Source organism: Lithobates pipiens, unplaced genomic scaffold (genome assembly GCF_037356315.1).
Source record: "Lithobates pipiens isolate NorthernLeopardFrog02 unplaced genomic scaffold, aLitPip1_a1.2 Scaffold_23, whole genome shotgun sequence".
Taxonomy (NCBI): Eukaryota; Metazoa; Chordata; class Amphibia; order Anura; family Ranidae; genus Lithobates; species Lithobates pipiens.
The window spans coordinates 244,099,672-244,243,850 of record NW_027507785.1 but is presented as its reverse complement, the minus strand read 5'-3'; the positions used below and the strand labels follow the sequence as shown (position 1 = coordinate 244,243,850).

The following is a 144,179-nucleotide window of genomic DNA, read 5'->3' as shown; positions in this document are numbered from 1 at the left end:
GTGGAGTACATGGGGATACTGATGACAGGAGGCTGGGTGGTAGGCTGTCAGGGGTGGGGCATAGGATGATGATTACAGGAGGTTAGGTGGTCGGATGCTGGCAGATAGGCACAGGGGGGGGTGAAGATGATAGGGGTGGGGTGGTAGGTTACCAGGCACAGGAGGAGGATGATGAGAAGGGGTGGGGTACGGGGGGAGGATGATGACAGGGGGTGGGGTGGTAGGAAGCTGGCAGTGGAGTACCAGGAGGCATTAGGATGAGGATGGTGACAGGGGGTGGGATGGTAGGATGTAAGAGGTGGGTTAGGGATGGTGAAGATGACAGGAGGCAGGGTGGTAGGATGTCTGAGGTGGGATACGGGGTGATCATGATGACAAGAGGCAGGGTGGTAGGATGTCAGGGATGGGATACAGGAGGGACGATGATGACAGGAGGCAAGGTGGTAGGCAGCGGGCAGTGGGGTACAGCGTAACAGCAGAGATGATGGTAAAGTGGTGGAATGCCAAGAACACTGGAATTAGGATGAGGATGGAGATAATGACAGAAGGTTAGTAGGTGGCATATGCGGGATGGCATGTATATCATCACTCAGGGCTGCCTGTGAGGTCACGGGTGGAAGGCAGCAGTAATTCTCGAGGCACCCTCAGTCAGGAGGAGGTCACATCACGGGATGTGTCAGTGTCGGGCAGGACCGTACATGCTGTACCTTTGAGGCTGTTGCAGGCTGGCTCCTGGATGATTGCCAGGCTCCAGCTCTGGCAGGTCCTCCATTACAGATCGTGATTGTCCATCCTGCAGAGGCGATCAGGGAGCTGTTCAGCTGCTGCAAGCTCTGCACATGGCAAGAGATCCGGCAGGAGAGGAGGAGTCGGGGGAGAGTAGTACATACTGCCACTGTCAGAAAACATGAAATCCGACCGAGACAGAAGTACAGGTAAATCACACTTGTTTAATAATAACATTAAAAAGAACAAATGTAGTCAAAACATAGCCAGAGTTCAGGAACCGGAATGGATAGTCAGACAAGCCAAACGTCAGGGTGCTGGAGATGAGCGTAGTAAAACAGCCATCAGGATCAGGAGCCAGAAGGGATGTCAGTCAAGCAAGTCTTTTAACAGGATTGCAGGAGAGCGTCTCTGTGATTTTGACTAAGGTGAAGGCAGAGCTCCTCTGGACTGGACGGCTTAAGTAGGCAGGAATGATGAGCAGGATATCAGCAACAGCTGAGTAACTGTGGAGAGATAAGAGCTGGCAATTAGCCGACGGCTGAGTGGCCAGCTCAGAGAATGAAGGACTGAGCCCAGCCCTGACAGTACCCCCTGACCATGCGACCTTGGGCAGTGCTTAAGTGGTTAGTGACAGTCCGCCCCTGGGTGGGGAAAACTAGTTGCAGCCCCGAACGCAAAACATGGACACCAACCGGAGGACATTCCCTTCAACTCACCACACACGTTAGACAAATTAGATGGTTGTGAGGCCCATGGGAGTGCGAGGCCCTAGGCGACTGCTTAATTTGCCTAATCTGTGAATAGAGAGTTGCATTGATTTCTATTTTTTATATTTCCCAGGGCTGCCCCTTTATGTGAAAGGTCAACAACACAGTTGCTAAAGTCATTTATAAAGAAATTTTTTGACATCCTACATCCAAGGCAAAATTCAAGAGTAAATTTACTTTAACTCTAATTATTCCAGGAAGTTCACATTGCCTAATATGTCTGTTTCTTTCACGCATGGTTAGTGTTTGGCTGAGGCCATTTATTATCAACTGTGTGTACTCTTTTTAAATCATAATCACAACTGAAACTACCTAAATTACCCTGATCAAAAGTTTACATACCCTGGTGATTTTGGCCTGATAACACACACACACAAGTTGATACAAAGGGGTTTCAATGACCATTAAAGTGGTTGTAAACCCTTACAACACACTTTGACCTACAGGTAAGCCTAGATTAAGGCTTACCTGTAGGTCCAAGAAATATCTCCTAAACCTACACGGTTTAGGAGATATTTGCTGAAAGACAGGCACCGCTGTCTACGGCGCTTGCGCCGTAGACAGCGGCGCGCAGGCGCACTGAGCGCGCCGCGGTCAACGGCGATATGCTGCGAGTGGCAGCTCCCGTGTGCTTCGCCAAATGACAGCGGTGGAGCAGCGAGAACCACCGAGAAGATGGATGCACCGGACTACAGGGGGCAGCGGTGACTTCGCTGGCTCCTGTGTCAGGTAAGTGACACATAATGGACCACTATGTGATGCATAGTGGTCCATTATGCTTTACCTTTGCAGGGAATGAAAGAGGGTTTACTTCCTCTTTAAGGTAACCATCCTCACCTTGATATTTTTGCTTGTAATTAGTGTGTGTATAAAAGGTCAATGAGTTTCTGGACTCCTGATAGACTCTTGCATCTTTCATCCAGTGTTACACTGACATTTCTGGATTCTGAGTAATGGAGAAAGCAAAAGAATTCTCAAAGGATCTGTGGAAAAAGGTATTCAAACTGTATAAAACAGGAAAGGGATATAAAAAAATATCCAAGGAAGGTTCAGGAGTGTGATGCGACTACTAACTCACAGTAGAAATCAACAATATTGGGCAAGGAGCACGCTGTATTTCCTCCCTCCACCCCAGATGGGAAGTAAGGAGGGAGGAGGTGGTGCTTGGCCACTGCCGTATGTCCCATCATTACCGCAAATGCGCGATTAGTCGGCGCATGCGTGGTCATACATTCTGTTGTCTGGGCTTCTTGTAATGACACCGGACGGAGGGCGGTACCAAAGGAATCGCATTTTTGGCACAAGCTTTTAAGCGACCTATGTGGAGACAAACAGTGATTTAATTGTTCTGACTGGACATCATATGACATCCTTCAGAACAAGCCACTCGTGCGCACCCCCAGTGGAGCACATTGAGGTAAACGGTGGTACGGTATGATGCTATGAACATACCGTATCTCCAATCACGGTAAAGAGCCTATGACGTAGGCTCTTTACCATGTTTAATCACAGCCTGTCACATAGTAAATAGTAAGTGCCAGTTATCGGCATTCCTCTATTCACACTGACAGAGCGTGAGTAGAGGAGAGCCAATAAGGGGCTTTCCTGACAGAAGGGATCTGCACTGACAAGCATTGCACTGATTATCAGTGCAGCCCCACCAGTGATACCAATCAGCGCCCATCAGTGATGTCAATCAGTGCCCATCAGTGCTGCCTTTCAGTGCCCATCAGTGATGCCTGTCAGTGCCTCCTCATCAGTGCTACATATCAGTGCCGCTTATCAGTGCCCATTATTGCCACCTATCAGTGCCCATAAAGGCTGCCCATCAGTGCCACCTATCAGTGCCCCATAAGTGGTGCATATCAGTGCCCATCAGCAGAGCCGGCTCTCTAATTATGCAAATTAGGCAGTCGCCTAAGGCTTCGCACTCACAGGGGCCTCGTTTGCCTAATTAAATTTCTCTGCTGGCAGCCGGGATCCCCGCCATCAGCACAGTCCCGAGTCCGCTCACTGCTATTCAGAGAGACAGCGGGCTGCGAGTGGGACCAGTTTACTAGATGATTGGAGCTCACCGACCGCTCCGGATCACAGCCTGGCAGAGTCGCTCAGCAGAGCCAGTGACACTCCCCTCCCCCTGCTGCTCACACAGCCAGACAGGAGGGGAGAGAGGGCTGCTTCTAATCCTCCTCTTCCCATGCTCTCAGTGTTCTGCCTAAGAGAAGGGGATGTGTGGGCAGGATGTATGAAGCCAAGCCCTGCAGCCTGATCCATCCATCCATGCAGTCCCTCCTGCCTACCATGTGTACAGTGATGTAAGAGACATCCTTCCTTCCGCCCCCTCCTTCTGCCCCTGTACTGTGCCTACTTACCCTACCCCTGTTAGGTACTCTCCTGCCCCCTGTACTGTGGCCACTTAGCCTCTCCCTGTGCTGTGCCTTCTTGCCCCCTGTGTACTGTACCCCCCCTCTCCCTGTACTATGCCCACTTCCCCTTCCCCTTTGCTGTGCCCTCTTGCACCCCCTGTACTGTACCCTCCTGCTCCCTGTGCTGTGCCTTCCTGCTCCCCCTGTACTGTACCCTCCTGCCCCCTGTGCTGTAACCTCCTTATACAGTTAATTTTATTGCTTGAATTATTTTTCCCATTATGGGTGTAAGGCATCATGTACACTGCTGTTGGTAATTGGACATTTAGGAGCAGTTGGGCAATTATTTCAGCTGCCCCTGAACTCTCCTCATTGTTATCTTATCAGAACATGTACAACGTTTATAGTCGTTTCTAGGCAGTTTAGTTTAGAATAATTTTTTGGAAAGCAAAAAAATGTGTTCAGGATGGATGTTCAGAGGCATTTGATATGCCAAATGCCTCTAACAGCTTGTAAATGCGTGTAAACATGGTAACTTGTGTTTAGCCATGTTTTGTTTACAGGCGTTTTTAGTGAAGATTTCATTTTTGATTATTTGTAATGCAAAAAACGCTTCTTAACACAAACGCAGCTAAACGTGTCATGTAAAGGTGACACAATGAACTTTTTTAAACATCGGTTACTATCTGTCAAGTTAAATCGTTCAGGAGAGGTTTTGAAACATCCCGTGTTCATTAAGCCTGTTAAGCTTAAGCCTGCCTAAAGCCCCGTATACACGATTGGAAATTCCGCCAGCAAAATTTTGATGAGAGCTCTGGGTTGTAAATTCCAACCATCAGACTCAAAAGTCTTGATCGGAAATTCCGAGTGTCTGTAGCAATTCCGACATGCAAACTTCCTACGCATGCTCGGAAGCAATTTCGACCCATGCTCGGAAGCATTGAACTTCATTTTCTCGGCTCGTCGTAGTGTTGTAAGTCACCACATTCTTGACGGTCGAAAGTTCAGAGAAGTTTTGTGTGACCGTGTGTCTTCAAGCCAAGCTTGAGCGGAATTCCGTCGGAAAAACCATCCAAGATTTTTAGTGTTGTTTTAAACAGGACAAATTACAGAATAAAGTGCACTTTTTTATGTTCAGTAACACTATTTATGTTTAAACTAACACTGCTCAAAAAAAATGTTTTAGTTTTATTACGTTTGTCTAAGGATTGCGAAAAGAAGGGTTACAACCGCTTTAAGTCCTGTTGTAGGCTACGCAGATTGGCTTGGCACACAGAGACATTGTCCTGAGGCACTCCAAAGGACTGGGTACACAGTGATCACTGCAATTGGTCATCACAGCGATCACATGCTCTTGTTTACAGAGTTGATCCCTGCCCTTCCTCTTACAACAGAGGAAGGAGAGAGATTGAGCATTTGTCAATAGGAAAAGATGCCCCCCTCCTCTCTTATGCTGTGTACAAACGACCGGACTTTCCGGCAGACTAGGTTCGATGGAATCAGTCTGTCGGACAATCTGATCGTGTGTGGGCTAATCCGATTGGACCTAGAAATAGAACATGTTTCAAATCTGTCCGACAGACTCAATTCCTATTGGGAAAACCATTCGTCTGTATGCTGGTCCAATGGACCAAATACAACTCAAGGGAAGCTATTGGCTACTGGCTATTGAACTTTCTTTTTTACTCCCGTCTTACATCATGTTCAAAACTAACTGACTTTTGAACGGACTTAGTCTGTTCGTGTGTGGCCAAGCCCGTTTGTTTGGAAAGTCCATCAGAACTCCGCCCCGAAAGTCCGTCGGGAAGACCGTTGGACCTAGTCTGTCGGAAAGTCCGGTCGTGTGTACGTGGCATTGCACATACTATCTCCATGCTGTCTCGGATGCCCTGCGTATTAACCCTTCTCCTCTCCTATACTGCACATTTAAACAATGACCCCTTCACTTCCACCTTCCTCTGTATATTACACTTTCTTCCTTCCTCTGTATACGACCTTCACAGTTAATATATCTAGTGCAACATTCCTTGGTCTATTTTTCCCTTTTATAGTACACAAAAACAAAAAAAATCTAATGGTTAATAAATACCATTAAAAGAAAGCTCAGTTTGTCTCAAAGAACTGATGCAAAATTAATTTCAGTACAGGGTTGTATAAAGGAGTAATTGTCAAACTATCACAACATTGAAAACTGAAAAAAGGGCCTGGTAATGAAGAGGTATTGACGGGGGCTGTTACTCAAAGTGCATCCTTCAGAATAGGAAGGGGAATATTCAAGTACGTATGTACGTATGCATGTACGGAATCCACCACATGTGTGGTACCCACTGACTGGGCACAATACGCTCACTGCTGTCTGCTCTGTGTGGCTTAAGTGATCCTTAAATCAGGCTCACAATTTTCAAAGGAACCTCATTTTCAAATCTGTTACCTCTGTGTCTCTATAGACAGGGAGATTCAGTTTAGCTATCCATACACCAATGTGTTAGGCACAGATAACAACTCAGTAAGAGAATGTGCAAACAAGGCTTCAGATAGCCTTAACTAGCTACATCTTTACACATCATCTGGAGCTGGCTAGCTACTATACATATGTATGAAGTGGCCCTCTCCAGGTGTCCCACTGTTGACTGACACTGAGACAAGAGTTTCCTACAGTTAATAAAATTACAGAGTTTTTCTAGTCTATATCTGAGCTTCCCCCAGTTAGTCTTGTGAAAGTCTGAGACTATTCCCGTTGTAACCATATCATCTTGGCACCGCTGGGGCACCTCCGTTGTCTTGTGAGGTCACTCTTCTGGGATGATGATCATCATCACTTAAAATAATCCACTCTATAGCAGCATGCAAAAGAGAAGGGAGAATATGTGTTACTTTTTATACCAAAACTTGCCATTTAACTTTCAGCTATACATCTTAATTTTTAGCATGTGGCGTCTGTCAATGACTGATAACATTCACTGCTACTCTGCAAACAGATATACTGTACATCAGGGCTCAAAATTACAAGTCCTGAGCTACTAGCCAGGCCTCAAGGGGCACTCGCCACCAGCTGCCCCACCCAACCCTGCCCCACAACATGCCCCATCCTGCCCCTAAACACGCCCTCATAAATTATCTCATTAAATGACGCTTAAATGTTTTATTACGTTTAACGTAACGTTTTTATAACGTAATTAGCATTACGTTATAAAAATAAATATTAACAACAACTTTATCCATGCCCACCAATGCAAGCTGCCTGTGTCCACCAAAGCAGCCTGCCCATGCCCACCAATGCAGCCTGCCCCTGCCAACCAATGCAGCCTGTCTGTGCCCACCAATGCAGTCTGTGCCCACCATCCACCATGCAGTCTGTGTCCACCATCCACCATGCGGCCTGTGCCCACCATGCAGCCTGTACCCACCATGCAGCCTGTGCCCACTATGCAGCCTGTGACCACCATGTAGCCTGTGTCCACCATCCACCATGCAGCCTATGTCCACCATGCAGCCTGTGTCCACCATCAACCATGCATCCTGTGTCCACCATGCAGCCTGTGTCCACCATCCACCATGCAGCCTGTGTCTACCATGCAGCCTTTTTCCACTATGCACCATTGCATCCTGAAGGACTCCCTTTCCACCCAGGCTGCTGGCAATGCTCGTCACATCCCCACTCCAGGTAACTCTTCCTCGCCAGCCCTCAAAATGCACTCGCAAAATGCGAGCAGGTGAGTGCAGTTTTTGAGGACTGCTGTACAAGCATGAAAACTCAGCAGTATGTAAGTTGCACAAAAAGAGAAGGGATATACCATCCTACCATCCAGACACATCTCCCTCTCAGCCACAACCAGGAGGAGGTAGAAGCACCAGTGGAGCCAAAAACAACAGACCTAGTATTAGCATTCTGATGAAGTCTGTCAAGTCTATGCCCTACCACTCCTTCCTGGAGCCCCAGAAACTGTCAGGTTATCCTTGCATTTGTCCCCTTGTTCTGTCACAGACACTTTAGCGGAGCATGGTTTATAGATAAGCATAAATTTCCCTCCTAAGAGGTGATACCAGTGCAATTTTAATGACAATGTAGTGGCCAGATATTTCTATTCTACTATCATGTAGATTTTCTCTGCCACAGTTTCTTTTTAGAATTTCTTTATTTTTCTCTTTTTCTTTTAAACAAGGATGGAAACTTACATGAACAGTCTTTCCAATGCTTTACATTACATTTCTATATATGTACATAAAATAGATCAATACATTCTCTTCCCTTTGTCTCTGGCCTTCCTTATAAGTGTCGCAGGGTGACACTGCGAACACACCAATATAAATGTGCCAACATCCCGATATGGATTATTTGAGAAGAAAGACTAATATAAGGTGGACTTTATACAGCACATGAGTATTCAATCTAAAAGGTGTTAGAAATATTTTATTATTTAATTATCAAAATTTCATACACATAAAACAGTCACATAGGTACAACAGTTATTTAAACAAAACATAATATTGCTTGACCTTTTATAATTATATAAGTCTAAGCCCGGCCAAGACACAACTACCACCTTCTAGTTTTCCACCCACTTCCCTTAATTACAGTTAATTTCCTTTCCTTACTTTCCCCAAAATAAACAACTAGCAAACCAACCAAACCGAACAGCAAAAAAAAAAAAAAAGAATAACCAACAAAAAGGGAAACAAAAAGGTAAATGAGGGGGGAGAAAGGTTTTTAATTCTCCACCCTTATTTCCTCCTCTTCCTCCCCCTCCCCCAAGTTGTCATCCTTATCTCCTCCAACCCCCCCCCCCCCTCTCTAAATCGCATCGATTTGTTTTTTTCTTTCCTTTTCCTTCCTTTGAAGAAATGAAGCAATTCCATGGTGTCCAAATTTCTAAATAAAGTTTCCTTTTTTTTCCTGGCTGTCCAAAACTAGGTCTTCCATCCTGTTCACCTCCTCTACTTTCTTAAGTCACATGCTCACAGTAGGAGGTTGTGTCTGTTTCCACTTAAGTGTTATGCATGCCTTAGCTGCATTCACTAAGTGGCACAAGATAGAATTCCTGTAGGTTTTCCTCGGGATCCCTGACAGATGCAAAAGAAATAATGCTGGGTCCGCATGTATTTCTACCTCACTAAATTTTTGAATAATCTCTCGTACCTCCTTCCAGTATTTCTAAATTCTTGGGCATGACCAATATATATGTAAAAGGTTTCCCTGCTCCTTCTGACATCTTCAGCACTCACTTGGTGTATCCGGGAAATATTTTTGAAGTTTTTCTGGTGTTCTATACCATTGTGAAATAATTTTATAATTAGTTTCTTGTAATTTTGTGCATGTCGCTGTTTTAAATATAGCTTGTATCATATTCATTTTCTGTTTCTCCGAAAAAGTCCTACCCAAATCTGTTTCCCATTTTCGGAAGAAAAGTAACTGAAAATTCTCTGGTGGTTTGGTCAGTAACACATACATTTTAGAAATGATATGTGTGATTGGCTCCTTTTCCATACAAAGTTTCTCAAATGGCATATAACCATGGTCTAATAAACCTGGCACTGTCCCGGTGCTTAAAAAATGTCCTAATTGTGCCACCTGCCAGAAATCTAGTTGAAAGAGGCCTTTTCTATCCATCAGCTCCAGCAATGTTGGCCATTTGCCTGATATTATGAAATGTGATGCTTGGTATATTCCTTGTTTAACCACCTTCAGACCGGACCATTTTGCTGGTCAATGACCAGAGGTCTTTTTACAATTTGGCACTGCGCTGCTTTAACTGGTAATTGCGCGGTCATGCAATGTTGTACCCAAACAAAATTTGCGTCCTTTTCTTCCCACAAATAGAGCTTTCTTTTGATGGTATTTGATTGCCTCTGCGATTTTTATTTTTTGCGATATAAACGTAAAAAGACCGCAAATTTTGAAAAAAAATGATATTTTCTACTTTTTGTTATTAGAAAAATCCAATAAACTCAATTTTAGTCATACATTTAGGCCAAAATGTATTCAGCCACATGTCTTTGGTAAAAAAAAAGTCAATAATTGTATATTTATTGGTTTGCGCAAAAGTTGTCACATCTACAAACTAAGGTACGTTTTCTGGAATTTACGCAGCTTTTAGTTTACGACTGCCTATCTCATTTCTTGAGGTGCTAAAATGGCAGGGCAGTACAAAACCCCCCCCAAATGACCCCATTTTGGAAAGTAGACACCCTAAGGAAATTGATAAGTGGCATGTTGAGCCCATTGAATATTTTATTTTTTTGCCTCAAGCGATTGAATAATGACAAAAAATATTTTATTTTATTTTTTTTACACAAAGTTGTCACTAAATGATATATTGCTCACACATGCTATGGGCATATGTGAAATGACACCCCAAAATAAATTCTGCTGCTTCTCCTGAGTACGGGGATACCACATATGTGGGACTTTTTGGGAGCCTAGCCGCGTACGGGGCACCGAAAACCAAGCACCGCCTTCAGGCTTTCTAAGGGCGTAAATTTTTGATTTCACTTCTCACTACCTATTACAGTTTTGAAGGCCATAAAATGCCAAGATGGCACAAAACCCCCACAAATGACCCCATTTTAGAAAGTAGACGCCCCAAGCTATTTGCTGAGAGGCATTTTGAGTCCATTAAATATTTTATATTTTGCCACAAGTTGCGGGAAAATTACAAACTTTAATTTTTTTTTATTTTTTTTTCACAAAGTTGTCACTAAATGATATATTGCTCACACATGCTATGGGCATATGTGAAATGACACCCCAAAATAAATTCTGCTGCTTCTCCTGAGTACGGGGATACCACATATGTGGGACTTTTTGGGAGCCTAGCCACGTACGGGGCCCCGAAAACCAAGAACCGCCTTCAGGTTTTCTAAGGGCGTAAATATTTGACTTCACTCCTCACTACCTATTACAGTTTTGAAGGCCATAAAATGCCAAGATGGCACAAAACCCCCACAAATGACCCCATTTTAGAAAGTAGACACCCCAAGCTATTTGCTGAGAGGCATGTTGAGTCCATGGAATATTTTATATTTTGCCACAAGTTGCGGGAAAATTACAAACTTTTTTTTTTTTTTCACAAAGTTGTCACTAAATGATATATTGCTCAAGCATGCCATGGGCATATGTGAAATGACACCCCAAAATAAATTCTGCTGCTTCTCCTGAGTACGGGGATACCACATATGTGGGATTTTTTGGGAGCCTAGCCGCGTACGGGGCCCCGAAAACCAAGCACCGCCTTCAGGCTTTCTAAGGGCGTTACAGTTTTGAAGGCCATAAAATGCCAAGATGGCACAAACCCCCCCCAAATGACCCCATTTTGGAAAGTAGACACCCCTATGCGGTAGTATATGGGGGTCTCTGGCGCTATAAAAAGCTGCGGCGAACCTAAATACCTACCTGCCTAACTTGCGCCACCTGTGACACTAATACAGCGATCAGAAAAACTATCGCTTATTAGGCTGGGTTCACACTGGAGCGATGCGGGAACGCCATGAATCCGCTGCGGGTTCCCGCATCGCATGCCTCCCGGCGGCAGTTCACACTGCCCTATGCGAACTGCTGGGAGTGTCAGTGAAATGTTAATGACACCCCCAGATCAGTTCGCATATCGCAGTGCGATCTGCAAACTCGGATCGCATGGTGTGAACACCCATGCGATCCGATTCTGCTGCGGGCCAAAAAAAGGGTCCCGTGCGAATTTGCGGCGGGTGCGGCGGGTGCGGCGGGTGCGACACAAATTCAGCCATACTATCTGTATGGCTGAACTCGAATCGCACAGAGATCGGATGTGATTTGCACTGCAGTGCGGTGCGAATCACATTCGTTCTCATAAACCGCTGCAATGTGAACCCAGCCTTAGTGACACTGGCGACGGGGGGTGATCACGGGGTTAAACCTTTATTGGGGGGGTTAGGGGGGCACATTAGAACTAAAGGGGGCTAACCCTAACTGCCCTAACAGTTATTACAGTCACAAATGACACCAATGCAAAAAAAAAAAAAAAAAGCAATTGGTGTCACTGTGACTGGGGGGGCAGGGGTAATTGGGGGGTGATCGGGGGGTAAAGGGGGGGTGTGAGTGTGCCTGGCATGTTCTACTGTGTAGTGTAGTGCTTGTGCAACTCACCGATGCTCTCTCCTCGGTGCCGGAACGAAAAATACCGACACGGAGGAGAGAGTAGATCACTTCCTCTCCTGTGTTTACATTACAGGAGAGGAAGTGATGTCACGGGACATTTTCATTCGTCGGGAGCGATCGCGAGGGGGTGGCCATGAATGAATGGCCGTCCCCTCGTCCGGGATCGCTCCCGAACGAATACCGACCGCCGCAGGCACCGGGCGGGGGCCCGATCGGGCCCCCGACCGTCGGGCAGGCAAGGACGTACATGTAAGCCCTTATGCCTGCCCGTGCCATTCTGTCGACGTACATCGTCGTGCGGCGGTCGGCAAGTGGTTAATCAGTGCATTGAAAGGTCCTTTCTGTATGCCGGGTATAAATTGCGGGTTTCGTAATATGGGGACCAAGGGGGAGTTCTGTGTGGATATCTTATTCTTAACTAAAACATTGTAGCATATCTGTAGTGTAGGTCCTATTGTAGGATGAGACTTGGTATCAGATGTCAAGCTTCTATAGCACCAGGGTGCTCTATGTAGTAGCTCCCTACACTGTGCCTGCTCTAGATTAGGCCAGATTTTCGGGTCTCCATGTCGACACCAGTACAACAGTCGGCCCAGATTTACAGCCTGATAATACTTATACATATCCGGTGTTCCCAAACTCCCGTATTGTTTTGGTAGTGTCAATAATGTCCTCCTTATCCTTGGCTGTTTATCGGCCCATATGAATTTCATAAATAATGTTTGGATATTTCTGAAAAATGTCCTCTTCCAAACCAGGATTGTATTCCCTTATGCCATCTCTCCAGTAGTCCACGTACCATATTTAGTGCAGGCAAGAAATTTAATTCATATGTTTTATTGGGGTCTATTGCAATAAATGTTCCTAAATATTTCAGACATTGGTCTGCCCATTTAAATTTATAATTTGATTTTATTAACTTCATCATTTCCTTTGGGAATGCTACCATCAAGGCCTCTGACTTGGAACAGTTTATTTTAAAATAAGATAGTATACTGTATGACTCAATTTCTTTAAAAAGATTTGGGAGTGAGATTGCCAGATTAGTCACTGAAAAAAACATATCATCTCCATATGCTGCCATTTTATTATGGATTCCTCCTATGGTTATTCCTTGAATGTCCCTATTAAGCCGTATTCTGCATAACAATGGTCCGAGGGTCAAAGCGAATAACAAAGGGGACAATGGACATCCCTGTCTTGTCCAATTTGTTATCTCAAAGGGTGGAGAGACCGCTCCATTTACCTTTACTTGAGCTGTGGGTCCTTTATACATACTTGCTATCCAGCCAATCATTTTCCCATTAGTTTTATATGTCGGAGGACCGAAAAACATAAACCCCCATCCTACCGGGTCAAAATCCTTCTCTGCATCAGTTCCTAAGAATACGCAGGGGGTCTCAGTGGAATTGGCTATATGCATTAAGTTCAAGGCTTTGATAGTGTTATCTCTTGAGAAAAAGGAAGTGTCTAAGAGAAATAGTATGTGTCACAGGGTGACACTGCGAACACACCAATATTAATGTGCCAACATCCCGATATGGAATTCTTTTAGAAGAAAGACTAATATAAGGTGGACTTTATACGGGACATGAGTATTCAATCTAAAAGGTATTAGAAATATTTTATTTTTTAATTATCAAAATTTCATACACATAAAACAGTCACATAGGTACAACAGTTATTTAAATAAAACATAATATTGCTTGACCCATATTGCCTGACTACTGATATTCTCCAGTAAAGTATGTAATCCAAAAGTTAACAATACAAAGTCATTAATTTGGTCTCCAATAGTAGAAAGATATTCAGAGTCCCAGAGACTGGTGTCAGGTGAGTGGGTCCGTGTTTGTTTAATTAGCAAGATAGATTGACATGTTCAGCGATAATTTAGGACTTCTTCAGGAGCGAATCGCACTACAAAACATACATGTACAAATCAGCAAACAAATAACAACAATTGTTTTAATACATAAATAATCAATAAAAACAAGATAGAAAAACACCAGCTATGGTGTTTAAACACATATAACCCATGCTGATGCCTATGGAATGCCAAATCGTCCATATCTAGACGCGAAAGTGGATGAAGGGGCAAAGGGGTGTAACACAGATCCCAGGAAACCCCCGGGGACCCAGGAGCAAAGCAAGGAGATGGGAGTCTGTGGGCACATGAACATGCCTGTATGGTTCAACCAGCACCAAAAATAGCATAAGGCATGCATTGCCCATTAGGTCACCAAGCTGATACAAAACAGAGGGGGGAAAAAACAGATAATAGTTGGTACATCCATGCGGCCTATGATTAATATATAAGGCATGCATATGCTAATATACATCCATATCCCAATGAAAAAAAAAATTCAAAGAGAAGTTATGGCCACATAGGGAAAACAGTCCCCACGTATATTCTTTCAAACAGAAAGAGAAAAAAAGAAACCAAAAAAGCAGTAGAATCTTACCGTAGGATTTGAAAAGAGCTGAATATAAACATTTATCAGCTTGCTGGTAAGCAAGCAGCGGATGCTGTGGAAATGTTCAAGGCTGAGAGTAACTTTGCATAAACCATTCACAATTGAGCGCGTCTTTAACCAAGGATAAAGTACCAACACTATTGCTGGGTAATACAAAAGGTCGTATGTAATTGATACTTAGGTCTAGACCATAGTATCATCCGCTAAATAGCAATCTGAAAGAAGGAAAAAGAGAAAAGCAAAAATAATAGTCATCCAGGCAAGATTCAGACACCCCCAACGCTAAAGCAGTGTCAAAGTATTCTCAGCAGATCTAAAGAAAAGATAGTATTCAAAGTTCAGCCATAGTTACCTCCTGAAGGAGAATAAACACATCTGCCATAACTGATTCCTGCTGCATCAATCAAAGCTATACCTACGGTATGTGAATGCTACAGCCTGGCGCTTAAATAGCAAACTCCTGCCGTGGGCGTGCCTCTCTAAGAGGAGTCACATGACCACAGCTCGGCCGAAGGCTACTGTGCGTGCGCCGAGAGGCAGCGTCACATGACACTGTCCACAGGACGTCACGTGAGGAGCAGAGGCAGGGACCAACTCCGGGGCCAGAACGAGTGACCCCGGATCCCCCTCAATCGCCGCACGTCTGGTCAGAGGAAGGAACGGACGTGCGGCGCTGGGGAAGATGTGTCCCCCATAAGCCTCAGTCACCACATCCGCAAGGGGTCATATGAACAGCGGCAAACCATGGGCATGGGCAAAGAACATCAGAAAAATAAATAGAAATAAAAAATAAATGAATAAAAAACAAAAGAGAAGAAAAAAGGAAAAATTCTCTTTTGAATTATTTAATAAAAGAATTGCAAAAAAATTAAAAAGTTGGAACAAATCCCACTTGATCTTGGTGGATCAGGGAGGGCAAATGCTCCTCAAGGCTATTATGTTACTAAATACTTTCAAATCCGCATTCAGCAAAGATATTGGCCTATAACTTCTACATTGCTTTGGGTCTTTACCCTCTTTCTGTATTACCGTAATTGTAGCTTTGACTGTCTCTGAGTGTAAGATGGTTGTGTCTCCTATTTCATTGAACAGTTTAACTATATAAGGGCATAATTCCAGCATAAGTGACTTGTAATACTGTACTGAAAGTCCATCTGGACTAGGTGCCTTCCCACTTTTTGCTTGTTTTTTTTTTAGCATTTTGTACCTCAGCTAATGTGATTGGCGATTCCATCTCCTCCCGTACAGTACTTGTCAGACTCGGCATTCCACTTGAAATTAAATATTCCTCTATCTTTGCCAGATCTGGAACCCCCAAATTCAACTTGTAAAGTGAGGAGTAAAAATCGGCAAGCACATCCGCAATCTGTCCTGGTAGCTGCACTTGCTCTCCATCCCTTTTCCTAATTGTGGGTATATATGTCTTTTTATGTATTTCCCGTAGCGCTCTCACCAGTTGTTTTCCGCATTTGTTACCCGATTCATAACTACACTTACGTCCTATCTGTATTGCCATTTTGGCTTTATACTGTAATAAATCTGTCACTCGTCTGCGTGTGTTTAATAGTTCCTGTTCTACTTCTATAGTCTGGGCATGTTTATGTCGTGCTTCTAAATGTTATATTTTTGCTAAGAATTCTGTTAACTTGGTTTCCCTTTCCTTCTTGATCCTTGCTCCATGCTTGATCAATACTCCCCGTATTACTTCCTTGTGTGTTTCCCAAATTATTCCTGGGTGGCTTTCTGAGCCTTCATTCTCCTGAAAAAAACATTTTAACTCCTTTCGAACATCTTCCATCACTATAGGATCTCTGCCACAGTTTCAACTAAGAAAGACCAGGTGCTCCTCTCCGTGGACCTTTTGGCCTCTGAATTTTGACGCAACCAAGACAGACTTCTGACCCTTGATCATGTCGGTCAATGGCACCGCCAGAGTGACAATGTTGGGCAAAAAAACATTTGTAGTATGCCATTATGCACAGGAATGCATATACCTTCTTTTTGGTCAGGAGGCCATGACTTCATAGCCTTTACCTTCTTGACCTGGGGCTTCACTATCCATCTCCCCACTATGTTATTAAGGTACTTTGCTTCCTCTATGCCTAAAGTACTGTACATTTTTGGGGGGTTCACTGTAAATTTCCTCCTCCTCAGGGAGTATAAAACTGCCTGGACATTGGGTAAATGGAATTCCCAGTCCCTACTGAAAATGACAATGTCATCCACATATACTGAGGTGGGGCCATAATGTCTGGTCCATTACCTGTTGAAGCGTGGTCGGAGCAGCCTGAGGGTGAACATTTTTCTTTTGTTTTTTGTTCCCTCTAGGGTGGAGAAAGCCGTTTTTTCCCAGGCAGCCAATATTCCTTTGTAAGGTCCACAATGATGATATTTCAGACCTGGCCTAATCTTCCAGTGAGCTAATTCACTTGGGGAATGGAATAAGCATCACATTTTGACACTTCATTAGCTCTCTGGAAATCACCATAGAACCACAGTTTACTGATGGGCTTGGGGACAAACAAAATTTAGCTCAACCATTCACTATCATTCACTGTGATTTCTCGATTATTCCCAGCACCAAGCTCCTTTTCAACTCATCTGACTCTGAGAGAGCCTTTCTCTGAGCCTCTGAGATGTGGTAAAGCCTAACATAGACTTTGACATCAAGCTCAGTAATGATGGCTCAATAACAACAGTGAGTCATTGTAAATTGGAGAAACTCTTTTTTTCCTATGAAAAAATTATTTTGCTGTCACGTACCTTAAGGCAGAGCCTGGAATGCAGGGAGCGGCCTTTCGTAGACCTCTGACTCAGGAACACATGGTAGAGGGGACAGGGGGCTCGAGAGCACAAAGGTGCACAAGTGCCTGACTGGATGGCTGGTGTAGAGAGCAGGAAACCGTAGGTAGCAGGGAGGTATCCTGTAGTCCAGCAGCAGGATATGGATGGCAGGCAGGATACAGCAGGCAGCACTGGCCGGATACAACGGAAAGCAGGGAGGTGTCTTGTAGCCCAGTAGCAGAGTGCAGACAGCAGGTAGGATACCATGGGCCACAAGGAGGTGTCCTGTAGTCAAGCAGCGGAATGCAGGTATCTGGCAGGTTACAGAGTAGATAAGACAGTCCGGGTCAAACACAGGCAGGCAGATCAGGTATGTAATGGAAATTTGTAGGTTCTGTATATAATTGTATTCTATTTTATATGTATTGCACACTGCCCTCACTGTGCACACGGCACTAATAATGTTTTCAGTACATGTTTTGCATTCTTTCGAGTTCTGATTAGAATAAGCCTGCCTATGTAACGCCCCTTGTTACCATAAACGTACAATTGTAATATTAATGTGATACCTACGTAATCATGTGTATAAAAGCCTTCAAATGCGTCATAATAAAGGAGAACGGTTATTTGGAAAGATGCTGAGCGTATCTTTTGTGTCTGTTCCCTACTGCAGTAGTTATTAATTTGGAACCACTAATCAATATGAGGATAGGAGTTGCCTATCATCAAAATATCCATTTCAGGTGGCGAAGCCAGCCCAGCAGGGGTTATCAGGTGACCCTGAGTATCCGAAACGAGGAGCTTGAGACGATCCGGGAATTTCTGATAATCAGCCGGCTGAGGTAAGCCTTTTGCTTACATTTTGAGTTATCAGACTTCCTTGATCGGTAAGGCATTTTCGGGACAAAGGGTACCTATTTTACTCCCCTTAATCGAACTGTATTGATTAGTGGTTATATGTTATGTTGTCACTGTCTACTGTCCATCAGAGTGTTATAGAGAAAGAGAAGAATAGTGCTGTTCACAGAGTATAATGTAGTACATCTGCTACATAAAGTAGTTTAGAGGCAAGAGGGTATAGGCACATGTAGAGAAGACTGGCCAGTCATTATGGGCATTAAATTAAGTAAGGGAATGACGGGTAAGAGACCCTCAAAAATGCCCAGCGCAAGAGGAGCGCTATATATGAACCGAAGGTGCGGTTCCGCCTATACTGAGCCCCTAGATTAATGGTTAAAGTGGACAGGGATCCACAATGGGTAACTGGGTTACCACCAAAGTCCACAGGGACAAAGAATCATGCAGAGTATACAGCTAGAGAAACAGCTATTTATGTGAGCAGGATGGATCAAGAGTGACATTAACACTAGACAGAAAGGGACTTTTTGATGTTAAGTTGTGGGCTGAATTTGGGGTCAGGCACTACAAGTAGTAAAGTCAAGAAACAGTAATGAGAGTTAAAACAGAAAGCTTTATATGTTGTCAGAGAGGGAAGATGGGATGAGCACTATAGCTGCCCGTCTGATCATAGAAGTTACAGTATGTGAAGTATGGAATTACAATACATTGGATGCAAAGGATATCAGAACAAAATAAAGAAAGCAGAAATTTAAGCAAGGAAGTATTTAAAAAGCGTTAAAATAAAGAGAGAATGAAATGCATGTGTTGTGTACAAATGGGAATAATGTAAGCGATTTTAGAGCGATACTTGTGTATGTTTGTGAATGCTGGAACCTGTAGTTCTATCGCTTGTGTCATGTACGCAGATTTGACCCCCTCCTTTGTGCTCTCCTGAAAGAATGTGGCTGACATGAGAGATTGGTGTTAAGCTGCAAGTACACCATGCCAATTTCAGTTTTTTAGACAAAACATTTATAACAAAATGTGCCGAGTTAACGAATCTAATGATAAACAATGTGATCACAATTATTTTTGAATCTGTTTTCCAAACATGGTAAATTGAAGGTTACAAATTAACCATGTCTTACACTAATTGAATATCCTGTGATAGTGGAAACAGTGCATTAAAAAAAAAAAGAGAGAGAAATTGAGTAAAATTAAGTAATATGTCCCCCTTTAAGGACATTTATCTGTGCATATATATTAGTGTGTGATATTGAAATTATCATATGAGTATTAATTTCTAATATGAGTTTAACAATTTTATTAATAAATATAGATATATTGAAACTGGTTTAGACAACCTTTGGTTGGAAATGAAATCCAGGTTAATGGGGAAATTGGTAAAAATGGAATTAGTTTAGATTAAGATTAAGATTTTATATTTATTGAGTGGAAAGAGAAAAAATTAAGATGAGGTTGTTAATTTGAATACAGCTGCAATAATGTTTAACAAAGCCAAGATGGATGGGATACATAAGGAAGTTTTTCTACAGAAATTAAATCTTAAAGTCTGATAATAACTTAATGTGCGGTCCATGATGTGAGAGTAATAATAACATTTAAATATAACAGACCCATCACATCAAGTCCATACATCCTGTTAGGATAGATGCTGCCTGCAGCCAGTTGGTTTATAGTTTTTGATGGCCGAGTGCTTTCTGGTCCGTCATACATATGGTTGGTCCTTTTGTTTTTATGTATTTTTATTTTTGAAATCCAAAGCAGAATGTGTGGATTGTGAAATGATGTGCCCCTTTTCCTTGTAAGTGCAGTGGGTATAAGTAGAAGAATATTTTGGATTTATGGACATCTCTGCATGACTGCAGGGTATTCTTATCATTTATTATAATATTGCTAGGAAAAAGTTGTCTTTTTGAAACATGAAACAGGAGTTCTTACACAAGCAGCATGATAGAAAAAAAAGCCATTGTTATATTTATGCAAGCTGGACCCAGTAATGAAGGATTCACTCCGATATATCAGAGCTGTAACTTTATGGAAAGTTGCTATTAGACAAAGTTACAGATATTATTTTGGTTGAATATTTAATTTTTAATAGTCCGACATTCTGCACAGCAAATATATAGCTAAGTGTTTGTCAAATGAAAGGTTCAAAATATGAATTTGTTTTGTGTGTTTATGTACAAATCCAACAATGAAAAATGTGTACATTTGAATCCAGCCACCTTATTGCCTCTATTGGAGGAGGCTGGAGACAAAGAAAAAGGAAATGTGTTAAATTGATGACGTAGGAATCAGCTGCTGTGAGCCCAGTGCAGGACACACTCCCTGGAGACCCAAGTATTTACTTTTTTGTAGTGTTATTCCTGGTTTTATACCAAGGATGAAGTTTATCACCCAGAAGGATTCCCTGTATTCAGAGTCATTGGATCCTTTTTCCCCAGCTCAAGAAGCAGAGCTTCATGTTTTAGAAAAGCCTGTGAGCTATAAAAAGAGTATATATTTATATAAATAGTCAAGATAGAGAGCTTTTGGTTCCATTTGAAGGGCCAGAAGTTTGTTTTTACTTCAGCAGGTAAAGCAATCAAGCACGCTAAGTTAATTTGATCGGCTGTTTTCAGCCTTCCAGGTTCTTACTGAGGTAGCCATACTAACAGTAAAACTCACACATGGAAGCAGACCAGGCGACTCTAAGGATGCTGCATTTACAGCCCCGGACACTTGCTGGGTCTGTGCAACTCACAGATTCCACCCTAGTTCTGGCCCAGTATAGCTGGGATTAATAATTAAACTTTAAGGACCCCAGAACGAGAAGCACAAGTGGTCCACAGAGGGCAACTTCTTACGAAACAAGACTTTGGAAAAGGTGATCATTTATGTTTGCAGACACTCTTTTCCCTCCAGCTTGACACATGGACCGTGTCATCAGTCACAAGTAGTTATGGCTGCCTTAGTAAATGAGCGTGGGATAGAGCCAGGGTTCTCCACAGTTGTTTTTATAACATACCACTTCTTGTTTTACCTGTTACCAAAGGTGTTACCAAAAGCTGAACATCCCTTCCAGAGATAGCAAAAAGATATATCCAAATGCCCAAGTCAGGATCTTACGAGTATGTATTTTGTTTGTATGGACATGTTTTCTGGATGTCCAGTGGCAAATGCTACTGCAACGGCCACAGTAAAAAAGTGTTATCAGAAGTAGTTTTTAAGTACAGAGTGCAGAATCTACAGAGGGTAACAGAGGAAATCATTTTTATAGGAGAGTCCTTACTAGAAGTTTTGAGGTTTTATTTTTACACCCCCTACTGTCTACAATGTAGCGGACAAAGTAGAGTAAGACACTAGAAAACTTTTGCCTGAATGTTTTATTATATTTTATCAAGCCCGTATGGGGATGTTGGACTCTCTCCCTATGGGATTTGGTTGGGGAGTGTGTTACTCACTTGCTTATATTTTGTCTCAGCAGCTGAAGTCCTCCATTCGGATCTCACAGAGAATGTTGCTGATCTTTTAAGGTTTTTGACAAACTTATTTATGTGTTTTCTCCCCAATTCCAGATCCTAAAAGTTTGGAAGGATCTAAAACTAAAGCCAGTTGACTTGTGGATTGTTAAGAGACATTTATATATAAGGAAATGTTTGGAGACTCAATACAGCATCTATTTTATGTACAGTTTTGCAAAACTTTAAGGAAAAGTCACCCAAATCCACACCAGACACTGTAATATGACTAAATGAAAGAAATCTCTGTGTTTGATTTGTTTCCTTCTTGCGATCACAGTCTAGGGCAATTTTTGATTCAATTACTTTAATTGTAAGGGATACATATATTTGAAAAGTAGTTTAGCCATGTTGAAGTCATATTTGTCTTTTGTACCTCTTCCATTTTATGTAGAATTGTCTGTGTTTACATGTGCTGATAAGTCAGCATACCAGCAATTAAGCTAGAAGGCCATTCTGGCCACAGGAGTGTACAGCCAGTACTCTGTAAATATGTCTTATCAATCATTTGTTTTTCACAGTGAAAAGTCGTTTTGTAAGGAAAAAAGCTGCTCAGCTATTATTTTCTCCACAATGGAGTTTTTGCTTCTTTGGCCAGGACTACCTCCACCTAAGCGTGTGGAGGTTCCAGGTTAAAGGTGATAGCAGGTATGATTAGTGATCAAAATACTGATCAAAAGAGAGGAGACTGTAATGGAAATTTGTAGGTTCTGTATATAATTGTATTCTATTTTATATGTATTGCACACTGCCCTCACTGTGCACACGGCACTAATAATGTTTTCAGTACATGTTTTGCATTCTTTCGAGTTCTGATTAGAATAAGCCTGCCTATGTAACGCCCCTTGTTACCATAAACGTACAATTGTAATATTAATGTGATACCTACGTAATCATGTGTATAAAAGCCTTCAAATACGTCATAATAAAGGAGAACGGTTATTTGGAAAGATGCTGAGCGTATCTTTTGTGTCTGTTCCCTACTGCAGTAGTTATTAATTTGGAACCACTAATCAATATGAGGATAGGAGTTGCCTATCATCAAAATATCCATTTCAGGTACCAAAGCGAAATCCAAAGAATAGTCAGAGTCCAGAGCCGGGGTCGGGGCAGGCAGCAAGCAGAGGTGTCAGTAACAAGCCAAGTCAGATGCGGATCAGGTAATTCGGATAACAGGTAGCACAGGAAAAGCTGTTGATCGGGCATGGATCCCCTTTAAATAGCGCACCTTGGCGCCAAATGCTGTCATGACAGACACGCGTGCGTTCCTACACATGCCCGTGCACCTGCCGCTAATTGCGCTATTGCGCATGTGCGTGCGCAAAACGTCTTTCTTGTGCACAGGCATTCTTCTCACCCTCAGACTACTTTGACGTTTGCTGGAAAAGCTTTCCTGACACTGCCCCCCCCAATGGGCAGCCTCCGAATGTCCAACTGGGTCATCTTACTTGGGTGAGATCTTTTGAAGGCCAGAATCAGTCTCTTGGCATGGATATTAGTCTCTGGTTCCCAAGAGTTTTCTTCTGGGCCATACCCCTTCCATTTCACCAGATACTGGACTTGATTGCGTCTCCTCCTGCAGTCTAAGATCGATTAAACTTCAATTTCCTCCTGTGATGAGCACAGGTTCAGGGGGACCGGTATTCCGATTGGTGAAAGGTTCATGGACTGAGAGTTTCAGGAGAGCCACTGGGTGAATTCAAAACAATTCCGGTAGTTTCAATTCATAGGCCACGTTATTCATTTTCCCTGTTACTGGAAAGGGACCAACAAAATTTGGGCCCAATTTCTTGGATGGGCACGCCAGCTTCAGATTCAGGGTAGACAGCCCGATTAGGTCTCCGGGTGTCAAATGCCACCTTATTACGTTCCTGGGTCTTTGCCATTGTCTTTTGAAACAACTTGTTATTTCTGCTGAACAAATTCAAAGTTTCCTGGGCCACCGGCACTGTGCATTCTGGGATGTTGTTAGACAGGAACTGAGGATGAAAGCCATAGAGTCAGGTCACCTTGAGGCGAGGTGACAGATGCACACCGTAGGGATCAGGAGTGCACCGCAAGGTTGTGGACCCTAAGGCTGACTGCTGCGGACAGAGACAGATCCCACCGAGGTTAGAGCATAAGATTCCCTGGGGCACAGAGTCTAAGAGCCAGCAGGTGTTCACCAGAGCCTCTAGTGGTGAGGATGGACTTGGCTGCAACTGGCTCCAGGTCGCGACCCCCAGGGTCCCCCAGCTCGCACCCACAGTAGGCATCAGGAGGATAGGGATAGTGAGCGATAAAGCCAAGGTCGGGGCCACAAGCAGACAGGAATAGTCAGGGACACGCCAATAGGTCAGGATCACAGGCAAACAGGGATAGTCAAGGACACGCCAAAGTCGGTAAAGGAACAACAGAAGAGCACACGGCAGGTAACAGGAAGCTAAACACACAAAGGAATAGACAATGGTTGATCAGCAGGGTTGGCCTGCAGTGCACAGGTTAATATAGAGTTCTCTGATAGGAGCTAGGGTGGAGTCATGCCAGAGGATGGATTACAAAAGCAGTCAGGTGAGGGTTGGCTGGTCTCTAGAGATGAACACATGGAAACAGGTAAGCAGACAAACTCTATTGCATAACCATGATAGTACCCTCCCTCTTACGAGGCCTCCCCCTCCCTGCCTGGGTCCAGGCTTAAAGGGAAACTCCAGATGGAACCTCCTCAACAGACTAGGAGCAAAGACCTCAGATGCAGTGATCCAAGACCTCTCCTCAGGGCCAAACCCTTTCCAATGTACGAGGTACTGAAGAATGCCTTTACAGAGCCGGGAATCCAAAACTTGACTAACCTCGTATTTTAGATTTTCCTCAGAGACTGGAAATGAGGTTGGGGGGAGGACAAGAGGACTTGAGGACTAAAGGCTTTTTAGGAATGGGTAAGGGCATGAGAAGATCAGGAGCCTGAGCAGGGTCCCCCAGTCCCTTAAAGATGAGATGGGCATCTAGAACAGGACCACCAGACTGGGCAGAGGTCAGTGGATCCCTGAGGTCAGGTTGGTTAGAAGGTGACATGTCACAAGAGTCAAGCTGGATAGCTGAAAACACAAACAGAATGCAGAGAACGCTGAGAAAAAGGTTGAAAACCCCACCTGGCCGAATGAGGCAGTCTATCCAAAGGATGGATTGAGCCTCTTAAACGGGTATGAACGGACATAGTAGCAGTAGGGTGAGGCCGGGTCACCGAAGATCCTGAACAAGAAGCAGGAAGCTCAGTGGGCATGGGCTGGACTGGCATAACTGGTGCAGAGGCCGACTGAATAGTATTGTCAGGTGTAGCGACCATCTCAATCGCATCACAGGGCATAGCAACTGTGGAATTTGCAGACAAGTTAGCCTGGCTGTGCGTCCAAGGGAGATTAGGGACAGGCAAAGGTAAATGGTTATGCAAACTGGAGTGAATGATCGACTCAGGTTCATAGGTGGGCCCCTCATCCAGAGTACCACATGACCTAGAGACTGCATCAGTCCGACTATTGCAGGACGCATCCCAGAGATCGCTATATACAGCGGGAAGAGCAGAAGATACTGGGATGGTGGTAACAGGAAGTTTCTCTTTTGGGGTACCCTTGAGTAGGCAGGAAGAAGAACAGGAGGAACCCCAAGCCAGGATCTGTCCAGCAGACCAGTCAATCTGTGGAGAATGGAGCCGTAACCAAGGAAGACCTAATATGATAGGAGATGAAGCCTTAGGTAAGACAAGGAAGGATAGCCACTCCTGGTGGAGTGTCCCTACTGACATCTTAACAGGAAGAGTCTGGAAGCGGATAGGGCCCCCTGGGAGAACAGTGCCATCAATTGCCAAGACCACCAATGGCGTTGGTAAGGGGCAAAAGGGTAAGTCTCATGGAGGATGCAGTTTCCCAATCCATGAAATTGGCAGCGGCTCCGGAATCCAGATGTGCTGAGACCGAATGAGAGGAAGCACCGACATGAAGCAACACAGAAAGGAGAAGACAAGAAGGTGAAGGTGATATTTCAGGGTCTAATACTCCACCTTCCAGATGTATTAGCCCTGAGCGTTTTTCGGACGAAGAGAACAACTGTCACGCAAATGACCTTTGGCCCCACAATAGAGGCTTAGGCCCAGAGTTCTGCACCTAGCACCTTCTTCGGGAGATAACTTAGTCCAGCCCAACTGCATAGGTTCCTCAGTAGGCAGGGGGTGCTCCTTGGATCGAAGAGAAGGGACTGGGGGCTCAGGCTGCCTAAAGAACGGGAGTGCTGGTGTATTTTTTCCAGGGCCCTCTCCTGAAAGCGAATATCGATCTGGTTAAGCAAGGTGATGACACTGTCCAGATCATCAGGAAGGGATCTTCCTGCTAATTCATCCTTCACTCTATCAGAGAGGCCATGTAAAAAGGTTGCAACTAGGGCCTCATTATTCCAGCTCAATTCAGCTGTAAGGATACGGAACTGAAGAGCATACTGTCCCACAGAAGCGGACTCTTGATGGAGACGTAAAAGAGCGCTAGCCGCTGAGGAGACACTACCCAGTTCCTCGAAGATATTCCGAAAATTTTCAAGAAATCAGACAGGCTAGAAACCACTGGATCATTCAGTTCCTACAGAGGGGCAGCCAAAGCTAGCGCCTCACCGGACAGGAGGGATATAATATATGCTACTTTCACCCGATCGGACAGGAAGTTTTGGGGCTGAAGTTCAAAATGAATTGTGCACTGGCTAAGGAACCCCTTGCAAGCCTTGGAGTCCCCAGAGAAAGTTGTAGTTGTAATGAATGTGTGCCTGCGACTGATGTGATAGGTGCAACGGCAGATAACGGTTGAGGTTGTTGAACCGAGGGTCCTAATGAGGCCTGAACCTGTTCAACACGGGATGCCAAATCCTGAAGAAATCGCATCATCTGGGTCTGATGCGATTCTTGGGTCTCAAGTCTGCGAACTAAGCCCTGCAATGGGTCATCTGCGGATAGCGGCACATCAGCTGGGTCCATGGCTGATCAAACTGTCAGGTCACCTTGAGGCGAGGTGACAGATGCACACCGTAGCGATCAGGAGTGCACCACAAGGTTGTGGACCCTAAGGCTGACTGCTGTGGACGGAGACAGATCCCACCGAGGTTAGAGCATAAGATTCCCTGGGGCGCAGAGTCTAAGAGCCAGCAGGTGTTCACCAGAGCCTCTAGTGGTGAGGATGGACTTGGCTGCAACTGGCTCCAGGTCGCGACCCCCAGGGTCCCCCAGCTCGCACCCACAGTAGGCAACAGGAGGATAGGGATAGTGAGCGATAAAGCCAAGGTCGGGGCCACAAGCAGACAGGAATAGTCAGGGACACGCCAATAGGTCAGGATCACAGGCAAACAGGGATAGTCAAGGACACGCCAAAGTCGGTAACGGAACAACAGAAGAGCACACGGCAGGTAACAGGAAGCTAAACACACAAAGGAATAGACAATGGTTGATCATCAGGGTTGGCCTGCAGTGCCCAGGTTAATATAGAGTTCTCTGATAGGAGCTAGGGTGGAGTCATGCCAGAGGATGGATTACAAAAGCAGTCAGGTGAGGGTCGGCTGGTCTCTAGAGATGAACACATGGAAACAGGTAAGCAGACAAACTCTATTGCATAACCATGATGACCCGGTGAGAGGTAAAAGAGGTACCCAATAATCTGGAGAAAAACAAGAATAACATTGCAAATACTGCTCGAGGATCTGATTTGTTCGTTCGGTCTGGTCGTTAGTCTGCGGATGGTAAGCAGAGGAGAATGAAAGATCAATCTTCAGGGAATCACACAAAGCTCTCCAGAATCTGGATGTAAATTGCACCCCCCGATTGGATACAATGTTTGTAGGTATACAGTGGAGCCTCACTATTTCTTTAATAAAGATCCTTGCGGTCTCAGGGGCCGAGGGTATACCTATCATAGGCAGGAAATTAGCCATTTGGAAAATCTGTCAACTACCACAAAGATGGTGGTGCAGTCTTCTGATGGTGGTAATTCAACAATAAAATCCATGGAGATCATTGTCCATGGTCTTTCCGGAACAGGGAGAGGATTCAGCAACCCCCACTGAACATCTGAGACAGCGCATCTAGTTTGGTATTTTTTGACCGGGCCTATAGGTAATGTGGAATGAAAATCTTGTAAAAAAGAGTGCCCATCTGGCCTGATGTGGCTTCAATCTCTTAGCAACCTTCAAGTACTCTAAATTATTGTGGTCTGTATAGACCAGAATAGGATGAGCCGCTCCCTCCAAGAGGTAGCCACTCAAGTGCGGCTTTGATTGCGAGTAGCTCCCTGTCTCCGACATCATAGTTCTTCTCAGCTTCAGACAACTTGCATGAGAAGACTGCAACCGGATGCAATAGGGCCTTGGGGCCTTGTCTCTGGGAGAGTACTGTTCCCACTGCTATCTCCGATGCGTCAACCTCTAAGATAAAGGGTAGCGTGGGGTCAGGATGCTTCAGGACAGAGGCTGACACAAATTGCTCCTTTATGGAGGTGAAGGCAGCCTGAAGATCACGTCCAAGAAACTGTGGTAAACCTCTGGAACGGACTTGCGAGCTTCAACATTGGTTTCCAAACACATTAACCTCCCTGGCGGTGATCCCGAGTCTGGCTCGGGTTGGGATTTTACTATCATAAGCGGTAACCCCAAGCCAGACTTGGGATCGCATCGCTGGATACAGGGAGAGGTTACTTACCTTGTCCCCTGGATCCAGCGATGTCCTCCGCGCTGTGTGAATCGAGCGGAGGACAGCTCGATCACACCGAGCTCCGTTCCCTGCGACGTTACGTCGCACGGGTAGCGGAGATCGGCGCCAAATTCAAAAAAGTAAAAACACACAAAACACACATAGTACTGTAATCTTACATATTACAGTACTATATAAAAAAAAATACACACCCCCTTTATCCCTAGTGGTTTGTGCAGTGCTCTGCATGCACTTTTATATTATAAATACTGTTTTTTCTGCCTGGAATTTGGAGATTGTCCATAGCAACCAAAAAGTGTCCCTTTATGTCAAAAGTGATTTTAGACCAACTAGAAAACAGTGATAATAAATTACAATCACTTGCAGAATTGAGTGATAGTGACTTGTGGGGAAATTCGTCATCAAACACTAAATCTAATGACAGCGACAATTCTGCAAATGAGCAAATTTCAGTGTTTTTGGATTTGATTACATTATTGAATAATTTTTATTATTATTTATTATATTATAAACTTTATCATACCCGGGATGTCTGCTAGACTCTTTAGTAATAATGGTTGGACTCATGAGCTATGGCATGTTATTGCCATCATCCCGAAAATAGTAGATACAATTGAATGACACCTCAAATTTATTTGGGATTTTTAAGGCAATATAGAAAAAAATATATTATACTAAAATGTATATGAAAAAATATATACATTTTTATTACAACTATCAAACAACATTACAATACCACAAAAAATCCATAAAATGACAGTGTTGTGCTAACATATGTATATGGCATGGAATATTACTACATGCGTAGACTCTATACAGCAAAACAGGCAGCTCTTTTCCTACGCGTTTCGAAAAATATGTATTAATAATTTCTTCTTCAGGGAAGCCACTGTCTGTAAGCACACAACAAACAATCAATATTAAAAAAAAATACATATATACAAATAACATAATATATTAAAACCCAATACTTGAATACTCACATGCTTGATTTTTTATGCATTTTCTCTTGTTTTGGCGACCGTCCCAAGGACGGAAAAACAAGCCAAGAGAAGAGAGGATTGAACCAAAAAAGTGAAGATGGTAAGGATGGTAAGGATCTGTTACAGTATCACCGCATTCAAAACCCCGGAGTTAAAATAAACTCAACAAAGGATGGGAATAAAAGGTTCCTTTACATAAATGTCCGATGGCCCATCAGATAGGAAAATGTTATGTTGTATGAGCCTCAGTCTTGTCTAGGAAACCTAAAACAAAGAGAACCAAGGAATATTTTAGTCTAATCCCTATTGTTACACTTGTCATAAGAAGGGGGTTCCTAAAACGTAGCTTACCGCCATATCGAGGTTCAACGTTTCCCAGTCTTTTTACCAATATCACCAAATCTTTAGAATCCAAGGGACATAAGAAAAATTCCCACCTGCTTAGGGCTTCTGGCGTCTGCCTTAAATAGCCCTTATTGAGTGGATTGGCGCCAAAAAGTTCCCCCAATGGAAATGGAGACTCCTCCCATCTATCCAGCAACTCAATTATAATAGGAGGTTCTTTAATGAGCTCCTCCTCGTATATAATAGCATCTTTTTTCATTGGAGACCGCACTTGGCGATTACTCCAAGTATATTGGTCAAATAGCGGCGTTTTTGCCGCTATTTGTCGCACTTCCGGTGCGTCATCTTCCGTCGGAACCGGAAGTGACGTCATTTTCACCGGAACCGGAAATGACGTCATTTTCCGGAACCGGAGGTGACGCTTTTTTTAGACTTCCGGAGGTGACATCCTCTCTCCACTGAACAATAACTGTATACAATAACCACAAGTTATTTCTCACACACGGGAGGAAACAAATAATAAATATTGAATCGCTGAATCTGTTGCAATCTACTTCAAAGGGCTTATCCCAATCAACTCTTATTGATGGGCATGTGGAAATTAATCCACAAAAGTGACTAAAAATCCACAGATGAACACCAATTGAATTTGTCCACTGCGATATGTCACTAAGGCAAGAACTAAAACCACCGACACAGAAATAAATTAGGTAAACACCCGACCGCCACACAAAGTGGCCGTCGGGGGTAAAGCCAATGCCCACGTAGGTGGCAAAAAAAGAGGGGAGCAGAAAAAGGGGTAAAATATAACCCCAACAACAACCCCCTCCCAATAAAGCCACACAAGTGGGCTTACCTGTGCCGGGAACGCAGTGACCACAGATCCCATCAAACCTATTGTAAATCGCACTTATGAACATGTGTTAGAGACATCAAGTATTGTTCACATAGAAAAAATTATATACAAAAATACAAATATATTTATTTTTTATTGATAAGTTTGGAGGAGAGAAAGAAAAAAAAGGGAGAAGATCACATCTAGGTGAGGAGCCCAATTGTCCACCAACCAACTTATTATTCAGTTTTCCCTGAAACATAACCCTCTAGGAATGGCCTAAAACTCTCTGTTTCATTAAGCCCTGGATAGATTGTAGCTTCCAAAAGTTTAATCCAGTGCATTTCACGTTGCAAGAGTGTTTTGTTCCAATCCCCCCCTCTAATTGGTATATGTACCCGGTCTATCACAGTGAAGTTTACAGCAGGCATCCTATGTGCGTGAACCTCTGCAATATGTCTCCCCAAAGGGAGATAGAGGTTACAGATCCTCATGGCGGACAAATGTTTACTTATACGTTGACCCAGTTCTTGTTTGGTCTTTCCAATGTAGAAAGTCCCACACTCACATTGGAACAGGTAAACAACGCTTTTGGTTTTACAATTAGCAAAATGCTTTAATCGGAAACTCTCACCATTGGGTAACTTAAAAGTTGTCCGTTACTTTATATATTCACAACAAGAACAGGACCCACATGGGTATGTTCCCCAAATTTTACATGGATCTAGGCGTTGGTTACCCTTGTATTCACTTTGCACCAATGAGTCCCCAAGGGAGCCGGCTTTACGAAAAGTGATTTGAGGTTTTGGGGTGACAACAGTCGATAGTAGTGGATCCATTGTTAATATTGATTGCAAGCTCCAGAGTCAATTATTGCGGTGACTTGAGTATTCCCTCCTGGAAGCTGTAGAGAAATGGGGATAGCCAAGTGAGAAACATTGTTAAGCACAGCAGGTAAGACAGCAGAAGACAAGGTAGAGTGCTTACGGAGCTTTGCGGGACAAGTCCTCACATAGTTTTCAGATTCCCCACAATATAGGCATGGGTTGCTGGCCCCCCGGCGTTGTTGTTCTTCAGCGGTGAGAGACAGACGGAGCAAGCCCAGCTGCATAGGCTCAGGAGTGTCAGCCGAAGGAGGGTTGGGTACACGTGGTAACATCCAAACTGAACGTGAAGGACCAGCTGTTTGCTCTGCTCTTCGTTCTCTCAGACATCTGTCTATTTGGATCAACAAATTGATAAGGTCTTTAAGCGTTGCCGGGATGCCGACCCGGGCCAACAAATTTTTTAATGGTTCAGAGATTCCCATGCGAAACTGGTAGCATAGGGCGCCACCGTTCCAGTTTGTGTCGGAACTCCAGTGCCTTAATTCAGACGCGTAGTCCTCTGCCGCCCTACGGCCTTGCTGAAGTGAATACAGTGCTGCTTCTGCAGTAGCTGCTTGTTGTGGATCCTCGTAGAGAAGGCCCATTGCTTGGAAAAAGGTACTCAGGTTGCCCATGCCTGGGGTTCACCCAGTAAAAGGGAAATGACAAAACCCACCTTGGTAGATTCAAGGGAAAAAGTTCTGGGTTGAAGTGCAAAAAAAAAAGTTCACAGGCGTTACGAAATGCCCTATACTTGCTGCAATCCCCGGAGAACCTTTATGGAGTGGGGACCTTAGGTTCTGGAGGAATCATAAGCACTGCAGGTGCAGTAGATGTTCCAAACGCGGTAGGAGCCTTGGTGGATAAGGCCTGGGCATGCTCTTCCAATCAGGAATACACCTCTTGCAAGGTTTTAACAGCCTGGGTCCAGCAAGATGACAGCATAAGTCCTCCATAGCAGACGCTCCCTGCGCGGGCTCAGACATGGCTGCCCGATACTGTAACATACCTTAAGGCAGAGCCCAGAATGCAGGGAGCGGCCTCTCGTAGACCCCTGACTGGGGAACCCCTGGTAGAGATGACAGGGGCTCGAGAGCACAAAGGAGCACAAGTGCCTGACTGGATGGCTGGTGTAGAGGGATGGAAACCATAGGTAGCATGGAGGTGTCCTGTAATCCAGCAGCAGGAAGTGGATAGCAGGCAGGATACCGCAGGCAGCACAGGCAGGATACAACGGACTGCAGGGAGGTGTCTTGTAGGATGGCAGCGGGGTGCAGACAGCATGCAGGATGCAGCTGGTGACAAGGAGGTGTCCTGTAGTCCAGCAGCAGGATACGGATGGCAGGCAGGATACAGCAGGAAGCACTGGCCGGATACAAGGGACAGCAGGGGGGTGTCTTGTAGCCCAGTAGCAGGGCGCAGACAGCAGGCAGGATACAACGGCCAACAAGGAGGTGTCCTGTAGTCCAGCAGCGGAATTCAGTTATCTGGCAGGTTACAAAGTAGATAAGACAGTCCTGGTCAAACACAGGCAGGCAGATCAGGTACCAAAGCGAAATCCAAAGAATAGTTAGAGTTCAAAGCCGGGGTCGGAGCAGGCAGCAAGCAGAGGTGTCAGTAACAACCCAAGTCAGATACAGATCAGGTAATTCGGATAACAGGTAACAGGGTGCACAGGAAATGCTGTTGATCGGGCAGCAAGACAGCAAGGCATGGATCCCCTTTAAATAGCGCATCTTGGCACCAAACGCCGTCATGACAGCCGCGCACGTGCTCCCACGCGCCGCTAATTGCGGGTGCACAAAGCGGCTTTCTTGGACACAGGCATACCTTTAACAGAGTATGAGCTACCTGAATATAATCCACATTCCACACCAAACTTGCACTCACCAGTTAACTGGTAGACCTGATAAGGCTTTACTTGCCTGGATGGTGAACACTGTAATTCTATTTCCCCACTTTTGCCACAATCTCAAAAGGGCATTACCAACTGTCCAGAAATTTGTGTTACATTGTATGGATTGTTACTGTCAGTCGGCAATTCGCTCTTTGGTGTCTTCAGTTCTCAGATGTCCCCCCAAAACATCATTATGGGCTAGATCAAGGATCGTTCATCTCTACGGCTGGAGTATCAACAGCTGCTCAACAATGTCTTCCCAAACCTTTGTAGCCCTATAGAGAAGTTCACCATTGGTCACAAAATGAGGTCATCTCTCATTTGCTCCTAGTTCTAGCTCTCTTGCTCAAGCCAGAGAAGGGTCTGTCACCAAAGCCATGCCAAACCCCCTGGGGACACATGCAGTTTGTTGGGAGGGGTGGGCAGGACTACAGGTCATCTCCTAGTGTCTTCTCCAACATGATCTGTAACAGAGAAATCCCCACACTAAGAGGGCAGCTCGGACTAATTTTGGACCAAGTAAGTAGACCCATCATCATACTTAACATTACACAAATCACCATCATCATTTGGCATATCTATAATAACATTCTCTAAAGGATCAGAAGGTCAGTTTTACCCATTTAGATAGATCCCTACTTCCTCAAAGTTTCCCACAGTTCCCAAAATTTTGGAAAGTCACACTCCACTATCGCTGGGTGTACAGGATTCTAGTCCGATAACACGTTCAACAGATGCAGATAATCTGAAGCGTCTTGGTACAACATAATATGCAGGTGGCACTGTGATGTTTCTTTATTAAGGTCTAATTTGTCCCTGCTTCTGGCTCCAGGCAGCCATCTTTGGAAGGATGTCATATCTTATTGGATCCTGTTAGATTTGGTCCGCCATCTTGATATAGAATTCCTTAAAGAGTAACTCAACTTTTGCTCAGAAAAAAAAAATTGCCTCTGAATAATCTATGTACTGTACATTGCAAGGATGTTAACCCCTTCACACACTGACATAACGTAAATATGTGGCCTTCGGCTTGAAGGGGTTGTACCGGTGTGATGCATGCAGTTGCGCACATCACCCCGGCACCATTTTTTTTGAGTCGGTTGGCTTTCTTGTGATAACAACCAATGTGGCTAAGCAGCCACTCTGCTGTTATCCCAAGCAGCAGGAGGGGATGTCCCCACCAGGCTCTCCTGTCCCACTGGAAGGCCTGAGCGACCAGTCAGCATGTCCTCTAGCTAGCTGGAGACCCGAACAAAGCCAGAATCGGCTTTGATCGGTGTAGGATCTGTTTACTGATGACTTAAAGGTGCCAAATTTTAATAAACTTAGCTTTCTGAATATTTTTAAGTGCAAAGGAGATATTAGGGGTCTTATAGACCCCAGATCTCTCAATAAAGAGTAACTGTCACTGCCTATTACTGTCACAAGGGATATTTACATTCCTTGTCGCAGCAATAAAAGTGATCAGAATTTTTTTTTTAAAGGGACAGTGTAAAAATAAAAAAAAATAAAAAAAAAATAAGAAGAAATAAATAAAATTTAAATCGCCCCATCTCTCCGTGCTTGCGAGCAGAATCAAACGCTTTTGTAAGTCACACCTGCAAATGTAAACAGTGTTCAAACCACACATTTGAGGTATTGCCGCGATCATTAGAATGAGAGCAATAATTCTAGCACAAAACCTCCTTTGTAACTCTAAACTGGTAACCTGTAGAAATGTTTAAGATTGAGATTTTTAAGTACTGTAATTTGTCGCCATTCCACGAGTGTGCGCAATTTTAAAGCTTGACATGTTAGGTATCTATTTACTTGTCGCAACGTCATCTTTCACATTATACAAAATAATTGATTTAACTTATTTTAATTCATGAAAGTGTATTTCTTCCAAAAAAATTGCATTTGAAAGACCGCTGCTCAAATACAGTGTGACATAAAATATTTCAATGATCGCCATTTTATTCTCTAGGGTCTCTGCTAAAAAAAAATTAATCTCAGTTCGACAGAAGTGAAATGCTGTGGTTCTTGTATACAGTGAGGCTCATCGCAACACTGTGGTGCTTCCATGAAGAACTAGGGGAGGATGGCGTAATAATTATGCACTGGCATTCTGCTTCTGAGTAACTGCAGCAGAAGGTTTGTTCTTCTGTCGATGGACTCTGTTTCTATTGTGGAGCTCAATCACTAAAGTGATTCTTCACTGCATCAGAGCACCACAAACCAAAAACACAATTTAATTCATTTTTAATATTCAAAGCAAACTCCCCTATCCATCAATGTCTCCATGCTTTATTTTGCTGAGAAATCACTTTGAAAAACAACTCCCTAGGATTTCTGGCCATGGTCATCTTGAGTAAGGGAAGGTGATTCATGTAGTAGTTACTTCTTGGACTCCATCTGCCCTTAGCTCAGTCATGCATACAGGAGAGTGTGCTAGGCTGAGAAAACCCCTCCTCCTTTCCTCCCCTCCTGAAGACTCCAAGGTTACCTAAAAAGCAACCTAGTTGTTGACCCTCCTGAAGACTCCTGGGATGTATGAGATCATTTGCCTAGGCAAGAAACCAAGAATAAACTGAAGACATTTTAAAACAAATTTTAAAACAAGCAAAAATTTTATACTTTTCTATCTATTTACTAATGCTAGCACCATAAGGATTACAAATATTCAATGTTGATTGGGAGAGTGAGGTTCCACTTTATTATACATTCTATTTATTTGCAAATTTGGTATTGTGGGGTATTATATTATATGAATGCATTTTATTATCTGATTTTTTCCCCAGTATATATTAATATAGAAATTTGGGAAGATTTACTAAAACTGGCACACACAGAATCTGGTAAATCTCTCTCATTATATATTGTATTATGGTGCATTTTGGTTATCAATTGGACGTTTGTTGATCTATACAGTATTTAAAGGGGAAGCACAACAGGTTTTATGCAAAGTTGTGCTCATAAGTTTACATACCCTGGCAGAATTTATGATTTCTTGGCCATTTTTCAGAGAATATGAATATGAATGATAACACAAAAACTTTTCTTTCTGAAGCCATTTATTATCAATCAACAGTGTTTATTCTTTTTAAATCATAATGGCAACAGAAACTACCCAAATGACCCTGATTAAAAGTTTACATACCCAAGTTCTTAATACCATGTATTGCCCCCTTTAACATCAATGACAGCTTGAAGTCTTTTGTGGTATTTGTGGATGAGGCTCTTTATCTTCTCAGATGGCAAAGCTGCCCATTCCTCTCGACAAAAAGCCTCCAGTTCCTGTAAATTCTTGGGCTGTCTTGCATGAACTGCACGTTTGAGATCTCCCCAGAGTGTCTCAATGATATTGTGGTCCAGAGACCGAGATGGCCACTAAAGAAACTTCACTTTATTCTGCTTTAGCCAATGACATGTCGACTTGGCTTTGTGTTTTGGATCATTGTCATGTTGGAATGTCCAAATATGTCCCAGGTGCAGCTTCCTGGCTGATGAATGCAAATGTTCCACCAGTATTTTTTATTTATAATATACTCCATTCATCTTGCCAATCATTTTGACAAAATTGTCTGTGCCTTCGTAGCTCACATATCCCCAAAACATCAGCTATCTACCTCCGTACCTTTCATCATAGGCCTTGTTGGCTCCTCTCCAAATGTAACGTTTATGGTTATGGCCAAAAAACAAAATTTTGGTCTCATCACTCCAAATGACTTTGTGCCAGAAGGTTTGAGGCTTATCTCTGTGCTGTTTGGCATATTGTAAGTAGGATACTTTATGGCTTTTTCGTAGTAATGGATTTTTTCTGGCAACTTGACCATGCAGCCCATCTTTCCTTGTCTTCTTATTGTGCATCTTGAAACAGCCACACCACATGTTTTCAGAGAGTCCTGTTATTTGTGGGTTTTTCTTTGCATCACAAACAATTTTCCTGGCAGTTCTGGCTGAAATTTTAGTTGGTCTACCTGACCGTGGTTTGTTTTCAACACAAGTGCTCATATTCCACTTCTTGATTAGAGTTTGAACACTGCTGATTGGCATTGTCAATTCCTTTGATATCTTTTTATATCCCTTTCCTGTTTTATACAGTTCAACTACATTTTCCCGCAGATCCTTTGACCATTCTTTTGCTTTCTCCATGACTCAGAATCCAGAAACATCAGTGCAGTACTGGATGAAAGATGCAAGGGTCTGTGAGGAGTCCAAAAACTCATTATCCTTTTCACACTCACTAATTGCAAACAAACATATAACAGGTGAGGATGGTTACCTTTAATAGCATTTCAAAACCCTTTGTGTCAACTTGTGTGCATGTTATCAGGACAAAATCACTAGGGTATGTAAACTTTTGATCAGGGTCAATTGGGTAGTTTCTGTTGCCCTTATGATTTAAAAAGAATAAACACAGTTGATTGATAATAAATGGCTTCAGCCAAACACTAACCACGAGTGAAAGAAATGTGCTTGTGTTATCATTCATATTCTCTGAAAAATGGCCAAGAAATCATAAATTCTGCCAGGTTATGTAAACTTATGAGCACAACTGTATATATATATTCTTGATGTATTGTATTCCGACAATTTCTGAGTGCTGCTTCTGAATAATTTGTATGTTTTTTGGGTTATTATGACCTAACACAGATTTATTTTGTTTATTTTTACACATAGAAGCTGTATCATCAGCTTCTATCAATGGAAGAGGTTGTCAGAAAAGTCAGGCTTAGTTGGGCATTCTTGATGAAGGCAAATCACAGATGCCTCCAATCTGCACCCAAAAATTACAGTGGTGGGGGTGGTTTAATGGAGGAAAATTTTAATGAAAACCAAGAGTTAGCAGCACAAGGGACACAGCGCATTAATAGTAAGTCGTGTCCCTTATGCTGATTTTTGTATTTTTTTTAATGCACTTAGACATTAAAGAGGAACTCTAGCTCCCCTAACAAAACATTAAAAGTCAGCAGCTTCAAATACTGTAGCTGCTGACTTTTACTATTAGGGCGCTTACCTGTCAAGGGATCCCGCGTTGTCCTCAGCCAAGCCGAATCTTGAATTGGCTCTTGGAGGCTGGCGCCGCCATCTTGGGGAAGGGAAACTGGCAGTGAAGCCTTGCAGCTTCACTAACAGTTTCCTACTGCACATGCGTAAATCACGCTGTGCTTTCTGAATGGGCCGGCTGCGGCGAGGGCCGAAATTCCGGATGAATTTGCCACTGCAAAACCAGGTACCCGCTCCCCCTCCCCGAAAGGTGCCAAATGTGGCAGCAGAGGGGGGAAGGCGACAGACAAGCGGAGCTTCCCCTTTTGGGTGAAGCTCCACTTTAAACCATCTCTCTATGCATATTCAGATCATCTTAATGTGCCTGTTCAAGAATGTGAAAGCAAAAAAAATATGGTGTATTTGAAGTGTATCCAAACCCAATAAAAATGCAATGTATTGTAACTTGTTGGTCCTTTGTTGTGATGGCTGAATCAGTTCACTTTCTTAAGGCTTTTTTTCCTTTTATTTTTGCCCAATGATCCAGTGAGTAACATATTTTGTGTCCTAGGGTGACAACGCTCACTTAAGCCGCGTACACACGTAGCCGACTATCCGACGGACTTAGACTGGCGGACTTCCTGCCAGACTGTCCGTCGGACTTTCCGAACGGGCTACTTGCCCACACACGGCACTTTTTCAGCGGACTAATACAGCGTACTAAGTCCGCCGTACTATCCGCCCTACTTTTAAAATGAACGGACTCGCCCACACACGTGGAGGAAAGTCCGCTCATTTCGAGCGCTTCTCCAGGTAGGCGGGGCCCGCGAAGGATATGTCGCTGGCCCCGCCGCCTGGTATGGACTTAAAGGGGAACCCCAACACCGAAAAAAAATCGGCGTGGGGTCCCCCCAGGTCCACATCAGACCCTTGTCCAAGCACGCTACCCGGCCCGCCAGGAAAGGGGGGACGAGCGAGCGCCCCCCCCCCCCTCCTGAGCCGTACCAGGCCGAGTGCCCTCAACATGGGCGGTGCCTTGGAGAAGGGGGGCCGCGTGGCCCCCCCACCCCAAAGCACCTTGTCCCCATGTTGATGAGGACAAGGGCCTCTTCCCGACAACCCTGGCCGTTGGTTGTCGGGGTCTGCGGGCGGGGGACTTATCGGAATCCGGGAGCCCCCTTTAATAAGGGGGCCCCCGTATACCGGCCCCCCACCCTATGTGAATGAGTATGGGGTACAATGTACCCCTACCCATTCACCTGTAAAATAAAGTACAAAAAAACACAACACACAAGATAAAATCGTTTATTGCACAGCTCCGGGGGTCTTCCGTCTTCGGGGGTCTTCTCGCCGGACTCCTCCGCTATCTTCTTGTACCTCTTTTACTAGCGGAGGAGCCCGGCTTTCTTCCTCGCCGCCAGCCTCTTCTTCTGACTTCGGGGGTCTTGTCCCCCTCTTCGGTTCTTCTGCCGGGCCACCGCGCCTTCTTATAGCTCTTTTACAGGTGGTGGCCCGGTCTTCTGTCGCCGCCGCCGCCGCCTTCTGTTCTTCTGTTCTTCTCTTCTTCTTCTTCAGATGTTGCCTCGCCAAGTCCTCCGCTCACAATGACGGGGACAGGGCACGCGGCGACTTATATAGGGACAAGGGGCGGGGTCTTCGGTTGATGTCACATGGGTTGTTGTCACATGGTGACCCCGCCCCCTTACGATGTCACAGTCCCGGAGGATGCTGGGACTGTCGCCATGTGACATCAACCCATGTGACATCAACCGAAGACCCCGCCCCTTGTCCCTATATAAGTCGCCGTGTGCCCGGTCCCCGCCATTGTGAGCGGAGGACTCGGCGAGGCAACATCTGAAGAAGAAGAACAGAAGAACGGAAGGCGGCGGCGGCGACAGAAGACCAGGCCACCGCCTGTAAAAGAGCTATAAGAAGGCACGGTGGCCCGGCAGAAGAACCGAAGAGGGGAACAAGACCCCCGAAGTCGGAAGAAGAGGCCGGCGGCAAGGAAGAAAGCCGGGCTCCTCCGCTAGTAAAAGAGGTACAAGAAGATAGCGGAGGAGTCCGGCGAGAAGACCCCCGAAGACGGAAGACCCCCGTACCCCATACTCATTCACATAGGGTGGGGGGCCGGTATCCGGGGGCCCCCTTATTAAAGGGGGCTCCCGGATTCCGATAAGCCCCCCGCCCGCAGACCCCGACAACCAACGGCCAGGGTTGTCGGGAAGAGGTCCTTGTCCTCATCAACATGGGGACAAGGTGCTTTGGGGTGGGGGGGCTGCGCGGCCCCCCCTTCCCCAAGGCAGCCCCCATGTTGAGGGCACGTGGCCTGGTATGGCTCAGGAAGGGGGGCGCTCGCTCGTCCCCCCTTTCCTGGCCGGCCGGGTAGCGTGCTCGGACAAGGGTCTGATGCGGACCTGGGGGGGACCCCCATGCCGATTTTTTTCAGCGTTGGGGTTCCCCTTTAATTCCATACCAGGCAGCGGGGCCAGCGACGTATCCTTCGCGGGCCCCGCCTACCTGGAGACCCGCTCGAAATGAGCGGACTTTTCTCCGGGCGGGAAAAGTCCGTTCATTTCAAAAGTACGGCGGACTTGCATACACACGGCCGGATTGTCCGCCGAAATGCGAGTCCGGTGGGAAGATTGGAGTGTAAAACTACTTTCTAAGTCCGCCGTACTTTCGGGTCAAAAAAGTATGCCGGAGGCTACACACGGGGGGGATTGTCCGGCGGACTTGAGTTTGCCGGACTTTTCCACCCGCTTGTTTGATCGTGTGTACGCGGCATTACTGTATTGTAGCTATGCAGCATTGTCAGCCTAGGCTGCTTGATTCACTGCATATTTGGACTTTAAAACACTTCCTGTCCTAGGGTGACAATTTTTAATCACTATACTGTGTCCATGAAGGAGCAATGTTGTCGCACTTGGATAGAAAGCATATTAGGATTACAGAACACCTCATTGTCGCCATAACATGCAATATGTTGTAGAGCCCTAATATATTTCATACCAATATATTTTGAGACAAGACTGCATATTAAACAAGAGAGCAATGGATTTGTGACAGGATCAATAGTTTTTAATTTTCACTTACTAAACAGATAAAACAATGCTTTCAATAGTATATTTAACTACCAAAATTGAGCGAGTAGGTTTATTGTTATGGTTTATACATACATAAATCACTTGTCCATAAAATTACAATATGGTCAATCGACAATCTCAAGAAGGGGTCTGAGACAGGAGGGGTCTGAAGTGGTCAGGCTGTGCCTATGGAAATTCAATCTTTTGGAATGTGACCAAAACTGCCTGGATCAGGCACAGATCACATTTCTGTAAACATCGGATCCTTCAAAGGACAATTGGCTTCTGAAGTGTAACTTTTTACAGCAGTCAATGACATTTATATGAACATTTGCACAATTCTCTTAAATCCTCCCAAGGTGGAAGAATTCAAGAGAACTGGAACATTCCTGATCACTGACACCCTTTGAATAACAATAGACCATAAACTTCCTCTACAGCTTGGATTAAATTGGCAAGTGAGAACTGAGAGGAAAACGATCATGTTGTTAATAGTGAGTATAGCGCGGTAAGATTCTGCTTCTCGTCCAACAACATACTGTATGTCTGAAAATAATGGCACTTATATTCAGAATGAATACATTACTTTAGTGATATTCATATAAAGGTCAATCCTACTGTAGCGGCGGGCTCCTGAAGAGCACGCGCTATGCGTTTTTCAAAGTTAAACTTTGCCTAAACTGCAGTTTGGTTTAGGTATAATTTGTCTAAATTGGACTTCAGCATCAGTCTGACTGGATTGTGAAATGTTCAGCCTGGCCACAAGGGGCACTGTCTCTTCTAGCAGGCGTGGAACTATGGTCTGGTCAGGTGCTGAAATTACTCTTCTTTTGGAGCCAGGTCAGGGGGAGTGGGAGTGGCACTCTCGCTGTGCCCTCTGGGAGAGGGTATTTAACCAGTTGCCGACCGCCGCACGCCGATGTACGTCGGTACAATGGCACGGGCAGGCATAAGGACATACATGTACGTCCCTTGCCTCCCGCGGGTCGGGGGCCCGATCGGGCCCCCGCCCGGTGCCTGCGGCGGTCGGTATTCGTTCGGGAGCGATCCCGGACGAGGGGACGGCCATTCATTCATGGCCACCCCCTCGCGATCGCTCCCGACGAATAGAAATCCCCGGTGACATCACTTCCTCTCCTGTAATGTAAACACAGGAGAGGAAGTGATGTATTCTCTCCTCCGTGTCGGTATTTTTCGTTCCGACACGGAGGAGAGCGGATCAGTAAGTTGCACCAACACTCTACACACACAGTAGAACATGCCAGGCACACTCACACCCCCCCTTTACCCCCCGATCACCCCCCCAATTACCCCTGCCCCCCAGTCACAGTGACACCAATGTAATTTTTTTTTTTTTTTTTTTTTTTTTTGCATTGGTGTCATTTGTGACTGTAATAACTGTTAGGGCAGTTAGAGTTAGCCCCCTTTAGTTCTAATGTACCCCCCTAACCCCCCCAATAAAGGTTTAACCCCGTGATCACCCCCCGTCGCCAGTGTCACTAAGGCTGGGTTCACATTGCAGCGGTTTATGAGAACGAATGTGATTCGCACCGCACTGCAGTGCAAATCACATCCGATCTCTGTGCGATTCGAGTTCAGCCATTCGCCGCACCCGCCGCACCCGCCACACCCGCCGCACCCGCCGCAAATTCGCACGGGACCCTTTTTTTGGCCCGCAGCAGAATCGGATCGCATGGGTGTTCACACCATGCGATCCGAGTTTGCAGATCGCACTGCGATATGCGAACTGATCTGGGGGTGTCAGTAACATTTCACTGACACTCCCAGCAGTTCGCATAGGGCAGTGTGAACTGCCGCCGGGAGGCATGCGATGCGGGAACCCGCCGCGGATTCGCGGCGTTTCCGCATCGCTCCAGTGTGAACCCAGCCTAATAAGCGATCATTTTTCTGATCGCCGTATTAGTGTCACAGGTGACGCTAGTTAGGCAGGTAGGTATTTAGGTTCGCCGCAGCTTTTTATAGCGCCAGGGACCCCCATATACTACCGCATAAAGCCCCCTGATTGCCCCCTAGTTAACCCTTTCACCAGTGATCACCATATAACTGTTACAGGTGACGCTGGTTGGTTAGTTATTTTTTTATAGTTTCAGGGCACCCGCCATTTATTACCTAATAAAGGTTTAACCCCCTGATCACCCGGCGGGTGTCATTTGTGACTAATAACTGTTAGGGCAGTTAGGGTTAGCCCCCTTTAGTTCTAAGGTACCCCCCTAACCCCCCCAATAAAGGTTTAACCCCGTGATCACCCCCCGTCGCCAGTGTCACTAAGGCTGGGTTCACATTGCAGCGGTTTATGAGAACGGATGTGATTCGCACCGCACTGCAGTGCAAATCACATCCGATCTCTGTGCGATTCGAGTTCAGCCATTCGCCGCACCCGCCGCACCCGCCGCACCCGCCGCAAATTCGCACGGGACCCTTTTTTTGGCCCGCAGCAGAATCGGATCGCATGGGTGTTCACACCATGCGATCCGAGTTTGCAGATCGCACTGCGATATGCGAACTGATCTGGGGGTGTCAGTAACATTTCACTGACACTCCCAGCAGTTCGCATAGGGCAGTGTGAACTGCCGCCGGGAGGCATGCGATGCGGGAACCCGCCGCGCATTCGTGGCGTTTCCGCATCGCTCCAGTGTGAACCCAGCCTAATAAGCGATCGTTTTTCTGATCGCTGTATTAGTGTCACAGGTGACGCTAGTTAGGCAGGTAGGTATTTAGGTTCGCTGCAGCTTTTTATAGCGCCAGGGACCCCCATATACTACCGCATAAAGCCCCCTAATTGCCCCCTAGTTAACCCTTTCACCAGTGATCACCATATAACTGTTACAGGTGACGCTGGTTGGTTAGTTATTTTTTTATAGTTTCAGGGCACCCGCCATTTATTACCTAGTCTCACTAGTGTACCCCTAAATTCAGGGGTGTCTACTTTCCAAAATGGGGTCATTTGGGGGGGTTTGTGCCATCTTGGCATTTTATGGCCTTCAAAACTGTAACGCCCTTAGAAAGCCTGAAGGCGGTGCTTGGTTTTCGGGGCCCCGTACGCGGCTAGGCTCCCAAAAAGTCCCACATATGTGGTATCCCCATACTCAGGAGAAGCAGCAGAATTTATTTTGGGGTGTCATTTCACATATGCCCATGGCATGCGTGAGCAATATATCATTTAGTGACAACTTTGTGAAAAAAAAAAAAAAAAAGTTTGTAATTTTCCCGCAACTTGTGGCAAAATATAAAATATTCCATGGACTCAACATGCCTCTCAGCAAATAGCTTGGGGTGTCTACTTTCTAAAATGGGGTCATTTGTGGGGGTTTTGTGCCATCTTGGCATTTTATGGCCTTCAAAACTGTAATAGGTAGTGAGAAGTGAACTCAAAAATTTACGCCCTTAGAAAGCCTGAAGGCGGTGCTTGGTTTTCGGGGCCCCGTACGCGGCTAGGCTCCCAAAAAGTCCCACATATGTGGTATCCCCGTACTCAGGAGAAGCAGCAGAATTTATTTTGGGGTTTCATTTCACATATGCCCATGGCATGCATGAGCAATATATCATTTAGTGACAACTTTGTTAAAAAAAAAAAAAAAAGTTTGTAATTTTCCCGCAACTTGTGGCAAAATATAAAATATTCCATGAACTCAACATGCCTCTCAGCAAATAGCTTGGGGTGTCTACTTTCTAAAATGGGGTCATTTGTGGGGGTTTTGTGCCATCTTGGCATTTTATGGCCTTCAAAACTGTAATAGGTAGTGAGAAGTGAACTCAAAAATTTACGCCCTTAGAAAGCCTGAAGGCGGTGCTTGGTTTTCGGGGCCCCGTACGCGGCTAGGCTCCCAAAAAGTCCCACATATGTGGTATCCCCATACTCAGGAGAAGCAGCAGAATTTATTTTGGGGTGTCATTTCACATACGCCCATAGCATGTGTGAGCAATATATCATTTAGTGACAACTTTGTGTAAAAAAAAAAAAAAATTTTTTTTTTTGTCATTATTCAATCGCTTGAGGCAAAAAAATAAAATATTCAATGGGCTCAACATGCCTCTTATCAATTTCCTTAGGGGGTCTACTTTCAAAAATGGGGTCATTTGGGGGGGTTTTGTACTGCCCTGCCATTTTAGCACCTCAAGAAATGAGATAGGCAGTCGTAAACTAAAAGCTGCGTAAATTCCAGAAAACGTACCTTAGTTTGTAGATGTGACAACTTTTGCGCAAACCAATAAATATACAATTATTGACTTTTTTTTTACCAAAGACATGTGGCTGAATACATTTTGGCCTAAATGTATGACTAAAATTGAGTTTATTGGATTTTTCTAATAACAAAAAGTAGAAAATATCATTTTTTTTCAAAATTTGCGGTCTTTTTACGTTTATATCGCAAAAAATAAAAATCGCAGAGGCAATCAAATACCATCAAAAGAAAGCTATATTTGTGGGAAGAAAAGGACGCAAATTTTGTTTGGGTACAACATTGCATGACCGCGCAATTACCAGTTAAAGCAGCGCAGTGCCAAAGTGTAAAAAGACCTCTGGTCATTTACCAGCAAAATGGTCCGGTCTGAAAGTGGTTAAGATACGGACATCACATGGTTCGGGGTTCCGGGCCAGTATGATGTGCTAACTTCCTGACCAGCCCCCAGGAAGGCTATGGCCTGGGGTTGCGGATTCACCCAACTTTAATGCCTTTAGGTTTAGGAACCTAAAGGAGGATTCTGAGGTGGTTGGGTGTCGTCTCCGGTTCAGGAGAGACCCATTGTACTTCAAGCATTCCAGGGGAGGACTCTTTAGAAGAACACCACGTACGGGTTGGTTTTCTTAACAAGAGCCTGCAAGGGATGAAGTAACCGAGAGAATCCGGTCTTGTGGATATCGCCAAGCAGTCTGAAAGATCCAGGTACAAGTGTTCTAAAGCTTAGTTTCCTTACATATTCTGCAACAACGTCCGTGACAAAGACTTTGTTCCTGAGTAAGCACCAAGTTGGCTGCTAGGCCTTGTGAGAGAGGGATTGTCCAACCTGAGTGTTCATCCAGCTGCGAATGGCTGTTCTCTGGATGCAGTCAAAGCAAGTTCTTTAACGTTTTTTGGACATTGAGAGTACCTGAACTTCCTTTCCAACCCTCTGATCCCAAGTTGAAAGACTGTTCAATGGTTTGAGTTTTGCAAATAAAATCCATTCAAGTGGATCTATTGTCAGTCTCAAGTTACTGGGCCATCTACCATGGGACATCCCCTAAACGTGCCGCAAGAAGAAGCTAACGGTAAGCCCAAAAATAACCAGCAGCTCCTTCTGGGGTTTGTGCTACACTACCTAAAAATAATTGAATTGATCTCTCTCAGCTCTTGGATATAGATATAGTGGTCCAGCTGCTAAACTCACCTATTCTCCAGCATTGCCTGCATCAGACTCACTGGTCCAGCAATGAATCACTGCTGCTCTTTATTTCATTCAACTCACTTCCTATGAGCCCAGGGCATCATGGTTCCACCCCCTTCCTGAACTCACAGGAGGAAAGCTGCAGAGAGTACAAACAGCAGGAGACAACAGGAAATCCAGAAGACAAGTTCAGGATAGGCAGCAAACAAGCACAGGCGATGAATGAAACCGGGTTGGTAGACAAGTAGTCAGATACAGGATACACAAGTAACAATTGAACAATACCTAAGAGAACTGTGACGTTGCTCAGGCAACATGGAATAAACTGAGCATGTCTATATATAGGCAAGCAGACTAGGATGCAGGCAAGGAAGTGATGGAAGGGAAGGAAATAAAAGCCCACAAAATAGCAGGCTAGACCCATAGGTGAGCACAGCCAAACCACGTGTGAAAGGGTAGACAAAGCACTGCAGCAAGGAGGTAAGGGTACACAAACAGAAAACTGCAGGCTAACTTGTGACAGCAGTGCTATTCCATTTTGTGGCCCTGCATTCTTGAGTAATAAGGATTTGCCCACCACTGGCATAAAAAATGAGGTAAAGAAGACCTCTAAAATCACCACACCAGACTGAAGACAGCTAACAAAATGTATGTATAGGGTGCCTAGGCTACTCCAAGAGAGTGAAAGACCAGAGCCTGAATTTGGGCTTTAAACAGAGTGACTCATCTCAAATTTGATCTTGTTTTTGGTGGATTCGGGCAGAGTTCATCCTCCCATCGAAACGTTATTGTTGTCAAAAACCCCAGCTAAGGTTGCACCTAACATCAGTACTATTACGGGAGGTTGAGCTTGACATTTCAGCCAAGATGCCAATTCAATATTGTATAGAGGTCTTTAGAGAATCCATTAGATAACCGACAAAGACAGCTGAGTTCTTGTGGATTCTACATAGCAGTACTATATGAGAAACCAAGCTTAGACTTATATTTGTACCTGGGAAGAATTCCCTGCCTGCATACTACCAAAGCTAAAGGTCTGACAAGGTGTTAAATATTATACAATTCCACATAAAATGACTAAATCAAAGGTAATGCCTTTTTTTTTGGAGGCCAGGCATGCTAACAAGTGCTTTAATAAATAAGTGATTGATTGTCGTTGTCTTTAGTTATTAGTTTGGCATCACCATCTGATAGAATAACTTGAATCGATCCATTGAGGGAGCATGTGTCTCCATCTTGTTAAATAATAAATATAAGATTATTCAGGGACATCTTTAATATAGATTGGACCCTGGGCAAAAATTTTCTTGGGCCCCACCACCCCCCATGCAATTCTACCCTCCATCTGCTCTGAGACATACAATAAATAGCAGCTAGACTTAAAATCAGTTTACTGTATTAGATCAGGCAACAATTGAGAATGGTTGCCAGCTATTAAAGCATATCATTTCTGCTTACTGACTGGTTTCTAGAGGTTACAGCACACATTACGGCTCACTGATTAGTTGCTACAGGTTACAGCAAATGATTTCTGCTTGTTAATTGGTTGATAGAGATTACTGTACAGTAATACTGCTCACTGATTGGTTGCTAGAGGTTATAGAGGGGCATGATATACATATGAATGCTGCCTTTATTTACATATCAATGCCACTGACCACAGCTGTTTACTTATAAATGCTGACGCTATTTACATATGAATGCCGGTTATTTACATGTAAACACAGGGTTTGCAGGTGAGTCATTTGTACACAACAATAGGGCAGCATTAGTAGCAGCACAGCACACTGAGATATCGGGACACAGCATGGGACAAAAACTTCAATGGACAATGGAATTTAAACTGGGGTAGTTGGCAAGTATGAGGGACCTGCTTTGGGCCCCACAACAATGACAGGGCCCAGGGCAGCTGCCCCTTTTTCCCTGAGATTATTGCTGCAAGTCGGCCCAGAGATTATTACTGCAAGTCCTTCAGAGTAATTCCAAAAAACGAAGATCTATCTCTGTATGAAAGTTTGAGATCCAGCAGGCTTGAAGACATAAAAGGAAAGGACATTTTGTTGATCTGGTTGTTTTCAGGAGGATCAGGCAAGGATCTTATGTTTATTGGACAGGTAGATGCATACCTCCCAACCGTCCCGGATCTTGTGGGACTTTACCAGAAACAGAGCAGAGTCCTGACATCCCATAGATCTGAGCAGTTTCCCACCAGCAGAACTCCACAGCTGTCATCTCTCGACTATCTATCTCTCAGAAGCATTGTGCTGTTGTTCTGGTTGGTCTCTTATCACAGGTAAGACCCGTTTTGCACACAGTGGTTGCAGTGAGAAGCTGTGTGCTGTAGCCACTCCCCTCCTTCCCCTCCTCTCCCCCTGCTCTGTTCCTGATCAGGATCTCTGTATGTGTGGAGGATTTCCTTGTGCTGTACTGTGTGCATACAGAGTCTGGATTGGGCACACTGCTACTTCTAATCCCCCCTCCTTACCATCATAGAGAAGTGCTACAACCATTGTAGAAGCCATGGAAGAGGTAATTTCTGTATCTGTGCCTTACTCACATAAACAGGCTGCTCTTCTCATTTAATTCCCTGCTCTGCTAGTACAGTCATTTGTAAATACTAACTTCTATTACATACAGTAAGCCTCCTGCCTAGTTCTACCTTAAAGAAGCCCCACTTATCTCTTTCAGCATCCAGCCCCCTCAGTGTCTCCCATTGCCTCCTCAGAGTGCCAGGGACCCCCCCTTTGCACAATGCCAGTTCAACCCACCCTGAGGTTTTACCAATGCCACCCTCTACCTCCACAGAGCACCAGTGCCCCCCTCTACCTCTGCAGAGCACCAGTGCCACCCTCTCCCTCCACAAAGTGCCACTGTCTCACCTCTCCCTTTACATAATGCCAGTTCAAACCACCCTAAGGTAGAGAATCAATGCCCCTCTCTACCTTCACAGAGCACCAGTGCACCCTCTACCTCCACAGAGCACCAGTGGCCCCTCTACCTCCACAAAGCACCAGTGGCCCCTCTACCTCCACAAAGCACCAGTGCCCCCTCTACCTCTGTAAAGCACCAGTGCCCCCTCTACCTCCACAAAGTGCCACTGCCCCCCCTCTCTTTGCACAATTCCAGTTCAACCCACCCTAAGCTAGAGAACCTATGATCCCCTTTACCTCCACAGAGCGCCAGTGCTCCCCTCTACTTCCAAAGAGCACCAGTGCCCCCTCTATCTCCGAAGAGCACCAGTGTCCACCTCTCCCGCTGCCTAGAGCCAGTGCACCCTTTCCCCCCTTACAGTGCCAGTGCCCCCTTTCCCTCCTCAAAGTGCCAATGCCACCCCTCTCCCTCATGCAGAGCACCAAGACGCCCTTTCCTTTCACAAAGCGCAAGTGCCCCCTCCCTTTAGGGAATGCCAGTATCCCCCACCCTAAGGCAGAGAACCAATGCCCCCCCCCCCCTCTCCCTCCAAAGAGCACCTGTACCTGCCTTCTACCTCCACAGAGCACCAGTTTAACTATGTTCCTTTAGGCCTCACCCAATATACAGCACAATTTAACCACTCCCACTTTTTGGGCTGTCCCTCATTGTCAATTTCAAATGTTGGCGGTATGTAGATGCCATCCAGCTAACAGCTCTTGGGGAAGAACATGAATCCAAAAAGGTTACAAAATTGTTCTTTCAATTTAAAGATATGCTCAACAGTGCTAGTAAAATTTGTTTCCCTGAGGTGTTGATTTATACATGTAGAACCAACCTGTCCTCTAAAGGCTATGACAGCACAAGTTAGAGAAACAAGTATATAGGTGCTTTCAAAGTACTAACACAGAGAGAAGACTCTAATACCATCCACCAGAACTTGGATCTATAAAAACATCAAAACCGCTGTATCCAAAATGTAACATAAGCACTTAGTACATATATTAATCAATTCTATATAGCACTATTGGTCCACACAGGGGTGAGCAGAGAAGAACTGTTGGGCGATAACAAATACATGAAACAAAATAATAACAATATGGAACAATATGCATTTGTGAAAGATTATAGAAGAGATTATAAGGGAGTAGAAAAAAGTTGTGAAAAAGTATTGCTCAATCCTCCTAAAAGATCAAACACTTAGTAGGGCGTTACCCAAAAAAATTAAAATTTGTTCATAGAAGGGCGATATCACTGAAAAAAATGATAGTTAAAAATGTGATAGATTCCTTCCCACCCTTCCCCCACTAATAAGGTTACTTTTTTGGACACAAAGGAATTCTTCAGGTGTAAGAGATGTATTCCATGTAGGACAAGTTCATACAAGGAAAGAAAAAACATGTTTCCACTGAAGCACAACTGGGAAAGAATATGAGATAAAAATCATATTTTATGTGCAAAAGCACACATGTAACCTACGTACTGGAATGTTCTTGTGTCTTCCAGTACGTAGGTCAAAATACAAGACATTTGGATAAAGTAATTAGTGAACATATGAATAATATTAACCCCTAGTGCCAAGTATTGTCATGGCAATTTTTATACCTACCTCACTTATACGCTTAATGATACATCAAATAAGTGAGTACAATCTTGTCTATATAAGAATCAACCAATGCGGTTGCAGCTATAACCAATAAAATCAGTAACGAATGATAACTTGCATAAAGGATAATAATCAAATTTATTTATACAGAAAAGAAACGTTAGAATAATCAGATATTACCCAATATAACGTAGATGATACAACCTTAAAACAAAGATGTTACCAATAATACAAAGTAATACAAATAGGAATATTGCTATAATGGACCTACAAATGCTATCAGTATATCAGGACAAATTGTAGCGCAGGAAAAGTTACAGAAAAGATGAAGTTACACACCATGAAAGTAAAGGAGGTGCATATACAGAGCGAAATCTTACGACCCCATGCTTCTTAGAACCTAAACCAAAATAGACTGAGCCAGGGGTGTGTATTCTGATATATATATATACACTTGTAAAAATCCCACCCCCCCCCCCCCTTCCATATGCTAAAACTGCTACATTGAGCCAAGGGGGGTGGGGGGTTCTCTTAAGCTAGGACATCAGCTACCATTTTAGGATCAAGTTCTTCCTGTTCCCTTCTCACCTCCTTTGAAGTGACATTATTATGCTACCACATGGTCAGAGAAGAGGCTTTTGCCAGATAGCTGCTCCAGATAAAACTCCACAGTTGGATGTGGTTTCTCTGTTCATTTTACACATGTTCTGAAACTATAGAGTCATTGAAAGATCACTGTAAGTCACATTAATAATAAAGTTTATCATTTTCAGTGCTTAAAGAGGAGGGCCGGTTTTGAAAAAAAAAATGTAAAGTCAGCAGCTGCAAACACTGTAGCTGCTGACTTTTAATAAGCACACTTACCTGTCCAGGGCGCCCGCGATGTCGGCCGCCTGAGGCTGACCCGTCCCTCGGTCTCGGGTCCCGGCGCCGTCATTTTGGGTAAGAGAAACAGGCAGTGGAGCCTTGCGGCTTCACTGCCCGTATCCTACTGCGCATGCGCGAGTCGCGCAGCGCTTTGTGAATGGGACGCGCTGTGTTCTGGAATACACAGTTCCCAGAACACAGCGCGACCCATTACCCAGAAGACGCCGCACGGAGGAGAGAAGAAAGAAGATCTCCACGGAGGAGGAAGAGGCAGATTAGGATGATGTGACTAGCAACAGGCATTTCTGGTAAGTAATGATTTTTTTCAAATTTTTAATGTATTTTCTTTTTTCAGGGTGGCCCTCCACTTTAAATTTCCACATCAGTATACGCAAATATGCAGGCCCATTAGACCAGGCTTTTTTCTGTGGGGCCACATATTTGGTTATCTGTCTTTGTGCTGGGATCACTTGGCATTCCGTACTTACAATCGGGACCCCGAACACTCAATTCTGGGTCACCTGATTGATGTAAAAGCCTCTGATTGGCTTTCATAGTGATCAGTCACTGTGAAGCCCACCCCAGTGTTTTCTCTCTCTGAATAGAGGAAACTCTCTCTCTCCTTGTAGAGAGAAAAAAACAACAACTGTGTTATAATAAATAATAATAATATAAAATAAAAAGTACAAAAAAAATACCTAGCTCAAGGTTTGATTTATGTCAGTGCCAAGGGTTAGGGTTTGGGGAAAAGGTAGCAGAGAGCAAAGAACTGTTGGGCGATAACAAAAACAAGAAACAACATTATAACAAATATGGAGTTTGCGTTGCATGACAGATTATAGTAGAGATTATAAGGTTATAAAGGGGGTAGAAAACGTTGTCAAAAAATATTGGTCAATCCTCTTAAAAGATAAAATACTTAGTAGGGCGTTACCTACTACTGCCCCCTGCCTGAAAGTTGTCAATTGGAAGAAGGTTTACCTTCCAACATGACAATGACTAAAAGCACACTCAAAAATGACCACACAGTGGTTGAAGGAGAAAGAGGTGAATGTCCTTGCATGGCCTAGTCAGAAGTATTTAGTATAGTCAGAGCGTAGACTTAAACCCCATTGAAAATCTGTGGAATGACTTGAAGACTGCAGTTCACAAATGGTCACCGTCACATTTAACTGAGCAGTTCTGCAAAGAAGAGTGGGCAGCTATTGCAAAGTCTAGATGTGTAAAGTTAGTAGAGACATGTCCCAACAAACTAAAGGCAGTAATTAAAGCAAAATGTAGTCCAACAAATTACTGACATAAGGGGAGGGGGGGTGATCCTTTTGTTTCCACTCATGGTGGAGTGATTATAAGATAAGGAGGAAGGAGAAACGCTATACAAGCCACAGGGGGTTATGAGTGTGTGCGGACACGATCTAAACGACTGAGGCTGATAAGAAATATTATTAACTATAAATTATATATGAGGTTTTAAAGAGATCAGCGCACTATGATATGAAGCTGTAAAGAGACTAGTGCACAGAAATGAACTTAACCTGAATGCAGAAGCAGTAGATGTTTGTGATTAAGTGATGATTAATTAATTTGTTTGATTGATTTGTGTTTGCTTACACATTGGGTATAATCAGCTATTGAGCAATAGTATTCCTATGCACGTAAGGCACGTTATATTTGTATTTATTACATGCAGATAATTTTATGGATTAATTTGGTTTACACATACTACTCTTATATATTTATTATTAATTTATTTATACGCACAGGGATTTAATAATTTATTGCGAATACTCATATATGTATTGGGTATTTACACTGGGTATTTATACATTATCATTTGGTTTGATCTGAGTACTTATGATTGATTTTAGCGCACTAATATATTTTATATAATTTTTACAGAACAGAGTATACAGCTCAGCATCACAGAACAGAGTATACAGCTCAGCATCACAGATACGGTATATATATATATATAGCTCACCACCACAGATACAGTATATAGATCAGCACCATAGATATGGTATACAGATCAGCACCACAGATACGGTATACAGCTCAGCATTACAGATACGGTATATAGCTCAGCACCACAGATACAGTATATAGATCAGCACCACAGATATGGTATATAGCTCAGCACCACAGATACGGTATATAGCTCAGCACCACAGATACGGTATATATAGCTCAGCACCACAGATACGGTGTATAGCTCAGCACCACAGATACGGTATATAGATCACCACCACAGATACGGTATATAGATCAGCACCACAGATACGGTATATAGATTGTTTAGGGTGGAGAGACAGGGAGAGGGGTTTGTTTAGGGTGGAGGCAGGGAGGGGGGTTATAGTTTAGGTTGGAGAGGCAGGGAGGGGGGGTTATTGTTTAGGGTGGAGAGCAGGGAGGGCAGTTTGTTTATGGTGGAGAGGCAGGCAGGGGGTTATTGTTTTTGGTGGAGAGGCAAGGAAGGGGGTTTGTTTGGAGAGGCTGGGAGGGTTTTTTAGGGTGGAGAGGCAGGGAGGGGAGTTACTGTTTAGGGTAGAGAGGCAGGGAGGGGGTTATTGTTTAGGGTGGAGAGGCAAGGAGGGGGGCCATTTTAGGGTGGAGAGACGGGGGGCCATTTTAAGGTGGAGAGGCAGGGAGGGTGGACATTTTAGGAGGCAGGAAAGTGGGGGTTTGGGAACCCCACAGCTGCCAGTGACTGCCCTGCACCACACTCAGCAGCCCCACCCTCCCCCTCCATGAAGCTCTGAAGCAGCTGAGAAAAGCGAACAGAGCTGGGAGAGCCAGGCTCACGGCAGGACACACTGGGTGGAGCAGTCACTCTGTAGCCGCCCTGCAGAGGAGTCTGAGGACTCAGGGGATGGAGAACCATGTTGCAGGGAGGGAGAGATATGCAAAAATCCTCTGTCATTCACAGTAAGAGAGATCACCTCCACTCTCCGCACTCAGTCACTCACCTTTTGCTCTGGTACACCGCGCTCTGGGCCGCATCTGTGATCCGCTCCCCGCCTCACATTACAGGGTCCCGGGTTGCAGTAATAAAGTAGTCTCAGTGTCCACATTCCACACCAACTCCAGGAAAACTGGAAGTGATGCCGTAGTGCTGAAAAAGCCCTGCCCAGTCGCCCTCTGGTCTGGAAAAAAATGGACAAGAGCCAGGGAGAAATCATTGGAGAGTGGGAGTGTATGCGGGCGCGCGGATTGCGCCCTGCACACGCCCTAAACACAGGCAAATCAGCTTCCCAGCTTGCAATCAGATTCCCATAAAATGTTGTGTTTCCGGCACCTTGTCACTCTTAAAGTGACTTTTTTTCCCAAAAGCTTGGGGGGGAGGTCACCCGAGCGCCCCTAAGGACGGGCCTCCTTTGGTTAAAAAATGTGATAGATTCCCCCCCCCCCCCCCCCCCCACTAAAAAGGTTACTTTTTTTAATACAAACAGATTCTTCAGGTGTAAGAGATGGATTACTTGTAGAACAAGTTCATGCAATACAAGAAAAGAAAAAAAAAACATTACCACTAAATTACCACTAAATCACAAATGGGAGAGAATATGAGATAAAATAATTTATTATGTGCAAAATCACACATGTAACCTATGTACTGGAATGTTCTTGTGGCTTCCAGTATGTAGGTCGAACTACTAGACATTTAGGTAAATGAATTAGTAAACATATAAACAATACTAAAAAGGATACTAAAAGCACAGTGTGTCTAGGCATTTTAAAGAATCCCATAACAACGATGTCAGGCAACTAGCATTTTATGAATTTCAATGCACAAGAACACGATATAATACCCAATTGTTTGTAACAATATAAAAGACGTTATGCCGAGTAAATAGATACCAAATACTTCATTTTTTATTATGCACGCCCATGCAATGAAGACAAACAACTTACTTTTTCTTTCCATAGGCCACGCTTTAAAAGATTTTACAGGTTACCACTTTAAATTTACAGAGGAGGTCTGGTGCTAGAATTACTGCCCATGATCTGACATACACTGTTATACCTGACATGTGTGGGACGATCATTGTTTGCATGCGAGCGGGACCAATATATGCTTTTGCCTTTGCGTATAAGCACAGGGGTATGGGCGAGCTTAAAAAAAATTGTAAGTCAATTATTTATTTATTTACACCATTGCTGTCACTTAATTTTTTTTTTTATCAATTTTATTGTTATCACAGGGAACATACATTTAAATTATTATAGCAATAGGCAGTCCCAGGTAAACTTTATGGAGAAATCTGGGGTATATTAGACCCCAAATCCCTCCTCTGCCCTTAACAGCATTTGATCACACAATAATTGAGCTGATCAGATGCTTTTCATATTTAAAAATGCCGCTGTTTAAATCTGGGGAAGCTGGAAGTGATATAGGCTTATCGCTTTCGGTTTCCTATATCAGAGAGGTGAACAGAGCCCTTTTGCTCTCTATTTGCCTTTATGATCAGCAGACAGAAGTGTCAGCTGGTAGATCAGGTCTCCTGGTAGGTGGAAGTGGGGGGATTTCCCCTCCTGCTGCATGAAAAAGTAATTCAGAGGCCAGTTAACTGCTAGAATGGAAAGGAGGGGGCACAATTAGGGGCCCACTGACTTGAGACGATGGCCACACACCTTTTAGTTTTATTTACAGTATTAAATAGAGAATGTTTTCAATTTGGTTAAAAAATGTGACTGTCCCTTTAAGATTTTTAGCTGTGGGATTCAGGGATCCAATAGGAATCCTTGGAATATTCTGGATAAGCTAAGGAGAGGTTATTTAAGCACTACTGCTCTGGGGCTTATTCCTTTTTCCCCTGGACCAGAGCAGCAGCACAGGAGCTTTAGCAGGTGACCCCCCCTTTTCAAGCTTCAGCCATGTAGTGTCTGGCAATGGAGGACTTAGTGAGGCAGTTCATAGAGAGAGCTGGGGGTAGGGATGAGCTTCGAGTTCGAGTCGAACTCATGTTCGACTCGAACATTGCCTGAACAATTTGGGCTGTTCCCGGCAAATTCGAAAAGCTGGAACACCCTGCACAAGTCTATGGGAGAAATCTAAAGTGCTAATTTTAAAGGCTAATATGCAAGTTACTGTCCTAAAAAGTGTTTGGGGACCTGGGTCCTGCCCCAGGGGACATGGATCAATGCAAAAAAAAAGTTTTAAAAATGTCAGTTTTTTCAGGAGCAGTGATTTTAATCATGATTAAAGTGAAACAATAAAAGTGTAATAAATTTCGTACCTGGGGGGTGTCTATAGTATGCCTGTGAAGGGGCGCATGTTTCCCATGCTTAGAACTGTCCCTGCACAAAGTGTAATTTCTGCAGAAAAAAAATTCATTTAAAATCACTCGTGGCTATAATGAATTGTCAACTCCGTAATACAGTGAACACTCAATGAGTGTTCTCTGTATTACGGGAGCCGACAATTCATTTATTGATAAAAAAAAGAGTCAAATTTTAAAAAAAATTGACGTGGGGGTCCCCCTAAAAATCCATACCAGACCCTTTATCCGAGCACGCAACCTGGCAGGCCGCAGGAAAAGAGGGGGGATGAGAGAGCGCCCCCCCTCCTGAACCATACCAGGCCACATGCCCTCAACATTGGGAGGATGCTTTGGGGGTCTGTGACCCCTCAAAGCGCCATGTCCCCATGTTGATGGGGACAAGGGCCTCATCCCCACAACCCTGGCCGGTGGTTGTGGGGGTCTGCGGGTGGGGGGCTTATCAGAATCTGGAAGCCCCCTTTAACAAGGGGACCCCCAGATCCCGACCCCCCTGTTTGAAATGGCAAGGGGGTACCATTTCACAAAGAAAGTGTAAAAAAATGGTTAAATAAGACAAACACACTTTTGAAAAATTCCTTTATTAAAAATAAAAAAAATTAAAAAAAAGATTCCAGCGCTGGTAATCCACTCTTGCTATCCAGCGACGGATGATCATCTCTCCAGAGTCCAGCGATGGCTGATCTGATCCAGTGACGGGGTTATTTTCAGTTCAGCGCAGTCCATCCATCCATCCATCTTCTGTCTCCACTGAGGAGACACTGCGGGGATCCCGGTGCCTGACGTTTCTTATATTAGGGGGGCGGGGCCACCCGTCACCTGACCCCGCCCCCTCTGACGCTAGTGAGGGAAGCCAGGGCTTCCCCCAATGATGTATGGGTGACCCGCCCCCCTCTGATGTAACGGAAACCTGCGTTACAGAGCGGAACAGCGGTATGTGGCGGTGGGCCGAACGTTCGTGGCCGCTGTGCATGCAGAAAAAAGAAGCCTGTTTCTACTTCACCAGCCAGAGGGAGCAAGCGAGGCATTGCCAGTCAACCCACACTTCAGGAAGACAGGGGGCGGCCCCCCTTCGCGTCCAGCGGTGGCTCAGCAGCAGTTGTCACAAGCAATGTAGGCTGCTCAGGACCAGGAGACAAGTGGGCTGCTGGAGGAGATGGTGCAGCAGGGTCAGCAGCTCCAGCAGCTGGTGAGTCAGCTTCTATGCTTGCTTTGAATGATTTGTTCTTGTTTCCGTCCTCTATTAGGAGTAATGTCCCTGATGCTTGCATGAAAGAGGTGTTGCCTTGCGAAGTTTCTCCTTTAGGCTATCATCTGAGTCAGGAGGTTAAAGGGAAGATTTGGAGGGGTGAGTTTATAGAAATTCTGTCACTCCTGCCTGGGAACAAAGATGGTACTATTAAATCTGACAAGGGGAGGAGAGGCTGGATGAGGATAGGTGCTGGCAAATTCCTAGATCGTTCCACAACTGGTTACAGGCCTTTTGTATTTATGCTTGCGTGATGGCAGAACGACACCCGGAGTTGTGCCGGGGCATGTTCCAACATTTAGATCACATATTGGAGGCGTATAAGAATTTTGGTGGCTTAGGGTGGTATGGGTATGACAAGTCATTCAGACAGAAGCTCTCTATCCACCCTATGCTCAGATGGGGTATGAAAGATGTGAGAATTTGGTTAAATTTGATTTCACCGCAGAGGTCGGCAGCACCAAAGCAAGGCTCGTTTAACCCCTCGCAATCGGCCTATAGGAGAGGCTTTTGTTTTGCGTTTAATGAGAGCCAGTGCCGCTGCAATGCTGCTTGTAAGTACAGACATGAGTGTGCTTTTTGTGCAGGAACACACCCAGTGGTCAGGGGTTTTAAAAAAAATGCAAGTGCTGTGTCTCATATCACGCTTAAAGATATTTTTCAAAAAAGCCTGCACACCGGTGAGGCTGGAAGACATGCGTCCTTGGTTGGACAGGTACCCAAACAGGGTGAAGGCGGTTTTTCTAATTAAAGGTTTTGAAGAAGGTTTTCCGTTGCCCCCCTTTGTAGGTAAAGGTTGCGAGGTGGTGGAAAATCTAAAGTCAGAGAAATTTCCTCAGGTGGTTAGGGAGAAGATTTTTAAAGAGATTGCGGAAGGGCAAGTAGAAGGCCCTTTTAGGGATCCCCCCTTTCAGGATTTTTGTGTTTCTCTGTTAGGGGTGGTACCTAAGCGGGAACCAAATGCTTTCCGCTCGATACATCATTTATATTTCCCTAAGGGGAATTCATTGAATGACGAAATTGACGCATCCTCCTGTTTGGTTTCGTACGCAACTTTTGAGGACTCTATTGTTAAAATCCGGTCATTTGGGGTAGGTGCACTAAGGGCTAAGGTGGATATAAAATCAGCCTTCCAGCTTTTGCCTATTTCTCCTGAGACGTTTAGCTCCCTGGGTTTTCAATTTGAGAGTTGTTTTTTCTTTGATAAATGTCTCCCTATGGGATGTTCCTTGTCATGTTCTTATTTCAAAGCTTTTTCCACATTTTTGTATTGTGTGATGAATTGTCGGACAGGAAAAGATTGTATGATACATTATTTGGATGATTTTTTGTTTATAGGACCACCTGATTCAGATTGCTGTCTGAATTTATTACAGACATTTCAAAACATTGCCCAGGAATTTGGGGTACCTTTGGCCGAGGAAAAGACGTGTTTGCCCACCCCATGCCTTGAGTTCTTGGGGATCTCCATTGATACGGGCAGGATGGAATTTTGTTTACCCGAAGACAAGCTAGCAAAGCTGAGAGTTTTGCTAGCGTTTTTCTTACAAAAAAAGGTGTTGTTTGAAAGATATGCAATCTCTCCTTGGCAATCTAGCTTTTGCTTGCAGAATCATGCCAGTAGGCCGCATCTTTTCTCGACGCCTGTACCTTTCTGTATCAGGGCTCAAGTGCCCATTTGCGCATATTAGATTGACTTAATCCCTTAAGGAAGATCTGTTAGTTTGGGCAAGGTTTTTGGAGGTCTATAATGGACGCTCCTTTTTTCAGGATGTTTTTGTATCTGCCCCTGATTTTTGTTTGTTCACTGATGCTGCAAGTTCCAGAGGGTTTGCTGCCATTTGGAGAACACATTGGTGTTGTGATGTTTGGCCTGAGGACTGGGTTAAGAAAAATGCTACAAAGTCCTTTTGGAATTATTTCCAATACTGGTCACCATGGAGATTTGTGGCCCCTTTTTTGCCAATAAGAGAATTTTGGTGGAGACTGATAATAAAGGTGTTATGTTTGCAATTAATTGCCTCTCCTCCAGTTCTTTATGCGTTATTAAGGTTTTGAGGCAGATTGTTCTTTTGTGTCTTAAATACAACGTGTGGTTAAAAGCTAAATACACTCTGGGTAGACTGAACGTTATAGCGGATGCCTTGTCCTGTTTTCAGGTGGACCGTTTTCGTCAGTTGCTTCCGGAAGCGGACGAGTTGGGTACCTGGTGCCCGGAGGGCCTTTGGAAGATAATATGAAGCTGGTGTCACTGGCCATAAGAGGTTTGATCGCTCCTAAGACTTGGGCGAGCTATTCCACTGCCTGGAAGAGTTGGTTGTCTTTTAATACTAATAAGGGCTGGGATGCGGACAGGCCATCGGATGAGAGTTTTGGCTTTTATTAATTCCCTCATGTTTCAGCGTTGCTCATGCAGTCAATTAACGAAGACTTTGGCAGGTCTTTCTTTTTTCTTTCATTGTAGAAGTTTACCTGCATGTATGTCCTACTATTTGGTAAAGCAAGCGGTCAAGGGTTACAAACGATTAGCCGCGGTGCCTGATGACAGGAGGCCAATCTCCCTGGAAATGCTGGGGGATTTAGGTTTGGCTACTCGAGCAGTGTGCTTCAGAATATGAGGCCTTGCTGTTTAAGACTGCTTTTTGCCTTGCTTTTTTTGGGGCTTTTCGTATATCGGAGCTAGTCCCGAGTCCCAAAGCGGGGTTTTCAGGTATCCGTTATGAAGATATTTATGTAGAACAATCAGCAGTTCACATTTGGTTACAATGCTCTAAAACGGACCCTGGAGGTAGGAGATCTTGGGTTAAGTTGCGGGCTCAAGTCAATGAGTCAGTGTGACCGTTGTGGGTGGTTCTGGAATTTGTTGGGTGTAGGCCCCAGGTGCCAGGGCTTTTTCTCTTCCATTTGAATGTTACCTCGGTAACTAAATATCAGTTCGATTTCATATTACATAAATGCCTCAGCCGAATGGGTTTGCAAGGGTTTAGGTTCTCTTCACATTCATTTGAATTGGTGCAGCTTCAGAGGTGGCCAAGAGGAGTTGGGAAGAACCGGCCATTAAAGCAATGGGGAGGTGGAAATCAAAGTGCTATCAAGTTTACGTGAGACCTAACATGTTTGTTTGAATTTCAGATGTTCACCGCATTATATGGATTCTGGGGCATTCATTTATTTACTGGTCGCGGAAGAGAGCGGCTCAACGCAATTATTCAGTTAATTTATCGTTGAATCCAGAATCCTTTAATGTATTTTGGAAAGGTATAAGAGGTCTTCAATGGCACCAATTGTTTTTTCATTTATCCCGGTTATTACAGGTTTGGCCCCTGCCCTCTATTTTAATTGTACACTTAGGTGGTAATGATTTAGGTAAAGTAGGAACGTTGGATTTGCTGTTCAGAATGAAGCAGGATCTCCACCGTTTCATGTTGGTTTCCCCAGGTACTACCATTGTTTTCTCTGAAATTGTCCCGTGCCTTGCTTGGCTGGATTCCCCCCAGCGAAGGGTGATGGAAAAGAAAAAGAATAGGGAGATGGAAAAATACATGCCTTTGATAGGTGGTTTGTCATATCGACATATGGATCTGAAAGGGGGGAATTTCCGGCCTGTATAGACAGGACGGTGTACACCTCTCAGATGTGGGGGTTGATATATTTAATCTTGGTCTGCAATATGGGATTGAAATGGCCTCAGTTTTGGAGGTGGGTTTTTGTTTGTATCAAGTGATGATATAATTTATTATTTGAAATAAAGGAATTTTATGGTATTATGTAAACCAATAAAGTTGCCGCGGCCATTATTTGCCAATTTAAGTGTCTTTTGTATTATTTTATGGTTGGTATCTGGGGAATAGAGTTGGTTTTAGGTGGGTGTGGCCTTCAGTCTCATTGCTTTTACAAGAGAGCCAACCATCAGCCCTAAAAATCAATATTGGAATAATGGCTGCAGCTGCAGGCATCATTCCGGTATAACCACTTGTAGTCCAGCTACATATCAGAATGTCACTGGTCATCAGGAGGTTAACCTATGTGTAACAAGCATTTTTTTGACTTGCCTGTAGTGAGTGGTCATATAAATCTGGTGAGTTTGCTGTGTTGGTGGTGGAGAATTAATGGAACTCTCCTTTATTTGTCTCCATGTATTCAAAAAGTGAAGATGAGAGCACTTTTATGGGTTGCATGCTATACGGTATTAAGGATATAGAGCCTGGATTTGTTGGAGATATCTGCACTACTGCAATTTTTGTGGAATTTGACAAATTGACACTTTATTTCTGCACAATAATACATGTTTATTTTTTTAGTTGTATGCACATAGTTTGTATACATGGACCAATCAGGGGCGGATCCAGGGGGGGCAACGGGGCAATTGCCCCCTCCGAGAATACGAGTGGCAGGTGTCATCGCGGGTGAGGGAGCCGGCGGGCAGCTCCGTGGCAGAGAGCACGGGCAGCTCCGTCGGTGAGAGACAGCGTGTGGCTCCGCGGATGGCCCGGCTCAGTGTCAGTGTGTGAGAGGCTGCTGGCCTATCAGGGAGCCGGTGGGTGAGGGAGCAGAGAGATGACATCATCTCTCACTGCCCGGCACCCGTTCTGCATCCCTGATGTTCCAACCTCACTGTGTAGTGTGCAGGCAGCCTTGGCAGCAGAGAGATTACTTCATCTCTCTGCTGCTTTACTGGTAATCTGCTGCCTGGGACAATTATAGCAAGAGATAATTATATAGCAATTATAGCAAGAGACAATTATAGCAGGCAAGTGACAATCTGCGTCATGTGGCATGGGACGTGGCAAGTGACAATCTGCATTGTGTGGCATGGGACGTGGCAAGTGACAATCTGCATCGTGTGGCATGGGACGTGACAAGTGACAATCTGCATCTGGTGACAGGTGACGTGGCAAGTGACAATCTGCAACGCATGGCACAGGACGTGGAAAGTGATACTCTGCATCGTGTGACATGGCAAGTGACAATCTGCATCTGGTGACAGGTGATGTGGCAAGTGACAATCTGCAACGTGTGGCATGGGACGTGGCAAATGACAATATGCAACGTGTGGCATGGGACGGGGCAAGTGACAATCTGCATCTGGTGACAGGTTACGTGGCAAGTGACAATCTGCAACGTGTGGCATGGGACGTGGCAAGTGACAATCTGCAATGTGTGGCATGAGACGTGGCAAGTGGCAATCTGCAACGCGTGGCATGGGATGTGGTAAGTGACAATCTGCATCTGGTGACTTGACAAATGACAATCTGCATCTGGTGACAGGCGACGTGGCAAGTGACAATCCGCAACGTGTGGCAGGTGACACGCTTGGGGCTCCCACTGATTCTGCATTATGGTGAGTTGAACCATTTAATTTTTTATAACAATGTAATAATAGCAATACACTTCAATCATCCTGACACCATAACAACCATGGCGTCGTGATGATTGAAGTGCTAACACCAGCCATTTCCCTGATAAATTGACCTCAAAAAAACATATTTTCTGCAAGCGCCCCTCCCGAGACTAGGCTCTGGATCCGCCCCTGGGACCAATAGCCCCGTATAGAATTGATTGATAGACATGTTCAGAAGTTTACACAAGGTCCAGCTGCAGACTCTTTTAGTTGTTACACAGCCATACACACATGCAAAAATATACAACTATGCAGTGTATACCCTGACACTAAAACTTATCTGGCATAAAAAAAAACAACTTGCACAATAGCTTTTTTTTATAACTTGCTGCCTAGTATTTCTCCTAAAGGCCATAATCAAAATACTTCTTGAGAAACTTTATTTTTTATCTTTTTTTACAAACATGTTTGTTAGGGTGACAAGGCTGCAAGGAAACGCTGATAACAGGGAAACAATAAATGTGGATTCATCTCAGTGCTAAAAAGTCTTACCTTGTTGTTAGTGAAGAACGGATTACTCATAATATAAGTGTTTATGAATATAAAAATGATGTAAGACATTTTCTATTAGTCATATGCTGATGTGTGTAAAGGAAGGATTTGCATTGTTCTGCCACTGTCCTAAAATAACGGGGGAAAAATTATATTTTTTCTGCATCTGCAAAGAAAGTGAAACTTAAAATGACTTGACTAGGGGATGTGCTTACTCGTGAAGCTCTTTCTATACCCTCTATGACTTATCTATCAAATGACCAGTCGACACATTATCTTCTTTGGATTCGAATGGCCATAGCAGCCCTTTTTTAATGCAAACATATGAAATACAAAAATTCTTTGAAACTTAATGCATATAAATACATTTTCAACAAACATTATAAACCAAATATATACATCCAGCATTAACCCATTTTGATCTAGAGGTCTTTGAAGGTAAATTAGAATTTTAACCCACCAGTTGTATCGGTAAACCATAAACAGGCCCCCCACCGTGTATTACGCAAGCTCAGGGACAAACCAGCAACTTCCTTCCAGATACAACTTCCTCCATTCCATTATTAACATTTTAAGGGAAAAAGGACACCCATACCTCCATATGTGCCCAAATAACCTGAGTGCTTTCTGGTTCCTTTATGCCCACCTGTAGGCAAGTGCCTAATGGTGAGTCAATGTTAGTTAGGAAGTATGCGCTGTCTAGGTGGGGAAGGGTTAAGGCGGGGTTTGTAGGTTTCCTGGGCTTTCTGGGTTCTGCTCTCCACCCTGTTTGGCATATACATTAGGGTGAGGCTGGGCTCAGGAGAGTGGGACCATGTGGGAAAGAAGCAGAGGGTTCAGTTGGAAGAGGTAACCTGGAGTAGCCCTCGATCACCATCATCCTAAGGGAACCTACCTGCTTAAGGACTTTGCCACTAATGGACATTTACCTGCAAAGATTTGCCTAGCCATCTAAGAAATTATTATTATTATACACAATTTATATAGCACCAACAGTTTACGCAGTGCTTTACAATGTAGAGGGGGACAGCACAATTACAGTACAGTTCAATACAGAAGGGACTGGAGGGCCTTGCTCGTAGAGCTTAAATTCTAAAGGAAGGGGGTGGTGGTTCAAAGGGTAATAGATGCAGGGAATGCTTTGATGGGATGACTCAGGGACAGTTGTTAGGTGGGTATAGGATAGGCTTTCCTGAATAAGTGAGTTTTTAGGGATCTTCTAAAGGTAGACAGGTTAGGGGCTGATCGGATATACTGGGGCAGGGGATTCCAGAGGATGGGAGAGACTCTGAAGGCGAGCATGAGCAGAGGAAACAGGGAAGCTAGAGAGCAGGAGGTCCTGGGGGGAGCAGAAAATTACACCAAAGAAATACAAACATTCGGCATTCACGCCACCTCTCATGTCACTTCTGGTCCGCGGTATACTCTGGTCACGTCCTACGCGTTACGTCACGTCGCTGTCTTCCCGCTGAGGAATTTTTACTCCATTCATGTAAGCAGGCATTTTTAAGTCTAATAAACTCCTTTTAATAGTAATACACTATTGGAGGCTTATTTACCTTACATGTGGAACGGAACATTGTGGGGCAGAATCCTCTTATATAAAAAGGCTCATTGATGATCCTGAATCCTGAAAGGGGAGTTTATTGTTTTCTAATGGATCATGATCCAAGGCATATGTTTTATACCTATGAGATGAGACAGTGGTGTCATGTAAGCTGTTTCACTCATTTGAGAAAACACCAAGTTATTATTATTTGTCCCCCATCTTGACTACCTTGCACAATTGGACCATTTATATTTATGGAATTCACTTCACATATTCAATTATGTTTGTCACTATTTATTGGATAAACATCAGATGCATTATATTATTTTATTCTATATTATTACATTAATTTGTCACTATTGATGATTTACTTTGTATATGAAAGGATATGCGCAAGATCACTGTAAATTGTAAATTTGTTTATTTGTGTAGTTGTGAACACTATTAGGTTAATTTATTTCACTTACAAGTATAAGTGCAGAGGACTATAATACACACACATCACAGTGGTCGCCCTAGGGGTAGTAACACTTAGGTGTGGGACCCCACACTGTAAACCGGCACACAGTCCAGCACCAAATGCTTATTTTATGCACTGCACCTTTTAGGGCTGGGCCTTTTGGCTAAGTCCGGCACAGTTTTTGTCTTAAAGGCCTCAGGGCCTGACCAGTGCTCTATTGCACGGCCATTATTTATCCTATTTGTCTTTTCTCCCACGTTTTGTCTCACTTTCACTTTTGTGTGCGTTTTCTCACTGGATGAAGGGTGAGTCCTCTGGCTTTCCCTGACGTCTAGGGGGAGGATGTGCAGCTTTCAGGTTTCTTCCTCCCCTGCCCCTGGGGGTCTCTCTTCAGGAGAGCCCCTCAACCAAATATTCAATGGTCAGCTTTGGCTGATCTAGAAGAATGGGGTCTGCCAGGCCTTCTGGCTAGGCAGACCATAGAAACAGATTGTCCCTGTCAGGAGCCTTGCACCCCAGAGGATCAGGATAGAGGTCCTACCCCTTTTGGGGCAGACTAAAGCACACCCTTAAGTGCACATTTTAGTGTGTGTTTCACATGCACTTTTTTGTTCACTTAATCATTTTTCCGTTTCAGGTTTTTGCACCACGTGGTGATAGTCCCTCCGCACTCACCCCTCCATGGCTTCCTCAGCTTCTCTTCCTGGCCAACCTGATCCGCCTCCTATACTGATTGGCGGAAAGGAGAAGCCGAAAGACAATAGCGAATATTGATTCGCTAGTGTCACATTTGGGTGGGTTCCAGAGCCCAACCTTTTTCAAGCCAATTAGAGCCTCAGACTCTAATCATTTGGCTTGAAGAAAAAAAAAAAAAACTCATAGCAAGCTATGAATCCAACACCATGCATGCATGCCCGCATGTAAACCAGGGGGGCGCGTGCCCCTGCTGGACCGGCCACTCCTGACCACCCATATGCACACACCACAAGAAGCTATTTCTGCTACCATTCCTTCTGCTCTCCTTGCCCCTGCCCATTGCCAAAGTTTATTTAGTACTCTGCAGTGTTTGATGTATTTGCATATTCTTCCACCCTTTAATGATAACGAGAAGCCTGTTATGTTTGCATTTTCAGTTTGAAGTGAACAAATTATAGTAGCTGGACCCACTGTCATGTATTTTGGGGAGCTATCCCCTTTCTCAAAGCTTAAGAAAGGAAATGACTACCTGAAAAATGCCATCTTGGAAACGTAGTTAGTCTGTCACAGAAAGTTGGGGAACTCTACAGCTTTTTGGCTGATGGATGCTGTACTCTGTTTAGCGTTACAAAGGGTCCTGGCATGCTGATCCCAGCTTTTCTGACATGTTTACGTTTAAACCACCACCAGTGCCTGGGGCAGGATGGATACTGGACTGGAACCGGGAGCTATTTCAGGACCACAGACAAGCGATTTAATTTGTTATACTTTTGAGTGCATTCGATCTTCATTAAAGTCTAAGTTCACCTTTTCCAAAAAAAATTATGTGAATGAACAATGTACACCCTCCCCACTCCCCTGGCCCCTGCAGGGATTTGAAATCACTGCTCTTCTCCCTCTTCTTTTTGCAGCTCTTTCAGGACAGGTCAGAGTGATTCTGATTGGTCAGCGCCAGTACGCAGCATTTCTCTGATCTATCCTGGAAAGAAGAGAGAGAAGAGCAGGAGTTTCCAATCCCTAAACTGGCTGCATGGACACTGACAGCTCATTACCCATGTAAGTAAGTACAGCAGGGACTAGGGGTGGGGAGGGGAGAGTGTATTTACTGTATTATTATTATAAAGACTTTATGTAGCGCCAACAGTTTGCTTAGCGCTTTATAACATGAGGGCAGACAGTACAGTTACAATATTCTTCAATACAGGAGGAATCAGAGGGCCCTGCTCATTATAGCTTACAATCTAGGATATGGTGTTAGTTTACCTTTTAATATTTTCCTTTCAAAGTCTATTACTACACTACCTTGGTGCACTCTCTGTCCTTGGTAGTTTGCCTTTAGAAACCTCTCTAAAGCCATCCAAAGATGGATCGAAATTTGTGGTTCAGCAGGGGCCGGACAAATTTTGATCCATCTATGGGTAGTCTGGTTGTACAGAAGTTGATCTCTCAATTGACTTTTGTACCACTAACCTGTTGGAAAATGTTCACTAGATCAGTGTTGATGACTGTATTCTGACAGCAGAGAAGTCTCACTGCTGTCAGAATTCATTAGCTCTGCGGGAGGGATTCCCTTATCTAGCTCGAATATGTTGAAAGAAAGAATATTAATTATGTATAATCTGCCTAAGGCTGGCTATACACTGTTTGAATCTCGGCCGGTTCAGCAGGAAGTGGCCGAGATTCGAACTGTTAATGGGCAGGCTGAATGTATCAAGTTAATTGATCGATCAACTTGAGTACAAACAGCCTGCTGGATTCTCTTACGATTATCATTAGCGACTGCTATAGCTGCTAGCAATAATCACTGTCTTCTCCCGGCGAGGACAGCTTCCATCATTCCCCTGTCCAGAGCAGACAATGACTTGGCAGGAGGGATTCCCCTGTCAGCACTGTCTGTGTTGATGGGGGAATCGTGTGAATTTGCACCATGTATGGCCTACCTAAATAGCAGTTTAAACCTAATGGCTGTTCTAACCCTTTGCCATTCTATCGCGAACTAAGAAGAAAACATTTTAGCTGGACATACATTTTAAATCATGGAAATCTATGGTCAAGAAATACCTTCCTTGTGTAGATCTATAATATCAATGCCATTAAAAAAAAACAATATTAATAATAATAATTGAAATAGAAAGTCATTTTTTATGCCCAGATGTTTTCATGCAATATTTTTTTATTGTCTAAGGACTACTACTACTACTAATAATAATAATAATAATAATGATAATAAAGCGAGTGACTAGCTCTTTTCATTCGTTCCTTGCCGTGATAAGAGACCGTAATAGAAACTAACAAAAGGTTCCTTTGACTTGCGAAACATTTACTATGATGTTGTTCAGGCATATCCAGAGGGAGTTTCCTTCACCCCACAGACAGGATGGAGATACAGAAAGGGGAGGGTACCGTAGGAATGCACTCAGTCTGCTAGGGCTATATATCATGCTTCACATACTGCACTGAGAGTTGAGGACTGGCAACTGGACAACTCACTGCAGCTCCAGGAGACATCCCCAGGTAAGCTTCTCACATGAATAAATCTTTCTAAGTGGCTACTTATATTAAACTAAGTTTAACATGCATTTAAATACAACTTATTTGTAATACTCCAGTAACAACAAATTGGAGCTCTTTTTATAATTTTTTTTTTCATTTTTCCGTGATCAACTAAGGATTTGGGGTTTTTAAGGATGTGGATTTTTTTACATATATAGTTAGCTATATTGCACAAGAAAACTAGTTTGTGTGTAAGTTAAGCTGTGACTGAGTTATAGAAAATTGTATACCAATAAATTAAATCTTCCAGTAGGCTGGAAATTTTTTTGGTAATTTTGCCATAACATTGGAAAACCGCCAATCAGGTTCCAAAATAGTTCTTTAAGTTAAAAGCAAAACCATAAAAACGAATGGAACATTTGGAAAACAGCTATTTGAACTATTTTAACAGAGGATGTCTGAGACACTAACTGAATGGAGTTTGTATGTTTTGCTGTATTTATACAAGTTTTCATCATTGCAGTCTAGTTTCCTCCCATGATATGTCATTTGGCTTCTCATAAAAGTGAAACTGTACTGGGCAAAATACAGGATGGAAAATAGAAATGGCGACCACTTGGATCAGTTTGTACCTATTATAATTAAGGTGGACCTGGACAGGGCAATTCACAGAATAGTATAACACAAAAAAATCCCTGGCACACATGCCAGTCCGCAACAGCCTTAAATTCTAAACGGCTTTAACAATTTGTAATAAAAACAGAGGTTTTTCTAGCATACATTTGCAATTATTTGTTAAAGCCACACAAATGTGCTTCTATCTGGCCCGAACTCCGGGCTTTAAGAGCTCCTATCTTGGGACATATATATCAAAATATTGAAAATTGGCATGCCCTACAGCCTATTCCTTCTTAAAGGTCCAGCACAGCACAGGAGGAACCATAGGAGGATGGTACTTTCTCCTTCCACAAATTGCACCATTACCTTGATCCACTGTTAAAGCTGAAGTTTAGGTATGATTTTTCTTGCATAAATACTTTGGTCCAACATGGAAGTATGTATATCTTAGAACCCACGATCCATGTGGAAGTTGCAAATCACTGTAGAAATTGTCGCTACTATAGAAATATGCAGTTACGTTGGTCCAAGCTGCACTAATGTACCTGAGCAAGAAAAAACATTACCTTTAAGCAACCTAGCTCCACCGAAAGGTGGGCTTTAAACTTAAAGAGATACAATATTATTAAGATCTATTTTTCCATCCCGAAATGTTTTGCTGCATGTTATTATTTCACAAAATGACACGTTTACTATCTTATTCAAGCAGGTATTGAAATTTTGCCCACAACTTGCATACACTATTTAATTAATACTTGACCTGCTATTTTAAATAAACAGGTAACAAACGAGCTATACGAGGTATGTGTCAAGAAAACATAGCTTAAGGGTGCCTACAGGTTTTCTGCTAAAAACATAGCCTAAAGGTGTCAAAATACACATCATCCAAACATGCAAATCAGGGAATATTCAATTTTTCAAGGTGTTTACCTCATTAGAAGGTAATGTTCTCTGATTAGAATGCAAATGATCAGATAGAATGAACATTCTGTAGCCTCTGCAGACACGCAAAGCCTACAGCTACATGAGCAGTTAAAATGATTTGGTCCTGAGAGTTGTAACTGCTTGGCAGTCATCTGATATGCTGTAAATTGACTTCAACAACTGAAATCAAGATCTGTCTTGCAGAGATAGTTGTATAACCATCTGTGTAACATTAAAAGATATGTAAATATTAAAAAATCTATTGTATTGTAGAGTTAGGCTTGGTTTGCACTTGTGAAGGCTCTCTTCTGTGTGTAGAGCTGGGCAGCCAATTCTTTTCAATGAGCTACTCTACCTGCAACCTTTTTTTTTAACTTGTGCTGCATGGAACGCACATGAAAAGTCACCGTTGTTTTGCCCATGCATGGGGGTACCATTAAGAATTAGTGCAGCATGTGTCTGTCTTGTGTCGAGTGTTGTGAGCATGTTCTCCAATTCACAATAAACTCAACCTAGCTTTACATGTGATAATTACATTATTTTTCATTTTCTTAGCACATTTTCAGCATGTATAGAAACTTCTTGTTGCTCTTGCCAGAAACATATTGTGTTTGTCACATGCTGTGAGCTAAACTGTAACATATTCTTATCTGCCTTTCAAGCTGTCTCTGTAAACTACCAATTCCCCTCCCTATTAATAGAGATAACTAGAGAAAGACTCTAAATTCACCCAACCCCCCCCCCCCCAAAAAAAAAATATATATATATATATATATATATATATATATATATATACACACTGTATGCAAGTTAAAGGATAAGTTTACCTTTTATAAATATATATATATATATATATATATATATATATATATATATATTATTATTATTATTATTATTATTATTATTATTTTTACACTGGGGGCTGTAAAGCATTACTTGTAGTTCATTGATTCACAGAAGCCTTGCATGACCACACTGCATTTTAATTGTCAGAGTGGGTGTGGATCCCACGCCCATTGTCGCAGGGAGGGAAGATAGGAGCTTGAATGCATGCTGTTTTCCTGAGTTGGACTACAATAGGTCTTCCTTTATTCCTGTGAGCTGACCTGAAAGCACAAAAAATATTATAAGTATAATATTATAATATTATTATAAACCAAAAATTTGCCTCAACCATGTATTAGAGATGAATAGAAAAATAACTTTTTGTGGTCCAAATCAGGGGAGCAGCTTGCCTTTATAGATACAGTGGAAGAGTGATCATAGCCACTCAATGACAGGAAGGGTGTTATTCACAAGGTTACAAATTGATAATCAAGGGGAATGGGCTTCTGTTAATGAATGATCTTTTAATGCACTGCATCTTCATTACTATTTACAACCCAGCTCTCTGGGATGCAAGTGAAGGACACCTTCTAGTGCAAAGTATGTAGGGACATTTTCCTCCTACACCATGGTTCCATGGACAATGGAGAATGTCCTCTACATCTTCACTGGTTGACTGTTCTTTGCTATCAATCTATTGATTGGCTTCTGATGAACTGGGAGAGCTACACACAGAATAATATTCGGCCAATCCTTGCTAAACCGGACCAATTTTGATGCCGGAATTAGGCGTAGCTAGTTTTAATGTGAACTACAACCAACAATCTGTTATTAGGGCTAGTTTAAATTCCACTGAATGTATGCAAGTAATTTTTAAATATGGCATCAAGAATCTACTGATTCTCACCTGCAGTAGCCTGAGTCCTCGTTCACATTAGATTTCAAACCCGCATTTCATTGCTAGATCCGGGGCGATTTGAAAGACATCTGTGTGGGTTCATGCACAGATGTCTACTGAAATCTTCCAGAGTTCACCAAAAGTAGTGCAGGAACTACTTTTGGAAATCGGTGCTGAGACATAAGTTGGCATTGCACCGATTTGAACGGTACCGTTGCTGGCAGTAGGCTTCTATTTGGCATGCGATTTGACATGTCAGATCGGCCGATGTGAATGGTGGCTTAACGTAATTGAAAAACGATCGCCTTGTGAAAACAAAAGAAAAGATCACCTTGTTAAAATAAAAGAAAATAAATTAAAAACATTTTTGTATGGATATAAAAAAAAACATTACAATTACCTCTTTTCCCTTTTTTATAAGTGATCCCATTCCCTCTGTTCCTACCTGCATAAGAGCTGGGGAGGAGAAGCAGCAACACACTGAGCTTCCCAGTGAATGGCAGCGCAGCAGGGGAGTGTCAGGACAAGTCTGATCATTGGAGGAGAACATACTGAGTTCTCATTAAAGAGGTGTTCCCCTTAAAAAAAAAATTTAAAGTCAGCAGCTACAAATACTGCAACTGCTGACTTTTAATAATCGGACACTTACCTGTCCCAGGGTCCAGCGATGCAGGGAAGGAAGCCCCGCTCATTCCCCCCTCCGCTCGGAGGCTCCGGCATTCTAACTGTGGGCACCCGGCTGTGGCTTCCCAGCCGCGCACCCACTGCGCATACATGAGCTACACCATGCGCCGTGATTGGCTGTGCCGTCATCTGGGACCTGTCACGTGTCCCAGATGACTGACAGGAGGGAGGGGGCAGAGCTGAGCCCTTCCTGCGCCGATGGGGAAGTGATATCACCAGCCCAGGCACTGAAGGAGGCAGACTACGAGGGACCCCCTAGCAACAGGCATTTAGAGGTGAGTTAAAAAAATATCCAAATTTTATTTTTATTTTTTTATTATTTTTTTTTATTTTTTCTGTGGAACATCACTTTAAGCAGGCCATACATTATGCAATTGTATTTCCTTCAACCACAGGTTGTTGATTGTATTTTGATAACGGGAGTTTTCCCAGCTGTCAGAATACAGTGATCACTGCCGACAGTTCTAGCTGCTGGCAGTAATCAAACAGAAAAAAAAAGAAAATACTGGTTGATTGATAGATACCTGCTGAACTGGCTGAATTTTCGATCCGTCTATGGCCGGCTTTAGTGCTTGACTACTACTATATTAAGGGACTTCTTTAAATGTTTTTGTACAATGTGTAAAGTGCTGAACAACATACTGGTGAGTTATAAATACAGGATAAAAATAAGATAAATGTATTTTAAGTGACTGTCTAGAACATGTACTGAATGTTCTTGTTTTTGATTTAAAAGAGAAGTATGGGGTTTATAAAAATAAAATAAAAATAAAAATCTTATACTCACGAATGCAGCATTGATCCAATGCCACATCTGTCCCCTGTCTCCTCTGTACAGAGAACTGAGTGATCAAACACTGCTGATCACTCAATTCTCCCCTCCACTCTGAGCAGATAGCTGTGATTGTCAGTCAAGGCATCTGGGTGGATCTCGACTGTAAAGTCCAGAACTTTGCCCAGCCTGGCCCAGTAGAACGACATCAGCTGACAGTAGGCTTTTGCCCGCTGTCAGCTGAAAACGGGTCACAGAACAAATGAACTGCATTCCTGTAATCCATAGGGGAAGTATAGCCAAAAAAGCTTTGGTCATACTTCTCCTTTAAACATACTGTTTATTTGTCATAGTTGATTTAGAATACTTTCATAGCTATTTTGAATACTAAGGATAGGATCTAATGAATATGTTGAAATGAACATTAGGCAATGGGCATTACTTCACAGGTTAACTATAGATGTTTCTTAATGCTAATGAATGACAGAGTTTTGTATGAGCTGGGATTATCTTCTATTACAGTAAATAACTGGGCAGCCAAACAAAATTCCTTTATACTCATGCTTTGGCTAACTATGGAATTTCCTACTACTCGGTCTCATGACTCGCTGTGGTTTCTCAGCTGAGCTAGGACTGTGTGCGTATATTTAAACAGCTTTGCTATCCCTCTTCTCAGAGATACTTTCGCCTTCTAGATTTCATAGTAGATAATTCATTGCAGCCTCAAGGTTAACTGGAGTTTAAGAAAAGCTCAGAAAGGTATTTATTCTTGCAGATTCATAGATTTGATATATGATGTGTTCAGCTATTTACTTATCTTGTGTGCATTATGTGTGTGTTATTTTATGAATATTTGTTGATAGAGGCCAAATCTTGGTCTAAATTGTGGGTGATGGCATTAAGTTGGCTGTAGATGATAGATTTCTTTAATACGTTTTATTGCCTCAGAAGGTATGTTTACTTCTGAGAAAGTGGGAGGTAGGGAACATGCCCAAACACCTCCAATGCAAGCCTGTCTAGCGGGAATGTGATGACAAATGTGTCCAGTATTGACAATCATTACTTTCTCTAATATTTGTAAAGTGGGCCATGCATGTTAAGTTTCCTCTTATTCAGCCCTGTGGGATAAATGAAAGGAGCTGGTTATCAGAAAACCAAAACAATGTATGTGTCTCATTGGATGAAGGCGCTGTTCAGCCATGCACATAAGAAATTTTGGCTGATTCATCTGGAATCAGCAAAAATTTGAGTTATGTAAGGCCCGCTCAAGACAGGGATGTCCGGTACTATAGACACTTGAGAATGGTTAAGCAATCTGACCAATGAAAATTATTATCAGCGATAACGCATATCTACGTTGAATTGAAAACAGGGATTGGAGGGATTTTTTTGGTTGTCTGTGACTGAATTGGGAAGTTTTCCCTTCACCTTTTTCACTGTGACATGAAAGCACTGGGGTTTGAAAGGTTTTAAGCTTTTCTCACTCTACTAAAAAAAATAAAAAAAATAAAAAATTGGCTGCAATTTGGTTTTAATAAACAAAATAAACATGCTATTTCCCATCAGGAACTAATTTAAAAGTTAAATGTTTGCCTTGCAGTTTAAATCTTCAATGTGCCAAATTTATGAAAGTGTTACGTAGATCTAAAAACCTGCAATTTCATTAGGTACCAAAACATGTAGAGTTTTGTATGAAATGCCATACACATTATGCATGCCAAAGTGCTTTCACCATAACTGTGATTATGTGTTAATCTAAAAGAGTTTTACTGCTTAGAGCATATGGTATGACATTTTTTATATGCCTAGTCGAGAAACTACCAAATACATCAGATTTTTATGTTAGATATAGCTCCCAGCTGCCCCTTATTTGGAGGGTTGTCCCTCTTTTGGATTCAAATCCCTCTGCCCATCTTTTCTCCTCAGTTCTCCCATATTTTTATCTTATGTGTAGACCTTTTTATTATATTATCTAACTATCAAACGTGTTGCAGTACACAAAACATTTAATTCAACTCAAACATTTGCATTGGGACTGTAGGCCACACCCACCCAACCTAGTCCACAGAGAGAACCATAAGACCAACACCACACCATGTTTTGGCAGAAATGACCGTGGCACTTTATTGGTTTACAATGCTTATAACAACCATTATAAATAAACAAAAACTTGCATAACATTAACATCACATCATCAAATAGGCTTTGCCCAGTTGTCAGAACTCGGGCAGTTTAAACTTTATTAACAAAGAATACATCCCTCCCAGATTCCGGGGTGACCCAACCACACAAAATGCCGAGATGGGAAGGGAGGGAGCTCTTCTTTCCTTTGTCCTGGCTGCTGCAGAGGAAGCCCTAACCGCTCTGCAGCCCTTATATAACATTCCCAGGGAAATCCAGAAACTTCCAGGCATTCCCATTGGATAACCCAGGTCCTTCTTTAGAATATTTAAGGGGACAGTGCCCCCACTCACCCATAAAACCCTACATAACAGTGAAATGCCATTAACCTATACTAATGGGGCCGGGTGGCCCCAGTCCTAAGAAAGTGGGCCCAAATAGGTGTGCCCCCTTTATACATTCTTAACTTTAAAAGCCAGTATGGAAAAGCAGTAGTGCAAAAATCATATGTGTGTTTAACCAATTATTTTTTATTTATACATTTTTCTGGTCTGTGTAACTAGATGTCGTGGAGATCTGTCCTTTGCCCACATACTATATGCTGAAAGGCGTTCCTTTTCATCTATCCCAGAAGGTTAGAGTTTATGATATTAAAGAGGTTGTAAACTCTATAAAAAATATGTAAAAAAACCTATAAGACAAATGCATAAAGAGCTAGTATGCATCGCATACTAGCTCACAATGAAGTACTTAGGCTACTTTGACACTGAGGCACTTTACAGGCACTACAGCACTAAAAATAGCGCCTGTAAAGAGCCTCTCCTGTGTCCCCAGTGTGAAAGCCCGAGGGCTTTGACACTAAAGTGGTGCGCTTGCTCAAAAAAGTCCTGCAAGCCACATCTTTCCATAGGATGGGTGTACCGTATATGCCGGTGTATAAGACGACCGGGCATATAAGACGACCCCCTAATCTTACTGTTGTATAAGCATTTTTTTTTTGTACTTACCGTATAAGACGACCCCCTTCCAAGACTTCCGACGCTTGATATTCCGTCCGTCCTTGCTGAAGCAGGAGCTGGCGCCATATTCTTCTTCCTGCTTTTGCTGGAACCAATCACAGCAAGCGATGTATTCTATTAATGAATACAAAGCCTGCTTGGATTGGCAGAGGCTGTATCATCATCAGCCCGCGCCTCTGACTCTCAAAGCCAATCCGAGCAGGCTACAGAGTAGCCTGCTCGGATTGGCAGAGGTTGTTGCTCCAATCCGAGCAGGCTCTGTATTCATTTGAATACATCGCTCGCTGGGATTGGCTCAGCGGTATATACTGTATGTAGCCGAAGCTACATACAGTATTACCGAACCCTCAGCAGGCATCGGAGGGGCTGATCCGGCGTATAAGACGACCCCCGATTTTCGGCCAGTTTTTTTAAGTGTAAAAGGTCGTCTTATACGCCGGCAAATACGGTATTCACCACTCCTAAAGCGCCCCTTCCCATTGTAAGCAATGGGGCAGCGCCGCTAAACTGCCGACATAGTGCCGCTGCAGCAGCACTATGCCGGTGGTTTTAACCCTTTTTCGGCCGGTAGCGGGGGGGTTAAAACTGCCCCACTAGTGCCCGAATAGCGCTGCAAAAACAACGGTAAAGCAGCGCTAAAAATAGAGCCGCTTTACCGCCGGCATCCGCCCACCCCACTGTGAAAGTATCCTTAGAACTAAGCTCTCTAAGCAGCGCGCGCACACCGCTGAGACGGCTGACATTTTCCCTGGAGTTTCTTTACAGGTTCCAACACTGTGATTGGCTGGAGCCACGATGATGTCACTCCCTCTCTTCAGAGCGCATACGCAGATGACATTGGCGTATATATTATTATTCAGGATTTATTAGTAAATATCTTCTAAACAGTGCAAGTTTAAGAGATATTTACGGTACCTACAGGTAAGCCTTATTATAGGCTTACCTGTAGGTACAAATGAAAAGGAAGACTTTACTTCCTCTTTAAGTCAGTCACAGACCTTTCAAATCCTAGCTGGGTTTAGCAGGAACTGGATGAGATTCAAACCATGAATGGGCAGGCTGAATGTACCCAAGTTGATCGATCAATCAAGTTGGTTACAACTAACCAGTCAAATTTTACATGTGATTAATGCTAGCAGCTGTTAAAAGCGCTAGCAATAAGCACTGTGTTTTCCTGGCAGCACAACACAATGGCTCCACAGGTGGGATTCCCCTATCAACACTGACAGTGTTAATGGGGGAATCAAGCTATTTTATTTCCTGTAATCTGTTGTTACAGAAAAAAGACTGGCTCCATCTATGGCTGGCAATAGATCATATCTTCATACATACACAATGACTTGTCTAGCAATCCCCCCACTGCTTTTGTTTTTCCTGGAATAAGACTTAACCAGGGGTGCATAGCAGTGTGCTTCCTCTTTTCTCTAAAGACATAAAAGACACATGAGGCCTGTTTATTTAGAGATCTTTAAGATAAGGGGTCTTTAGGTGGTCAAATTACTTGCACTTCTGATTCAACCACCATCTGATGTCCCTGGGTAGCTCAACATCAGTCATAATTACCCTGGACTATGAAAGATAACAAACATAACAAGACGCTTATATAGTCTTATGGCCCCAATTATAAAGCAGTGGCCTTACCATAAATGGCCACACAGCCACTTTACAGTGCTTCAGAAATGCGCATGTTGTCGTTTTTGTTTCTTGTGCATTGCGCTCCACTTGTTTCGGGACTCTGTAGAAATACAGAAAGCAGAGCCACTGAACAAATTGAGGGGAAAAGATATTGGGAGGTGTGCCCAGTGATGTAACCTGTAGGTAGTACTGTAGGCTAAACATTTTTTACCCTAATGCATTCACAGCATTAAGGTAAAAAATGCCCCAGTACTACTAGTACATCCCCCCCATCCTTAAACTTGTACCTGATTTTTCTCTAACGGCTGTTGGGTCCTCCATGAGCCACACCACTCCCTGAACTTACTTTACTGGCTGAAGAGGGTAGAGATGAGGGTAGATGAGTCTGGAGCTGCAAGGAGGGAGCAGAGGCATATTTTTGTGGGTGCTGTGCATGTTAATGTAAAGCAAACGCATGGGTGTCCTCTTTAGGAGGAGACAGCCACAAACAAAAGTGGGGGCAGCGGCTTTGGGACCAATAAAAACATTCAAGGAAGCTAACTATACACAATGTGCAAATCTGTATTCCTTGAGTGAGATTTAAAAAAAGGCAGGCTTTAGTAGCACTTTAAGAAGAGAGAACTTTATATTGTAAATGGCACCTAAAGGTAGATCATGGTATGGAGTATCACTGCAGTATACAACAAAGAGCAGATATCTGTATCTGCTCTATAAATGAGCCTGTAACTTTCCCCAACATTCCCGCACTAAGATAACCTAAAGTTAGATGTCAATGAACCAGCATGCATGAATATGCATGTGGCCATGTTAACTAACCATAACCTCAGCACTTAGGTTCTAAACAACAAATGCTAGTAAAACAGGATATCTGTACAATCATATCCTCAGGGGCTATGGAGAAATAAATCAATGTCTAGGACATAAAGACAGCTCATAGCCTGCAAGAACATGATGCTTATCTGCTCTTGCAAAATGCATGTAAACATACAGAAAAACTAAACATGTACTGAGGATAGTCTTCATTATTGTGCAATACTATTTTTCAAATGGTTATCATCATTTACAGTAATCAGCATATGAAATTATGTGTACATTTATCCATTATCAGACACTGCTAATTTTTTAGCACTCATGTCTCAAGGATACACCCTTGGATTGGGTTGCAGGATTCCCAGTACTACTGAACTGTTAAAAAGCAGAATAATGTTTTTTGCTAACAGTAAAAGATTGACAATAGCTTCAAACTGATGAGTAGTATAATAGTAAATTTAGAAGCACAGCATGTGTTTGGCTTAGTAGCCTTTGTACTCAGCTTGAGTCTGCTAAATGCAAAAAAAGTCTCCAGGCAATGTTCCATAATGAGGAATAAGTGGTCTTCAATCCACAAGTCTTGAATGTGATTATTCAAATCTTGTAGAGTGCCAACCCCCTGGGTTTGATCCCTCTAATAGTGGGCATACACACTTTCAATCGTATCTCTGTTTTTATTTAACCAAGATAATGTCTTTGAGGGCTGAATAGACAATGCAATTGTTTTCCCATCAAGAACAATAGGGGCTCATCTGTTCTTGAAATTTACCATAGAACACAAATTATTTGTCCATGGTACTTTAAATGTAAGATTATTACTGGTGACAATACCTGAATGTCCAGGAAGATAAGACGTTTTTTTTTCTGTTGGGCCGTGTGTATGTCAGCCGGTCTGACAGAAGCCAGCCATTTGGCCAGCTTCTGTCGGGTGAGCATGCTGGAAAGCCAATGGCTGAGAGCGCTGATCAGTGTTCTGGTGGGGGGGGGGGGGACACAAAAGGTCAGCGAGGGAGATCTCTGTACTAATGTCGGATCGTTAGTACAGTGGTTCTGACTGGAGTTGTCAGTTTTTTTTGTTTAAACCGCTGGGTTGAATTAAAAAAGCTATTAGTGTATACCAGGCTTTAGACTTGATTTCGATAAGATTCAGTTACACTGCATTGATCAGCCAGGGCTGGAAATTATCGAACATTTTCCATTAATCAACTGCACTGAAATACTTTGTTCCTGAATACAATGATATTTTGATCGATCAGATTATGAAATGATATAATGAAAACAGCGATACAATTGATTGCATAAGTTACGATCATATCTTAGATATCAGTAAAAATTCAATTCCCATGTGACAAATCAACAATTTGAGTTGTCAACTATGGATTGATTAATCTTATCAGAAGAGATCAATCAAAAAAGAAATTGATAATTTATTAATGCATATGTGGCTCCTATTAGATCTGCTCCAAACAAACTGTGCCAGCTGGCAGAAAATTATGAATTGCTTGTATCGATTGGAAGCACCGAGATATTTTGTTTATGAACACAATCATATTCCAACCAATCAGATTATGAGAATACATAGTGAAAACAGAGATGTGATTGATAATTTATCAATCCACTTCCTCATGTGTGGCATATCGATTAAATAGGTTGTCAACTATAGATTGATTATTCCTATCGCAAGAGATCGATCAGAAAATCGATCATTTATTGAAGCACGCATGCCCCCATAACTCTGAAACCTAGGTTCTCTGAATTTTAAGTACGGTGCCCATACATGTGTCCACCTTCCAAAGTTCCAAACTTCATGATCAGCTGAAAAAAACCCACTAGTGACACTTTTAAATGGAACAACAGCACTGACCACTATCCCCGATGCTTCTTTTTAATTGCTTGATATAGGCACATTTTATTTAACCAAGATAATGTCTTTGTGGGCTGAATATACAATGCAATTGTTTTCCCATCAAGAACAATAGGGGCTCATCTGTTTACCTGAACCCTTTGTTACTCAACAAAAACTTTTATTTAGCAAAAACATGCTATTGTTCAGTTATGCAAAAAATACTGTGACAAATGATTTAACCCATACATTATTGTGCAACTCTTATCCAGTAACAGGAATCAGTAAGCTTGACACAGATGTTAGTTGGGACAGACTGTACTGAATCTTCTACTCAGGACAACTGCCATAAGACACTGGGACACCGACGGGGCAACCATGAAGATTGCTGGGATTCTCATTTTAGCTTCCATACTTCAGCTGTCACAGCCGGCTAAGGACTCGCTAGTAAAGCTGGTTAATAATGGGTATGAAGACGTTGTTTTTGCAATAAATCCGAAGATTCCTGAAAATCCAAAACTTATTGAAAACATAAAGGTATGTACTATACGTTCCTTGTAATGTACAAGGCACGGTAATTATCAATATAGATGAAAATGGAATACATGGCAGCACTAGCATAAGAGCCCTTGCCATTCTGGGTGTAGTATTGAATATACAACATTAGCACTCTCCATTAGTGATGGACGAACGTTTCGCCCGGCGGTCGTTTCGCGGCGAATTTCCGACATTCGCGGTCCGCACGTTCGAACGCCTTTTTCCGTCGTTCGCCGCGGCGGACTTACGTGTTTAATGTATACAAGAACTTTAACCTTTGGTGACACGTTTATCATGTGATACAGGACAGCCAATTGAGACATGACAGCACATGGACACTTGTACATTCCCCCTAACCTATAAATACACCCGATCCGGTGGCCATTTTACATTCTTTCTTCTGTTACGATAGGGACAGGTTCCTGTGTGGAGTAGGGAGAGATAAACCACTAGCTATTTGGTACACAAAAGTTCTTTTCAGGACTGGTATAGGTGTTAGGTGTTGATAGGTTTGCTGTGCTGCTGATTCTTGCAGCAGCCTGAGTGTCTTTTGTTAGTTTAGAGAAAGGGAAAGGACGGTGTATGCTACAGGGACAGCCAGATTAGTCTTTCATCATCATCATCATCATCATCATCATTAGCTGTTACTATCAAGGTCCACAAAAGAGCTGTTCCAGTAACCACTAATCGTTCTCTTTTTTTGCCAATTTGTATAGGGACAGGAAGGAAGCAGTGTTGTCAGGCAGTGAGGGTAATTTTAAAGACTTGCTGTTATTATTAGTTCCACAAAGGTTCTTTTCAGGACTGGTATCAGTGGTACAGTAATAGGCTTGTACATGTATAATATTCTTTCTTCCAAATATAGAAAGGATATTATACTTGACTGCTGCCCTTCTGCTGCAGTCTGCTAAACATTCACAACTCACTTGTTCCACAAAAGTTCTTATAAGGACTGGTAACTTGGTATAGGGTGCTACGGTACATAGGCTTGAGTGCGGTACAGTCTGCTGTTCTGTAAGGACCGCTATCGGTCCACAATAGATAGGGTTGACGTGCACCACTGCTGACCGCTGCCCTATACTGCAGCAGTCCTTCAGCGGTATAGGGACTGACGTACAGTCTGCTAATCACTAACACACAACCTGCTTGTTCCACAAAAGTTCTTATAAGGACTGGTAACTTGGTATAGGGTGCTACGGTACATAGGCTTGAGTGCGGTACAGTCTGCTGTTCTGTAAGGACCGCTATCGGTCCACAATAGATAGGGTTGACGTGCACCACTGCTGACCGCTGCCCTATACTGCAGCAGTCCTTCAGCGGTATAGGGACTGACGTACAGTCTGCTAAACACTAATACACAACCTGCTTGGTCCACAAAAGTTCTTATAAGGACTGGTAACTTGGTATAGGGTGCTACGGTACATAGGCTTGAGTGCGGTACAGTCTGCTGTTCTGTAAGGACCGCTATCGGTCCACAATAGATAGGGTTGACGTGCACCACTGCTGACCGCTCACCTATACTGCAGCAGTCCTTCAGCGGTATAGGGACTGACGTACAGTCTGCTAATCACTAACACACAACCTGCTTGTTCCACAAAAGTTCTTATAAGGACTGGTAACTTGGTATAGGGTGCTACGGTACATAGGCTTGAGTGCGGTACAGTCTGCTGTTCTGTAAGGACCGATATCGGTCCACAATAGATAGGGTTGACGTGCACCACTGCTGACCGCTGCCCTATACTGCAGCAGTCCTTCAGCGGTATAGGGACTGACGTACAGTCTGCTAAACACTAATACACAACCTGCTTGGTCCACAAAAGTTCTTATAAGGACTGGTAACTTGGTATAGGGTGCTACGGTACATAGGCTTGAGTGCGGTACAGTCTGCTGTTCTGTAAGGACCGCTATCGGTCCACAATAGATAGGGTTGACGTGCACCACTGCTGACCGCTGCCCTATACTGCAGCAGTCCTTCAGCGGTATAGGGACTGACGTACAGTCTGCTAAACACTAATACACAACCTGCTTGGTCCACAAAAGTTCTTATAAGGACTGGTAACTTGGTATAGGGTGCTACGGTACATAGGCTTGAGTGCGGTACAGTCTGCTGTTCTGTAAGGACCGCTATAGGTCCACAATAGATAGGGTTGACGTGCACCACTGCTGACCGCTCACCTATACTGCAGCAGTCCTTCAGCGGTATAGGGACTGACGTACAGTCTGCTAATCACTAACACACAACCTGCTTGTTCCACAAAAGTTCTTATAAGGACTGGTAACTTGGTATAGGGTGCTACGGTACATAGGCTTGAGTGCGGTACAGTCTGCTGTTCTGTAAGGACCGCTATCGGTCCACAATAGATAGGGTTGACGTGCACCACTGCTGACCGCTGCCCTATACTGCAGCAGTCCTTCAGCGGTATAGGGACTGACGTACAGTCTGCTAAACACTAATACACAACCTGCTTGGTCCACAAAAGTTCTTATAAGGACTGGTAACTTGGTATAGGGTGCTACGGTACATAGGCTTGAGTGCGGTACAGTCTGCTGTTCTGTAAGGACCGCTATCGGTCCACAATAGATTGGGTTGACGTGCACCACTGCTGACCGCTCACCTATACTGCAGCAGTCCTTCAGCGGTATAGGGACTGACGTACAGTCTGCTAAACACTAATACACAACCTGCTTGGTCCACAAAAGTTCTTATAAGGACTGGTAACTTGGTATAGGGTGCTACGGTACATAGGCTTGAGTGCGGTACAGTCTGCTGTTCTGTAAGGACCGCTATAGGTCCACAATAGATAGGGTTGACGTGCACCACTGCTGACCGCTCACCTATACTGCAGCAGTCCTTCAGCGGTATAGGGACTGACGTACAGTCTGCTAATCACTAACACACAACCTGCTTGTTCCACAAAAGTTCTTATAAGGACTGGTAACTTGGTATAGGGTGCTACGGTACATAGGCTTGAGTGCGGTACAGTCTGCTGTTCTGTAAGGACCGCTATCGGTCCACAATAGATAGGGTTGACGTGCACCACTGCTGACCGCTCACCTATACTGCAGCAGTCCTTCAGCGGTATAGGGACTGACGTACAGTCTGCTAATCACTAACACACAACCTGCTTGTTCCACAAAAGTTCTTATAAGGACTGGTAACTTGGTATAGGGTGCTACGGTACATAGGCTTGAGTGCGGTACAGTCTGCTGTTCTGTAAGGACCGCTATCGGTCCACAATAGATAGGGTTGACGTGCACCACTGCTGACCGCTCACCTATACTGCAGCAGTCCTTCAGCGGTATAGGGACTGACGTACAGTCTGCTAATCACTAACACACAACCTGCTTGTTCCACAAAAGTTCTTATAAGGACTGGTAACTTGGTATAGGGTGCTACGGTACATAGGCTTGAGTGCGGTACAGTCTGCTGTTCTGTAAGGACCGCTATCGGTCCACAATAGATAGGGTTGACGTGCACCACTGCTGACCGCTGCCCTATACTGCAGCAGTCCTTCAGCGGTATAGGGACTGACGTACAGTCTGCTAAACACTAATACACAACCTGCTTGGTCCACAAAAGTTCTTATAAGGACTGGTAACTTGGTATAGGGTGCTACGGTACATAGGCTTGAGTGCGGTACAGTCTGCTGTTCTGTAAGGACCGCTATCGGTCCACAATAGATAGGGTTGACGTGCACCACTGCTGACCGCTCACCTATACTGCAGCAGTCCTTCAGCGGTATAGGGACTGACGTACAGTCTGCTAATCACTAACACACAACCTGCTTGTTCCACAAAAGTTCTTATAAGGACTGGTAACTTGGTATAGGGTGCTACGGTACATAGGCTTGAGTGCGGTACAGTCTGCTGTTCTGTAAGGACCGCTATCGGTCCACAATAGATAGGGTTGACGTGCACCACTGCTGACCGCTGCCCTATACTGCAGCAGTCCTTCAGCGGTATAGGGACTGACGTACAGTCTGCTAAACACTAATACACAACCTGCTTGGTCCACAAAAGTTCTTATAAGGACTGGTAACTTGGTATAGGGTGCTACGGTACATAGGCTTGAGTGCGGTACAGTCTGCTGTTCTGTAAGGACCGCTATCGGTCCACAATAGATAGGGTTGACGTGCACCACTGCTGACCGCTGCCCTATACTGCAGCAGTCCTTCAGCGGTATAGGGACTGACGTACAGTCTGCTAAACACTAACACACAACCTGCTTGGTCCACAAAAGTTCTTATAAGGACTGGTAACTTGGTATAGGGTGCTACGGTACATAGGCTTGAGTGCGGTACAGTCTGCTGTTCTGTAAGGACCGCTATCGGTCCACAATAGATAGGGTTGACGTGCACCACTGCTGACCGCTCACCTATACTGCAGCAGTCCTTCAGCGGTATAGGGACTGACGTACAGTCTGCTAAACACTAATACACAACCTGCTTGGTCCACAAAAGTTCTTATAAGGACTGGTAACTTGGTATAGGGTGCTACGGTACATAGGCTTGAGTGCGGTACAGTCTGCTGTTCTGTAAGGACCGCTATAGGTCCACAATAGATAGGGTTGACGTGCACCACTGCTGACCGCTCACCTATACTGCAGCAGTCCTTCAGCGGTATAGGGACTGACGTACAGTCTGCTAATCACTAACACACAACCTGCTTGTTCCACAAAAGTTCTTATAAGGACTGGTAACTTGGTATAGGGTGCTACGGTACATAGGCTTGAGTGCGGTACAGTCTGCTGTTCTGTAAGGACCGCTATCGGTCCACAATAGATAGGGTTGACGTGCACCACTGCTGACCGCTGCCCTATACTGCAGCAGTCCTTCAGCGGTATAGGGACTGACGTACAGTCTGCTAAACACTAATACACAACCTGCTTGGTCCACAAAAGTTCTTATAAGGACTGGTAACTTGGTATAGGGTGCTACGGTACATAGGCTTGAGTGCGGTACAGTCTGCTGTTCTGTAAGGACCGCTATCGGTCCACAATAGATAGGGTTGACGTGCACCACTGCTGACCGCTCACCTATACTGCAGCAGTCCTTCAGCGGTATAGGGACTGACGTACAGTCTGCTAAACACTAATACACAACCTGCTTGGTCCACAAAAGTTCTTATAAGGACTGGTAACTTGGTATAGGGTGCTACGGTACATAGGCTTGAGTGCGGTACAGTCTGCTGTTCTGTAAGGACCGCTATAGGTCCACAATAGATAGGGTTGACGTGCACCACTGCTGACCGCTCACCTATACTGCAGCAGTCCTTCAGCGGTATAGGGACTGACGTACAGTCTGCTAATCACTAACACACAACCTGCTTGTTCCACAAAAGTTCTTATAAGGACTGGTAACTTGGTATAGGGTGCTACGGTACATAGGCTTGAGTGCGGTACAGTCTGTTGTTCTGTAAGGACCGCTATCGGTCCACAATAGATAGGGTTGACGTGCACCACTGCTGACCGCTCACCTATACTGCAGCAGTCCTTCAGCGGTATAGGGACTGACGTACAGTCTGCTAATCACTAACACACAACCTGCTTGTTCCACAAAAGTTCTTATAAGGACTGGTAACTTGGTATAGGGTGCTACGGTACATAGGCTTGAGTGCGGTACAGTCTGCTGTTCTGTAAGGACCGCTATCGGTCCACAATAGATAGGGTTGACGTGCACCACTGCTGACCGCTCACCTATACTGCAGCAGTCCTTCAGCGGTATAGGGACTGACGTACAGTCTGCTAATCACTAACACACAACCTGCTTGTTCCACAAAAGTTCTTATAAGGACTGGTAACTTGGTATAGGGTGCTACGGTACATAGGCTTGAGTGCGGTACAGTCTGCTGTTCTGTAAGGACCGCTATCGGTCCACAATAGATAGGGTTGACGTGCACCACTGCTGACCGCTGCCCTATACTGCAGCAGTCCTTCAGCGGTATAGGGACTGACGTACAGTCTGCTAAACACTAATACACAACCTGCTTGGTCCACAAAAGTTCTTATAAGGACTGGTAACTTGGTATAGGGTGCTACGGTACATAGGCTTGAGTGCGGTACAGTCTGCTGTTCTGTAAGGACCGCTATCGGTCCACAATAGATAGGGTTGACGTGCACCACTGCTGACCGCTCACCTATACTGCAGCAGTCCTTCAGCGGTATAGGGACTGACGTACAGTCTGCTAATCACTAACACACAACCTGCTTGTTCCACAAAAGTTCTTATAAGGACTGGTAACTTGGTATAGGGTGCTACGGTACATAGGCTTGAGTGCGGTACAGTCTGCTGTTCTGTAAGGACCGCTATCGGTCCACAATAGATAGGGTTGACGTGCACCACTGCTGACCGCTGCCCTATACTGCAGCAGTCCTTCAGCGGTATAGGGACTGACGTACAGTCTGCTAAACACTAATACACAACCTGCTTGGTCCACAAAAGTTCTTATAAGGACTGGTAACTTGGTATAGGGTGCTACGGTACATAGGCTTGAGTGCGGTACAGTCTGCTGTTCTGTAAGGACCGCTATCGGTCCACAATAGATAGGGTTGACGTGCACCACTGCTGACCGCTGCCCTATACTGCAGCAGTCCTTCAGCGGTATAGGGACTGACGTACAGTCTGCTAAACACTAACACACAACCTGCTTGGTCCACAAAAGTTCTTATAAGGACTGGTAACTTGGTATAGGGTGCTACGGTACATAGGCTTGAGTGCGGTACAGTCTGCTGTTCTGTAAGGACCGCTATCGGTCCACAATAGATAGGGTTGACGTGCACCACTGCTGACCGCTCACCTATACTGCAGCAGTCCTTCAGCGGTATAGGGACTGACGTACAGTCTGCTAAACACTAATACACAACCTGCTTGGTCCACAAAAGTTCTTATAAGGACTGGTAACTTGGTATAGGGTGCTACGGTACATAGGCTTGAGTGCGGTACAGTCTGCTGTTCTGTAAGGACCGCTATAGGTCCACAATAGATAGGGTTGACGTGCACCACTGCTGACCGCTGCCCTATACTGCAGCAGTCCTTCATCGGTATAGGGACTAAGAGTTTTGTCACAGGGTCATTTAAAAAATGACAGGCAGAGGAAGAGGCAGGCCCTTCCGCACGGGTGGTAGGGGTAGGGCAGGAGCAACAGGCTTGAGCCAAAGTGGGAAGTTGCAGAAGGTGCGTTCAATTACTTTAAAGGATGCACCAGACTTGGTTGAGTGGCTCGCTCAGCCTTACTCTTCTGCACCCTCCTCATCCTCTCGATCTGCACCCTCTTCTTCACTCTCTGCTATGTGCACCCCCAAAGACACTACCACCAACAACACGACCACCACCACCACCACCACATACCTTCCGCTTGAGTCACTGGAATTATTTTCCGATCCATATCAAGAGGACATTTCTGATGCGCAGCCACTCTTGGTATTGGATCAGGAAGAGGAGGTAGCAACAAGCGCTACTCAGCAGTCTGACGCCAGTACCCAGATCAGCCCAAGGAGGAGGTTGGTCCCCGGTGTTGCTGCCTACTCCGAGATCTCTACTTATAGCGGTGGGGAAGGTGACGTTGATGATGACGTGTCTAGTGATGTCACGTGGGTGCCCACAAGAGAGGAAGAGGAGGGGAGTTCAGAGGGAGATATGGACCAGCAGATAGGGAGGAGAAGCAGCAATGACTTACATTGCACAGCAGGGACAAAGCAGACTGCAAATGTATCAGGAGCGAGTCATCGACCATGTACGGTCACATCTGGCGCTCCCAGGACACCGGCACATGGCTCCGCAGTGTGGGCTTTTTTTAACGTGTCCGCTGCTGACAATAGCGTTGCCATCTGCAATCTTTGCAGTCAACGCGTTAGTCGCGGTAAGCCCAATACTCACCTAGGGACGACCGCCTTAAGAAGGCACATGAGCAGCCATCACCGAGCCCAGTGGGAGCAACGGAACACACAAAGCCACACTGCAGGCTCTCACCGTCCAGCCTCGTCTTCTACTTCTCCTTCTCCTCTCTCCTCACAATTGTCCTCCACTCCACCTTCCATCACGCCAAGCTCACATTTTTCTGCAAAAAGGCAGGCTTCCGTGGGCCTAATGTTTGAGCGTAAAAAAATGATGACGCCGGATAACCCTCTTGCCCAACGGTTGGCGGCTGGCTTGTCAGAACTCATAGCCCGCCAACTACTGCCATATAAACTGGTGGACTCGGAGGCCTTTCGCAAATTTGTGGCCATTGGAACACCACAATGGAAGGTCCCAGGAAGGAAGTATTTCTCAGAGAAGGGCATCCCAGAGCTATATGGCCATGTTCAGCGGCAAGTGAATGTATCTCTGGCACACAGTGTCGGTGCCAAGATACATCTGACCACAGACACGTGGTCTAGCAAACACGGGCAGGGAAGGTATATCAGTTTTACTGCCCACTGGGTGAACCTTCTGACGGCCGTCAAGCATGTAACCCGTGGCACCCGTGTAGATTTGGTTTTACCGCCACGGATTGCATGCAGGCCTGACTCTTCTTCTCCTCCTCCTACTCCATCCTCCTCCCTCTCCTCCTCAGCTGCCTCCTCCTTTTCCGCTGCTAGCGTCTCTTCCACTGCACCGCCCAAGCTCCCCAGAACCTATTCCACATGCCAGGTGAGACGTTGCCATGCCGTGCTGCGTCTGTTGTGCCTGGAAGCAAAGAGCCACACTGGCCCGGCACTCCTTTCAGCTTTGCGTTCACAGGCAGATGAGTGGCTAACACCGCTCAATTTGACAGTTGGTAAAGTGGTGTGTGACAACGGTGCCAATCTGCTTAGCGCATTGAAACAGGGCAAAATCACGCACGTGCCGTGCATGGCACACGTCTTAAACTTGGTCGTGCAGCGATTCCTTGTCAAATACCCTGGGGTCCAGGACATCTTGCGGCAGGCAAGGAAAATCTCGGCCCATTTCAGAAGATCTTACACGGCCATGGCTCGCCTTGCTGACATTCAGCGGCGACACCATCTGCCGGTCAGACGTCTTATTTGCGATTGCCCGACGCGATGGAACTCAACCTTCTATATGCTTGATAGGCTGCTCCAGCAGAAACGTGCAGTTAACGTCTACCTGTATGAACTCTGCGAAAGAAACGGTTCTGGGGAGCTGGGTTTTTTTTCACCGCGCCAGTGGCTGCTCATGCGCGACACATGCAGACTTCTGCGGCCATTTGAGGAGATCACCAAACTGGTCAGTCGCAGCCATGGCGCCATCAGTGACATGGTACCTTATGCCTTCTTTCTGGAGCGTGCATTGCGTCGTGTCATTGATCAGGCTGTGGAGGAGCAGGAGCGGGAAGATGAGGAAGTCGCAATGCTGGATGAATTCCCAGGGGGGGCTACTCTATCTGAGACAAGTCAACAACAGGAGTCTGATGAGGAGTCAGAGGAGGATGGTGCCGGGGCGGATGAGCAGGAGCAAGAAGAGCATGCTTTAAACCTTTCTGGGATCCCTGTTGTGCGAGGATGGGGAGAGGAGAATGAAGAGGACGACATTATCCTGGATGATGAGCAGGAGCCAGGCCACCACACCGCTTCCACTTTAGTGCAAATGGGGGCCTTCATGCTCCAGTGTTTTAATAGGGACCCCCGTATAAAAAGCATGAGGGTCAAGGACCAGTACTGGGTGGCAACGTACTTAGACCCCCGGTACAAACACAAAATGGCGGAAATGTTACCGCCGTCGCAGAGGGCTGTCAGAATGCAGCACTTCCAGGCCTTGCTTCGAGAAATGCTGCATTCTGCTTTTGCGTGCGCTGGCAGAGGAGCAATTCCCACTCCCAGAGAAGGATTTGCGGGTACCAATCCAACAGCGCCTGCAAGAAGAGGCCGGTTTGAAGATGTGTTGGTGACTTCGGATATGAGGTCATTCTTTCAGCCGACCCATCGACAGGTGTCATCCGGATCCAGCATCAGGGAACGCCTAGACCGTCAGGTGTCCGACTACATTGGGTTAACGGCCGATGTGGACGCTCTGAGGAGTGATGAACCCCTAGACTACTGGGTGGGCAGGCTTGACCTCTGGCCAGAGCTTGCCCAATTTGCAATCGAACTGTTGGCTTGCCCCTCATCCAGTGTCCTGTCCGAAAGGACGTTCAGCGCAGCAGGGGGGATTGTGACCGATAAGCGTACTCGCCTAGCTCACCACAGTGTTAACTACCTCACATTTCTAAAAATGAATGAGGCATGGATCTCGGAGGAATTCAACACATGTGACCAGTAGACCATGTATATGTCTATAAACTATTTTTTTAATCAAGCACACAGACCTTCTTAATTCATTTGGCTCACTTCCTTGACCCAAAAAAGCACACCGTACTATATGCCCCTACCCTCCTCTTTGAAGAGGTTGAGCGGTGTCATATTTCTACTGGGGCTGCTTATGATATCCCTGTGCTGTGCTGACTTCCTCCTGGGGGTTCTTATTATGAAGGGATCACACTATCCCTGTGCTGTGCTGACTTCCTCCTGGGGGTTCTTATTATGAGGGGATCACACCATCCCTGTGCTGTGCTGACTTCCTCCTGGGGCTGCTTACGGTGCTGCTGTCAGTGCTGTATGTCACGGTGCTGCTGTCAGCGCTGTATGTCACGGTGCTGCTGTCAGCGCTGTATGTCACGGTGCTGCTGTCAGCGCTGTATGTCACGGTGCTGCTGTCAGCGCTGTATGTCACGGTGCTGCTGTCAGCGCTGTATGTCACGGTGCTGCTGTCAGCGCTGTATGTCACGGTGCTGCTGTCAGCGCTGTATGTCACGGTGCTGCTGTCAGCGCTGTATGTCACGGTGCTGCTGTCAGCGCTGTATGTCACGGTGCTGCTGTCAGCGCTGTATGTCACGGTGCTGCTGTCAGCGCTGTATGTCACGGTGCTGCTGTCAGTGCTCTGTATTACGGTGCTGCTGTCAGATGCCTCTATCACGGTGCATGTGTCATTCCGGTATGTCACGCTGCTGGTGATCATCTCCTGCACCCTCTTCTTTGCCTACCCTGGTCCCTGACCTTCCCTCTCCTCCATTGCCTTCATTAGCTCCATAGTCCTGAATTGTTAGAACAATTTCCCAAATAAAATAAAAATGCTTGTAGTTATCGATCCCAAATTCACCTCATACATGTATTATGTCATTGTCCAGATGGTGGGACTACGTTTTACCCCCTAATAATTACCACGTGGCCGCAAATTCGACATGAAGGTTTGCAAAGTTCGCCTCCCATTGAAGTCAATGGGGCCCGCGGCGAACGTTCGGTTTCGCGAACGTTTGGGTCCGTTCGCATTTCGCTTTCGCGAAACGTCCCGTCGGAAGTTCGTCCATCACTACTCTCCATTTTACTTCTATTGTAGGATTTGCATGTGGACTTACTTTAACAGTAATAAATAGGGCTTTGATCCAGGAGAATAAGGTTCAGGAGGGCAGTTTTTTCAATATGAAACCAAAATCAAGAACACGGGGACATAACCTCAAACTAACTGGAGGAAAGTTAAAAACGAATCTTAGAAAGTATTTTTCTTACTGAAATGGTAGTTGTTGCTTGGAATAAACTTCCAGCAGAGGTAGTGAGCTAGGCAACAGGAAATGGCTTCAAACATGCTTGGGACAAACATAGATATATACTCAAACAAAAAAGGTAAAAAAAAAAATACAAAACATATATTACAAAAAAAAAAATGGGCAGACTTTTCTATATTTCTATGCTTAGAACTTACCAACCAACAAAACTTTGCCACAGCTGCCAGGTGCTCAGGCCTAATTATGAACATAGAAATATTTGTATTGTATCAATAATATATTCGAGTAGAGAAAAAAAAGCATTGTTGTGGGTCTTGGTTGTTGACTCTCATTTTTTAAAAGGCTCTCAAATACAGTAGATGAAGCCAAGTACAACAGAATGCAAGAACTGGAATATAGAACTGGTCAATGAGACCAGGGAGGGTTTTGGGAACATTGAAATTAGAGATTATTTGGCCTAATTTTCTTAAACTACTGGGGTGAATGCATAGAGGTATTGATTATTGATTATAAATTGCTGTTTGTCAGTAGTTCCTTATTGCAATCCTGAAGGAAATTGAGATTATTTAGGGAAACTAGAACATAAGTAGGAAAGTTATCCACTTGCGGACTGCCCACCATCGTTATAAGTCGGCTGTTTGCAGGATAATATCATTGTTATGGCAGCAGCTAGCTGCCATAACCCTGGTATCCTCTTCTTCAGTGAGAGGTCCGGTTTAAGATAAAAGTGGTTTCTGCAGCAGATTCGCTGCAAGATCACTTTTATCGGCGGCGGGAAAGGCCACCCCTCTCGCCGCAATCCGTTGCCCTCTACCGCTTATCGGAGCCGGAGGCAATCAGATCCTTACTGTGGCCTGACTGTGAGGGGAAGATGGCCCCCACCTATCTCCATATCATTGCAGGGCAGAAGCGACATCAAAACGTTACTTCCACCCATAGCTCTTAAAGGGATTTTTTTTTTTTCATTTTTATAAATGACAAGTTTTTTCTATTGCATTTTAGTGTCTTTTTGACCCCAGAGCTCATATTTAAAAGGTCCTGTCATGCTTTTTTTCTATTACAAGGGATGTTTACATTACTTGTAATAGGAATAAAAATCACACATTAAAAAAAAAAAACTGTGTAAAAATAAAAAATAAAATAAATAATAATACATTTTATTTTATTCTTATACGAGCTTGTGTGCAGAAGCAAACACATACACGAGTAGCGCTTTTATATGAAAACGGTGTTCAACCACACATGTGAGGTATCACTGCGATTGACCCTAGACTTCCTCTGTAACTTAAAACATGCAACCTGTAGAATATTTTAAACATTGCCTATGGAAATTTTTAAGGGTAAAAGTTTGTCACCATTCCACAAGTGGGCGCAATTTTGAAGCCTGACATGTTGGGTATCAATTTACGTAAAATTATCTTTCACAATATAAAAAAAATATTGGGCTAACTTTACTGTTGTCTTATTTTTTAATTCCAGAAAGTGTATTTTTTTCCAAAATAAGTGTGCTTGTAAGACCGTTGCTCAAATACGGTGTGACAGAATGTATTGCAACAACCAAAATTTTTATTCTATAGGGTGTTAGAGAAAAAAATTATAATGTTTGGGGGTTCTAAGTCATTTTCTAGCAAAAAAACAGTTTTTAACTTGTAAACAACAAATCTCAGATAGAGGCTCAGTCCTTAAGTGGTTATATTTGCTGTCAGTTAGGTCCTGACTGAATGCTAAAAGCAGAATCACATAGCTTTATTTGAGTTTTCTTTTCCCCTATGCATATGGAACCCCCATTATGCACTCTACACGCTGTTATCTGGGTATGCTGGAAGTACAGGGAAAGTTAACCAAATCTGCCACAAACAACACAATTTGACTGAGAAAAGATAACATAGGATCAATGCTTTATGCATGTATGTTAATGAGCTCTTTGTACTTATCATGATATTGCTTTGTATTGGGTTTGTTCACAGAAAATGGTGGCCGACGCATCTACCTACCTATTGCAAGCTACAGAAAATAGGCTGTATTTTAGAAGTGTTAAGATTTTAATTCCAAGCACTTGGACAACCAACAGCACTTATAGCAGGCCTAAAACAGAGTCATATGACAAGGTAAGTGTGTAGACATAATATTATATAGCATGGCATTGTTTAGAATACGAAAAAATATGAACACAAGTTACTGGCTAGGGGGAGAACCTCTGGGGGAATCTAGGATGGAAAAGGACCTGGGGGTCCTAGTAGATGACAGGGACAGCAATGGCAGGCAATGCCAGGCTGTTTCAAGCAAAGCCAACAGAATATTAGCATGCAATAAAAAGGGGATTCGCTTCAGAGATAAAATGATAATTCTCCCACTCTGCAAGTTTTTGGTCCCGCTGCTTCTTGAGTATGCTGTCCAATTCTGGGCACCAGTCATCATTAAGGATGTGATGGAACTGGAGAGAGTCCAGAGAAGGGCAACAAAGCTGATAAAGGGACTGGAGGATCTCACCTATGGGAAGACTACAGGTATTGAACTTTTTCTCTCTGGAGATGAGACGCTTAAAAAGGAATATGTTATCAATGAACAAATACCATACTGGTGACCCTAACATACAGAAATAACAATTTAGTGAAAGGGAAGGGCATTCACTAAAGTTGGAAGAGAAGCAATTTAACCATAAACTGCATAGAGGGTTCTTTACTGTCAAAGCAGTAAGGATGTGAAATTCTCTTCCACAAACAGTGGTGTCAGCAGGGAGCATTGATAGTTTAAAAAAACTATTAGATGGGCACCTGAACGACCACAACATAAAGGAGTATACAATGTACTATTGACATAAACACACACACACACACGCGTTCATCATAGGTTTAACTGGATATCTTTTTTAACCTCACCAACTATGTAACTATGTAACGTTTGGATTTACAAGGCATCTTTGGTAGGTAACAACCTACTATTTTTTCTTTTAAATACAGTGTTTCTGAGCTGTCATTCTTTCACACATGCAATTCATATTTAATCCTAGTTGTAGGCCCAGGTTAGCATTGTCAGCAACAAGGCAGTGTGCCAATGCACATCCACTGATTGGCTGCTAAGCATTTAAGTGGGTCTAAAGTCTAAATCATCGGACACTCATACTCCCTACAGCTATTTTTGGAATTTGTAATTATACCAAACCTGTCTCTGAAAGATCAATGTCCAGCTAAGATTTCAGACCCGCTTTAATGTATAGACAACATTCTTCTTCATTATAGCAGAAGATGAGAGCAATTTGTATGCTCCTATATGAATTATTAAAAGTTTATCCTTAATTACATATTTCTCAGAAGGTGTATTGCCTTTAAAATGGACCCTTTATTAAACTACCATACTTACCCCCAAACTGTACAGCAAACACTCCCCAGTGCCCATACTTTTTCTGCCCCTATTTCAATCCCTGGCTCAGACCACCGACAAAGACTTTGAAAAAAAATCAAATTTCCCCATAAATTGACTCCTGCACTCTGCTATGAACCCCCTCCCCTTCATGTAAATGACTTAGGTCTGGCAATTTGTCTTCCAGGCACCAAGTCGAAGAAAAGTAGAGCATTTCCAGCAGTGCATAGGAAGTAATAGGAGTAGCAGATAGCAGACAAGATTGGTCAGAATTGGCACCAGAGCATGCATGCTGTATACTGGTTAGAATGGGTAGTTTAGTACAGATGTTAAAGTGGAACTTTACCCATAATGGCTTGATAAAAATAATGTTCTTTAGCAAGGAACATACATTAATCATTATGCTGTGAAAATTAGTGTGTGCTGTAAATTGCCTCCAGCATTCTTTCTGTTTCTTCTTGCTCAAGAATGGCATTTTGCTGAAGCCTGGAGCCCCTGAACAGCAGTAAATCTTTAAAAAGTCTATAGATTTTCCTCTAAAAAATTGGCACATTACCTAAAAATAGAGAGCAACTGAGCATGTGCAGAGCCAGCTGAGACAATGTATTGAGGTTTTTAAACACTACAGGCACTTATTTTTATTGTTTTACATAGCTATACCTGCAAAAGGGGCCAGACTGAAGTGATCTAGCAGCACTTAAAGTTCTGACTAAAGTTCCCAACCGGCCAATGTACATATACGGCTGGGTGGAAGCCACCTCCTTCTGACTGGACGTTCAGGAAAGTCCTTTAGAAGGAGAGGGATCGCGCGTGCGCGTGCCCACGCAGTGGCGCGTCCCCGATGCGCTCGTGTCACCCAGACACTGCGCATCTCGGATCGGCAGGAGGGCTCTGTGATTGGCCCTCCTAATCACATCCAATCACGGCCGTCATGTGATGTAAACAAACAGCCGGTTGCTAGGCAATCGGCTCTCCTCTCCTCACACAGAAGTCGTTGCTGAGGAGAGGAGAGCAGATTGCTGCAGCCGGCTGGTGATCAGTGAGTATGAGCTGTTTTTACAGCTTTTTACTCACTGATCACTAGTCTAGTATAAACCTACAGTGTAAACACACATGTCACCACAATACACATGTCCCCAAAACACACATGTCCCCAAATAATAAAAAGACGTGTCCCCAAATAAAAAAAACACATGTTCATTTGTGTACATATGTCCGTGATCACACAAACCAATTATTATACACTTAACGGAATTTTTTTTACCAAAAACATGTAGCAGAATACATTTTGGCTTAAATTTATGAAAAATTTGATTTTATTGGATTTCTTTTAAAATAGAAAAAAGAAAATATAGTTTTTTTCCCAAATTTCCGAATTTTTTGCGCTTATATCGCAAAAAATTAAAAACGGAGTCGTGAATAAATACCACCAAAATAAAGCTCTATTTGTGCGAACAAAATGGTAAAAATTTCATTTGGGTACAGTGTAGCATGACCGCGCAATTGTCATTGAAAGTGCGAGAGCGATGAAAGCTGAAAATTGGGCTGGGAAGGAAGGAAAGTGCCCTGTATTGTAGTGGTTAAGTACAGTTGTGGGTTGAAGAGGATATTTGAAAGGGGTCCTACAATGTTTTGTCATAGAAGCCATTCTTATTTGATTACACCCTTGGTATAAAGACAATTTAAAGGCCAACAAAGGACAGGTTAAAGAAGGTAAAACAGAAGTAAATTTTCAGTTCAATGTTATGTGATCCCCATACAACATATTTTCTACTAGAATAATTTCATCCTTAACAAGAAGCTTCTGCTAATCAGATTTTTAACCTTTTTTTTTTCTTTAGGCTGATATTATTATAGCTGATCCTTTTGTTAAAGGAGATTTTCCCTATACTTTGCAATATGGTGGTTGTGGGGAGCCTGGAAAATACATACACCTCACCCCCAATTTCATTCAAAATGACAGAGTGCTGCGAATATTTGGTCCCAGAGGTAAGGCAATTGAGCTCTGTGGGAATGTATAGATATGTAGAAAAGTTTTAAAAAGCCTAGTGTTTGGGTTTGATTTGCAATTATATATGTTTTATGTTATATATTTGTAATTCTATATTTGCTTACTACATATTTATGCTGGCCATATACTGTTAGAATTTTAGCCATCTACTAATAAAATTTGTCCAGTGGGTGCAGTGGCGGCTGGTGAAGTTTTAAGATGGGGGGGCGCTAGACCACGCCCACCCTTTTGACCCATCCCACTTCTCATAAGCCCCACCCATTATAGAATCCACCAACTCCGTCCCCTGTAGTACATCATATACAAGGCTCTACATTATACACAGGGCTCTATACTTCATATACCAGGCTCTACATTATAGACAGGGCTCTGTACATCATATACCAGGCTCTACATTATACACAGGGCTCTGTACATCATATACCAGGCTCTACATTATACACAGGGCTCTGTACATCATATACCAGGCTCTACATTATACACCAGGTTCTAATGACACATCAATATGTCTGACAGCCCAGCCACACTCCTCGTTCACCAGAGAAAAAAAAACAGGAAACACAAAAAAGGTGCTCGGGAAACAGCAATAGGCAGAGGTCACCGCAGACAATGAAGTACAAGAAAGCCTTATAAAATAAAACAAATACAGTCATCACATTTAGTGACTGCAATAATGCAATATCTTACATGTTTGCCTTTGGTGGTGGGATCAGAGGGATGGTGATGATCAGAGACAGAAGGATGGAGGTGGGGTGGGGAGTTGGATCAGTGGTGGGTGGGATGGGATCAGGGACAGAGGGATGGATCAGGGACAGAGAGATGGTGGGTGGGATAGATCAGGGACAGAGAGATGGTGGGTGGGATAGATCAGGGACAGAGATATGGTTGGTGGGATGGATCAGGGACAGAAGGACGGTGGGTGGGATGGACCAGGGACAGACAGATGGTAGGTGGGATGGATCAGGGACAGAAGGACGGTGGGATGGATCAGGGACAGAGAGATGGTGGGTGGGATGGACCAGGGACAGAGAGATGGTGGGTGGGATGGACCAGGGACAGAGAGATGGTAGGTGGGATGGATCAGGGACAGAAGGATGGTGGGTGGGTGGGATGGATCAGGGATCAAGGACAGAGAGCTGGTGGGTGGGATGGATCAGGGATCAGGGACAGAGAGATGGTAGGTGGGATGGATCAGGGACAGAAGGATGGTGGGTGGGTGGGATGGATCAGGGATCAGGGACAGAGAGCTGGTGGGTGGGATGGATCAGGGATCAGGGACAGAGAGATGGTGGTTGGGATGAATCAGGGACAGAGGGATGGGTGGGTGGGGGGAGGCTTCATATGGGCTGTGTGTTTCACAAGAGCCTCCACTGCCTGAAACCATGGATCAAGTAAAAACCTGAGCTACATCACAACTGATTTGATGTAAATTTTATAATAACTTTAAATGTGTACTCGCTGAAAATACATTTTAGTTTCCTAAAAGCAATTATAAGTAAAATGTGGCAAAATAATTCGTTTTTTAAAACGTACGTTTTTACATATAAATTTAGAGTTTTGGCATTGCTCATTTAAACAAGAACATTGTTCAATGCTAATGCCAGTAAATATTAGAAATGACAAGATTCTAAAATAAGAGTTTTACATGCAGCTTTGTATCTGCCAGAACAAACAGGAAACATTAGCTTGGATGACAAATAAAAAGTTAGGTTATTCCATTGCAGAGTAAATGTCCATTTAACCCTTCTAGAGTATAACTAGAATGAGATTTTTTCTAAAACTGCCCTCCTTATGCATATAGAGCAGGAAGGGGAGTACTACCAGACGTCACCGGATCCTGTGTATGTTATCAAATCTGGCTGAACACTCCTGACTAGAGAGTAATTGGTAAAGTTTTAGAATGCCCACAGGAAAATCATCAATTCATAGTCAATTATGATACAAAGGATGACCTCATTGGGCACAAGATGTCAGTTGGTAAATGTAAGTGAGAAAGAGAGAGAGAGAATTTAAGGACATCTGTCACTGAGATGGGGGAGGGTGCCTGGGAAGGACTGCCCCGGTTGTGCTATGTTCCTCTCCTCTGAACCTTAGCCAGCGGCAGACTGTGTCTCTCCTCCTGACACTGACACTGTCAGTTCCAGACTATTGCCGACAATCAAGAGTCCGTCATACCCTTTGAATGCAGAAGCCGCCTGGAGACAGGAAGCGGGAGCAACAGCCGGGGGGAGCTAAGATGACTAGCCTCTCTGTACGGAGATTGTTTCCTACTGCTGTGCGCACCTATATAACGTGTCATCTATTGCTAGGATGCTGGCGGTCCTAGCAACCAATGATTGCAAAGAAGATTGAGGGGGCAGAAGCGCAGCATGCAGGAATGCTCTGCTGACCAGAATCCTCACTGAGTGCAGTGTGTTAGAGCACACATTGCACCCACTGATGATACACTGAGTGAAGCCCAGTGCCGAAATATGCTGTACACCATAACAACCACAGTATAACATAATGCAATGTGCAACATGGCCAGAATATAATATCACACAGTATTCACATATAATATAGTGCTCCAATATGAAACAACAGAATATGAGATGGTGCTCACATTGCAACATAGAGCTCCAATACAAAACATTTCCATTAATAATCCATGGTGGTCCAGTGGATAAACCCTGCTCAATCCATAGAAGTAATCCCTGATGGTCTAGTGGAGGAAAAATATTAATACAAAATAAATAGGACTACTTATTGGTTTCTGGGCTTCTTTCTTAGTGACAGTATACACTGGGCAAACGCTCACTGTGGCAACACAGCAGCCATGCAGGCATCTGGGGATTTCTAATGACAGCCTAATGACTCTAATGACTGCTACTATCCTGTCTCTGACAGTAGGCTGCCAAACCGAGACACAGCAACATCAGTGGAGATAAAGTCAGAAGCACTGACGATCAGCACTTGACAAAACACACAGCCCGTGAAGCCTCCCCCTCCATCCATCCTGTAGCTCTGCCCCCCTCCTGTGGAATTCCAGCAATGCATCTACGCTACGGTCTACCTTGTTTCATAGTGCACTCACTGCACTGGCACCGCAGTTCTCTCCTCTGCTCCTCCGCTCGGCGCACTGATCTGACGAAGACCGGAAGTGACTAACTAGTCTGTCACTCAAGTCCATAGCAGGCGCCGGGCGGATGCAGATCGGCATTTGTACTTGCGCCACAAGGCGGGTTAAAACCCCGCAAATGAAGCGCCGCGTCTGCAATCTTGTGATTGCGTTGACGTGGCACTTCGCATATTGCACTGTGTCCAGCGCTGCACTGTGTCCGGCGCTCTTACACAGTGCACTTAAGGACTTTTTTTCATTTTTTTTTTTTTAAAGGGCCATTTCAAAAAAAAAAAATTTTTTTTTTTCAATTTTTTTTTTTTTTTTTTGTGACTGCCTGGAGGGGGGGGCGGCGCCCGGGCGCCCCCTATGGACGGGCCGCCACTGAGTGGGTGTCTCTTTTGGTCGCCTCCTGGCCTGGTGGAAACTTGCCATTCCCAGCTGTCAAAATACAATAGCCAGAGTGGGAGATTTGTCCACCCAAGCTGTGTATTGCACATGGAAAAATCTTATGTGTATGGCCAGCTTTAAGCACTGCTTCCGGTCTTAAGCTGGCCATAAATAATCATTTATTTTTTCATTTAGCCAGAGAGCTGAACAAAAACAAATGAGCGTAACAGATTCCTCCATCCACACACACACAAGTTCGATGGAGAAATCCCTGTCGGCACATTGTATTCTGACATTGTGACTCTCCGATTGGCTACAGTCATGCATCGACGACAGTTTATCAACATTTCCGCTCTACAGAGGTCAAACAAAAGATAGACTTCTGCCAAACATGGAAGGACACAAATGGATCGAAATTTGGCCTCCCTGCTGAACCCCTCTATCTCCCTTCCAATGTATTGCCCTAGTACAGAATTCAGGACAGGTGACCTTGAGCAGAAGCCGCAGTCTATTCCAGAACTGGCGGGGTTTCTATCCTCTACTGAATCTGTGGGCAGCATGGGACAGTGTATACACAGATTTTATTCCATAGCCTCTAATGGAGAAGGTGTATTGGTAACAGCAATGGTGACATGTTTATACTGTAGGCTAGGAAAGTGCATTAGGCAGCAGCATTATAGACATATAGACATTGCAGCAAAACATCTGATTAATAACTGTACGTAATGCTAGTTTGTATAAATGTAGGCAGACATGCAGTAAATATGTATTAATGTATTATTTTTCTGTAGGGAGAGTGTTAGTCCATGAATGGGCTCACTTGAGATGGGGTGTTTTTGATGAATACAACAATGATATCCCATGGTATCTCAGTAAGCAAGGCAAATCGGAGGCAACCAGGTAAATCACCCCTTTTTATACTTAAGGAAAACTACTGTAATTGTGTTGATTTATTTTATTGTGGTAATATATTTTAAAATTGATGTTTTATATCGTTTTTTTTTTTTTTTACTGTGTATGTAAACAAAAAGTTTGAAAAATAGCAATTAAAGCTGAAAAAAACAATGTTTGCATATTTACTGTGTAAAAAATAATTAGCCCTAATGATGTGTGTCCCATTGGTGGATGCTGCTGGTTGGTAAACATTTTAATTAGTTCTAGGACAGCGATAAGCTCCGAATATCCAGCTCTGGAAAATACACTCCAAGTTCTATTTAACACATCATACAATGAAGGCTGTGAAGACATAACATGTATTGTATCCTTTTCACAGACTACATGGTGTTGTGATAGGACGGAGATGTGGATGAATGTTACAATTTCACCCCTTCAGTCACAGAACCTTTTTCTGATCTATGAAATTATTACAAGATGTTTTATGAATGGAGGGGGTGGAGTGTGAGCAGCCTGCACTGTATGCGGTGCACCTGAGCCGGGATGTAATTTTCAGAGTCAGAAGTTTGGCGTATACAGCAGTTCTAGAATGCATACAAATAAATAATCATTTTTTTCCCCTGGATTTCAGCTTTAATATCTTACCCATAGGACTGAATTAGCAAAACAGCTCTCTCTCTCTTCTCCCCTTCTCTCTCTTTCACTCCCTCTCTGTTTGCTTCTCTTTCTGCCCAGCATGCACCAGTCTGTGATGTCAGAAGGGGTCAGTCCCACCGGGTGATGTGGTCAGGTGGCCCTGCCTCTTACCTACAGTGGACAGAAAGTCTACACACCCCTGTTTCTGGTGATATAAAAAAATGAGATAAAGATACATTATTTCAGAACTTTTTCCACCTTTAATGTGACCTATAAACTGTACATCTTAATTGAAAAACAAACTGAAATCTTTTAAGGGGGAGGAAGTTAAAATAAAAAAACTAAAATAATGTGGTTGCATAAGTGTGCACACCCTGGCCCCATTTAGCTCGCCTACTGTGTCAGCAAACTGGATCTTCCTTACTCAGAACGTTTTAGGTTTCGGCAAGTTTCCCATTTTCTGGTCGACAAAACCCAACCCTCCTCACATAACACCCTATGAACTTTGGTGAGGACAGGTGGTGGAACAGAGGAGAGACATATCACTAATTTATTTGTCACTTGCTCAAACCCAGTCGAAGTCCCCCTACATGCTAGCATGGGAAGCTGACCTCCAGGAACAATGGGACCTGGAAACTTGGCATAGGGCCATCTCAAGATCCTATAAGGGCATCCTTAACACGCCCAAAATCTCCTGGATCATGTCACAGGAGAAATTGGCAAGTTCCTTACTGGATACCTCTGAACAGTTTTGGGAGACCTGGGATGCCTGGGCCACCTACGTAGGACTTCACCTCCCACCTGGTTATGCAACCATATTATTTTATTTTTTATTTTTACTTTCCTCCATGTAAAAGATTTTACTTTATTGTTCAACTGAGTTGTATAGTATATAGGTCACATTAAAGGTGGAAAAAGTTCAGAAATTATTTATCTTTGTCTCATTTTTATATATAACAGAAACCTGACATTTTAACAGGGGTGTGTAGACTTTTTATATCCATTGTATATAAGAAATTTTAAAGTGCAGAGCAGGCATTTGGCAGGAGGCCTCCCAGGAGGTGGGAGTGTTTTTTTTTTTTGGGGGTCAGCAGGCGGCAGCGCGCTTCATAAGCCTTCAAAATGGACACTATCGATTTTTCCTGTTCGACTCCCATAGACTTAAATGGGGTTTGCCATTCAGGTTAGAACATTTCCCCTGTTCAGGAGTTCTGCTATGAAACAAACAGGGGGGTGTTTGGCCCATGTCTAGTTCTTACGCTCAAATAAATGCCTTGGTTCAGTAACCTATAGCTTTAAAATTGGTTTGACTACAGCGTATACAGCAGTTCTAGAATGCATACAAATAAATAATGTTTTGGGTTTTTTTCCCCTGATTTCAGCTTTAATATCTCACCCATGAGACTGAATTTTCAAAACATCTCTCTCTCTCTCTTTCTCTCTTTCTCTCTCCCTCCCCCCCCCACTCTCTCTCTCTCCCTCTTTCTCTCCCTCTCCCCGCCCTCTCCCTCTCTCTCTCCCTCTCTCTCTCCCTCTCCCCCCTCTCTCCCTTTCTCCCACCTCTCCCACCCACTCTCTCTCCCTCTCCCCTCCCTCTCTCTCTCCCTCTCCTACCCACTCTCTCTCCCCCCCATTCTTCTCTCTCTCCCTCTCCCCATTCCTCTCTCTCTCCCTCTCCCCATTCCTCTCTCTCTCTCCCTCTCCCCATTCCTCTCTCTCTCTCCCCTCTCTCTCCCCCCTCTCTCTCCCCCCTCTCTCTCCTTTCTCCCTCTCCCCCCTTCCTCTCTCTCTCCCTCTCCCCCCTCTTCTCCCCTCTCTCTCTCCCCCTCTCTCCTTCCTCTCTCTCTCCCTCCCTCTCTCACCTCCTTTTTTCTGCAAAAATATGTGCAGTTATTATTTTTTCTATAAAGGTAAACATATCCTTTTAAGAAATAGAACTAATGCAGCCACCAAATCTAAGGACTGGTAAGCTGCAATATATGACATGTTCTTTGGTTTACCAGGCTTGCTGTTTTGCTATTTATTTATTTTTTTAGTACAAAATATTAATTCTATATATTCAGTCTTCATCCGATAAAATACTGTAGACCAGGGTTTTTCTCAACCATGGCTCCATGGAACCAAAGGGTTCCTCCAGAGGTTGCTAGGGGTTCCTTGAGCAATGAGCAACTTCTGCCTCTTAGATAAGTTCCCACCGACACCAGTGTTCTTTTTTGCTTTCTGTAATGGGGTAATTCTTCCTAATGATCACAAGTGTAAGAAACGTTCTCCATGCTGACCATCACACTAATGCATAATCCGTTTTAAATAATCTTTATTCATTTTCTTCAATAACACAACCTTTATACAAAATTTCATTAACATATTGATAATATAAAAACTGGGGCGCAGTGTAAGACGGTAATAAGCATTCAATCGCTCTTTCTCGAGTTTATTCATTCTTGCTCTCTTTTCCCTCTCCCTCTCCCCCCCTCCTCTCCCTTCCCTCCCTCCCTTTATATATACTTCCTTCATTCCTACATTGGATATCCCATCCTGTCCAACCATGACTAATGTATCATCAGTTGTAGATATAGTAATTTTTAGCAGGGGTTCCCTGAGACCAGAATGTTATTTCAAGGGGTTCTCTGTGTTGGAAAGGCTGAGAAAGGCAGGTGTAGCTTTACAAATATTTGCAGAAGGTCACAAACAGCATAAGATAATATAAATACATAAAAAATATTATCTCATATACTGTATAATATGTAAAATATCTTCTTTGTTTTGTTTCAGATGCCCTTTGAGTCTGAGTGGTTTGGCTAAAATTGATATCGATAATGGACTACAGCAAAAAAAAGTGGACTGTGAAATTGACCAAGATACTGGGCTCTATGAGGATGGTTGTGAATTCTACCCAAATGTGGACCGCAATGTCCATGAATCTATTATGTATGGACAAGCCCTGGAACCTGTAAGCCTGAGAACAAGATCTGTAGAAATATTCTACATATATTCTAGAAATATTTCTGTGTTGAATTATCCTTCTTTCTGTGCTACTTAGACTTCTACCAATCAGGTCACGTATATATAAAGTGGTACTGTACGTTACTTGAAGTGGTATTAAACACAAAAGCAATAATGTAATATATTGCAGCTCACCAATCATTATACGTGGTGGCTGCATTCATTTTCTTTTTTTTTTTAGCTTTTTTCCCCTGGTGATTCTGCCACTAACATACCTCCTGTATCAGGGTGCCTACACTATGGATGAAAGAGGTGCAAAAAAGGCATCTTTCAATGTCAGCATTGTCAGTCTGAATGCAGGACAGTGTTAAACACAGTAGCAGATTGAGATACACTAACAAATTGAAGCCAAACTCCAGTTCACATTTTTTTAAGCCGTTACAACTTTTTTTTAATATATAAAATAAAGGTGTCATATAAATAAATAAAAGCTGACTACTGTAAGCTGCCTTGTAAGTGATAAGTGGTCTGTCCCAACCCTCAACTGCTACATGTGCTGGACAGCTTGTTCTGTTTAAAAAGAACAAACTTACAGGCCAGATCACCAGGTGAAAATACATTGTGAGGTTAATATTGCTTTAAATTGCTTATTTTTAAAAATATTAGCTTTCTGTATCTTCAATACTCTGAAATTCTGACCTGGAACAGACATACAGATTAGGAAAATCAGAGTAAAGTCAGAGATCATGATTTGCATACATATAAGTACTTAAAGAGGAGCTCTAGGCTCCCCCCAAAAAATCTAAAGTCAGAAGCAACAAATACTGTAGCTGCTGACTTTTAATATAAGGACACTTACCTGTCCAGGGATCCAGTGATGTCCCTACCCAAGCCGATTCTTCAATCAGCTTCGGGTGCAGGTGCCGGAATCTCAAGTAATGGAAGCAGGAAGTGAAGCCTTGTGGCTTCACTGCTGGTTTCCTACTGCGCATGTACAAGCCGCGCTGCCCCTTTCGGTCCTGTAGTCTTCTGGGACTTCTGATGTGTCCCAGATGGCAGTGACAGTCTATGTAATTATTTTAGGGCCTATTCACACCTATGCAGTACAGTAATGAAAATCACACCTAAGCACTGTACTATGTATATAGTAATACAATGCCATTTTTGTGAATAGCCCCCAATGCACTGTACAGAAATTGCCAATGCAGAATGCATGGCAGCACATCACAATGCTAATAATGTTTTGGCACACTGCAATGCTGAGTATCTGCCAAAATGGTATATGTCCATTACATTGTATGTTGAGGAGAGTTGCTACACTGTGGTGCAATTAATTGTAAATGACACCCTCTGACACTTATTTTGCAACACACAAAAACATGCAATACCATGAGTTACACTAGCAAAAATGTAGCAGATCCTTACTGAACTGGCTGAGATTTGATCCATCTATGGCTAGCTTAAATGGTTCCCAGCAGTGGTGTCGCTAGGGGGTGGCTTTTAGGGCTATAGCCCTGAGTCTCTGCAGGGGTCCCCAAGGGGAGGTTCTCTGGGGACCCTGATGTAAGTGGAGGGGCTCTCTGGGGACCCTGATTTAAGGGGGAGGCACTCTGGGGACCCTGATTTAAGGGGGAGGCACTCTGGGGACCCTGATTTAAGGGGGAGGCACTCTGGGGACCCTAATGTAAGGGGGCCTCTCTGTGAACCCTGATGTAAGTGGGGGGCTCTCTGGAAACCCTGATGCAGGGAGAGGCTTTTTGGGGACTCTGATGTAAGGAGGAGGCTCTCTGGGGACCCTGATGTAAGGGGGGCTCTCTGGGGACTCTAATGTAAGGGGGGCTCTCTGGGGACTCTGATAAAGGGGGGCTCTCTGGGGACCCTGATGTCAGGGGGGCTCTCTTGGGACTTTGATGTAAGGGGGGCTCTCTGGTGATCCTGATATAAGGGGGGCTCTCTGGGGACCCTGATGTGAGGGGGGCTCTCTGGGGACCCTGATGTAAGTTGGGGGCTCTCTGGGGATATACACACACATATATATTACTGTATATATATATATATAAGTGTATGTGCTACACTGCTATGGGCTCCAGCCCCAGATCTTTTGTAGATTTAGCAACGCCCCTGGTTCCCAGTATCCCAAGCACTTTGGATACCCTTCAGATAGGTACCACTGATCTAGAAACTTCTCATGCAGTACCAGAAATATCTTTTAATCAGTTTCACCCATAGGAGATGACTAGTCAGAGCTGCTCATAATTTTCAGATTTTTTCTTTTTAAGGTGCACTCATTCTGCAAAGAAAACACGCACAACAAAGAAGCTCCAAATGAACAAAACAGATTATGCAACCACCAAAGCGTATGGGAAGTCATCATGAAATCTCCTGACATGAAATCTGCTCCGTTGGAAAGTACCAATATCCCTGCCCCTACTTTTACCCTGCTGCAGTATAAAGACAGAGTGGTCACCTTGGTACTGGATGTTTCTGGAAGCATGGGTGGAGTAAGTATAATTTTTTGAGTAAGTATAATTAAAAAAAAAAAACGCCAAATGAAATTGACATTACATTTCCAGCAATATGTAATCTCTTAGGCCCCATTCACACCTGATTGATTATCTGCTTGAAGCTTGAACCTCAAAAAACGCTGGAGGAGAAAAGATCTATTATTCTCTATGGAGCTGATTCACATCTCCACTCCAATTTGCCTGAAGCCAAAAGCCCCTGAAGCTCAAACAAGTTCTGGTGCTTTTTTTGTCGCTGGATTCGGGCAGATTTGGGCATTTTTGGCGCATTTGTATTCCCATAGAAATGTATGGAAACGCGTCATTCACATGTTTTTTGTGCAATTTTCTGCTCAAATGAAAAAAGTTAAAAATAAAATAGTAATAATATATGAATGAATAAATATTTAAAAAAATAACTAAAAAAACCTCATAAATAATCTGTAATAATACATTTATAAATAATAATTAACCTCTAACCTTAAAAAATATTAAACACATTATTATTATTATTATGAATTATTATTCATAATAATAATAATAATAATATAACAACACCCAAACTAATTTTTTTTTTATTATTATCATTATTATTATTATTATTATTAATAATAATAATAATAATAATAATAATAATAATTTGTGTTAGGGTGTTTAGTTATTTATTATAATTTTATTTTTAAGGGGTAAGTTAAGGGTTAATTATTTCTATATTGTTACTTAGTATTCATTTATTGAATTTCTTTATTTTTTATTTATGATTTTTATTTATTTGTGTATTTATTAAAAAAAAAATTATTCATGTATTTTTATTCGTATAATAATAATAAATAATGTAAATAAATAAATAAAATAATAATAAATAACCCTAAACCCAACTCCTAATCCTAACCCTAACCTAAACTGAAATCGAACCCCTTACCACACAAAAACATTATAATTATGAAAGAAGAAATAAAGGCTAATAGAAAAGTAAAAAAAAATGAAACACCTAGCAACAAATGATGCAACAGATAATAGTTTTCTTTATTGGGTAATTAAAAAAACGCCAAAGCCCAAAAACGCTGCATACAAATGCGTCAAAAACACATGAAAACTGCTGGAAAAGCGCTCAGAGGCGTTACACTCAGGTGTGAATGCAGCCTTATGCCCCGTACGCACGGTCGGAAATTCCACCAGCAAAAGTCCGATGTGAGCTTTTGGTCAGAAATTCCGACCGTGTGTATGCTCCATCGGACTTTTGCTGGAGGAATTCCCGCCAGCAAAAGATTGAGAGCAGGTTCTCAATTTTTCGGTCGGAAAAAGTTCCTATTGGAAATTCCGATTGTCTGTACCAATTCTGACACGCAAAATTTGTATGCATGCTCAGAAACAATTTGACGCATGCTCTGAAGCATTGAACCTAATTTTCTTGGCTCGTTGTAGTGTTGTACATCACCGACTTCTTAATGGTCAAACTTTTGTGTGACCGTGTTTATGCAAGCCAAGCTTGAGCGTAATTCCGTCTTAGAAACCAACCAAGATTTTTCTGACGGAAAATCCGATCGTGTGTACGTGGCATTAGAGTCCATTCATAATTGCCCATTCTTGCATGTTGCATTGATTCACAGTGGTGTAGATTTACTAAAACTGGAGCACTCAGAAACTGCTGCAGTTGTGCATGGTAGCCAATCAGGTTCTAGCTTCAATTAAGCTTTGGCAATAAAGCCTGGAATCTGATTGGTTTCTATGCAGAGCTGCGCCAGATTTTTGTGCACTCTCTAGTTCAACTAAATAAACCCCAGTGTTTGTTTTGTTTTTTAGTAAAGTTGCAAGCTGTCACAGCTGGTTGCCCACATTAGTGATGCTGGTGCCAGGGAGAGGCGAGGGAGAGAACCGAGGCTTTGGGGGGCTGCATCGCTGGACTGTGGGACAGACGAGTGTGTTTATTAAAAGTTAGCAGCTACACTTTTTTTCTAAACAGAAAAACAAGTGGAACTCTGCTTTAAGTGGTTGTTAAGCCACTCTAACATCTTTGTAATATCAGTGTTGTCTCCTAATCCTGTGTCCCCCTGTGTGTGTGATTTATAATTTTTTTTTGATATATACCTAATTTCTGAGCGCTGATCGGTGCTCACATGACCAGCCGCCTCTCTCCTCTACCTGTCTGACAGCTGCAGTGGGCGGGGCCAAGATTTCCCCCCCGCTGACGTCAGTCGGGAGAGGAGGATTGAGGGGGCCAGTCACATGAATGCCTATCGGCTCTCAGAAATCAGGTATATAGCTGCATTTTGTTCTATAAATCACACACACAGGGGGACACAGGATTAGGAGACAATGCTGATAGTACAAAGATATACATGTTATTCCAGCAGCAGGAGGGAGGGCGGGGCACTGTCACTAGTTGACAGGCAGGGAGGGGAAGGGGCATGAGAAGGACAGGAGAGCTGCGGATAACAGAGGCACGTAAACTGACCATGTTGTCAGGGCTCAGCAGCCATGATAAACCGTGGTCAATTTACAGAGGGGAGGGTATAGCTAGGCAGGATTGGCCAGGTATTTCAGGTGTTAAAAAGGGCCAAATGACACAACACAAACACTGTGCTGTGCTGTGTTGCTTTAAAGTTAAGTTTAGCTTAACATTTTCCATAAACTTTTTGTTCCTTGCAGAGCGATCGCATAAACCGCCTGTACCAGGCTTCCGAAGTTTACATCATGCAGATTGTCGAAACGGGTTCCCGTGTTGGAATTGTCAGTTTCTCTAGTGACGCAACAATTCTGTCAGCTTTGGTAAAAATAACTAACAGCTTTGACCGTGAAAGACTCAAGGGTCTTCTTCCGAAAGTCGCAACTGGAGGTACAAACATATGCTCTGGAGTTCGTAAAGGTTTTGAGGTAATTTAATCGTAAAATCTTTTACTTGGTAGATTTTTTTTTTTGCAGGGGACAAGGCCCCTACTAAACTCTCATGTATTTTATAAGTTTACATTCTGTTTATTGTTAATGGAAACACTTTTGTGGACATACTTTTAGAGATTCAGCCAAAAGTCTATAAACATCTGCGTGACTATGATTTTTTTTTACTTTCTTTTTTTTTTTTATTATTATTGTTTACTTAAGCTATTTGTACCTGCTAAGATCTGCATAATCCAAGAACCACAAAAAATATTTTTAGGTGCATGAGTCTTGGCTTGTTTCTGAGGGAAACGAAGGAAGGGAGTTATGTAAGCTGGCATCTTCTGCACGACTATTACAGGTTTTCCTCTACTAAGGCTGCAGATCATATACTATGTACATAGCGCCATCTAAGGGATAATTCACAAAAGTGTTGTGTAGATCCAAGGGAAGCTAGGTTTCCTCTTAGCCCTTGTACACACATTCCGACAACCAAATCCGTCGGATTTTGTCCGACGGATCTTGTCCGAAACTGTTGCATACACACGGTCGGACAAAGTTGTCGGAAAATCCGATCTTTCAGAACGTGATGACGTAATTTCGTTACGATGGGACTACGTTCAGGCTAGTAGCCAATAGCTTTGATGTAGGAATTTGATCTGAGCATGCGTGGCACTTTGTCCGATCGGAATTCTCTACACATGATCGGAGTATGTCCGATCAGAGCAGTTTGTCGGAAAATATTTCCGGCAAGTTGGAAAATTTGGTCCGACGGAAACAATCCGATGCATACCACACTCAGTCGGAATATCCGACAAAACGCTCCGATCGGACACATTCCGACGGAATCTCCGACCGTGTGTACAAGGGCTAAGTATGATTCAAACCAATCATTCTAATGCACTCCATACAAGGATCTCCATATACTGCGGGTAATCCTACCACACTTTAATCTACTGCAACAAAAATTAAGTGGAGTTTTCTTTCTTGCAAGATTTGAGCTACTCGACAGTCCCTGGGAGCTCACTTTAGAGATGGTGATGTCCCCCTTGCCAGGGCACTGCTTGCAAAAGCAGGTATAAGTTAATATAAAAACCATACTTACTATAATGCACATGTGCATCCCAGAATTTAATGTAGAATGCAAAACTTTGGCATGGCAATCAAAGGGTTTCTTTTTTTTTCTTTTTTTTACAAAATTTGGCAAATTCATAATGGAACTATCAGAGCTCCGTGCAAAGGTTCAAAAGAAAATTGTACTCGTGTGCAGCCACCTTAATTAGTCAAATTAAAAGGACACTAAATATAAAATATCAGGTATACCACAGATCTGTTTTTTTTATTTATTAAAATCTGTGGGGGTTTTTTTTGTTTTTATTTATGAAAACTGTTGCTTTCAGGCTTTGATCCTTCGCTGATGCACCTCACTGCTACTAGTATAGAGAGAGAACAGTTCTGTTATTTCCGGTCACATGCTCCTCTCTATGTGTACTACAGTTTTCATAGCACTGAATGTGTTTGCAAATTGATTTGTAATCCATCTCAATGACAAACAGGAAAAGGGGGCTATGTTCACATACACAAGGGGGCATTGCTAGGCGGCAAAAAGACCAGGGGCTTCAGCCTGAAGTCCAAGGCCAGCACGGGGGGGGGGGGGGGGCGGTAGTGGCAAGGGGTTTTTTGGCCGGGCGGTGGGGTTGTATGGCGGGGGGTAAGCTCACTTGCTGGTTGCTAAACTCACCTGCCATACATACACTGACCTACCTACCTGACATACACTGACCTACCTAACTGACATACTCTGACCTAAGTCACACGCATACACTGACATACATACACGGACCTAACTCACATACATACATACACTGACTTACCTACCTGTCAACATACACTGACCTACCTACCTGACATACATACACTGACCTACCAACCTACCTGACATACATACACTGACCGACCTACCTACCTGACATGCATACATACACTGACCAACCTACCTACCTGACATACATACATTGACCTACCTGACATGCATACATACATACACTGACCGACCTACCTACCTACCTGACATACATATATACACTGAGCCAACCTGCCTACCTGACATACATACACTGACCTACCTGATCAGGAGACAGACTTCATATGTCCTGCAGCAGCTCACCTCAGCTCAGCCGTGGTGTGCGGTGCGCCCATCATCACAGCAGGTAGCCAGAGGAGAAGAGGAAAGGAGAGCCGCCCGCCTGAGCGGGAATCTCAAAGTGATGTGGCGCGGAGCCTGCAGCGCCTATGATGGGCGTCAAACGTCCCGCGGTCCCGGCATTGGACCAGTGGGACGTCCATCATAGGCGCTGCAGGCTCCAGAAGGCAGGACCTGCTATATCACTTGGCCGCACTCGGGATAAGATCGGTCCCCGCTCGGCTGCGTTGGTGGCGCTCAGGGCTAACAATAGAATGGTGCATGCCTGAGATCCTTTTCAGGGACCCATTCGGGGCTCCAGCCCCGCCCTCCTGACACCACTGATCTTGACCATGTCATTGTGTCCTATGTACTGATTTTCAGTTATATGATTTTCAACTTTGCTATGTTTTTATTACATACACAGGTAAATAAAGGGTTCGATGGAAGCACCTATGGCACAGAGATTGTGTTGTTAACAGATGGAGAGGATTCGGGTGTTAGCAATTGTTTTGGTGAAGTCCAAACCAGTGGAGCAGTCATTCACACTCTTGCTTTAGGAAACCAAGCAGATAAAGCCTTAGAAGAATTAGCCAGCATGACAGGTAAGTTATGTTCTTTTCTGAGAATTAGAAATATGGGCCATGGCTTCAAAAGCAGCCAATTGATCAGGATAACACTTCAAAACAAAGAAATTTGTATATAACGATTTCAAAGATTTTGTCATGTATTTATTATCCTTTCTTTTCTTTCAAATTCAATAAAATATATTGTACCACAAAATAAAGAGTTACCACAACTAAATGAAGATGATCCACAAAAGCCCAAAAGACTCTGACAATAGATTGAACACTGGTGCAAATACAATTACAATTTATTTTTTAAACACAATCTGAGAGAAGCCCTAGTGTCCCCCGGGGTTATACTGAGAAAACATGTGCACTGCCGAAAAATGTGTTTGTTTTCCTTTCATTCGTTTTTTTTTTGGTTTTGTTTTTCGGGTCATTCGTTATGATTGAAATTCGTTATTTCAAATGTATTCGTAGGTTCTGAAAAATTCAAATTTGTTACGTTCCATTGGTTTAGATGCAGTAATCATTATTTCGATAGTTTGAAAATCCGAAAATTTAAAAACCTAAAAATGTTAAAATCCGAAAATAAGAACCAAAATCCAAAAATAAGAAAGAAAATTTGAAAATCCGAATATTAGAAAATTCGAAAATCTGAAATAATAACTAGCGAACTAATAATATTTAGCTATTAAATTATAGGTATAGGAACTTCCTTTCAAATATGGCTGTTAGTGAATGTAATGAGAACGAATTTATCCGAAGTTATCTGAAATAACGAATGCTGCATCTAAACGAATGGAACGTAATGAATTAATAATAATAATAAATAATAATACTTTATATAATGTATTATTATTATTATTTATTATTATTAATTTGTTAGGTTTCATTTGTGTAGATGCGGCATTCATTATTTCGGATAATTCGCAACTTCACATAAATTTGTATTCTTTACATTCACTAACAAATTTGAAAGGAAATTCCAATACCTATAATTTAATAGTTAGTCATAGTTATTATTAGTTAGTTATTATTTTGGATTTTAGAATTTTTGGGTTTTTAGATTTTCGCTCTTATTATTGGATTTTAGTTTGTTTGAATTTTTTGAATTTTCATTCTTATTTTCAGATTTTCTAATTTTGGATTTTCGACCTGTCGAATTTTCGGAAAAATTAGTTGAACGTGTTTTTGTTAATTCGAATATTCCCAAATCTTTGTTGAATTGCACTTGTCTAAGCCCCAATTGAGAATCTCTGGTCTTAAGAGTAAACATAATATTGGGAAGCACAAGCAAGGGCCCCACTAGCAAGAAGTAAATCCTGTTGCCCCAAAGTCCAAAAAAAAATCCTTTGCCTTTTCTGTAATGTGCTTGAATATTTTATGGTATATACTGTATGTTTTTTACTTCACTTTTGAAATGCAGGGTACTGCAATTGTACTGGTGCTCAAAAAAGTTAATAAAAAAAAAAAAAGCATTAAGGCCCCCAAAAAATGTGGGCTAAAAGAATTAATAGAGCAAGTAGCTTGCAAATACTAGTGACATAGGGCAAAGAAATGCCATATTTTTTTGTCTTTATATTCTACTTTCAATAATTTTTATTTAACAGAAGTGCGTGAGAGTACACAAAAAGAAGGTTACATTCGCAAAATATCTGTACCATTACAGTGTATGTTAACAATGTGACGGATTGTTAGATATAATAAGTGAGACATAGTATAATGCTTCTAAAATATATAATCCATCTAGTAAAACAGAGAAAGAAAAAGGAGGACGTCACCTTGCACCTTGTACCCCAATTGGGAACACACTGTACACAGGAACAAGGGAGTACTCCCATGGTAAGGGTAGTAAAGAAGTCAAACCCTGTTGCATTGACAATATATTCAAAATAAACTAAGAGGAATGCAAAGTACCGTAATGTTATCTAACATGAAACAGTAACCGTAAACCTAGAGGAAAATAATGGAGAAGAGAAGTCCATAATAAATGGACTAATAGCGATCCGCTAACTATTATGTAGATGAAATATATAGGAAGGGGGGAAGGGGTGAGGATAGGTGAGAAGAAAGAGAAAAAAAAAAAAAAAGGGGGGGGGGGGAATGAAAGGTGGAATAGGTACATGTAGGCATGTGAGAAATTCTTCTCATATTAGATGAGATGAATGTTCAAGGAGGCCCGGACATGAAAGATTTGTACCAGTCTAACCAGGGAGTCCAGCGGATGATGGATTTAGACAATAGACCTTCCGAAGAGGCATACATACGTTCATATACGCCATGTAAATGTGTTGTTCGTATAACTTCAGAACGTGAGGGAGGGTCAGGGGATTTCCAGTTACGTGTAATGGTCAACCGTGCTGCTAGGCACAAATGTGTGACAATATATTGGATATGGTGAGGATAGGTGTCAATTCCAATATTAAGGAGTGCCAGTGCTGGGTTAGGCGGGGAGACAATGTGAGTGAGAGATGATATGATTACAAATATGTCTGTCCAGAACTGGGTTATTTTTGGGCAAGACCAAAACGTGTGATATAGGTTGCCAGGGAGGCCACATAATCTCCAACAGGCAGGGTCAGTCGTTGGACTATATCTATGAATCTGCAATGGAGTGATATACCATCTAAGGTTTATCTTGTATGTGAGGTCCCAGAGATTTGCTGATTTCGTAGCCAGAAATATGGCCCGTAAGGCAGTTTGCCATTGTTGTGAGGAAAATGAGGAACCCAGTTCAGTTTCCCACTTTAGTAAAGGGGGTAATTTCTCAAAAGTATCTTTGCCATCTAATAATGCATAAAAAAGGGATATCCCCTTGATGGACGATGAGGCATTAGAGAAATATGTCCATGCCACTTTCGGGATATTGCTACGGAGGGAAGGGGATTGAACTAGACAATGTGATATTCTGATATAAGTATAGTATTCTTTGGGTGGGAGCGAGTATTTATTTTGCAGGGAAGTAAAGGAGTATAGGAAGTCACTATCATAGAGATCAGCGATATAGGAAATACCTTTGTGTTTCCAAGGGGAGAGTTGAATGTCTTGGGTCAGAAGATTAAGAGTTTCAATGGGGAGTGGAATTGTACATGTGGGAGCTGTAGCAGGAAAATGCGTAGTGAAATATGAGAATGCTGCTAGTGACGCTTTTAAGGTTGGAGATAAGGAATTGATGGATGATTTAGTATCAGGTCTAGAGATAAGCCAGTTACGTAGATTATTTCCTGGCACCTGAAAGGCTTCCATGGCACACCAGTGGATGCTAGAATCTGGAGTGAACCAGGCTTTGAGTTGGGCCAGGATAGCTGCAAAATAATAGTCTTTAACTACGGTGTATCCTAAACCACCTAACTTTCTGTGTTTCATAAGTGTGCGATGTGATATTCTAGATTTTTTTCCTAGCCATATAAAGTTATGAATTATCGACTGAGTCTGCCTAAAGAAGGAAGTAGGTATAGGGATGGGTAACGCCCTGAACAAGTATAGTAACTGAGGGAGCTTGAGCATTTTGAATGCCGCAAGTCTGCCAGAGGTGGACAGTGTGAGTTTGGAGATATTCGGTAAGTCAGATGAAAGTGTGGCAAGGAATGGAGGGAAGTTTGCTTTGTACAAATCTTTGGTGGAGCTCGTCAGATTAATGCCCAGATACGTGATAGAGTTTGTGGACCACGCATAAGGGTACTGGACGCTCAAATGTTGTCGTTGTTCAGGGGATATCGCTAAGGGTAGTATGTAAGACTTGGACGCATTAACCCTATAGTAAGACACGTAACTAAATTCATCCAATAAAGTTTGTACCAAAGCCAGGGAAGAGGTAGGATTGGTTAATGAAAAGATCACATCGTCGGCAAAGAGACTAATCTTGTGCTCACAATCGCCAAAGGGAATACCTGAGATGTTAGTATGGGATCTAACTTTAGCAGCAAGAGGTTCTATTATTAGGTCAAAAATTAAGGGGGAAAGGGGGCAACCTTGGCGAGTGCCATTTGATATTTTAAAATCAGTAGATAACATGGAGGAGCAATACACTTGCGCTGATGGAGAGGAGTATAGGGCCAAGATTGCCATTAGGATATGACCCTGGAATCCAAATTTTTCCAATGTTTGCTGGAGATACTGCCAGTGAACCCTATCGAATGCCTTCTCCGCATCCAAGGAGAGAAGCAGAGAAGGCATCCGATGGGTCGCTGTGTGATGGATGATATTTATCATACGACGGGTCGCATCAGACGTTTGGCGCCCTTTGATAAAACCAGATTGGTCAGGGTGTATCAATAATGGCATTAAGTCATTAAGCCGATTAGCTATTACTTTGGCATACAGTTTCACATCGTGGTTGAGCAAGGAGATAGGTCTGTAATTTTGGGTTAAAGTGGGTTCTTTCCCTGGCTTCGGTATTGTGACGATTAATGCTTTTAACATTTCCTGGGGGAAAGAGGCAGAGGAGGCAGCGGAATTAAACAATGGGGTGATGTATTTGGTGAGAAGATAGTCATATTTTTTATAGTATTCTCCTACAAAACCATCAGGGCCTGGGGCTTTGTTGGGAGGTAATGATTGGATAGCCTTCTTGATTTCTGTCTCTGTGAAAGGTGCATTAAGGTCATCTAGTTGTAGGGGGGTTAAACTAGGCAGATCAATGGAGTCTAAAAATGCTTTAATTTGCGCTGTCGAGGGTTTGGGTTGAGTCGGATCGTCTTTTAGGTTGTAGAGTGAGCTGTAGTATGCACTGAAGGCATTGGCAATATCTTGCGGATTAGTCAATTTAGAATTAGTGTGGGGATGATAGATGTAGGGCGGTCGGGTTTTAGCGGAATAACCTTTAATCCTATGAGATAGAGATTTACCGGGTTTATTATTCTCAGCGTAGAATTTCATTTTAAGTCGCTTTTGGAATTTGTCGTGAGTTTCTAGGAGTAGGGCCCTAAGGTCCAGTCTGAGAGCAATGAGTCGTGATTTCAATGCTGGTGTAGGATTTTGTTTATTAAGTAGATCAGTGGATTGTATTTCTGCTAATATTTTGTTCATTCGCTGCCTCCTCTGTCTCCTATCCTGAGCACCTAATTGTATAAAGATTCCGCGCATAAAAGCCTTATGCGCGGACCATAAAACAGCCGGATCATCAACTCAGTTCTCGTTACATTCAAAAAAAGAGTTTAGATTGTCTGTTAGAGTTTGGTTGTACAGTGGAGATTGCAGGATCGAGGTATTTAACCTCCAAAGGTAAGTCGGAGCATTTCTGTTAGTGTCTTCTATAGTGATGCTTACAGGGGAATGATCGGACCAAGAAGTCATATGAATAGTAGAAGTAGATATTTTTTGCAGGGTCCATTGGTCTGTAAGAAAAAGGTCAATGCGAGAATAAGTATTGTGGCAGGGGGAAAAGAAAGTGAAATCCTTTTCGTCTGCATGTGTGCATCTCCAGGGCCGCTGTTAGAAATCATGGGGCCCCATACAGCGTACCTGACGGGGCCCCCTTGACCCCGCCCACAACCCACCCTGGCTCCGCCCACAACCCCACCTCTCATTCCACCCCTGCCTCCACGCTGTCAGGATGGGGGGGGGTCTCTGGAGGCAGGAGCTGGAACATGTAACATTTATAGCGCACCACCATTCATAACTGCAGGACCTAATTGAAAAGCTTGGGTGAAAGGTTATCAAAGGGGAGTGGTTTGGGGGTGGTAGAAATGCAGCTTGGCTGTGTTTTTACTGCCCCTTCCCCCCATCACATGTGTAAAAGTAGCATCTCACTATGTGCTGATGATGTATGGCTCTGTCAGTGTAACATGACTGTGTGGTGCTGACTTTGTTATGGCTGTGCTGAGTTATAGTCTGTAACTAGGGTTGCCACCTGTCCAGGATTCACCCGGACAGTTCGGGTTTGGAACCATGCATCCAGGTTTCAGACTGCCTGAAACCCGGACACATTATTTAGACTGGACCATGGCTTCTCAGCAGGGTTACTGGCTGCAGTTATCTAAGCTGAGAGTGTCTGTTACACCCTCTTTCACACTGCCTAAAGCCAGCACTCCCCCTCCCCCCCCCCCAAACACACAGACAGGAAAGGAGAGAGGGCTTGATCTGTATCTCTTACTCTCTTAATTAGAAGTCCAGCAGCCTCAGATACATCTGGGTGAGAGGTGCTGACTGCCAAGGGGTGAGTGAGCTCACCATCCACCCCTGTCTGACTGAAGTCTCCCCCCTTCTCTCTCCTGCCTCTGAGAGAGTACACTTAGGTAAATCAGTGTTCTCAGAGCACCCTTTACATCAGAGTTCCCCTTTCTACCAAAGGGCACAGTGTTCCTTCTTACATCAAAGTCCTCTCCGTACATCAGAGTTCTTAGTGTTTCCCCTTAACTCAGGGCTCCCAGAGCATCCCTTATGTTAGAGTCCCCAGAGTTCTCCCTTACATCAGAGTCTGTAGAGTCCCCCCTTACAGTGAAAGGGAACTCTGCAAGTTCAGATGTAAAAGGGGAACTCTGTGGACTCTGATGTAAAGGGGAACTATTGTTATTAATGTCATATGATTAGAAATGTTTATTAATAGCAAGATATATCTACAGTTTATTAGACATGTGCAGAGTAAAATATTTCGTTTCGGAATTTCGTTTTCGTCTGAAAACTTAATTTATTTAGTTACTCCCGAAATTCGTTTTTATTTATTTCATTTTTCGTTCAAAAATTGCATTCGTCCGAAAATCCACATGAATCACGGTCGAATCTGTCTTTGAAGGCTTATGGTGTCTGTCGAATGTATAAAGAAGATTCGACGGAGCTAGTATATAGCATACTTTAGAACCCTATTAAAGTCTATGGGACTCCAACGTTCAAAATCTAAAGTGCTCATTTTAAAGGCTAATTTGCAAGTTACTGTCCTAAAAAGTGTTTGGGGACCTGGGTCCTGCCCCAGGGGACATGGATCAATGCAAAAAAAAGTTTTAAAAACGGCCGTTTTTTCGGGAGCAGTGATTTTAATAATGATTAAAGTGAAACAATAAAAGTGTAATATTCCTTTAAATTTCGTAGGGGGGGGTTGTCTATAGTATGCCTGTGAAGGGGCGCATGTTTCCCGTGCTTAGAATTGTCCCTGCACAAAGTGTCATTTATGCAGGAAAAAAAGTCCTTTAAAATCACTCGCAGCTATTATGAATTGTCGGCTCCCGTAATACAGAGAACACTCATTGAAAGTCATTGATAAAAAAATAAATAAATAAATAAATAAAAAAAAAAGCGTGGGGGTCCCCCAAATTCAATTACCAGGCCCTTCAGGTCTGGTATGGATATTAAGGGGAACCCTGCCTCAAATTTAAGAAAAAATTTGACGTGGGGTTCCCCCTAAATATCCATAACCAGACCCTTCAGGTCTGGTATGGATATTAAGGGGAACCCCGCGTCAAATTTTAAAAAAAATTGACGTGGGGTTCCCCCAAAAAATCCATACCAGACCCTTTATCCGAGCACGCAACCTGGCAGGCCGCAGGAAAAGAGGGGGGGACGAGAGAGCGGCCCCCCCTCCCTCCTGAACCGTACCAGGCCACATGCCCTCAACATTGGGAGGATGCTTTGGGGGTCTGTGACCCCTCAAAGCACCTTGTCCCCATGTTGATGAGGACAAGGGCCTCATCCCCACAACCCTGGCCGGTGGTTGTGGAGGTCTGCGGGCGGGGGGCTTATCAGAATCTGGAAGCCCCCTTTAATAAGGGGACCCCCAGATCCCGGCCCCCCCCCCTGTTTGAAATGGTAAGGGGGTACAAAAGTACCCCTACCATTTCACAAAGAAAGTGTAAAAAATGTTTAAATAAAACAAACACACTTTTGAAAAATTCCTTTATTAAAAATAAAAAAATAAAAAAAAGATTCCAGCGGCGGTAATCCACTCTTGCTATCCATCGACGGACGGTCATATCTCCAGCGATGTCTCATGTCATCCAGCGCAGCGCAGCATCCTTCTTCTGTCTCCGTGGAGGAGACACTACAGACATTCCGGCGGCTGACGTTTGTTATATACGGAGGGCGGGGCCACCCGTCACCTGACCCCGCCCCCCTCTGACGCAAGGGGAAACCCGGGGTTCCCCGTGACGTAGGGGTGACCCCGCCCCCCTCTGATGTAACGGAAACCTGCCTGTGTTACATCAGAGGGGTGCGGGTCACCCCTACGTCACAGGGAACCCCGGGTTTCCCCTTGCGTCAGAGGGGGGCGGGGTCAGGTGACGGGTGGCCCCGCCCTCCGTATATAACAAACGTCAGCCGCCGGAATGCCTGTAGTGTCTCCTCCACGGAGACAGAAGAAGGATGCTGCGCTGCGCTGGATGATATTAGACATCGCTGGAGAGATGACCGTCCGTCGATGGATAGCAAGAGTGGATTACCGCCGCTGGAATCTTTTTTTTATTTTTTTATTTTTAATAAAGGAATTTTTCAAAAGTGTGTTTGTTTTATTTAAACATTTTTTACACTTTCTTTGTGAAATGGTAGGGGTACTTTTGTACCCCCTTACCATTTCAAACAGGGGGGGGGCCGGGATCTGGGGGTCCCCTTATTAAAGGGGGCTTCCAGATTCTGATAAGCCCCCCGCCCGCAGACCTCCACAACCACCGGCCAGGGTTGTGGGGATGAGGCCCTTGTCCTCATCAACATGGGGACAAGGTGCTTTGAGGGGTCACAGACCCCCAAAGCATCCTCCCAATGTTGAGGGCATGTGGCCTGGTACGGTTCAGGAGGGAGGGGGGGCCGCTCTCTCGTCCCCCCCTCTTTTCCTGCGGCCTGCCAGGTTGCGTGCTCGGATAAAGGGTCTGGTATGGATTTTTAGGGGGAACCCCACGTCAATTTTTTTTTAAATTTGACGCGGGGTTCCCCTTAATATCCATACCAGACCTGAAGGGTCTGGTTATGGATATTTAGGGGGAACCCCACGTCAAATTTTTTCTTAAATTTGAGGCAGGGTTCCCCTTAATATCCATACCAGACCTGAAGGGCCTGGTAATTGAATTTGGGGGACCCCCACGCTTTTATTTATTTATTTATTTATTTATTTTTTTATCAATGACTTTCAATGAGTGTTCTCTGTATTACGGAGCCGACAATTCATTATAGCTGCGAGTGATTTTAAAGGACTTTTTTTCCTGCATAAATGACACTTTGTGCAGGGACAATTCTAAGCACGGGAAACATGCGCCCCTTCACAGGCATACTATAGACAACCCCCCCCCCCCCTACGAAATTTAAAGGAATATTACACTTTTATTGTTTCACTTTAATCATTATTAAAATCACTGCTCCCGAAAAAACGGCCGTTTTTAAAACTTTTTTTTGCATTGATACATGTCCCCTGGGGCAGGACCCGGGTCCCCAAACACTTTTTAGGACAGTATCTTGCAGAATCTTTTCTCTCTGTCAAATCTTTTTTCTCTGTCGAATATTTTCTCTATATAATCTTGGACTAATAGAGGTAAGGTTAGGCACATTCGAACACAGGTTCTATAGACACAGATTGTTGTCAGAGTCATGTCGAATCTCCTATTCTATATCGAACTGTTGTAACAATGAAAACGAAAATAAAGCATTTATTTATGTCGGATCTTTCGTTTTTCGGATTTTGTGCTTTCGTTATCGTTTGTCAAAACGAAAACGAAAATAGCTGAAATTCGGACGAAAATGCATTCGGACGAAAACGAATGCACATGTCTACAGTTTATACTATTAAAATAAAAAATTGCTGTGCGCCGATAAAGTGTTCGGGTTTGACTTGAAGAAAAGGTGGCAACCCTATCTGTAACACACAGTACAGCCATATATCAGGAAAGTCAGCACCACACAGTCACGTGCCCTGATCATCATAATGATAATGACCATGAGCACACAGAGTCTGGGGACTGCACATTATACAATAGTGTGACCTGTCAGTGTGTGTGTGTGCAGGGGACTGCTTGCCTGTGTACCACTGCCATTGTCCAGATTATTCCTGCTGCTCTGTCTGTCTCAGCCACCTCAGTGATAAGTCCCTCAAGCTGCAGCACTTACTGAATGAAGGGAGCTGTATAACAATAATATCCATCCACTGGAGAGGCATACAGTGAGCAGGAAGAACTTTAGTTTGTGCAGGTATACTGAGAACAGCATGCAATTGTATCCCTGCACCCGAAAATGGAAAAAGCCCCTCTTCTGCTTTCACCTCTTGGGCCCCTCTGGTAACCTGATGGGGCCCAGGAAATGAATATATATTCCTTATATACCTTAGTAATCAAGTGGGTGCGGGTTAATATAGTTATTTAGCTTTTTTTTTTTTTTTTTTTTTTTTTTTTAGTTAGAGGTTAAAAGCTGCTCGGGCCCCCCCTGCTGGCCAGGCCCGGTACAACAGGGCTGGTTGTACTGCCCTATCAGCGGCCCTGTGCATCTCCAGACATCATAGAGGCCCAGTTCATGGAGTAGAGAATTCAATTCTGGTCGTCCTCTTTTGGAGAGAGATGTAGAGTCCATTTCTGGATCGGGGGTACAATTAAAGTCGCCACACCATATAGTTGCACCTTGTTGCATTGAATGAACTTTTCTATTCAGTTTCCGAAGAAATCGAATTTGGTGAGTGTTTGGGACATAGACGTAGACGATGGTGTAGGGTGCGTCATTAATATGGCAGTTCAAGATTAAGAAGCGGCCTCCAGGATCAGAAAGGCATTGATCTTGTTGAAAGGTTAGCGAGTTGCTAATAGCGATTAGAACACCCTTCTTTTTTTGAGGTGCATTAGCGGTGTATACAGTACTAAAGTTTCTATTGGTGCAAGAAGGAGGATTACTGGATAAAAAGTGTGTTTCTTGAGCGCAGATTATATCGCATTTAGATTGTTTAGCCAAGGCCCAGAGAGAGGACCTTTTCGCAGGATGATTTAATCCTTTGGTATTAATCGTGACAATTTTGATAGTCATAGTGCGTATTGAGGTGTAACAAAGATGAATGGGGGTACCTTATAATTACTTAGCAGGTCGGATGCCAACAGGTTTCCGTACGGTTGGATGAGATGTGAGGAAGGTGATGTAGTGTGAAGAGAGGTCTTCAAAAGGATGTGTGCTGGGTCAATAAGAGGTGAAGACAGCAGGGTCTGGTAGAGAAGTTTAGCGCAGCTTCGAAGTACCTGTAAAAAGAGAAGAGAAACAAAAACAAAAAAAGGGGAGGAGGGGGGGAGGGGGATAGAACACTGGTCACAAGAGGAAGCTGTGCTGATGGGGGGTTTTGGGCCCAAGGGTTGATTGATGAGGGAAGATTGCTTCCAGGCCAGGAGTATATGTCAGTTAAATGAACGGTAGAACAACAAAAAAAAAAAAAGAAAAAAAAAAAAATATACAACAAAAAATAGAAACCAGCACTAACAGTGCTCAGGGCAGAGACACAACACAACAGTGTCTAGGAGCCCTGGATGGGGGTAAAAGTCTAGTGAAACCGAGCGTGAGCAGGGATCACAACCACAGAACATAGCCATATAGACGGACCTCAGCCATTCAGGTAGATGGAATGTGACCATAGTCCCTCTGAGGTAAGGGGTGTGGCGACATGGTTCCCGTGTTACTTTGATCCATAGGCATCATATCATTGTTGGAAGGAATAACATTCCAGATTTTCAGCATCCGTAAACCCTGCTGTACTGAGGTTACGACATGTTTGGTGCCTGCGTGAGTGATGGAGAGTTTGGCAGGTGCAATCCACTGATACTGGATTTGGTTGTTGCGCAGGGTTTTAGTGATGTTGTTAAGTTGCCTGCGTTTACTCAGGGTATGCTGGGATAAATCAGCAAAGATCTGTAATTGAGCATATGGATCAGGGAGTGCTGGTAGCGCTCTTACTTTTTGCATAAACTGTTCTTTAATGTGAAAAAAGTGTACCCTGAGAATAACATCTCTGGGTACAGAGTCCGGCAGAAACGCAGGTTTTGGCAGTCTATGTATCCGATCAATAAGCAATTCCATATTTTTTGCTTCAGGCAGTAGTGATTTAAGCAGGCCTTTAGCAAAGGCAGGCAGATCAGTATTTTGAATGGACTCGGGCACTCCTCTGATCTTGAAATTATTACGCCTGGCTCTGTCCTCTAAATTTGCTAATTTGTCGGTCAGCCATTTAGTTTCCTGTGCCTGTGCCTCATGCGAATCAATTAAATCATTAATGGTGGCAGTCATGGTATCCATGTTAGATTCCAAGTGAGTGACCCTGGTATCTATTAGGCCCAATTTGTTATCAAATCCTTGCATGAATGAGAGCATATCGGATTGTAGAGAACTACGGAGTGAAATAAGCATCTCTTTTAGGGTGGTATCAATAACAGTTTGTCCCATGGTGGGGAAAGAGGCAATGGCATCTGGCTGTGGGCCTAGTGCAGGTGTATGAGAGGGGAGCTCTCTTAAATTACAGCCATCGCCATCTATCCCTGAGGCATCCAGCCTCATTTTGCTTTTGACTGGGCTTTGGGTAGTAGGAGTCCCAGGGGGGGAGCGGAGTGGATCGCCACCCTGCGAAGCGCTTACCACATTATTAGGAGAGTCTCTGGATGCAGTGTTTCCATGCAAGGAGGATACGGCTGCTGCGTATGTGAGGCTTCCTGACGGAGCGGCGCCATCTTGGCCTCGCCGCGCCGACGGCTGGTACATAAAAGCCGTCAGTTTGCGGGGCGGTCTGGAGTCTTTTCGTTTCAGGGACATTCTCCCGTGATAGAGCGGGAGATTAGGACGGTCACCGTGCGTTCGGTATGGGCTGAGGTTAGCTGGAAGTCGCTCAATGCCCCTATGTATGTGGAGAGCTCAGTTCTCAGGCGGCCATTCCAGTCACGCGCCGGCCACGCCCCCCTTGTCTTTATATTCTGAAACACACAACAATTGAACACTTAGGGATGTGTTTATAAAAAAATTGCATAACTATTCTTCCTTCTTCCTGAAAATGTGTTCTGTGTGAATGTGGCAAAATTGAATGTTATCTGGCTCTGCAGTTTAAATGTTTGAATGCAGAAAATACCAGACTATGGCCACTAGATGGAGGTAAGTAGCATACTTATTTGCTCTATTTGTACAAAATGAACTTTGAAGTTTGATGGATGAACTACTATGGAAGTTTTTTTTTAAATACACCCAATGCTGTGTGGATGTACATATATTTGTAGTTATTAAAAACGAATGTCGCGTACACACGATTGGAAATTCAGCCTGCAAAACAGCGATGAGAGCTTTCCATTGGATAATGCGACCATGTGTATGCTCCATCAGTTTTATGCTGGCCGAATTCCTGCCAGCAAAGATTTGAAAGCAGGATCTCAATTTTTCAGACGGAAAAAGTTTTGATCGGAAATCCCGATCGTATTTAGCAATTCGGACACACAACATTCCTACACATGCTCGGAAACCATTTGACGCATGCTCAGAAGCATTGGACTTAATTTTCTTGGCTCGTCGTAGTGTTGTACGTCACAGCGCTCTTGACGGTCGAAAGTTCAGCAAACCTTTGTGTGACCGTGTGTATGCAAGCCAAGCTTGAGCGGAATTCCGTCGGAAAAACCATCATAGCTTTTTCCGATGAGAATTACGATCGTGTGTACGCGTCATAAGAGGCAATGCATGGCTTTAAAGAATTAGCATGTATAATAAATGTTTATTCATTCTCTGCAGGTGGTTTAAAACTATATTCGTCAGATAAAGTCGATGCCAATGGTTTAATTGATTCCTTCAGTGGCATCAAATCTAGCAGTGGGGATGTCCAAGCTCAGTCCATACAGGTATGTATATTCTCTGTAGCAAAGCTATCATAAAATGTTAGTCAATAAGTATACTGAGTTATTATTGTAGCGTACCTGACTGTAATTTCACATGAATATACCCCCATCTATAGTATAGTACTGAATAAAGCATGATCATCGTGCTGCAAAACTGCATCCTTTGGCTATTAAAACAAGAAGTGTGCTTTGTATATGTAATGATATCATATGTCTATGATGTATATAATTTAAATGATAAAGAGAAATGTATTTTTTTTTTAAATAAAGCCCCAATAGAACTTTTCATTTAAGTTAGCTTAATGTCTTTTCAGGTGCATCTAAAAAAAAAAAAAAAAAAAAAAAAGAAGTATGATAAGGCTTGCAGTTTGTTTTCTTCACAAATAAACCACAGCCTGAGTAGAAACGCCTGTGCCCTGCAGAGTGTGGATGAAAAAGGAAGTTCAATAGCCAGTAGCCAATAGCTGCCTTTGCGTCGTTTTTGGTACATCGGAATAGCATACAGTCAAACGGTTTTCCTGATAGGAATTGGTTCCATCGGAAAGATTTAAAACATGTTCTATTTCTAGGTCTGCCAGAATTTTTGAAAAAAAAAGTCAGATGAAGCCCACGCACGATCGGAATATCCAATGAAATTATTCCGTCTGACTTTTTCTGCCGGAAAGTCCAACCGTGTGTATACAGCATAAGACATTGAACACCTTTTCTTTTGAAGCATCTTGATTGTATTAAAGTGTACCTATTGCCGTTTTTTTTTTGTTTTGGATAGAGGTGGGAAGGATTAAGCCCCGATCAGCCACACGATCAGATTTTCCGACAACAAATTTTGGATGTGAGCTTGTTGTCAGAAAGTCCGACCATGTGTATGCTCCATAGAACATTTGTTGTCAGAATTTCCTCCAACAAATGTTTGAAAGCAGGTTCTGAGCATGTGTACACAATTCCAACGCACAAAAGTCCATGCATGCTCGGAATCAAGCAGAAGAGCCACACTGGCTAATGGACTTCATTTTTCTCAGTTCGTTGTACATGTTGTATGTCACCACGTTCTTGACGTTCGAAATTTCCGACAACATTTGTGTGACCATGTGCATGCAAGACAAGTTTGAGCCAACATCCTTCAGAAAAAAAATCCACGGTTTTGTTGTCGGAAAATCCTATCCTATGTACAGGGCATTAGAGCTTGTGTCAGGCTTTACTGGAGAGATTCCTTCATTTTCTGTCAGGTAAAAAGGTTGTCACCAAGAGAGCAAGTGGAGGGAGATCACAGCAACACAGACAGAAATATATATATTTTTTAAAGTTAAAGTGATTGTAAAGTAAGTTTTTTTTTGTTAAAAATAACAAACATGTTATACTTACCTCTTCTGTGCAATTGGTTTTGCACAGAGCAGCCTGGATCCTCCTCTTCTCCGGTCCTTCTTTGGCGTTCCTGGCTCCTCCCTTCTGTTGAGTGCCCCCACCGCAAGCTGCTTGCTATGGGGGCACCTGAACCACACGGAGCCGCTGCCTAGCCCCGCCCTTCTCTCTCCTCATTGGCTCACTGAATTTGATTGACAGCAGCAATGGCGCCTTGCTGCCTTCTCAGCGAATGAGGAGGGAAAGTCTCCGGCAGCCAAGACACTCCTGCAACATCTCTGGAGCCAGATGGGCTCACGTAAGTATTAGCCCCTGTACACACGGTCGGACATTCTGCCAACCAAATCCGTCGGATTTTGTCTGTCGGATTTTGCCCGTCAGATCTTGTCCGAAACTGTTGCATACACACGGTCGGACTAAGTTGTCGAAAAATCCGATCATTCAGAACGTGATGACGTAATTTCATTACGATGGGACTAGTAGCCAATAGCTTTGATGTAGGAATTTGATCTGAGCATGCGTGGCACTTGGTCCGATCAAAATTCTCTACACATGATCGGAGTATGTCCGATCAAACCAGTTGGTCGGAAAATATTTCCAACATGTTGGAAAATTGGGTCCGACGGAGATTCGTACAGAATCAGTCCGATGCATACCACACACAGTCGGATTATCCGACGACATGGTCTGCATTCCGATGGATTCTCCGACCGTGTGTACAAGGCTTTAGAGGGGCTGCTGCACACAGAAGCCTTGTTATCTTAATGAATAGAATGCATTAAGATAAAAAAAAAAAAACGTTGCAACCACTTTAAGTGTGAAAATGCTAGAACTCGTGTTTTTATTGTCATCTTTTTCGCTGGTGCGGATTTTCCCTTACTTCCTGTCTGATAGAGCATTGATCCCAGAACAGAAAGTGATGGGAAATATACTGGATAGCAATAAAACAAAAAAAAAATCATTTCTGTGTTCTTCTATGTTTGTACGTTAATGTCCATGTCTGCTATTACAGATTGAAAGTACTGCAACAGCAATAGAACCAAATCAGTGTCTGACTGGCAAAGTGACCATCGACAGCAGTGTGGGCAACGAAACTTTCTTTTTAGTGACTTGGAGCGTTATCAACCCAAGCATTCAATTGACAGATCCATCTGGCAAAATATATGAGAATGCCCAGTTTTCAATTGATGCCGCCTTGAAGTCCGCCCGTTACGCAGTTCCAGGCACTGCTCAGGTATAACAACTATAGATTTTTTATTACTATTATTATTTTTTATTAGTATTATTATGTGGGGGTGTTTTCTTTTTGCAATGTATTACTTTTGCGCACTTAACACTTTTAGTATGCTTTTACTATACTATATGCTTTTTTTTGTATTTTAAACGTTTATTTCAGTGGTAAGGCACTGGGGGTTTGGCACCAATCTAATTGAGGTTAGAACACACTTGCTTGTTCTTTCCTTTGTCATTAACAAAAGCTGAAAGCCCAGGATTTGCACAGAGCAGCCCAGATCCTCCTCTTCTCGGGTCCCTCTTTGGTGCTACTGGCCCCTCCCTCACCAGATAGCAAAGGATAACTTGCCACAAATTTGTGGCAGTGTTGAATTGTAAGTCTTGCTGCACATTTTCACAGGCAAGTTGCACACTTGCAGAGCACTTGAAGCACAGGTTCTAGTGCAACATTTTCCAAATTGTAGCAAATTTGTGTGGCAAATCTCTAGCAAAAGCAAAGTTGCATTGGTGAGTCTACAAAAAGAGCTCTACAAGTCTACAGCATGAAAATTCAGCCACAGTGACCCCTGTGGTGGGATGACTAATGCACAGCATAACTGATCCAGAACTTGCAGCAGATTTGCAAAATGTTTGCAAAGAAAGTTGTTCTGGAGTCCTGTACTGCGGACTTGTGAAGCCTGGCAAGTCTAGCAACAGCTTAGCAAGTCATTTTCAAACTTGCAGCACAATTGTTTGCTCTCTGGGTCCTGTTGAGTTCCCCCACAGCAAGCAGCTTGCTATGGGGGCAGCCAAGCCAAGTCACAGCTTCCTGTGTCCAGTCAGACATGGAGCCCTGGCCCCGCCCCACCCCCCCCTCTCTCCTGATTGGCTAGCTGACTTTGAGTGACAGCATTGGGAGCCAGTGGTGCAGCTGCTGTGTCTCAGCCAATCAGGAGGGAGAGTCTCAGACAGCCCAGACACTCCTGGACATCACTGGACAGAGATAGGGCTCAGGTAAGTATTAGGGAGGCTGAGGGGGGCTGCTGCACACAGAAGGCTTTTATCTTAATGCATATTATGCATTAAGATAAAAAACCTCATGTCTGAAGATCATTTATCCTGAGACAACTTTTTATAATATGTTATGCTTCACTGTTCATTTGGCCCAGCATCTCATAGCCTCTCTAGTTTTTTCTGATCCTGTACTTTGCACTTTATGCATGCATGGCCAAAACTTGACTTTAATGGAAAACACTGCAGCAAATTGATGATCTATAGATAGGCTTTTCCCTGAAACCTGTGGAGTTGGATGTAAACCTGCATGGCATCTGTAGTATAGGACTGGGAAAATTCTGAAGAATGGCTGTGTAGTATCGACCTGGGAAGCTGCATGTCAGGTAAATACAGTACATTCCAAAAATGCTGGGGCAAGGGGGCTTTTAAAAGAACCTTTAAAGCACTCTTCAACTCCAGTCATGGAATGTTGAACACAAATGTTAGCATGGACCACCACTTCAAACAGGCTTCAGCATATAGACATCAACAGACATGCTAGAACCATGATAAAGCTAAATTAACACAGGATTTCCCCAAATGTCTAGAATTTTCTATAACATAAAATGTGTACCATACCTCAGAAGTTCTCTGTCATGCAACTGTGAAATCTCCAACTATAATTTTATTTCTTTATAGCCTGGCGACTGGCCGTACAAAATATGCAACACGCAATCTTCAGCTCAAGTCCTTGGTATTACGGTGAATTCCCGAGCAGCAGATCCAAATATCCCCCCAATTACTGTTGAACCATTTCTTAATGCAGACACTAACAGCTTCCCCACTCCAATGGTTGTGTATGCTACGGTAACACAAGGGGTTTCTCCAGTTCTAGGAGTGAAAGTGATTGCCTACATTGAAGCACAAGATGGAACTTCTACACCGCTACCTCTCCTGGACAATGGGGCAGGTAATGGTTTATATGCAGTTTACTTACTTTTTTGTATTTATTTACTTCTTTGTCATTTTTCCTGTCATGGGCAAGTGTGTGCTAAGGCTACCCAAAGACTTTATAGTGTACACACAATACAACACAGAAGTACAGAAATATTACTCATGTAATGGAAACATATATCTCCTTGAAAACTAAAGTACATGTACATGTTTAATAGAAAATTCTCTATGGGAGGCAGCAGCCATCAGAAGTGATAAGTACAGGCATGCTAGGAGGCTAGGGAAATTTTCATTTAAATGTGAACTTTAAAGCACCATTAAACCCGAAACCAAAAATATATAATATATAATATATAATATATTGCAGCTTACCAGTCATTAGATATGGTGGCTGCATTATTTTTATTTTTTAGGTCTTTAGGTAGTTTTTCCCTCTATTTTCACCTGTGATCTGGTCAGTAACACAACTCCTGTATTAAAGTGCCTCCAGTCTGGATGGAGGTGCACAGGAGGCACGTTTGGAAACAGCATTGTCAGTCTAGAGGGAGGGGAGTGTTAGATATACTAGCAGATTTAATTATAAGATTCGGGGGTGCTGGAGGCTTAGGTGCTGGGGGTTTGACAGGTTCCTGGTCCCACTTCCACTTGGATCACCCAGTCAGGGGGGAAGGAAGTTCTTCTCCCCCCCCCCCCTCAATAATCTGGGACACACACATCACAGGTCCCAGAAGACTACAGGACCATTCACAAAGTGACGTAACCCAATAGAGATTTATTTTCCTGAAAGTGTCCTATCAGGAAGATTTCCCTTTACTTCCTGTCCCAGAAACACAACATTAAGAATAATTATCTTCAAAGGGAAGGGAAATCCCCCTTGTTCTGCTGTCAATTTTAACATTTTACAATAATCAAACGTTTCTGCCCCAATGACCACAGTCACCAGGACACAGATGATGAATCTCCACAAAGGAAATACAGATCTGATAAAACCAAAGTGTTGACTTTACACATACTTTACATAATGCAATAACATGAAGTGAATGACCATACAGTTAAAAAAAGATATTTGAATCTGTTAATTTATCTTCTTTAAGGTGCTGATATTATCAAGAATGATGGAATATATACCAGATACTTCACAGGCTACAAGCAAAATGGAAGATACAATTTGAAAGTGCGGGTTGAGAATTATGGACAAGATTCAAAAGCAGGCATACCAAAAAGTCGGGCTTTATATCTACCTGGTTATGTTGAAAATGGTAAGAAAATTTCCAAAATGAAGCAGATAACAATAGCACTGCCAATAAGATTACTCTGAAGATTTATACATTATCATTAACAGGGCTTTTTTTCTCAGAGAATAGGTGCAGGAACTGCCTCCTTCCGAGTCACTTATTGTGTCCACCTCCTACCCACCTCCGAGCACCATTCCTTGGTTCCACCCCTACCCACCCCAGAACACCATTCCTTGGTTCCACCCCTACCCACCCCAGAACACCATTCCTTGGTTCCACCCCTACCCACCCCAGAACACCATTCCTTGGTTCCACCCCTACCCACCCCAGAACACCATTCCTTGGTTCCACCCCTACCCACCCCAGAACACCATTCCTTGGTTCCACCCCTACCCACCCCAGAACACCATTCCTTGGTCCACCCCTACCCACCCCAGAACACCATTCCTTGGTTCCACCCCTACCCACCCCAGAACACCATTCCTTGGTTCCACCCCTACCCACCCTAGAACACCATTCCTTGGTTCCACCCCTACCCACCCCAGAACACCATTCCTTGGTTCCACTCCCTACCCATCTCCAAACAACATTCCTTGGTTCCACCTCCTACAACCTCTGAGCACCATTCCTTGGTTCCACTCCCTACCCACCTCTGAGCACCATTCCTTGGTTCCATCCCCTACCCACCTCCGAGCACAATTCCTTGGTTTCACCCCCTACCCACCTCTGAGCACCATTCCTTGGTTCCACTCCCTACCCACCTCTGAGCACCATTCCTTGGTTCCACTCCCTACCCACCTCCGAGCACCATTCCTTGGTTCCATCCCCTACCCACCTCTCAGTAATGGATACAGAATCAATATGAATTTGTGGTGCTAAGTAATTTGCATTTCATTTGTTAATGATAGGAAGTAAAATAGATCCCCTGTAGCCAGCAACAATGGAGCACCCCCAGCAACAATAGACTCTGAACAGCTAGCAACAATAGACCTCTCCCTCAACAGTAGATGTCTCCCAGAAACAATTGTCTTCCAGTAGCAACAATAGACCCCCCCACCAGCTACAACTGACCTCCCCAGCAGCAATAGACTCTCCCCCTGTAAAAATAGATCCCCTCCAGTAACAATAGATCCCCCAGCAGCCAACATCAATAGACCCTCCAATACACCCCAGCACCCCTTGCCATTACATACATTCAGAGCTGGAGGTGCTGAAACTGCTTTCCCCTGCGTTCCTGCTGAAAAAAAGTCCTGATCATTAAAATCTCCTTGTATAATTATTGGTCAATTATTGGTTTATTAGTAGTTTATTGTATTTTACAAAAACTGATAAATCTATTGTTTTTCCCTCTTTTTCCAGGTACCCTCATTTCTAATCCTCCAAAACCAAAAAATACCTTTGAGAATTTGAATGTGGGAAATTTCTCTCGAACCTCTTCAGGAGGTGCATTTGTGATCACAAACGTGCCATCAGGTCCTATTCCAGATACCTATAGACCAAGTAAAATTACTGACTTGATCGCAATAATAGAAGGCCAGATAGTCAAATTGTCATGGACAGCAACTGGTGATGATCTGGATAAAGGAAATGGTAAGATTCTTTTAAATTAACCATACAGTTAATATTGGCTTTCTTGCTGGTGTACCCTAAAGTTCTCAGTAGCACACATGATGTTTTGCTTTATAATATAAACTTTCAAATTTAAATAGACATGTGCAGAATGAAAAAAATGTGTTTAGTTTTGATTCGTTACTTACATAAATTAGTTTAGTTAAATCAGTTTAATTCATTTTTGGATATTCATTTTGTTTATTCGTATTCAAATAAAGTTTTCCAATCATTTTTGAATTCGAATAGGTTTCGATTTCAAATAGTTTTTGAATTCTTTAAAATTTTTAATAGTTTTCAAATTTGAATAGTTTTCCAATTTCCAAAAAGAATAACATAGAATAAAAAATAAAGGAATAGAATAGAAAAAATAGAATACAATAGAAAAGAATATAACCGAAAATAAAATAATAGAATAGAGTAAAACAGAACAAAATAGGCTAGAAAATAAAAGAATAGAATGGAATAGAATAGAAATGAATAGAATAGAATGATAAAAAGACTAGGATTACATAGAAAGATTATAACCATCTTTTGAAATTTGAATAGAATAGAAAAGAATAGAATAAAAAAAATAGAATAGAAATTATATAACCATTTTTCAAAATTCAAATAGAATCAGTTTGAATTTGAATAGAATAGAAAAGAATAGAGTAGAATAGAATAGTAAATATTTAACACAACCGTAAGGAAAAAAATAACAGAATAGATTAGAATAGAACGAATATAACCATCTTCCTATTTAAATCTATTATTTTCTATTTTATTTGAATTGATTCTACTTGAATTTTGGGAAATGGTTATATTCTTTCTATTCTATTGTTTTTTTTTATTGTATTCTTTTTCTATATGTTTATTCTATTATATTCTATTCTTTTCCATTCTATTTTATTTTTTATTCTAGTCTGTTTTATTATTTTCTATTCAAATTTATTCTATTCGAAATTCAAATTTTGGAAGATGGTTATAGTCTTTCTAGTCTATTATATTCTATTCTATTGTAATTTTTCTATACGATGCTGTAAATTTCTATTCTATGTTAATCTATTCTTTTCTATTCTATTTAAATTTGGATTGATTTTAATTTTGGGAAATGGTTATATTCTTTCTACTCTATTCAATTCTATTCTATTCTTTTTTTTTCTATTCTATTATTTTCTGTTATATTCTTTTCTTATGTGTTCAAATTTATTCTATTTGAAATTTGAATTCCAGAAGATTGCTATATTCTTTTTATGTTAAAATCTATTCAATTCTATTAGACCATTAGTCAATTCCTATTATATTCTAGTCTATTCTGTTTTTTTAGTTACTATTCTATATTGTTTTGTTTTACTCTATTATATTATATTCTTTTAATTTCTGTTATATTCTCTTTTTTTTCTATTCTATGCCTTTATTTTCCATTTAGTTTCATTCTCTTTGGAAATTCAAAAACTATTCGCATTAGAAAACCATTAAAATGTGATAACTGTTCGAATTCGAAAATGTTTGGAATTCGAATTTGACAACTATTCCTATTCAAAAACTATTTGAAAACGATTCAAATTCGAATTTCATCCGAATTATTTTTACGTTATTTTGGATTCGCTTAAATTCAATACTATTGTAATTCGGAAATTCTGATGCATCTAAATTTGAAAGTTTAAAAATGAAAGTTTGTCAGAATTTCAATTCGGAATGAAACAAACTGCATATGTCTAAATTCAAGTGCATCCATTCCAGAATTGCCAAGTTTAGGATAAAAATAAAATGAGTGTGTCTGTGTGTGTGGGGGGGGGGGGGGTGCAGGAAGCAGGCAGGGGAGGATGAAGTTAAGTGGTAGTGTATCTCGAAAAGGTGCGGGGGGGCAAAAGTGGGTGAAAGCAGGGGAGGCATGGAGGTATGAATTGAGAGTGAGCGCAGGAGCATGCACCAGTTTGGTGAGAGAGGAGATACAGACATGGCAGTAAAGTGGGTGGCCCAGCCATGCCCAGGGACAGGGGAAAAAGATCAAGCATTAAGGACCATAGAGGTTCGGAGAAGGGGACTGAGCAGGGGGTTGCACATTTGTTAAAGTATAACTAGTCAATAAAACTGAAGAGGTGTGGAGTTGGAAGAGGAAGGAGAAACGGACGGAGGCAGAATTCCCCAGTGGCAAAACAAAACTCTAACTAATGCATCATACAAAATGAGAAAGTTAAAAGGATACTGTGAAAATCAAAGTGTAGCTTATCAGTTTTATTATTATTACCCTGATGTGTTTACTTCCTCTTTGTTTCCCTGCAAAGGTAAAGCATAATGGGCTACTATGCATTGCATAGTAGCCCATTATGTGTCACTTACCTGACAGAGGAGCCAGCGATGCCACTGCTGTCCCCTCTTCCACGGCGCGTCCATCTTCTTTCTGGGTATCGTGGCTCTGGGCTGTGATTAGCCGGAGCCGCGATGACGCATAACGCCATTAGCAGCGGCATGCTCAGTGCGACTGCGCGCCGTCGTCTATGTCACATGTGCCGAAGACAGCGGTGCCTGTCTTTTTGCAAATATCTCCTAAACCGTGTAGGTTTAGGAGATATTTATTGGACCTACAGGTAAGCCTTAATCTAGGCTTACCTGTAGGTCAAAGTGGTCTGTAATTGTTTACAAGCACTTTAAGGCTATAAAAGTAAAATAGTGCTGGAAAGGCAATAGACTTCAAATCATATAAAAAGCTTATCCTTAGCTTGTATGGGTGTTCATTTTCTTCATCGTTTCCATTTCAGCTTCCAGGTATGATTTACGGATGAGTCTTGACAGCGAGCAACTGTTGGTTAATTTTGAAAATGGCACGGTTATAAACATCACCAGTCTAACACCACAGCCATCTGGATCTGTAGAACATTTCAGTTTTACCCCGGAAAATCTCACTATAAAAAATGGAACTGTTCTTTATTTCAGCTTGCTTGCCATAGACAAAGTAAATCTAAAATCAGAACCATCTAACTTGGCAAGGGCAATCATGTTCATACCACCTCCACCACAACCAAAGCCTAGTCCAACAAAAAAACCAGGTAATTCAGCCATGGGGGTAACTGGAACATTAAGCATTGTCGTCCTCACTCTTGTGACAGCACTCACTGGATTTCATATCTGAGACACAGTTGAAGAAGACTTTATGTTATGTTATTTGTCTGGAAAACTGTTGAACAATATTGCATTCTGCTGACGTTAACGAGCAGAGAAAACGAAAGAAGCTGTGTTAGCAAATTTACAAAGGACGTGTGATATGATAACTGCTTGGGAATTGCTGAAACATTAGGCTGAAAATCCCCTAAAATTTAATACTGCGCAATAAAAACACTTGTGCTATGAGCAGTGATACACTCAAGCATTAACATGTTGTAGCGTGTGCATATATGACAAGCTTTGGATGGGATTTAGAGGTCTAATTCAACTGACCTGAATAAAAAATGTGGGTCTATAGGGAAAAATACTCCACCCCCCCCCCCCCCAACATGTTTTAAACCAATATAGCAATTTCTTTGGAAAATTGCGGTTCTTAAAATTGCATTTTTTGAACTTCAGTGCACAGGAAAGTTCATAAGTGTCAGTCAGCCCCAATTGTAATTGAAGTGTGGAGACCTACCCATGCTACACAGGGAAGTAAAAAAAAAAGCTAAGGGCTCTTTCACACTACTGCTCCATTCAGGTCCGCCTGTCAGTTTTTCAGGCGGACCTGAACGGATGCTTCATAGAGGTCTATGGAGCGTCAGATGTCAGCTGACATCCGACCCGCTCTGATCTGAAAAAGTGTGACGGAGAAAAACCTACTTTTCCATCCGTCATCGGATCGGGTGACGACAGACACTGTGGTCCATCATCATCCGATGTCCCATAGGGGAGAGCGGCGCTTTGACAGGTTCGTTCCTGCGCAGTGTGCAGAGACAGACCTGTCCTCTACCTGCTCAGTGGGGATCAATGGAGCGATCCCCGCTGAGCAAGCGGATATCCACGGGGCGGATCATCACTGATCCGCCCCGTATGAAAGGACCCTAACAAGTAAAAAAAAAAAAAAAAAAAAAAAAAGCACAAGGTGAAACAAATCAAGGCCATGCAACTGGCGGCAATTCATCTCAGGTGTATGTATGTATAGCAATGTATGTATATCAAAACGAAGGTAAAACATTGGTGACAGAACACCAACTTAAAGCAAATATAAATTGTTCAAGAAATTCTAAGTAGTGAACAAGTTGATCATCCCTCTGCAATTTGAAGCATCCATTGCTATCAGTTTAAACTGATTTGTATACTATGAAGATTACCTTTTATGGTAGCCGGAAAAAAAAGCCTAAAACTTGCAAGCCACCCATTTATATTCAACATTTTTTTTTTGTCTTTGATAGCCAAATGTAAAAATCTCAGATCTTTTATGACCACATTCCTGGACACTTTTAAAATCTTTCTTCTCTCTTCTTTTGAGGAGGTATGGATGTACAAATTATGGAAGTTCTCAATACTTCTCTTTTGGACATTGTTCCATTATAAAGCAGTGATCAGCCCAATTATCTGTTGGGAGCCTTTCTTAAAATGTTGTTTAGAAGATTATGTTACACTGTACACAAAACACTGTAAATTACTGTTGAATCTGGATAAAGAGATATTTGGCTGGACTGTTTAAGTAATGACTACTACATATTGACTTACTCTGCTTAAAATGGATATAGCCATTGTAAAGCTGGCCATAGACATTAAAATATGGATGGCAAACAAGTTTCCTGTACAATCACGAGCAATTGGCCAAATCAAGCATTTTTTATTTTTGTGTCGATAGGAATGGGCATGAAAGGTGCATAAAGCCACATCTAGCTTTTTATCCTAGGAAACAGTAGCTTTATGGTCTCTGCCCAACCCATCAAATATTGGCCTTGATCCGCCAGTGGTGATCTCATGTCTATGGGTATCTCTACTATTGATTTAAATGTGAACATTACCTTGTATCTCCTTAATGTATGGTATGCTAAAAAAGCTAACCCATATTTGTGTTTGAATGTAAGCTTAGCAAATGTTTCTTATGCTCAGAAGAAATTTGTTTTTCTGGCTTGTGTGCTAGCTGCCAACGGGAATAATTTTACTGATACTGTATTTAATTTTAGAAGCCTAACAATTCATTAACATTTTTTTAGGCTATACTGTCATTTTGATTATGGTGGGGAACAATGGTAGTGCCATGCATATAAAAATGGCACAAATGTATTCTATTTGTTGGTAAAAGTATTTGAAGAATAAGAAGAAGGACATTCACTGATTAAAGCTCAACTAAACTTCTGTTCATATTCATCTAAACACGGGTCAGGTGCATCACAAAAAAAGGTGTTCAATATCTTTCAGATATTTTTCTATAGAAAGGAGCCACATCTAGGGTAGAAAGTCTATCCCCTGCCAACATACTGTAGAGTGTGGTCTTTGAGCTGTGTAGAAATAGTGGTCTCTCTACAGAGGTTCGACATGTCCCCTGCTGAGTCAGACCTATAGCACTGCAATCGGCAAAGCTTGTGCTCCTCCTAGCTCTGATTCAGCAGGGAATGTGTTCTTTGTACCATGCTGGCAGAGGACAGGCTTTTTACACTCTGGCTGTGGCTGCTTTCCAAAGAAAATGAAATGGACACACCTTTTTTTTTCTGTAGGGCACGTGACATATATTTAAATGATTCAATAACTGTCATACGCCAGCCTACTACAAGCATACCTGCCAAATGTCATTGTTTTACTGGAGCTTAAATGGGTTTCATACCTTTTCAAAAGTGTTTTTTTTCCAGATATGGGCAACTTTGAAAGATCTACAACTGAATGTACAGATCTTGATGTGGTTTAAGGAGAAGTAATCTTTTTTGGCCCTACTTCTATTGATCACATGAGTGAAGTTCATTCTGCACTCCTGTGACCCATTTTCAACTGACAGCGGGTTAAAGCCTGCTGTCGGCTGACATCACTCAGCTGGTCCAGGCTCTGGATCTATCCCGACTTTACAGTCAGGACTCACCCAGATGCCTGGACTGGTAGCTGGCTCAGCCTCTCAGCGAGCTGCTGAGAGTCTAAGCCAGCAACTTCTGCCCCTTCCACAGCCCAGCACTCTAGTGAGCACTGGAGGGGCAGAGCTAACTAAAGACTGAGAGCCGAATTATCAGCGGCCATTGATCGCTCAGTTCTCGCTCACAGTGGGAAAATGATGCAGCATTTTCCTAGGTGAGTATAATTTTTTTTATGAACCTATTCTTCTCTTTTAGTATTTCCTAATTTTGGTTGCATAATCAATGTTGGTTTCTATCTTCTAATTTAACATTTTAAACTGTGATACAAATATATACTGTAGACCAGTGGTTCTCAACTTCAGTCCTCATGTACCCCCAACAGGCCATGTTTGCAGGTTTTCCATTATCTTGCACAGGTGCTTTAAGGCTCGAGTCACACCTAAAAGTTCAGTGGATCGCACAGCAATGCTGTCCATCCCTGTTCTTCGTTTCAGGGACAAATCAAGCAGAATCTTTGTTTGAATTTGACCCTGAAACGAAGGCAAAGATGCACAGCGTTTCTGTGCAGTGCGCTCCGCAGCCACCGCAGAGACAATTGAACCAACTCCATAGAGAGTCAGACACATTTTCCTGATATGGAGAAAAACGCATCCAGTTCGCATAGGTGTGAACCCAGCCTCAATCAGAGTCAATTGCTTGGTATTTTGGATGGTTATTTTATCTAAGAGAAATCCCAAAACATTGCCTGTTGGGGGTACTTGAGAACTGAGGTTGAGAACCACTGGTGTAGACTACCACAAATCCTCAGTGTAATTGCTACTGCTCCTAAAATCTGTATAGGTACTGCTACTTAAGGTGTAATACAGGTGACAGTAAAGAGACAGATTATACAAAAATAACATTAAGCCAAGGTTCCCACTATGCTGCTTTTCCGGTGGCCGCATTTGCATGGGCACAGCAGTCTTTTCCAAAATTGCAGCTGCAGTGCCATGCAATCCCTTAGCACAGGTAACCACTCTGCATTTTCCAATTCTTGGGGTGCCATTAAGAATTAATAACAGTAGAGTTTTTTTGCGGCAGGTATGGAAAAGCGTGTGATTTACATTTAGTCCCACACCTACAGAAGTGTTAACCTAGCCTAGACTCAATTCACATCTGTTATGTGCATATTAGGTGCGCTACCATTGAACTCTATATACATTTTTGTTGAAAGCTCAAAAGATGCAGCAAGCAGGACTTTTTTATTGTATTGCACTTCACCTACAATGTTCAGGTGTGAAAGTGATATAAAAGGTTAAAAAAAATGTATATTTTTATATCAGATGTTTGTACAGTTTTGTCACTTTTCTTTATTTTTTGTTTTATGCTAAATCTTTTATCCAAATGTTTAAAATAAAACTGAAACTTTTAGTAAAAATGTGTAAGATTCTTTAATTTACTTAGTGTATATAATATATGTGGAAGAGTTAATAGTGATACTAGTCAACATGAGCAGCTGCTCTGTTTTCTGATAGCAAAATTCAACTGCAGTTCTGGTTTGTCCAATATTAGAGCAAGACATGCTTCTACAGCAGAGTCTCCCATTTCTGGTAAACCCGAAACGATGACGTGACATCACTTCCGGTTTACTTGGAAACCATCGCTGCCAGTTTTTAGAAATTGAAAGCGTTCAAAAACATAGATCTTGGTCTTTTGAAAGCTTTTAAGTGCAGAGGAAGGATTTGGAGTCTTATAG

At 43.2% G+C, this 144,179-nt stretch overlaps 1 protein-coding gene across 2 annotated transcripts; it reads left to right on the top strand.

Moving 5' to 3' along the window:
• The first annotated feature begins 69,558 nt into the window (after positions 1 to 69,558).
• LOC143928223 (calcium-activated chloride channel regulator 1-like) lies at positions 69,559 to 140,501 on the top strand. Of its 2 annotated transcripts, none has more exons than XM_077452972.1 (15): positions 69,559 to 69,715; positions 82,116 to 82,380; positions 95,862 to 96,002; positions 99,096 to 99,243; positions 103,544 to 103,652; positions 107,055 to 107,232; positions 109,505 to 109,726; positions 112,376 to 112,600; positions 115,210 to 115,387; positions 128,990 to 129,096; positions 131,465 to 131,686; positions 133,357 to 133,627; positions 134,706 to 134,870; positions 136,206 to 136,436; positions 139,199 to 140,501. In XM_077452972.1, exons 2-15 carry the CDS (start codon positions 82,222 to 82,224, stop codon positions 139,567 to 139,569), a joined length of 2,727 nt encoding a protein of 908 aa, XP_077309098.1. In that variant the 5' UTR covers positions 69,559 to 69,715; positions 82,116 to 82,221; the 3' UTR covers positions 139,570 to 140,501. The 2 variants fall into 2 exon arrangements, with proteins under 2 accessions (XP_077309098.1, XP_077309099.1); XM_077452973.1 differs by lacking the exon at positions 69,559 to 69,715 and adding an exon at positions 75,019 to 75,174.
• Positions 140,502 to 144,179: the final 3,678 nt, after the last annotated feature.

Bases quoted from the DNA above. Each gene is read 5' to 3' on its own strand.
- LOC143928223 (XM_077452972.1), top strand. From the start codon at position 82,222: ATGAAGATTGCTGGGATTCTCATTTTAGCTTCCATACTTCAGCTGTCA. The intron at 96,003-99,095 runs GTAAGTGTGTAG...TTTTTTCTTTAG, and splicing joins AAACAGAGTCATATGACAAG to GCTGATATTATTATAGCTGA. The intron at 99,244-103,543 runs GTAAGGCAATTG...ATTTTTCTGTAG, and splicing joins GCGAATATTTGGTCCCAGAG to GGAGAGTGTTAGTCCATGAA.